The following is a 120,448-nucleotide window of genomic DNA, read 5'->3' as shown; positions in this document are numbered from 1 at the left end:
TATTACTCCTGAAGGAACTTCTTGTGCCAGATATTGTTCAGAATATAAGAAATGCAGTGCCTAAAAGTAGAAAGCAATAGGATATCAGTACGATACATAGATGGAATAAAATAAGTAAGTTAAAATGAGGCACGAATAGAAGAGTTCAAAGTAATGCTGGCTATTATATTGAGGTAATAAGTGATATCTACCTGCCGTAAAATGACTGCAATCCTTGAACTGTGTCTGAAATATTATTAATGCATCAAAATGGCTTGATTTAATTTATTAGGAATACAATTTTAAAGTTCCAACACTCAGAAAACTTGGTGTCACAGACGGTCTGTCCTTATACTGTCTGTTATGGCTCCTGGTGGTCATGTACCTTCTTTTTGTGCTGGCCCCTTGTAGCCTGTCTGTGGGGAGAGAGTTTGTGTAGACTTATGATTACAGCTGGCTGAAGAACCCCAGACGCGACCCATCTCCAATCGCGGATGACTGGCCTGGAGCTCCAGGCCGTCACTGCAGCCCTGGTTCACTTCCCACCTACTGCACCACCTGGTTGGACTGCCGCCTAATTACCAATCAGACTGCAGCAATCAACACACCTGAGGTTTAAATCTTCAACCAAACTCACAGTCAAGGTGACCTACTGTGAGCAGCTCTGCTTGGTACCTCTTGTCTTTGTGGTTCATGCAGATATGCAACTTCTGTTGTGTAACTATGTTAAACATTTTGGTTGTTTGATTTAGCAACACGCACCAGCCCTGATTTATTTGTTTGTTTATTTTCTTTTGTTAATTTTGTCACTAAGCAATAAATTGCTTTACCAAACCCAGACCACTTGGATTTGTTGTCATCCTAACTCCCCCTAGACAGTTGTGATGTGTCATAGGGTCATGGGCTGCTGGAGTCTATCCCAGCTGACTTAGGGTGAAGGCAGGGGACACCCTGGACAGGTCACCAGTCTATCACAGGGCTACACAGAGAGACAAACAAACTCACATTCACACCTACGGACAATTTAGAATGGACTGTGGGAGGATGTCATGGTCAATGCTCCAGCCCCTGTTCTTTGCCTCCTTCTCCCTCTTTCCTTGTTTCTCTGTTCTTGTCCCTCTTCATACATCTATTTTAACCTGTTTGTCCTTTTGGCTCTCTCTGTCTGTCATGTCTCTCTCTCTCTGCTCCCTGCATCTCCTGGCTGCAGTCTGATTGCTGTGATGCACATCAGCTGCAGTAATTAGTTCACTCCACTCACCTGTTCTCTAGCTCACCTCCAGCTATTTAAGCTCTGTTCTTTCACTCACTCCCTGCCAGCCCATAGACTGTTGGATCACTGCTTCTCTCCAGACTTAGCTCTCCTCATGGACTTAGTTTCTCCCTTCTGGATTTCTGTCAGTTCTTGTATCATCTCCAGACCATAATACCCACCCATGGAAGCAGCTCTCCCCATGGATTCCCACCAGCACTGTCTCTGTCTCCAGTGTCTTCTTCTCCTGTCTTGTCTCGTCAGTTCTTGGATCCCTCATGCCTGCTTCCCTGCCCCTTTAGCTTGGCTTCCCTGGTTTTGTAAATACTCTGTTTTGTTGCCTGGTTCAGTTTATCCCTATTTGGTTTTTGTAGTTTAACTGTGGGTTTTGTAGTGTGATTTATTTTAGTAATAGATTAGGTTTAGTTTTCGCTTTTCTGTATTGGTTTAGTTCCTGTTTTGTTTAAATAAAAACCTGTTTCCTCTTTACCACCTGTCTGCCATTATCTGTGACCCCGCCCATAACAGAGGAAGCCAGAGAACCCGAGGATACCCACGCATGCACAGGGGGAACATGCAAACTGCATGCAGAAAGATCCCAGGCCAGGACGTGACCCAGGGATCTTCTAGTTGTTAACCACTGAGTCACTGTGCAGCCCCTGAAGAAAGCAACACTCGGGAATTAAATCTGAGCCACTTAAAGATAGGAAGGAATTATTTTGATGGAAAAAAAACTGTAACACTGTTTAAAAAATATTAATGTAACTTTGATATACAGAGATGACATTTTAGGGATTCAATCAATGACCGAAGAGTTGCCTTAATTTTCTAGTGACTTAAAAATTAATACTTGAATTGTACTGGTATTCATCTCATGTGATAAACTGATACAGACACAGATGACATGTTTCTCAAAATAGCCACCTGTAGTTTTCACCCATGAAACTGCACTTAATATGTGATGAAATAATTACATACACAATATTCTATTTCATACTGACCTTTTCCTGTTGGAATATGATCATGTAGCTTGTCTGTCTATGTGTTGACTGAAGTATGTTGTACATTTAATATCGTTTAGCCCAGAATTGTAAAATCAATAAACTAACTAGATATGCACATGTATAACATAATGTTTCACATGTGCTTTAGAAACAAGCGGTAGGAAAGAACAGTGTGCTAATATGTATGAACAATAAATGCAAATACTATTTTGCTTTAGAGATATGTAAATATTTGTCCTTTGCTTTAAAGAATGAGCTGTCTGCTATTGTACTGATGTCTTGTACTTACATTGATTCAATCTCTTCAGTCTGTCTCTAATGTGCAATGAAGTGGTCTTAAAATGTGATTCTCTTGCTTCTTTGTGTATTGCACCTATAATTAATTACTTAATGGCAGACTTGATTGTTACTGCATCAACATAAAACTTGAGACCTTTCAGTTAGTCCTATTGTATCTTCAATTAATTGACGCTGCATTAATGTATCTCATATCTTGATTGAGAACGCTTTCTGGACCTCAGACTCCTTTACTGTTCCTGTTGAGATGGGGAAAAAAATGCATCCATTATTTTGATGTACAGTGTTTAAATACACTCAAAGAAAGAAGACATGCCAATTTTATATATACACTATTTAAAGATTTCCCTCAGTCCACATGATCAAATTTTGATAATTCGTCCTTTAATGTAACACAATGCTTTTTACTTTCACCCTCTGATCTTATATTTTCTTAAGATGAGTCAAGGTAAACATCTGTTACTTGCATTGTACACCTTTTGTGCTTGTTTTAGTGATTTTCTGAGAAGTGCAAATACTGGAAATGTGCTTCTGTGAGTAAAGAGTGATTATGGTTAACCGCAGGCAGCAGAAGCTCACAGAGCAAACAATGATCTCTCCTCCTAAGTTTCAACAGTTTTAAGCAACCCAACGATAGAGGAAAAGTCAAAAAACTGATTAATGTAATTCCTTGTCAGGGAAACATGAATGCTTGAACTAAATTCAATGGTGACATTTGCAATAGTTTTTAAATGTTACTCATAGTGATGCCGTCATCTGATGGTTGATCATTAGGATTCATCAGTTTTAAACAGTGACTATCAAATTTCGCTGCAATCTGTGTGCTAGATGTTGAGATACCTTAGTAAAAAAATTGACCATCGGTGTCAGCAGAAAAAAATGTTATGTTGCCACATAATAAAGTCTTATTATGTACAATACTGTTCTGAGTGCTCACTGCTTGTATGCAACATTGTGCAAGTGTCTCCATGACAAAACACGTCCTTTAATCCATGCAACACAACAACTAGCACATTTACTGTACTCATGTTACATTAAAACTATTTAACATCAGACAATAGCATTTCTATTCTGATCAGTTTTTGGCCTCAGCAAACACAATCCCTCAGAGATTTATCAGCCTTCAGGCTCTAGCTAAATTCAATCTCAGGTCACAATGTCTTTCTGATGCTGATGGGCAGAGAGATAGATAGATAGATAGATAGATAGATAGATAGATAGATAGATAGATAGATAGATAGATAGATAGATAGATAGATAGATAGATAGATAGATAGATAGATAGATAGACTGTACAACAAACACTTAGTTTAAGAAAATCACTGCATTTCTAGAGTATATCTCTTGAAAGATGTTGCACTGGTTATGTCAGGTTCCTTTAGCTAATTTCATGTTGTGAACTGGTTCCGCATAAATATGACTGAATTGAGCTGAATTGAGTTTTTGAGCCAGTTCCTGAATCCATACTTTCATTCACTCACATCCACTCATTCACTCTCCTAAAGCTTGAACCTCATTCTCGTTTCCAGGCTTCATTTAGAAAATGTGTTAACTTTGTTGGGTGCGACAAACTAGTGCGTGAGCGTGCGTGTGCGTGCACGCGCGAGGCGGTCCCACCACTAACAGTAATTATGTCTCTAAAAGCTCCTCCTCCGTCCTTCTTAATCCTTTATATCCGCTAATACCGCGGCACACATTTACCCACAAGTACCATCTGCCGGTTACCGACGTATGTGACCGAGCTGAGCGGCGGAGCTGCTGTTTGGGACGTTTTTTGTTTGTTTGTTTGTTTGTTTTTTTATCGACACCTGCTGCATTCTGACAGACAGAAACAGCCCAGGTAAGAAGCTTCAGTCCTCTTCATGTGTGAACACCTGAGCAGCACTTTAAGAGCAGCGAGAGGAAATAAAAAGTCTGTTTCACTTGGTCAGTCCACTGGCTTCATGTCATAATCCTGTCTGATGGATGTTCTTTTCTTCATTGTTGATTTGTGCTCATGCGTTGCTGATTAAGCTTATGGGATTTTACAAAGAGGGTTTAGTGGGACACATTCACCTGCTCAATCAATATTCTATAGGCTACTGTTAAACCTCTTTGTCTAACATACAGCCTGTTGGTTTTTACTACTTGTTCCTGTGGAGCTGCTCTGCCCTCCAGATGTTGTTGTGAAACCTTTGACCCCATCAGTTACTTATACTGGGATAAAATAAAATCAACTAGTAGCACAGTAGTTGAAATATCCATTGATAATTCCTGGGAATACTCAGTTACTTGATCTGCTGTAAATACCAGACACTGTGGTTGATCAGCGTCTCTGAACAGAGGTGTGTTTCATCTACTATGGGCAATAACTGGAATGTAGGGAAACCGGATCATGTGAGTCAGAGATGGCCTCCTTGTTTCTGTGACCGACTTGTCACTGTGTCCTGTTGTTTTTTCGTGCAGCTGATCGGCATGGCCTCGTCTGATGATGCAGAGGGATCCCTGACGCCCGTGGACTTCATCCAGCTGCAGCAGTACATGGAATGTAAGTTCTCACTTTGAGTAATTACTGGGTGTAAACTGCACATCAACACTGCATTTGACTCAGAAAGTGGCCAAATGAAGGTGCATTTTTTAAAATTTACTTTTATATTTATTTGTATTTGAGTGTGCTTTTCTTACACTGCAATAGTTACTGGTTACTTTATGGAGAGTACAAAACATCAAATCTGCTCTAAAAATATGGCACAACGGAGCAGATAAAACCATCCAATGACACTTTATGCAGTGAGATTTAGGTCCAGCTTGAGCAGCTACAACAGTTAAATGACACATTTAAAAACTCTGTAAAACCCAAATATAGAAAAAAAACTGAGCAAAAATAATAGATTTATATATATTTATATATAAATAATAAAACTAATGATAATAAAACAAATATATTCTATATATTATCTGTAAAACCCAAATATAGAAAAAAATGAGTAAAAATAATATATTTATTTAGATGTAAATAATAACAAATAATAATTAAAAAATAAAACATGTATTTTTGCAACCATGGGTTTTACAGGGTTGATGCATTAGTAATAATAGTATTAAAATGTACTGTAACATATAGAAATGTAACAAGGGACTAAATATCTGTACTATAATTTGAGTTCTATTGTAAATGCAATACATATTTATGTAACTGAGTCTGTTTACACTGTCGTATGCAGGTTTTTCTTTTGGAGAAAATCACATTATAGTTTTAGAAGAGTAAATATTTGTTATCATAGTGATTTATGAAGGTAGAGAAACCAAGATAAGAAGAACAGAACTACAGTCAAAGTCCAGTAAAAGCAGGATCAGTTCACACACCCAGATCATTCAGATGACTCTTTAATGACTTGAGTTGATTACTTTTCAGTTTATATGTCCAGTGCTGAAGCACCTGTATGCTAAAAAGAGGAGTGTGCAGACTTTTCCTGTACTTGCCAGATCCCTTACTTACTTTGTGCTTCCAGGTACTTTAAAACTTGAAGTGTATAATATTAAATAAAAGTGAAGACAGCTGTAAACACTAAGTATTGGGGGAAAAACACTTTCCAGTGCTCTCTGGAGGAACTTCTCTGCATTTGTCTAAAAGGTGCGCCGCTGTGCTGGATCCAGAGCTAATGGAGAATTATATAGATGTACAGGAAACAAAAAAGGCTAAAAATATTCAACCGTCCACTCAAAGGCTTTGAAAGAAATGAAATGGCTCTGTAGGCTTTTAGTGCCGGGGAGGGAGAGTGTTTGGATAATGGATGAATAGATAATTACTCCGTTCTGGAAAAGGTTGCTGTGTATTACCTCCGACTGCAGGGCTCAGACCCACATTTAATGCACAGTGTTCATCCAGTGAGTCCACAGTTAGCAGTGATCTCACTTTTAATTGCTGTTTTAGCACAAAGGGGCCACGTAACTGATGCAGCTAATGTGTGACAAACAGCAGGACTTACCGAGCTTTGCTGTTCTCCATTTTACTGCTGTGTTTTTAGCTTCTTTTGATCAGTCATTTCCCTAATTGCATTAAATGTCATTATTTTTTGTGTTGTTTTGTGTCCATGGATTCACTTACTTGTGGAGCTCTCCGATGTTCCCCCTGCAGACAGCAGTTTGAGGGTGAAAGACGTGATTAAGGAGTTTCATGCAGGAGGTCGGCTGGCTCAGCACAGCGTTGGAGAGGTACCTCTGCTATTTCCTAAAACAGTTATGCATTTGCCAACACTTAATTTTTATATGTTTGTAATTTGTCAATTCTTCTAATAAATGTTGCATGAAATTTCCTGAAAATAGCTACGTATTTGGTATTAACCCTTGTGTTGTCCTGTGGGTCAAATTGACTCGTGTTAAAGTTTGAAAATGTGGATAAAAATATTTTCACAGTGAAAATGTCCACATTTTCAACATTTTGGGGAAATTTTGGAACATTTTTTGGTGGAAAAAAAAGAAATGTAAAAAAAAATATTTTCTTTAAGAATATTCAGAAAAAAATCAACCAAAATCCAGTGAAATTCGCTGGATTTTGGTTGATGTTTTTCTGAATGTTCTTAAAGAAGATATTCCAAATTTTACTGATATATACGTAATCACTTTAGATATTTTTAGGATTTCTTTGGAAGATTGTTACTCATTTTTTGAAAATGTTTACAAGAATTTTCTCACCAAATTTGGGGGATTTGTATATATAAATAAAACTTTTTAGGGTACCTTTTAAAGACTTATTGGAATTTGCTTCCTGAAGGTTTTGCAAATTTTCTGAAATTTGGGGAATTTTTTTTGCTGGATTTTTGGATTTTTTTCAGACAAGGAAACAATATTTTTTGGTGCCTGTAAATGAAGACAACAGGAGGGTTAAGTTGCTGTTTATTTGTACAGTACTTATTATTATTGTTCTGTTTTTGATATAATTCTATATTAAACATTATTATTGGTAATTATTATTTGTAATCATTTATAATCAATATAGTAATTTTATTAATTTAGAATTCATTTTAATTTGGAAATGTCAATCAAATTTGTGTCTGCTTGATTAATGTGTATGAATTACATTTCCTGTTATTAGCAGCAAATTACAATGCTCTTTCTAGGACATTGTCTAGAGACTACAGTTCCATTAAAACAGAATGCTTCTATGAATATAAATATAAATATAACATTTGCATGTGTTTGTTTTGACCCTCTCCTCAGTGCGTCGACGCCGTGGGCTTCTGCCTCTTTCTCAAGACTTACTTAGAAGTGGACGACTTCCCTGCAGATTTCTGCCAACGCCTTTTTCGCTATTTTCAACACGTAGAGCAAGATGGTCCCACAAAGAGCTCGCTGCCCAAAGGAGGTAATGTGTTTTGAACGTGTGATTTTTTTAGACTACACTGCTCAGCTCTGAGTGTGGTTGGAAAAGCCCCACAGAACTTCCTGAAAATAATCAAAGGCAGAATGATGCTATACAGACAGTTTGTTCTATGCCCACCTGCTTGTCTGTTTTCATTTTTTATCTTGTAGCGGTGCGTCACAGGAATGAGGCTGTAGCTTTGGAGATTAGTGCACCTGTTCCAGTAACAAAACTATAATAGATTATTTGCTTTTACACTGCAGTTCTACATTTTAATCTGGAACTTAATACACGTTGTTTTGGGCCTCAGTTATGCAATAAACGCTTCCAGCTTGTTCAAAAGAGTTTCTTTATTTACAGGCGGGGTCTTTCTTCGTGATGTGTCCTGTTACTTCTCAGTGCTGGAGGACGGACAGCCACGGGAGAAGCTCGAATGTTGGTTTGAACAGCCTTTTTTTTTTTACCTTCATTTATTACTGATTAATGATTTACAATGATGATTCAGAAGATCTAAGCAAGTGACAGAACTATTTTTGGCTCATTCTTTGACTTTGTTTCTTCTAGTTACATTCAAACTGTATGACAAAGACTGCAACGGACTCCTGGACAGTTCTGTAAGTTACTCAAAGTCTCTGACACTGACAAGTGTGTCTAAATTCATAGAACATGAATGGTGGTTTTGCATTCACTCAAGCCAGCCGTACTTTAGTTTAAAATAATGGAAAACCTCAAAGTCAGATTGTTACAGGTCTTGAAAATGAAGTTTTACTTTCCACATTGAAATGATGAAGGGTCAGTATATAATTGTTGGACTTTTGAAGTCCATGAGATAAATCTTGCATATATTTTTATGTTCATTATGAACATGTCTTTATAAACTCCATAATCATTTATTATCGAAACAATCACTTATTAATAAAAAAAAAAATGACTGGATATCACTAAAATGTCAACTAAATAACCGTCTGAATTTAATAACAACCACCTTCTAATTAGCCAAACAATAATAAAATGAGCTCATTCAAAAAGTGTTTTGATTGTGTTCTGTTTATTAAGTTGAGATAATCATGACAAATATTTCTTTTTTGGCAATATATCAAATGTTATATGGAAAATAACAAATTGTATCTGTGTCGGAGAAATCACTTTCAATTAAGTTCCCCACTACAAAAACACCTCTCAAGGAAGTGTGTTAATTCCAGATCACATGACCTGCTCCATATGATGTCATTTCCTCCTGAAGAAAAGACTCCAAGGCTTTTATTGAATATAAAGTAGTGTGTGAGTCAAGTGTGGATTTATGTTAACAGGTTTACTACAATATCTTTATAAATAACTTTCAATTTCAATGTTACTGAATTGTATATGTAATATTTAGGAGAATCTTTCTGTAAAAATGCCATGTGGTGTTTGGTTATAGGCGGCCATGTTGATTTTAGGACCTGAAAACAGCAAAAATGTCAACTATGATACCTGTCAACTCTGTTAGAAAAAGTCCCACAATTATAGATTGACCCTGAAAAATAAACAAGAAGCACAGAAGACACTTCTGACAGTGAATGTGTTGCTCACTAGTTATGTCTTTGCACACCAATAAATGTAAAACATAGCAAATGCAAAACAAAAGTCCTTATTTATGCAAAGAAAAACCATCCTTATATTTAAACCTTAACTTCACTCTCAGTTTTATTCTGTAGATAGTTGCCGAAGCTGTCCTCACATTCCTTACTTTTATTGTCACATCATACAATATTTTTAAATTGTGTGTTCTATTTCTGTTTTAAATGTGTTGTGTGTTGCACCTTTTGACCTACCTGGTTGTACTTTTGCACACTAATCAAGATGGTCACATACTAGTCCCACCGGTTGTCTCTCCTTCAGGAGGTGGATCGTATCATCACCCAGATGATGCGGGCTGCTGATTATCTTGGCTGGGACGTGACTGAACTCAGACCGGTATGAGCCTCCTTTTTCTAAATTTTTTTCTTATTTAAACCTGTATGATTCTGATATTCTAAGAGCCTAAATATAACAACTCAGAGCTCTAAAGGGATGTAAAAGGAAATGTGCTGCAGAGGACTGACCTGATGAGTCATTTGATGATGCAACAGGTGCTAAAAGACATGATGACGGCGATCGACGTGGACGACAGCGGCACCGTCACTCTGGAGGAGTGGCTGAAGGGAGGCATGAACAATGTGCCTTTACTTGTTCTGCTTGGACTCAAGGTGAAAAACATTCGGCTATTCAAGATTTGAAAGTTTCACACCAACCTCTCTCCTCTCGTTCATGCAGCCTTGAGTGAGTCACATCCATTCAACTCAAGGACTAAGTTTTTATGTGCTGCTTTCAAGTGCTTTGCCGTTTCTTTACCCTCAGATGACAGAGAAAGATGGGCAGCACATCTGGAGGATGAAGCATTTTAACAAGCCGACCTACTGCAGCGTGTGTCAGGGCATGTTGCTGGGCCTCGGCAAGCAGGGACTCTGGTGCACCTGTAAGAGCTCACAGCCGTCACCAGGGGGCAGCCGAACACTGCTCAAATACACTGGGGCCTTTTCCACATTACAGTCTGCTGTTTGTCAGTGTCGCTGCCATTTATTCTAAGATTATATAAAGAGAATACTACATCGTTTCTGTCATGTTTATCTCCTCCCAGGTTGCAAGTACATCGTCCACAGCCAGTGTGCCAACAAGAACCCCGAACCCTGCGCTCGAACCTTTGTCAAATCCAAAAAGGAAATAGTTGTAAGGAACACACTCTACATTCTCATCACTTCTCTTTTTAACTGACCAAAACCCAAAAGGCAGTAAACACATGAACAACAAGCGAACATTACAGTGCATTAGTCTGTGAGTGCAACCCATCAGTGTTTTTTCTTTTTTTAAAGTGTGGATTACAGCCAGCACAATCTGCTCCGTACATCTGTTAAACGTCCTAATTTTGCCCAAAGCGTAGACAATGATCTGCTCGCAGGCTTTTTCTGGTGCAGTGTAATGACCACCACACACTGATTCACAAAATCTGCCTCCTGAATTTCCTCCTCTGGTGGGGGGAGGCGCTTTGGGGATGTTTGATCTGGTGATGCTCGTGTGCCAAGTCAGTGTTTATCCGAAAAGTCATAAATCTGCTCTGGAGGAGGGTGTGGTCTGTGCTGATTCTCTCAACATCATTTTTTCCTGCAGTCAGTCGAGGATGGGTCACTGTGTTTCACCACAGAGGCAGTGAACAAAGCACTCTCAGACTGCTCTATGAGTACAAGAATATGTGAAAACAATAATGTCAAACAGACCATGCTGTAAAGTTTGTGGTATTGCATGAGCAACGTGGGAGGACACCTCTCTTGTGTTTTTCCATCTCCTCTGTGCCTCAGATAGCTGCTCATGACTGGATCAGAGCTGACTGTAACTCCACCAAGTGTCAGGTCTGCCACAAGAAGATCAAAACTTTAGTGGGGAGGCGTTGTGTGTGGTGCCAGGAGATGGTGAGGTGATGTTCTTTAGCTGAATGAGTAAGAGTGGATTCCTCCTTTTCGATCTTTACCAAGTCTTCTTTCTTCTTCTTCTGAAGCGTCATGATGAGTGTCTTTTCTCTGGATTATCGACGTGTGATTGTGGCCCACTGAGAGATCACATACTGCCTCCATGGGCCATCTATGCCGTCTCAAAGGTAGAAGGACTGTAAATGACACCAACAGATGGAGATGTTCAGGATTATGTTCTGTTTATTGGTTATTTGTCTTTGTGTCGTGCAGGAGGAGGACACCAGCCTGTTGAACGTCACTCCTGATGGCCACATCCTGCAGGTTATCAAATCTTCCTACATACATTTCTCCTTTCCAACTGTACACCCATGTGTTTTTATCTGTGCGGGCGCATTCGAGTTGTCTTTCTGGATATCATTGCTTTTGGGAGATCCTCTGATTTTAGTGATTCATCGTGTTTTTTTGAGAGATTTTCAGTGCCTTACGTTTGTCTTTGTTTGGTTCAGCTCAGTGTGTTGGATGAAGTAATGAGCAAAGACATCTGTCACGGTTATGTAAGATAACAGTACATGATGCTGTGTAGAGTAACTGCACTGTAAAAAAAAAGAAGTAAAACCCAAAAGCAAAAAAAAAAAAAAGAAAGGAAAATGAAAGTAAAATATTCTGATTCAAACGAAGAGCCAAAACAATAAATTTACAGACATTTTTATTATATGTTTTGCGGAGAAACACTGTTGAGTTTAAGAATGTCCCTCCAGTCAAGAGTGAACACATGCTCAAGATTGTTAATTAATCTTTTTTTGGGAAGACGGAAGTATTGATTCCAAAACACTTTAGTTTAATTTACTGAGGCACCATATTTACAATACCAACCAATTATTCACAAATAATTCCGCAGAGCCCTTCATGAGGAACTAAAAACCTGAAAATGGCCTTTCTCTTTGTTACAAAAACAAGAGTTTCAGTTCTCATCTAACATGTTCTACTCTTCCGTCGACTCCACTGCTGTCAGTAAATATCTAAAGTAAATATCTGTGGGGACAAAGTGCAAAATTATAAGCAGCTATGAGGTCATGATGAGCTGCAGCAGCAGGAGTGTGATGGAAATGTGAAACGCCCCAAGCACATCTTTCATCCACTTCGAGAGCAGCTTCTGCTTCTCAACTTCAACTTTGTACTCTTTATAGAAAAAAGATCTATACTTAATGCTAGATGTAGTTAAATAAAGATTATATACTTTGTATCAAGAATGACATAATTTTAATTACATATACATCTAAAACTAATAAGGTTTATCTTAAAATCACAAAAACACAAAATTGATAGTGTGGGCATAAAGAGCAACATGTCTAATTACACAGCATTGTTGTTATTTTATGTAAATTTGTATGGAATTAAGAAAGTAGAAAATTACAGTATAGATAATATAGTAAATATCCTGTTAAAGGAGAATCAATGCAATTTGGCATCTTAATAGTTTGGCATAGTAGTTTAAATACCTGCTGGTTGGGTTGTTAATGTACAAATACGGACTTACCAAAAAAGAATAAGAAAACTACTGTAAAATTTTTGTTATTTTCCATAAATTATTTTTTTAACCTACATTGTGACCTAGCTGAATTAAATCATTGACTTATTCTTTACTTATGTCAGAAGTTCCCAAACTGTTTAGCCTTTTACCCCCAAATTAACAGCCACAAACACACTCCAAACACATCTATGCACAAACTGTAGTACTGAGTAATCATACGGTATGTTGGAGCAGCAGATGGACAGTTTTTTTTTTTTTTTTTTTTAAGCACTGTGCTATCTCTAATTGATTTAAAATTCCGTTTGATTTCTAAAAACCATCTCATGTCCCCTCTCTGTGTCTTTGGACTCCTTGGAAATCACTGAATTATGCTTCTGCTAATCTGTGTTTCAGTATTTATCAAAACTGTAACAGTTCCTTGTGGTTGCTGCTGAGGGAAAGTTACTTAGTCTCTGTTTGAATATTGAAGAAAAGATTTTCAGAGCAAAACAGGACACAAACCTTAGTCTTTGGTATCACGGTGTATAGTGGTCATGTTTAAATCAAGGTTGTTTCTGCAGCAGCAGAAGTTTGAATTAAGTCATTCTATGTACATACAATGCAGCATGTGTCTGTAATTAAGTTACATAATGATTGTTACATAATTTACCAGATCTTGCTTTGTCTGTCGGGTTCTTTCCAGATTGTTCCAATTCCAGACACCCACCCTCTGCTGGTGTTTGTAAACCCAAAAAGTGGAGGAAAGCAAGGTGAACGGTGAGCAGCACAGAGTAAATGTTGGCACAAATTATCAGTATGCTGCTAACATCATAGACTTCTTTGCAATATGTGATGAATATACAAGGTTGTATATTTATTTATTACCATAGTATTTTTTGTTTGAAAAGGGTTTGCTTTCTTGGGGACATTTTTTTTCCTCTTAAGTTGCATAGATAAGATGATATATTGATAATTCATTTTACTTATGTGCTGGGCTATCACCATTTCATGGGCCAGTTTATTTCAGTCATATTTTATTCATAAATATGCTATGAATTTCTCTGTGTAACAGTAATATGCTTCTTTCTCTTTTGCAATAAAAAAGCAGTAATTTTTGTCTTCTCCTGTGTGTTTCTATGCAGAGTGCTCAGGAAGTTTCAGTACCTGCTGAACCCACGTCAAGTGTACAACCTGTCCAATGGAGGTCCTGCTCCAGGGTATCGAACACTTTAACACTTACAGTTTAAATCTACACATCATTTGAGATTATGTACGTTAACATCTACTCTCTTTTTTAGGCTGCATTTTTTCCGGAACCTGCACGAGTACAGGATCTTAGTGTGCGGAGGAGACGGCACGGTCGGGTGGCTCCTGGATGCGATAGGTAGTGCACGTCTTTTTGAGTTTCAGAGAGACGATTAAGATCTGAAGAGTAAATCTTACATCACAATACCTGTGATTTCAGACAAAGAGAATCTGCAGGTGCATCCTCCTGTAGCTGTCCTGCCTCTGGGCACCGGGAACGACCTGGCTCGCTGTCTACGCTGGGGAGGAGGTAAAACCGTCAAAACTTTAACTCTAAAAGCATCTATCAGTCGCTGATGTTGGCTCCATATGTTATTAAGTTATGCTGCTTCTGTTGTAATCTCACTAAAGGATATGAGGGGACAGACCTGAGAGAAATCCTGAAGGAGATTGAAGGCAGCGAGTTGGTTCCGTTAGACCGATGGAGCATCCAGGTGATACCAGACGACCCTCAGGAGGCAGGAGACCCGGTTCCCTATGAGATCATTAACAACTACTTCTCTATTGGAGTGGTGAGTCACAAACCCAGCAGGGAGGAATAATAACATCACATGATTATTGATTTCACACAGAAATATGAATGCATTGCCTAAAATATCTGTCTCTGTGAGCAGGATGCCTCGATTGCTCATCGTTTCCACTCCATGAGAGAGAAACACCCCCAGAGGTTCAACAGCAGGTGAGGATTCACGTTAAACGTAAGAGCAAAGAACTTCATGTAAATTGCGTTTGTTTAACAATTGAAAGTGAAATTCTTGTTGCTTTCTGTTGCTTTAAAGAATGAAGAACAAGCTTTGGTATTTTGAGTTTGCCACCTCGGAGACCATCTCTTCCTCTTGTAAGAGGCTGAAGGATTGTTTCAAGATTGAGGTCAGGGTTTCTGCTACTGGCATCGAGCTGTTTCACCAAAACTGACAAATTGTAACTAATGCTTCAATTTCTTTTGTGACACCAGTGCTGTGGGAGACAGCTGGACATGAGCAACATGTCTCTAGAAGGAATAGCTGTCCTCAACATACCCAGCATGCACGGAGGCTCCAACCTCTGGGGTGAATCCAAGAAGCCTGACGGTGCAGCAGAAGTGGAGCACAGTGAAGTCATCACTGACCCCGAACTTCTTAAAACAGTCTCACAAGGTAGTTGGACCATCCTCTCTTTCGTGTGTGCAGCTGTCATCAATCTGGTTTCTTGTAGTAGTGATTTAATCTTTTAGGACCTCTTTGAACTTGATCTGTTTGTGTTTCGTGACTCCAGATATTAGCGATAAGCGTTTGGAGGTTGTGGGGCTGGAAGGAGTCATAGAGATGGGACAGATCTACACTGGACTGAAGAGCGCCGGACACAGACTGGCACAGACCTCCCAAATTACCATCAGGTTTTAATCTTTTATGTACAGTAATAACATGAATACCTAACAGTGCAATGCAGAATCACCACAAATCAATATCAATCAATCAAAGTTTATTTGTATAGCCCTTTACAACAGCCCAAAGGGTGACCAAAGTGCTTCACAGTAAAAGACAAGACAATAACTTAAAAACAATACCGTAACTTAAAACAGGACAAACAATCACGCTCGCACTCACACCTACGGGCAAATTTAGAATAATCAATTAACTTCAGCATATTTTTAGACTGTGGGAGGAAACCGGAGTACCCAGAGAGAACCCACACATGCACAGGGAGAACATGCAAACTCCATGCAGAAAGATCCCGGGAAAGCCGGGACATGAACCAGGGATCTTCTAGCTGTAAGGCGAGAAGTGCTAACCACCCTGCCACTGTGCAGCCCTCAAAATATACAATAAAACAATAAAATAAACAGCAATAAAACAGCACTAAAATATAACATCTTAGTCTGAAGAATAACCACAGCTGGTACACAGCAGTTAGGACCCAAGCAATTATTATAATCTGTGGTTATTGCTTTTATTGTGAGTCCAGATACTGTTGTTGTTTTATTGCTCCACGCATGTGGGTATGTGATTTACATTATATGTGACACAGTTTAGTTAAACGTTCCTCCTTTCTGTGTGCAGGACAAGCAAAGCTCTGCCCATGCAGATTGATGGGGAGCCCTGGATGCAGCCTCCTTGTACTGTAAGTGTTACTGACCTACTGTAAGATTCAGACATTATCTGTTGGATTGATAGAGGACAGTGGTAACAGTAATGCAGTGTGCAATGTATTATGCTCATTCATGTATGTATTTTCACAATGAATAAAGCCACATTATTGCCACAGCACAGTAATCGAGCATCCTGAAGATGCAAACTTACACGAGAGGCTTGAAAACGCTTTATCCCAACATCAATCAGGTTCTAGTTGTGGTTCAAAGTTGGCTGAACTTGGAAAGAGAACCAGTTTGTTTTTTCTGTGCGGTATCACATCACTGTATGCATCTGTTACAGCACCAGTTTTGTTATTAAAGCTCCTTCTAGTTTCTTCTGAACATCTATCAAGGACCACAGTGCAACAACACAGTTTGTCTCTCCGATAGACCACCGCTGAAAAGCATATCTTCTCATATTTCATCTAATTTTATCTGGCTCTCGATATCCTAATATCACCTGTTGGTATTCATAAATGCCGGCAAAAATGGCAGTCAGTGTTTGTAAACGCCGCTCTATGCACCAGCATTTATAAATGCCAACTGATGGCATTAAAACACTGAACAGCAATAAAAATTTAACAAATATTGACATCATCAACTTCACACATGCATACCTAAGCTCTGGTTTTTCTTCTTCTTTAGATTAGCTCTGATCTTGCTGTTATTTTTTCATCACAGTCAGATAAAGTTTTAGTTGGTGTTGTTGGTCACAATAATCCCACCTCCCAGCCCCTGATATAAGCTCTTCTTGGTTCCAGACCAGCAGAAAACCACTTTGCACTGCAGGAGCTTGTGGGCTGTTTTAGGGCCGCTATAACTTTTGTGCATGTTCCAACCACAAGAACTTCCCCTGTAGAACATTTTACAGGGCCATTTTTGTGGGAGAAAACAGAGATTACCTTGAGATTATTGTCACACAGCAGTCTTCTCTTGCCCATCATTACTATCTTCAATGTAAAATTTGCCATATAGGCACACATGGCATCTCTTTTGCACTATTTCCTACATGCTCTTAGAACTGGATTTACATCTGCTAAATGATATTTGTTGTTTTTTGCCACACTCAGAATGATGTCATGATCGGAGCTGTTTGATCTGATGTCGTAATGAAAACATAAAACCAGAAAACAACAGATTACGGGGCTGTTCCTGCACAGTTTCTTAAGTGGAAAGCTGCCTAAAGCACTGGCGTCACTCAGGAACCTGTTTTAATCGCCAGGAGCTGGTTATTTGGCTGTCGAAAGGCGAAGAACTGGTTTGAGATTAGACACCGGCTCCAAACCCGCCCTTAAACTGCCACTGTGGCAAAGGAGTGTTTGTGGTCTGGTCCGAGTGTCCACTTTTACTGACTGGCAGACCTTGACACGTGTTCCTAAGTAAGAGAGTGATGTTCTGTTGTGAAATTAGGCCTTACAGCTCTCTCATTGTCACTTGTATGCAAAAAACTTCTTTGACAATTCACACAATTTGCGGTTCAGTATCTTTGTTATTGACACATTAAATTTTGTGATTAATGGCAAACTACCAAATGAACCTTTCTCCTTCAGTTATCCACAATGCACTGTAGTTTAATGTTAAAAACACTGGCATAAAAAACACAAAAGCATAAAAACATGAATTACCAAATAAAAACCTGTTGCCAAGAACAAGTTTACAAGCAGACCAGCACCTGTTTCTGTTATTTAATCTACCCATAATGATATAAATGTCATTCATTCAGAATCGTCTATAAATTTGATGTAGTACAATCCAAAATGCAAACTTTCCAAATAAGAGTATAAATGAATAAATAAATGAATTGAATAAAAACTAAGCTGTCTAACATTTACATTGCAGGAAGGACTTTTTGGCTGTATTAGTTTTAGGAATTTTACCTCAAGCAGGTAAACTGTAATTACATTTATCTTTTATTCATTGTAGATCCACATAACTCACAAGAACCAAGCCAACATGCTGATGGCTGCGCCGGCCAAACCATCCGGCTTCTTCCACCTCAAGTAGAGAAAATCTTCCTCTATATGATCCAATCTGCTGCAGGTCGCTGGTGTTTGCACAAAAAAAAGCTGCAGGATGAGTATTTTAAAGGAGAACGTCCACTGCTGAGTGTGTAACTATGTTTTTATTATTACGTTTTATCGTGTCTGTCCTTTGCACTTAATCCCTGCTGTAATTGTAAACTCTCGCTTGCACAGATCCAGACAAAACTGACGGACCAATTCAAAAGTGCAACTTTCATCAGTCAGATCGCTGCTATTGTGTGCCAATTCAGATATAACACATTTCTGTAAATAACAAAGCAGAGTATGTTGTGTATCTACAGTATATGGATAAGGAACATCCTATTCACTTCAAGTATTTTACGCTGTGATGTTTTTTATTGTGTTGAATCGTATTTACAGTAGTGTGTTGTTGAGTTTCTTCTGTATCTACAGCAGCTCACCTCCATCCACAACACTCTCCTGCCTGTGTGTCTTCGTGTCTTTCACCATCAGTGTTCATCCAGCTGAATGAAAAGTAGATATTTACTGTTTGTTAGAGTTCTTCCTAAACACATAAATGCCTGATTGAATGACTGCATGGGGTTTTATAGCATCCTGAAAATGCTGGTGAGTTTAATACAGCTCTCCCAGATTTACCAAGCTTAATAAGTTAAGATGTACTGGATGCGAGTAATATTCCCTTCTGTGTTCTCGTCCTGCAGTCAACATTGTAACAGGATTCTCCCATTGAAAAAGCTTAAAACTACTACAAAATGCATACAGAGAAAGCGCAGTAAATATTTCTATAATGGAGTCATGCTAAAATGTGGTGAAATTATCCAAAGTGTTCTATTTTGTGACTGGAGAAAAAAACAAGTTCAGGCTGACATGTTGTTTCTATAACGCTTTCAGGCATCTGTCTTTTGTTCGATTTTTTGGTGTGTGCACGTGAATGCTTAAATGTTCATTGTTCAAATCTTAATGTCTTAATGTCAAGTTGTGTGTCAGTCATTTGGATGTGTTTCTTGACAATAATGTGTTTTCATTTTAAATGCAGCATCACACTGACAAACTATATTAAACCCGCTGCCTCATTATGCCTCATTATCACTTCAACACATCTTTTTGTCTCTCTGTAATTAATGCCCGAGTCTTTATATTTCATTATAGATAAGTATGTTTTTGTGGACACATTGCACTGTGAGAGACAACCATATTTAGTGTTAAAGTCATCGAAAGGACAAATGGCAGCACATCCCAAAGTTTACATAATAGCTAACTTTTTATTTATTGACTTCTTTAACAAGCATAATTGTCACATAACATATTTTCATTTGTATCCACAAGATATACAGTCACCTAAAAACAGAATGTAAGATTAAAATGAATACAGTAGGAAGAGCAACAGGGTTGTAACCACCTACTAAGTAAATAAAGACACATTTGCTTGTACAAACATCTCTGCTTATCTGTCTTAAACAGCACTTAACAGCCATTATATCAGTTCACTGACTTGTGTATTTTATTTACCCAAGAACATGTATGTAAGAAGCATTAGTTTGCGTACTGCCCACTTAATAAAACTCTGAATCTTAGTTAATGTAGTTCTAAATCATGTCTGCAAACAGTGAAGCACTGACTGACATAAGGGACAAAGAAGGAGGAAACAGCAAAGAGGGAAATGGTGGGAATGAAAGATTAACCCTCTGAATCCCAGACAGTTTCTAGGTGGGTTAAATCATCAGGGGTCATCTCCAATTTGCTTGAAACATTTGTTATTTGTCACAAACTATGGAAATGTAAAATGATAACTGTGAAATTTAGCTTGATATGTCAAATACTTGGTGAGATATTTGAAAAACAAATTGCCCATCAACCCACGTTCTTTTGCACATTGAAATTTGAGGTTATTTGGATGATAATATAACAATTATTAAAGATAAAATCCTAAAATGTTCCCTGTTATTTGTCATCATTTTATTGTTTCAGAATCGGCAATATTGGATGAGTACTGATTATGTGCTGAATATGGGTGACTTGAAATATGAAGAAAATGAAGGCATCATGAAGTTCCATCTTTGACCACACATTAACAAAATAAAGATATTATACTACATCATTTCATGCCTTGACATACATTTAATGCATTGGGGGTTTTTTTTCTTTTTTTTTTGTTGTAGGATCTGGATCTGGACGGTTTACTTTGGGCAATTTTTTAAAACTAAATATGTTTGATTGTGTTGCATTACCACAATCTGAAGCTCAGATTTGGTCACTTTTCCTGATGGCACGCATGATTCTTTCTGTTTTTACACTTTCTAGTCTTGATAGATGGTGAAATTTTGGTGTTTTTTTTTTTTTTTAAAGACAACATGGCTTTCCAACTCACCAGTGGACTCAAAAATTCAGTTTAAACAAATCTATTTTTGCCAATAAGTCATTTAAAATGTCAACAAACTGAAAATCCAGATGTCACATAGAAATAAACATATTTTAGATGTGAAATCTACTTGTTTTGAACATAAAAGTGAATGAATGCTGCTGGTAAATGTAAGTGATTCATAAATAAGTATGCTCATTTAAGTTTTATGACAAGTTACGGAAATCTTATTCTAACAAATGTATTTATCTAATACCTGGTGTATTAATTATCAGATTTGCCAGTGCTAATGTATGGTACTAAGGTTACTGAGGGTAAAATCTGATTTATCACACTAGAACAGGTATTTATGTAGCAGTATAAGCTAACATTTAGTAGAAATACTCAAATAAAATGTAAGTAAATACATTAAATAAAATCTTGAGTGACTGTACTTGTTTTTTGTCATCATTGTTCATCAATGAAGCTCCACTACAGGCTTAGCTGATCATGATTTCTGAAGATATCTAACAGAAAATTCTGCACATGCACGTGTGTTAGTTATAACAAAAACTGTCAAAATAAGAAAAACATCGGTTAGCAGATTTCATATGCAGACCAAAATTTTAAAGCAATTTTATGAGCAGTGCTTCGTAAAAGTATTCATGAGGGTCACATTGAGCTAAACGTTAGTGGAGTCAGTACAGTATCAGTTCATTATTCAACCAGGCAATATGCTGAACTGACAAGTGCAGTGTTGCAATAGTGCGACTGCTCTTTACATATGTATGCGTTCTGAGGTGACGAGGAGGGAAATAGATCCAAAAATTATATTCATACTCATCACAGCATTGAGCTCAGGCCCCTTCGATTATCTCCAATAAGTTGAGGCTGGCTGAGCAGTCGCATTAGCTGCAGGTTGTCCCCTCTTCAAATTAAAAGTCCCAGCTGCTTCTCACCCTGAATGATCCCTCTCGCTTTCTTCACACAAGCTGGATCACACCTAAACGTCCCCCTGAGAGGGTTCAAGTGTTGGTGTGTGTTGGTTTTTCTGGTTGTTGTGGAAAAGTTGTGACATAAGTGGTATTAGGTGATGCTTAAGCTTCTGCTGACAAATGGATGTCTGCAGCTGCGGCTTTCAAAGTCATCCAAAGTGCAGATTGTCTGCTGATGACAAGAGAAAGCTGGATGGCTTGTGAATCCCCATCTTTCGCATTCAAAGAGTAAATTGTTGTAATTGTCATATTCTGTGGGTTGTAGTAAGGATATACTTTAATTCTATATTTCACTTTATTTACCCATTATACTCTATGACACAAAAAAGTGTAGAGAGAAATAATGGGTATATATATATATGGGAAAAACACAAAAATATTGAGGTTCACAGTTCATTCTTCATCTCAGACAAATCCATTAAAGTCCATTTATTGACTATTGTGGGACTTTCTACCATATTACATGATGCAGTTGGATGAGAAGTTTAAATTTCAGTTTTTAGTTTGATATATGATTCAATATATTAGATCATTTCCAATGACTGAAAGATTTACAACAGGCACATTTAGGATCAGACATCTTTAGATTTTCATTTGCACCATTTCCAAGTCATGTGAATGCATGTGAGACACAGTGCTCTATAAAACAGTTTCGATCAGGTGCGTGGGTTGTTTTTTTTTTTTTTTTACATTAAATCAAAATAAGGAAATAAGTGTTGGTTTAGTTCTCATTCAGCATTGTTATAATGTTTATCTTCAGCAGTAGGAATAAAACCCTTTGACAAAAGAGTTATAATCACGCCACAAAATACTGGCGTTGATGAATCAGTCATTTGTTAGATTGTATGTTGTCAATACTTTGTTCAGTTTTGAAAACTGTCCAGCTCTGGTTTCTGCTTCTATTATGTAATAATGGTTCTATTTCAACTGTGACAAATTTGAAATGTGACAACTTGTATGTCTGTGTGTCAAACTGATCTTCTCCTGTAACTCTTCAGGTGTCTCATCTGTCTGTTGTCCTCCTCATCTCCTCTTCTCTAATCATAATAGAGATGCAGTCTGCATATCCCAGAAATTTAACCAACTCTCTTGGTTACTGACATGTCAATTTGATCATACACACACTATTTATCAGTTTATTTTATACATCATCTGAATACACAAAACAACATCAGATTACAAAAAGGCAAAGCACTAATACACTATTCCATCCCATATCCACATAGGCTACTTGTTGTTTTGATAGATATATTTTTTTACTAATTATGATGATTTGAATGACAGATGAATAGATTTTTTTCTCAATGTAATATTTCTTTTCAGAGATCTGTGGCTATTCATAAACCATTCGGGATTTGAAGACCCAGGTTTAATGACACCCAAGGGGCCGTGTCTCATCACTAAGTGTTTCCAAGGTCAAGAATGAAGTACGTTTCAAGAAGTCATTAAAACAGATTCAGTGGCAAATTGGCAAACTCCATCTGCTGATGGAGGCGTAGTGATATGACTGAGAGCCCCTTAACATCCCACTCTAAACAGTACTTCAGAGCACCGCTTAGCAGCATCCAAATAAAAGCCTGCTTGAAACATAAAACATCAACTTTTCTGATTTAGATGAGTTGAAAACATTGTTTTGATGAAATAATGATGTTGGTCATGACACCAACCTAACATTGTGTGTCATTTATTTAAACTGCAATTTCTACATTAATTGATTGAAAACAAAATTCAAGCTGTGGTAAATTAATTACATTGGTTTGATAACTTGATTGTTCGTCACCTTCAGTTAAGGATTTCAAGGCATTTAAAAAAATAAAGACTTGTGTTCCTGCTTCTAATTATTAAACAACTGTTAACTTAAAATACCATTAATTGTAGAATAAAGACTAATTCCCCTTTATCAATACAGTTTGTCAGTAAATTCTATTTTGTTTTATATAGCTGTTGTCATAACTGAAAAACAGCTGATGGAAACTGTTGTGTTCATTTGTTTTCAAGCCTTAACATTTGTCAATTGACTATTTTCAGATTTTTTTTGAACTTTTGTTAAGTTTAAATGTGTTTTTTCAAAGTGTGCATGTAAGTAAAAGTATAAAATCACAAATACAGATAAATTAAACTCAGAAAATATTTATAGTGTATTTTCTTTGTGTCTCAATTTGTATCTCACTTCACATTACGTGGTTCTGAAAGATGCTTTTATGGGTCAGAATAAGGTACTGTGTGTGTGCGTCACATACATGAAGTTCATATGAGGTGGTTGTTAAATATGCTCTTACTTTCCTCAGGAGTCTAGCTGATGGATGGCAGAGGGGTTGACAGTTTCTCCCTATTTACTGAGAACAAAAGCCTGTTTAATGAAAGGCCCTCCAGGTGTGTCCCGGTGATAACACTCCTCCCTGTCACAATATCTTCATTTCCAGTCAGAAAACGTCCGCACCTCCAAATTTCGGTTATTTTTAGCATTTTTTTTATCCAGTAATAGCCCCACGTGAGCCGCTGCCGTTATATTTAGCACGCACGCTCCCTCGGCTCTTGCGTCAATGGAATTCCGTGCGTGCGTCACACGGAAGAACGTCTGCGTCGAGCGCGCCGCTGATTGGCCCGCGACCCGGAACGTTCCACCGCCCCGCTCACCAAATATGGTCACGACCCGCCTTTTTGTCGACGCAGCCAAAATAAAACAAGAGAGTATGGAGCCGACGGTGTGTGTGTGTGAGACGGTGTGTTTAAATGAGTGTGTGTGCTGACAGGAGCTGGCAGAGGTGACATTCATCTATTTCTCCGGTTTGGAATAAATGAAAACCTTCCAGTTCGGGATATTTACATGAACCAGGTGAGTTAAAGTGCAGTGTTTGTTATGCTGTGGAGAGGTGCTTCATTTTATGTTTCTTTTCAACTAGTTCTAATCTCATAGGATGAGACTAGCAGAGCTGCTGACACAGTAAATGAATCGTGTATTATTTTTTTTAAAATTTAATTCTTCAATGTAAAACTATTTTTAAAGGTGGCATATGTGCTTTAGCCTACTTCTCAGGGAAGCAGTCAGAGCTACAGACTCAGCTGCAAGTTTGTTAGATGCACCTGGCTAAGAATACTTCAGTCTGATTCAGCAGTGAAGCAAAAAACAAGAACGTTCTTTATTAGCTCTATAATGTTCAGTGTCCGTTTGATTTAACTAATCTCCATGAAACAGTTTCAGCAAAAAACAAACATAGTGGTGCCTACAGACTCAGAAACCGACCTCACAACTGGACATACATCCATAATCCTGCTATTCTTGTTATATGATGAATGATTTTATTATAGTAGTACATTATGTCATTAGCGAGGACAGTGTGTTGCTGGTTGTGCGACTCCTGCTGCAACTGTACTCTGCTTTCCTGCAAATCTCACAAGTTCATGCAAGTTTAATCATCTGCTTGAGCTTACGTCAGGGTGTTTTCTTATTATTGACTTACATGATTTAACATGTTGCACTGCATGTTTTATGTCTGTCACTACCGTCATACGAGAAGATGTATAGCGTAGGGTATATTTATAGGACAAAAGAAAGAGCGTTGCTGCAGCTGCGTGGTTTTTGGAGAGCAGCTGTAAGTTCACAATTAAGTTTGAACAGTTTTTGAACAATGATCAGATGATCTCGTGAGGTGTGCTTCGCTTCTCTTTTGACAAACCTATAATATAAAGAAGTTAACACACTTGTGGATACACGCCCATTCAGCCAGCCATGCACGCACACACACACACACACACACACACACACACACACACACACACACACACACACACACACACGCACACAGACAGGCTTTGCCACCTTTCCCATTTCAGCTGGCATTCGGCCCACTGTGAAATACAATCTGCAACACTCCCTGATACAGTGCCTGTGAAAGAGGGTTGCCCTCCACTGAAGGAGGTTTTCAGAGCATTAACAGCAAGTAACACAATATCTGACAATATGTGACTGCTGCTCTGGACCACCCTCTGCATTTTCTAAAGAGGACTGATAGGCCCTGAAGCTGGAGAAATGTCATGCTGGGGAAATGAGACATTCAAGACGTTAATGTTTGCTACTGTTTGAATGGTTACGGAGGAGGGATTAGAACACGCCAGACTAAATGATATAAGCAGTATCTAATCTACTAATTAATCTTGCTTTTATTTCAAAAAGTAAATCCTTGGTTGCACTGATTTGAAAATGCATTTCTGCAGAATTTTATGGATTATTGAAAACAATGTTTATCCTGCTCACATTTCTTGTCAGTAATTGTAAACGGTGGTCTCTTCTGTCTTAGCGATGCCCTGTGTACAAGCCCAGTATGCATCCCTGCCCCATGAAAACTACTTCAGCTCTGAGTTCTTGAATCCTGACCTCAGTGCCAAACTGGTAATGGACATCAGTGGCCAAAAGGACCAGCTGTCTGCGTCTTCGCTGCCCAGCATCAATACCCTGGTGGGAAATGGTTACATGGGGGAGTTTGATGCTTATTCCTGCAAGATTACCACCTCTCCTCCCGCCTCTACGGTTTCATTCAGCCACACCGCGGTAGCTGACAGCTCCAGCCCTCAGATGCAGAACCAGGCCTTCAAGCTGGATGATCTCCAGGTGTATGGCTGTTACCCAGGATCCTTTGCACTCAACTGCCTCGATGAAACACTGTCATCATGTGGCTCTGACTACTATGGCAGCCCGGTGTACGCCACTGCTTCCCCTCCAACACCGAGCTTTCAGGCAGATTCTGCACCTGTCTGGGACTCCCCTTTCAGCCCCTACCCGTCCGCTCCCCCGTCCTCCATAGCCGACAAGGCCATGGCTCATCAGCTTTCCTTTTTCACCTTCAGCCCCACACCAGAGCAGCATTCACCCCTGAGACACCATCAGGATGCTCAGCCGGGACAGGATGACCCATTCTTCCTGTCTCCTCAGCAACACGTGTCTCCGCTTCACTGCCAACCAATGTCTCTGGAACATGGAGCTCTGGAAAGCTCCAGGATAGTGGAGGGGGCCATGATGTCTCCTAAAACACCAACACCAGGATCCAGTGAGGGTCGCTGTGCAGTTTGTGGTGACAATGCATCATGTCAGCACTATGGAGTCCGGACCTGCGAGGGGTGCAAAGGTTTCTTCAAGGTAAAAAGAAAATGCATTTAGCAGGTTTATATTTGCAGGTTTATCCCCCTATACACAAAAATAAACCTGCAATTATTGAGGTTAATTATTATTCTACGGAAAATATTGATCAGCATGTTAAAATTGCTGCACAGTTTGGCTGAATATGAGAAACTATGTCCACCAGACCACTGACAACTTGTTGAACTGTGAAAGTTCTCACAACGTACATATCAAGCAAGTTTTTGTGGTGTTTATTTAAACATTGTGTTCATTTTATGTGAAAAAACACTATTTCCCAAAATATCATTGGATTTTTAAAATTTTTTAAATGTGAATATTGGTATCTACCTAAAAAGTAATATACTAATAAAATACTACTGAGTTACTTTGATTAAATAAGACTGTCACAGTTGTTTAGCAGTAATTTATCAGTTGTTCATGGATAACATAAATATTAGTGTTTATATTAGAGAGATACAATAGAAATACAGGTGCAAGACCTGCACAGACTTTTACTCATTCCAATAATGACACTGATTGTATTTTCATTTGCATATGCATTTCTATCATGTACAATGTTATATAATAATAATATAATATAATATAATATAATATAATATAATATAATATAATATAATATAATATAATATAATATAATATAATATAATATAATATTAGAATTCTGTAGTAATGTGTTTTTCTCCATTTGACAGCGAACTGTCCAGAAAAATGCAAAGTACGTGTGCCTCGCCAATAAAGACTGTCCAGTGGACAAGAGGAGGAGAAACCGCTGCCAGTTCTGCCGTTTCCAGAAATGTCTCGCCGTGGGAATGGTCAAAGAAGGTAATGCAATGTCACTCTCTCTTAAAGCTCTCAGCGACTAATGTATGACCACGAGAAACTGGGGTTTGTAATGACAGTCTTCTGAAACTAAAGCTAGGAATCACAGACATATGTAACTGGAGCTTTGCAGTGCCAGCTGCAGAAAAAGGGAAACTGAAACTGATACAGCAGTTGTTTTTTAAATTGTGAAATGCAGCGACGGCCATGTGAGAGTCACAAACGTGCCTTCCTCTGCTCGCCCCTCTTCTTGTAGTTGTTCGCACCGACAGCCTCAAAGGCCGCAGAGGTCGCCTGCCCTCCAAACCCAAGACTGCAGTGGAGGCTTTGTCCACGACCCCCAACGTCAACATCATAGCGTCTCTCGTCAGGGCTCACGTAGACTCAAACCCAACCATTGGGAAGCTTGACTACTCCAAGGTAGCTAAAAAGGTTTCCTTCATTTTAATGACGCTGGTTACATGATGTAAAATTAAAGCAATGACATGAGAATTGATCCTTTCCCTTCTTTTCCCCCTCAGTACCAGGAGACTACAGACAACATGAAAGAAAAGGAGGATGCCGGTGATATCCAGCAGTTCTATGACCTGCTGACCGGTGCTCTGGATGTGATAAGAAACTGGGCTCAGACCATCCCAGGATTCACAGACTTCTGCTCAGAAGACCAGGAGCTGCTCCTTGAATCTGCTTTCGTTGAACTCTTCATCCTTCGCCTGGCATACAGGTTGGTTTTTACATTTAGGGCTGAATAAATGTATTGTTGATAAACATTTCACTACGGTAATGTGTGCATTTCAGTGCTCTGACTTCAATAATGGTGTAAAACTGTACAGGTCAAATCCAGAGAAGAACAAGCTGATCTTCTGTAACGGCGTGGTTCTCCACCGGCTGCAGTGCGCTCGCAGTTTTGGTGACTGGATTGACTCCATCATGGATTTCTCTCAGAACCTCCACCGCATGAACTTAGACATCTCGTTGTTTGCCTGCCTCGCAGCGCTCGTCATCATCACTGGTAAGAGCCTTGGCTTGCTTTTAATTTAGTGACTGCCATTGGCATTTGAATGTAACGTTTACATTGAGGACTATGTTGCTCATGGAGACATCTTTGCACCTAGATCGCCATGGCCTCAAAGAACCCAAACGAGTGGAAGACTTTCAAAGTCACCTCATCACTTGTTTAAGGGAACATGTTAGCGGAAACGGATCGGAATGGAGCCGGACACAACCCAACTATCTTTCCCGTCTTCTGGGAAAGCTCCCCGAACTGAGGACTCTGTGCACTCAGGGCCTGCAGCGCATCTTCTACCTGAAGCTGGAGGACCTGGTTCCTCCTCCACCGATAGTGGAGAAAATCTTTATGGATACACTGCCGTTCTGAAAAACCAACGTGTTGTTTGTAAAAATGAGAGACACGAAGGAGGCGGAAAGCACATAATGAGGTTTTTATCAATGAACTCTACATCTGAACCTCCTTGTAGCACACTGATTGGTGTGCTAACGTGTCATTCAAGAGACCATTACTTTTTTTAATCAAGTTTTCAAGTTCAATATGGTGCCTGTGTGAGTACTATAAAATAATTACTTCAGAGCTAAACTGACACCAATATTTCAGGACACTGTTTGTATATTTTTTGTGTGCATTTGTAAAATGACTTTATTGCTGTGCTTGAAATGTGAATATTGTCCTGCTTTGCAGCTTGTAAGATATGGATATTTGGGTAGATGCAATGCCGTGTTAAACTCAGAAACACACTAATTTCTTCAAAAGCACGTTTTCATTTTGTGCTTTATGACCCCACTCTGAAGCTGAGATAGTCTATAGGCAGAATCACACGTCCAGTTTGTTAAAAAGAGCTGTGCAGTCCTACTTTTAAGTGGGGGAAATATTTACTGATATCTTTCTATCACAAAATATAGTCGTAGTCCTAATCGTGCTCCTGTGGAAGGTCTTGGACCAAAGTTTACCAAAGTTTTTATTTTGATACTAACAGTTAAGCACCTCATTGCCTTAAGCTAAGAAGAATTATCTCCCTATAAAAGCTGATGCTGGCAGAACTCCTGTTAAACTGCATGTAACAACATGCTACCGGGCTTTTAAGAATGAAAATAGATTTGCTGAATGAAAATACAAGGTGCCTTTTATAAAGCCTCAGTCTATGCGCCACAGTAAGTGACACTAAGTGAATTTTCATTCCAAACATCACATACAGCATCACGACAGTTTATACTTGACTGAGTACAGGGGGTCCTCGACTTAAGTCTATTTTCGCCGCAAGTTGGAACTCCAGTGAAAATGTAAACAAAGCCATTACGTGCATTAGGATATATCAGTTCACATATTTGTTCAACTACAGTAACGACAAACAGTTATTAGCTCACACTGAAACACAACTCGGTAGGAAAATACCTGCGAAAATGTAAACTGTAAGTCTGACTTACGCTTGGCAGCCATAATGAAGTTAGTGAATGCAGTATAATCCAATGTGGTGGCAAATGTAAACAAAACCATCTTATAGCGCCACGTCACTACTGTACATACAGTATTCCTCCGCTCCGTTCACCATGTGACCACATAATCATCTGCTCGGCTCGCCATCTAGCTCCACTGAACCAGTTCCAACATAATCACGAAACGCCGTACGTTAAACCGAGGACCAGCCCGTAATCAGTTCCAAATAACGGCAAAATGACATAAGTCGAGGACATTGTAAACCGAGGATCTCCTGTAATATGATTTCAGGTTTGTCGCACCTTTTGATACAAAGTGCCTGTGATGTTTTCAAGGCAGTGAAAGTTACTGTGCAGCCATCTAGTTCAAAATTACATTAAGTTGAAGCACATTTCAGAGTGTCCTTGTATAAACAATTAGACACAGCCTACCCTCTCTATGATTTCTGTAAATGTACACCACAAAACACTTGAGAATTCAAATGCAAACGGCAGCATCTTGTTTGTCATCAGCTGCTCTTGTCTTTGGCTGCAGATGTGTTTTGAACCTCAACTTCTTCCTGTCTTCCACATCTTTCTGAATTGTGTAGTTTTTTTTTATATATATATATTCATTGGATTTATTTTTTATTTGAATTTCAGAACGTGCTACAGGAAATTTCTTAAGGAATCACAGTGAAACGTGGTGACGAGATGAGCAGCTAAGAGCACTTCAAACGGTGCTCAAACAGTACGATGAAAAGTTCTTTCTCCTACTGTGTCCGTTTTGTGTGGAATACGTGTGTGTGCACATTCAAAAATACTGCCGGGCCTTTTGTAAAACGGTGCAGAAATGTTTAAAGGCAGAGAATACTTGATATTAAACCTTTTGGAAAATACACCACGAGTGACTTTATTTTAATGTTGGAAAAGTTGTGATTGTATGTTCCGTGGCTTTTGTCAGGGTGAAGTTGAATATGTTTTTGGTTTATGTCTGGTTTCAGTTGTGAAAGATGAAAATTCATGTAGCATTTTCTCTTTATTTGGTGGATATTTCAAATGTTTATAGTTGCTTTGCAATTATTCAGGTTGAAACTCACATGAAAAGATGTGCAGTTCAATATGAAATCATCAAAATATTTAAAAGGTCAGGTTCTACAGTTTGTATTTTATATTTGGAAGCATTAGCTTATGAAAATAGTTCAATAATAATAATAGTAATAATGATAATATTCTGTATTTTTATTACTGTCAACCAACTACAACATATCCTAATACTCTTTGCTTTCATGAGTAATTCTGAAAATACATGTATTTTGTGAAAAAGCTAAGTAATATCTGAAAACAGATGGAAACTGCAGTTTTTAGTAAATGTTATTCAAACAAGCAGTAATTATTGCATTAAATTGTTGCTGTATTTCCAACAGTAGCACAGTGTAAGTGGGACTCAGTCAAACAGCAAAAACTTTACATAACTTTACTGATTTGTCATCATTTGGTGATCGTGGTGATTTCTTAACAGTTAAAGGTGCAATCTGTGATTCAAGGAAAAGTTTGTTGATATTTAGTTAGCATATTTACATATATAGCATGTGTCAGGTATTTAGATTTGCAGAATCTAAATCTGAATCTGTCACTGTATCCCCTTTTGTTTTCTCACATTTCCTCTTTTTGGCAGTGTTAAGTGACAATTTAGTTTGGATTGTCTGTTGACTTTACATATACAGCATGTGCACAAAGCAGTGGTGAGGAAAAATGCTTTTGGCCATCTGCTCTGAAAGTTTTTACAATTTCAACACATCATACTTGTGAAAATAATTTTTTGCATGCATTGATTTTTTTTCTGTCTTTTATAAATGCAGTAAATATAGTGGTGGCGCAATGGTTAAGTTTCTGGCCTACCGATCAGAAGGTCAGTGGTTCAAACCCAGATGTGGCCACTGTTGGGCCCTTGAGCAAGGCCCTTAACCCTTCCTGCTACAGGGGTGCTGTACTATGGCTGACCCTGCGCTCTGACGCCAATTGAGGGATATGTGGAAAGCAACATTCCACAGTGCTGTAATGTATTTGTGACAAATAAAGGCAAATTATTATTATTAGAAAAATTTTATAAAACAAATATTTTTTTCTAATGTATCGAGTATCACCAGATCTGTCATTTAAATCAAATCAAATCACATCAAATTTACTTATGCAGCACATTTTTAAAACTATCTAACATGACCAAAGTGTTGGACAAATTATAAGACAGGCAGCAACAGAAATATGTGCAAAAAGCAAGACTTGCATTTTCTAAAATCAAAAAATAATGAAATACTATAATATTAAGACCATTAAAAGCAATCAAAAGCCATTGAAAAGTTGTAGAAGTTTGAATTTTTCTTTTAGATGTCAGTGGAGGAGGCCATTCCAAAGCCTTGAAGATGTTACTGCAAAAACACGATGTCCCTTTACCCCCCAGCTCTGATTGCGAAACAATAAAAAGCAGTTGTTCTGAAGATCTAAGAGGCTTTAAGTCTCTAAACTGCTGTCCAGTCAGTGGATGCAGTACAGGAAACAGAAGCTTTATTTAAGGCCTCACTGTGCTGTTGCCAGTTACATATTAATGACGTGATGAAAAGTGACCAAACAGAGACCTTTTCACTGAGTCTGTGTTATTTTGTCACACATAGCGTTAATGCTGGCAACATCCTTGACCAGAGCAAGACGACACCGGGCAGCTCTCAGCCACAGCAGACTGTAGCAACGAGTGCATTCAGCCACTCGACACCTGATCTGTACACCACGTACCGGTCATCCGGATTTTGGTGCTGGCAGACAGAGTGGAAAAAAGGGACAAGGGGAGAAAAGAGGAGGAGGCAATATGAAAGCTAGCTTGATTTGATGTGTTCATTATGTTACCAAATGGATAGCATGCTCCCCAAGTTAGAACGGAATGGAATATCAGACGAGTCCAGTTTCATAATTTAGATGAATGTGGCGGCTCAGAGAGTTCATTGGGTTATATCTAAAAGCTTCTTTTTATCCGGTGGCGTTGCTATCTTGCGTGTTAATCCCTTTTGACTTTCGGCATCACTTTTTATTGTTTATGGTCCCATATCCATGACAAGTCAGGCATGTTGCCCCCTTCATGTTGCCCAAACCCGAACTCAAAATACATCCTCCTGTCAATATATCTCATGTTGGAACTTGTGGTGTTTCTTGACACCATCTTTTTCCAAAAGTGGAACGCTTACCATCTGGATCTGCCATTGGCTCCTTAACTTTTGACCTGACACACAACACTCTGCATTCAGGAACAAACTGTAGCCTTACACCCGTCACACATGTGAGAGGTTCTGACAAGTAATTTGTGGCTCTGTGTCACAGTGATTTGTTGTAGAAATATGCTGAATTCTATGTTTTACACTTTGCTTCTGAACCTTCTGCTGCTATAGAGGAACAGTTTGACAACATGTGAAACAGTGAAATGTTTCTGATTCATCACAGCGTGTAGCTGTGCTGGATTTTATTGTATGAAGTGTTCTCATAACAAAAATCCGCTGGTATATTAACTGAAGTGCTTAAAGTGGCAGTTACGAAGGTTTTTTAATTTGAATACTTGTCTGTAAAATCCGTATCTATTGCAAAATGAGGTAACATATTGGTGAGTGAGCCAGTGACCTTCCTCTTCTTACAGCTGGGGCACATATGGGCAAAATCTGAGAACCTTATCTGTTAAATGGAGGGGAAGAAATTTGCTGGTGGGAGGAGGCTTCACATTAAACCAAACATGGAGCTGTCACAGCCATCAGGGTTTATTGTGTTATTGACGACGAGGTAAGACGTCACATTTTATGTGGCTTCCACCTCCCCTTCTGATACCTATGTGTTATGATTTTCAAAATCCCCCTCATTATGAGAAACAGCAACAATCACCTCAGCAGCAACCTACCACATTTAAAAGGTCCTAGCCTAGCAAGGCTACCTCTTCCCCCTATAAATGATCCATTTTAATAACAGTGCTTGCTTTCCTGCATGCAGATTTTCCATCAAGACAATTCCTCTCATCACTGTCCATCACAATGATACTGAGGTGCAGTCAGACCATTCTATGCTGCAGAATGGACTGACTAATGGCGAGACCAATGATGAAGTTACAGTGCCACAGAGAAAAAAAATGATACCAGCAAATGATACCTGCTGACTGCTCTACTGTAAATTAAGCATATTTATGATATTCAATGATGTATTCATCAGTTTAACTTTGCACAATTGCTTGACATCAAGACTAATCATGGTATGTTTATATATATATGGTTGAAGGAGCTGTTTTTGCTGCTGCTCCAACTGAATAGAGTTTACATAGTGTACAGACTATGCCTTCTCAGGACAGTATATGCTGGTGTGGTAATGTGCAGACCCACCGTTTAGGTCTCTGGGAAGTGAGGTTGGGGGGGGGGTCATAATGTCAGTGGTCATAATGTTGTGGCTGATCGATGTATGTCCTGACAGAGCTGCATTACATGCAAGAGGTGGAAACAGTAACCTGCCAACAAGTGTCAGAGTTTATACATGCAATATTTAACACACTAAACTCAAATCCAGTCATTTATATGCCACCATTGTGTCCAGGTTTTGTCCAGTCTGCTGGTATCGCTGTCTCCAGAGGTGCACATTTGTGGTCAGTTTGGTCCATATCCACAAAAGTCACCATCATTCAGCAAAGAGGTTTTGCAGCACTTTGCTTCACTTTACATTCATCTTTGGATCGACTGTGTCTTTAGATTCAAATATCTGCTGTTCAGAGTGATGAAAGAATTGTGTATTGTCGTCACCATAAGCCAAAGGAAGCTTACATGACTTTCAGTCTCAGTTGGAAGCACAATGTCAACTGTATATAAATTACAACGTTAGCTCTGTTAAGCTTGCTCATGTATATGCCACTTATTCAAAGTTTATCTTGACTGCAAGTGCTGTATTCACAGTTTCCGCTAAAAAACTGCATGTTCAATAATATTTAGATCTTACATTATTGCATAAGCAGTTGTGTTTGTAGAGAATGTGTCTAATCAGAGCATTTACATGTTATCCAAATGACCCAAAATAGTTATAAGGCTTTTATCTTATTTGAGCCAAAAGATGTATTTAATTACAATTTGTAAAACCCCATCATGCTCTTGTCTTTCTATGATGATGAAATTCAGATTTAATATTAAAGAAATAGCTTCAAGGCTGTCCTTGATTCACATTCACCATCCCTGCTAATAACCTGCAACAACATACTGAGTATAAGTCACATTTTGGAGCTGTATTTTATCAGGCTGTTGCTGCTGTACACTGTTGTCCTGTGGATGTTATTAGTTTTTAAAGGAAACTTCCAGCTTTTTTTAAAATGGTGAAATGGTTTTTTTTCTTTGCTATTTTGTGTCCTGTATTCAGTTGTATTTGTGTCATTGTGTGAAGTAAGGCTGTCATTGTAAGGATCTCCTGCACATAGTAGATGTGTCAATTGCCCAGCAGGATTGTACCTGCTTGGGTGGTTGTATTTTTCTTCTGTATTCTGTAGCAGTTTAAAAAAAAAAAAAAAAAGAAAAAAAAAAAGGGATGGTTATTGTGATTTGGACTAGTTGCTTCTCTACTTGCTTGCTGATGTCTGTGAAGTTGAATGGGGGAGTTCATTCCAGAGGAAAACTGGAGAAACTACTACTGTCTAGATTGAATATTAAGATGTACTACTTGTTAGATCTGTTCTGCATCACTCTCTGTTATCTTCTATGTTTTGCATGACATGCAGATCATTGGATGATTTATGTTGTATGAATGTTGTCATTAAACTGGTTCTCAAAGAAACAATGTCATGTTAAATTTATTTTGCAACAATAAATTCAAAGTTTAGACATGTTGTTGTGGGGTTTTCTCAGCTATTTACTGTGTTAGAGCACACCCTGTGTACTTTTTCAGTCAATTTTGTTTTTATTCAGCAACAGTGAATAACTGTGGTTTAGAAATAATGTGGCCTCATCCCATGACCAGTTCTGAATGTGTTGATCATAAAGGAATGTATTAATGATAAACAGGAGGGAATGTTAGAAGGTTTTTTATATTATCATTAGTGATAATATAAAAAATCTTCTAACAGTAGGTTTAGTGAAAACTCTGAGTTTGTTAACCCTGAAATGAGGGAAACTCAGGGTTTTCTGTTTCACAGATCGATCGATCAATCTATCGATCTATCTATCTATCGATCTATCTATCTATCTAACTATCTATGTTTTTAGAAAGAAGTGCAACACCTGCAGCTGCAAAAGAGGGAGACGGTGTGGGAGAACATTGCTGCCCGAGTCAATGCGTAAGTTTAAATCACAATAATATTACAGGAAAACTGTTTAATAGCAGTCTATTCTGTTATTTCATTTAGGTGCAATCCTGCAGGGGAGAAGCGCATGTGGCAGCAGCTGAAGATGAAATATAAGAACATTGTTCAAACAGGTAAGAAGTCAGCATAATCTCATGGAGCTACCTCATTTTGATCATGTTTTACATTGTAAAGTAGCTTAATTATTAAGTGGCTGTTTGACTGTGCAGTGGTTCTATCCCACACATAGCCTAAATGTCTGTATCCATATCATGTTCTGTCAAACAATTAAGCCTATTTAAACTAACACAGACTTCCTCTCAGCCAACAGAAAGAAAGCAGATGCCTATAAAAAGGGAGGTGGCCCAGCAGCACCACCTGTAACAGAGGCAGAGGAGCTGGTCCTAAGCCAGAATTTGGGAAGGCCAGTGGCTGAGGGAATCCCTGGAGGGAGCTCATTCTCTGAGACCACATCCCAAGACACAAGTGCTTTTATAAAAGTGTGTGTAGGTGTAGATGTGTGTGTAGGTGTGTGTGTGTAGGGGTGTGTGTGTGTGTGTGTAGGGGTGTGTGTGTGTGTAGGGATGTGTGTGTGTGTTTCTGAGTGCAGCTGATTGCTGCAGATGATATTGTTCCAGTGGGAGGAAAGCTAATAGGTTTGTTTGTGAGGATGCTGCACCTGTCGTTTATTGATGGACTGAGCTGTAAATAACTACATGAAGCTGTTTAGTGCTCTGAGGAGGCTTCTGTGTTTCTTTGCACGTCCTTCTTTCTTTCTTGCCTATATCTGTTTTGCACACACACCTACATACAGGTGCACGTATCTGTCAGGCCTGCCCCAAGCAGGCAGTAGATTGGGCTCCCCATTTCCCCCTCCATCTCTGTGTTCTACAGGTGTGCTGGCATGAGGGCTGCGGTGGCAGGTGTGAATGTAATCAGCGGCAGCAGAGTGGGAACAGGTGGAGCAGGGCCAATCAGAAGCCTTTGCCTCTACAATAAAGCCTGACTCAACTCATCATTCCGTGTGGGACCGTAAAAGATCGACAGTTAGTCGTCACTCAGAATATTCTGTCTCCTAAAGTCGATAATCCCTTGGTAATTCTTCTGTTGCTTTTTCTAGTTTGGGTTCCGCCAGTTCGTGCCACCTGTTCCTGCAGCACTCGGATCAAGAAACCAGGCCGCTAACCACTCCAACCACTCCTGTCCGAAACCCACTTGGTCAGTGTCCGCCACTTCCAGCCACCATACCGCCACAGCCCCCGGTACACCTGCCAGCCGTGTTCTACTCCCTTTGCCGGCCGAGCACCAGTCCTCCCCTCGTTTTCCCCGTCCACTCATGCTCTTCCTGGGCACGAGCATTCCAGACTGGTGAATCTGAATTATCTAGTGTTAGTTCTTGCGTGTTTGTGTATATTATAACTGCTGCTCGCTTCATAGCCTTTTGGATTCCTATTGAGTTTTGAATTTCTATTGCGTCCGCTGTTAGTACCAGCGTAGATTTCTGTTCGCCAGTTATAGCCTGGCTCATGTTACTCGTGAATCTGGTCCTTCTGATTTTCGCGTTTTGTTCTGTTTAGCTTTCCTATTTAGGTGTTACCTAACGTGGGTTAGCTCTTTTGTTTTAGTTATACTCCGCCAGCCCACTAGGGGAACCCTCGCTGTGGTTGTTCTGTTCACGCTCTTTTTGGCGTCACTTCCGGTTTGGTCCACCGGACATGTTTGTAGTTTTTGGCGCTTCCTGAATTTGTGAATAAACCTTGTTTTGAAGACTCATTGGGTCTCCTTCCTCATTTCCTGCACCTGAGCCTCACCGAACCTGTAACAGTATCCCTCTTATTTATTTTCCAGAACGTTTCACAACGGTGCAGAATCCCTCAAAAGGCCTCTGATTACGACAAAAATACCTGCTCTGAGAGGAGTTTTAGACTCGTATGTATATTTGTGCCACAGTATTAGGATGTGTGTGGGTGTGTTGTCGACTGTGGAAAACCCTCTGTGAATGTATTTATAGCAGGCCATTGTTGAGCCCATAGAAACCTCTGTAATTGGATCTGCTCTCTCTCACTGAGAGTGTCCGGTGATAAATGAGTTGGCAGACGTCATTGCTCATGCCATCCCTGTGATAACTGTGCACCTCACATCACTGTCTTAAGCTCTAAGTCCCGGCAGGATTAAATTTATAAGTGAATATTGAGCCGGCTGAATTATCGTTCTGAAGCATATGAAAAGAAGAGATGCTGGAAACCTGTGTGCTCTGTGTGGTTGTTGTGTCCTTGAGTATTAACTCTGTTTGGGTGGAGACTCATAAAAATGAAGACTGATGTAGTACTTCAGAAGTAATACACTTAAATTAATGGTTATATTGTGTTTATTTTAACACAGGACAGGTAAAGTTTTGTTGTAAACAGAGTTCAAGTGTCTCTCTTACGATGCATGTAGTCTTGAGTTTATTTTTTGAAGGAAAATGGAAACTGCTTGCAAACATCAACAGAAGCAGCGTCTTTTGCTTCTTCTGCTTATTAGCCATCAAGCTTTAGTGAGAGCACGTTTGATGCATTAATATTATGGTAACTTACTGCAATGATAAAAAAAATCACATTTGCAAATGTGTTAAAGACAAAAAAGATGTTTCAAGCCACACAAGGAGGAAAAAAAGACTTGAGAATAGAAACACATTACCAAAGCATACTTTATAGGCTTTTAAATACACAATGTGTAAGATGTGAACATATAGGAGAGCAAAGTTGATCGTAAAAAAAAAAAAAAAATGTGTGCGCGTCTCGCTATGTTTGAAACTTCTCTCTGCTCAGCCGGAGAATATGAGAATGTTACAATTATAAAACAAGATTGACAGGATGGATAGTGTTGCACTGGCAGATGATGGTTCCTGGCTGCCTGCCTGGAAGTTATTCACAGCGCACACACACACACACACACCTACACACACCTTAGAGAACCCCAACTCAGGGATCAAGTGGTGGCCGGGGAGGGGGCTGGTGGACAGGGCGTGGTGTGTGTGTGTGTGTGTGCGTGCATATGTGTGTTTGTGTACGTGTTTATGTGTGTGTGCATGTCAAGGTCAGAGCAAACACATGGTGCAAATCAGCAAACACACCGTCACAGGCGGCGCTACAATGTACAGCAAACATATAAAAAAATGCATCAATCAACAAATTGCTCTCTGACTGCTGACACTGGACTTGGATGAAGCCTCTAACTGATATCGTGTTTCAAGATCATTGATAACCTTTATTGAGAAGTTTTGGACACTTGAGCCACATTAAGAGCTTCAGATGTGATAAAGCATCACACATGTCCTTGGAAACATGAGGAGCTGTTAAAAATAGGAATTAACATACAGACTTTCACACGGCGCAGCGACGGACTTTGAAGGTTCTTACAGTGTATTCATCACGCTAAGAGTAGACTTATTTTGAAACTTATGTTGGTGTTAAATTTCCTTGTCAAAGCCTTGTCACTTTCTGATGTGAGCTGTTTTGAGAATATTTTCTTACATTGATTGATAGCTTACAAAGTGAACCAAACAAAAACGAGTAAAGCTATTACATATACACCCATGAATAGCAGTCTGATAACACGGTATTTAACAGAAATGTTGAAAGACACCCTCCTTCAAGGTGTTTTTTACCGTCTGAACAAGTTCATTTAGTTACTCCGTCAAGGAACGCGTCAGAGTTGTGTGACAATCGGCATACATTTGTCTGTGAATCTGTCTGTCCGTGCACAACATTGCTCAAAAACGGAATAACGGATTTGGATGAAATTTTTCGGGAAGGTCAGAAATGACACAGGGACCAGGTGATTAGATTTTGGCAGTGATGCAGTTTATAATCTGGATCCACGGATTTGTTAAAGATTTCTGTATCATTGTGAGATAGCGGCACGGTGTCACTGTAACTATGACAACAAGTGAACGCTACGTCAGCTACCTGCTGATGAGCACATGGTTGCGATCCTACTACAAATCCACCGCTGCAGATTTATCGAGACTTATCGGTTGGAAATCATACAACGACTGAGCAGCCTTAGTGGAGTACTGCGCTCTCTGAGTGCTTTTCTTGTTAGTTTTGTAATGCAAGAAAATATATCACCTGCAAAAAAAGCAGGCTGAGCATTTCCACCTTAATGCTGCAGCGTATCGACAACAGTCTCCAAAACAAAGATACAGAACTTCCTGGGTTTCATATATAACAAACCCAATGAACCAGTCCTGTGCTTTACATATTCTTCTTCTTCACAATATGTTTCTGGTTTGAACATGTGTGGCGGAATTACTCCAGTTTAACAGCTTGACATTGTGCAGGAATTTTGTTGAACAGTGTTTAAGCAGAGTTGTAGGTGAGCTGGGGTGCTCAAGCTGCACTGAGTGAGAAGAGATGGGTGAAGAAAGAGGCAGGGGCTTCATATATAAACGGTGAGGAGTCACATGTAATGCCACAGCTACACTGAATGCGTTAATTTGAACTATTGAAAAGTTTTGACCCATTTCTATGTAAAATTTAAAAAACAAGGCTGGTCTGTTGAAGTATTTGCCGAATCGATGTCCGTGGCACATAAACTGCTCTCACATGCCTGGTGGAGCCACTTTCACTGATTTTAATGGAAGTATAGAGAAGCAAGGTAAGAAGTATTCATTTAAAAAAAAATACTAAATATGTACCTTTGATACACAGATCTTAGTTTTTAGAGGTTTAATCAATGATCGTGAGGGACTTTAAAGATGCTTATTTGTTACTTTAGCTTATAAGGGACAACTAACTCTGTCCAAAGCGTAAAAATATTTCATTTATTTAATACAAACACAAACAGAAAGACAATAAGTTTTTTTTAAAAAATGTGGCAGTAAGTAGCTTCTAGGAGTATTAAAAATCAGTTTCTTGAAAGGGTTAACTATTTCTTTAATCTGACAATCAGGCCATATGAATTGCCTGTCAAATAATGAGCTATAACAGAATTTAACATTAAAACCTTGCAGTTCTTACTTAACTCCGTGTTGCCAGGTCAGCAAGCAAACAAGGCAACAGAAGATGATGATAATAAGACACCCAGAGAAGCATGTTGACAGCTGTGTTTTAGGTTAAAAATAAGGCAACAAGCCAAATGGATCATCCTGTAGGAGAAGTTATGACAAAGACGTGACTCTGTCAGTATTGCAGGAGCGACGGCTGCCCTGCCCTCACTCACCGCATTACATAAGCAGTCTGAGGCAAAGTTAGCTGGCACCCCTCTAGGATCACAAGGTGCTGCTATAAACTCGCCTGTCAGGGGTTCAAGCTGAAGGCAAAATGTGCTGCTCCTCCTGAGTGAATGGACGGTATGGAAAGTAGTCTGGTGGTCTATTTATAACCCGATATCAGCCGCATTCAACGCATGACTGGACTCCAAATGCCACACGTACACACACACACACACACACACACACACACACACACACACACACACACACACACACACACACACACACACACACACACACACACACACACACACACACACACACACACTCATTGCTGGTGGAACATCAACATGACTAAACATTTTAGAGACAGCTCTCTTTACAGCTCAACATATCAGCCCCTCCTGGTTAAACAATCTGACACCTCTGACCAAACGCTGGTGATCCGTCACATTTTACCAGCTGGACCTAAATTATCTGAAGGTGACTAATCAGTAACAGTGTTTGCATGGCGACACCACCGCCACTGTGGTCCAGACAGAAATCAGATGGATTCCCATGAAACTTTGTAGAGACGTTCATGGTATCCAGAGGCTGAACTGTAATTGTAGCGCCACCACCAGAGGCCTCTACTGTGAAGGAAGTTCAACATATCCAGGCTTCATTAAAACTAAGAACAGTTATGATAAGTGGGCCCATGAAACTGGTTCTCAACTCAATATGTCAACCAGACTTTCTAAACGTGAATGTGAGAACAAACTATAATCCTAAACCGGTTTGAGGAGTTTTAGTAAAACAACTGTGCGGTTTTGCTGCTGTACCTGAAACCATGAATGCAAGGTGGCAAAAACTGTAAACTGTGTGAATCTGAATAAACAGGCTTATTGGTATAAGGGACAATCTGAGTAACTTTTAAAATTATGCATAAGTTACTTTGGTGCAGGTTTCTTTTCCAACCATTAGACAGCACACGCTTTTATATATATATATATATATATATATATATATATATATATATATATATATATATATATATATATATATATATATATATATATATATATATATATATAATAGGATAATATACTCACAAAAAAGACAAATACGTAATAATAGGTACTAAAAATTAAATTATTTTCATTGTGATGTGGAGGAAGACTTCAGTAATCTCACATTCAGTGTGAAACTCTTACAGAGTGAAAGCTGTTTGGTAGTTTTGGGAGTCTGTCTAAAGAACAAATACAACAACATAAGTAGACTTACTACAAATCTTATAAAGTCTTAAAGAAACCTAAAGAACAATGAAGTTGCATTGTAATTGCAGCTTTAAAATGTTTTGTCCTCCTAAAAGACCCTCTTAGAACCATGCCGAGCTCTGCAGGACTGGAGATTGGGCAATTAAATGGCAAAAATCACCTGAAGAAGGTCAGGAGTTCATCATAAGTCACTACAGGGATGTGGCTCAGTAACAAATGAACCACTGTTGTCCTCAAAATCCCAAGTTAGACCTGAAGTCACCTCGCTTGTAGGGCAGGCCTCAGATCAACATTTTTATTTGTTTTGTGATGTAAAATCAAACACATCAGCCTAGGATGTACAGTCCTGTAAAGAAATAAATGCATACCATAGAATTCTCTGGCTGTTTCAACATATTCAACAAATACTCATAATCCTCTTTGAACTAACGACACGACATCTATTCAAACAAATGTCACCCAAATATGCTGATGCTCCAGACAAGTCAGGCCAAGAATAGAATGTTTGATGCATAAAGAAATCTCCAAGAACTGCAGAATGTCATCACAGGATCAGCAGATAATACTCACAAGTTGCAATGTGTCAACAATCAGAGAGAGATTTGACTTACATGGGAGGCGTGCCAAAAAATAGACCTTTGCTGTCCAAAAATAACATTAGAAGAAAAACTACATCTTACCAGTGAACATATAGACAAAGATTGGGCCTTCTGGGCCTAATGTAACTGAACAGACAAATCACAGAAAGAGTTGTTTGGCCACAGTAACAGTAGACATGTTTGGCGCTGACCAAAGACAGATTTTGAGGGTAACAACCTCATACCAACTGTGAAGCACTGCGGTGGAAATGTTATGGTTTGGTGTTGTTTTGCTGCCTCAGGGGAGCTGGGCAGCAGCCAATCACTGATTCAACTATGAGTTCTGTATCATATCAAAAGGTGCCTGAGGACAATGTGAGCCCATCTGTCCAGAAGATGAACTGCAAGTGGACCTTTCAACAAGATAGTGATCCTAAACACACTATAGCAAATCCACCCAGAAATGACTCAAAAAGAAGAAATGGAAAGTTATTGGACACAGACAAAGCCCAGATTTGAACCAAAGTGGACTTGAAATGGACAGTTTATGCAAGAAAACCTCAAACATGTTGCAACTGTAGGAAGTTTGCAATGGAGAGTGATCAAAAATTCAGAAAACTGATGTCAGAATCTGGTAGATAATTACACAAAAAACTGTTTCTGCAAAAGAGATGATGCTTCTGAAGATAAGAAGAGTATAAGCTCTATTGATAGCCCTAATTTTGTCCAATAAATGGTTGAAAACCTAATTTTCATTGTGATAGGGATCAAATGTTTGCTAATCTAAAATAAAAAACACACAATAGTTTCCGTGGAATGACCTTTATACTGACATTAATACCAGCTGAACATTAGCATGCACATCGTCCCTGTAGGAATATTAGCATGGTGACATTGCAACAGTGCAAATAAATTGCCATGCTTATGTAAAATGGATTACTTTTAGTGACGAAATAATGAAGTACGCTGCAGTTCCATTTGGCTTCATAGAGCAGTTTAACATCCTTCAGCTCAATGCTTTGGTTTTCTGACCTTTATATTTACTGTTTTGGTGTAGTCAGTTTTCTGATACAGCAGGTAGCTGTTTTCAATGGAAAAAGATCTGATAAACACGCTGTAGGTCTGTTAACTGATGAACACATCATTGATCTGGAGTTTTTATGATTGTAACTTACAATGTTGATTTATTATATGATGACAAAAATTGCAACTTTTACAATGATGAAGTCTGGAAACAACAGCTAATAATGTTAAAAACTTTGGGCTCAATACACCTGGAAGAGTTTAGATTCTACAAATGAAACTTTAGACATGCATTTAGTACACATTTCAGTATTTGTGACAAAATTAGTTTACAAGTGAGATCCACAAATCCACAAATTAGAAATAAACTATTTATCTAAACTGTATAACTCAGGATTACCCACGTATTTTGTAACCTGGATAAATAAAATTTTGCAGAAAATGTAACAACAGTTAAATGTTAAAATAAAATATGCAAAATGCACATTTTTAAAACAGCCTTTTTTGATTTGGATTTGGTCAAACGACTCATGACTTCATTACATTTCCATGTTTGTCTCATTTTTGTGTCAATGGAGAAGTCTTTTGTTGTTCCACAGCAGGTTGCATCTTTTATTTTGAAGGCAGACTTGTTGGACACATTTTTCCAGGTGTAGACGGGGTTGACACAGGTGAAGTCGTGTGTTCAGGTGCAGGTATGTCATGGCAGTAAAAAAATGCGGATCTTGCAGCAGGGCCATTAGTTAATGAGTCTGCACTTCCTTCTGGGAATGACCGATCACTTTAAGTGTAAGTAAACTCTATTTTTAATATTGATTCACAAGGGCCACATGATTTATTGTTGAACCTAAAAGAAGCAGAAAACAAAATAAATTTTAGTCGGACTTTAAGAAACTGAGAACACAAGCTCACACAACAGTAAAAACAAGTTATACAACTATTACAAACGTTGGCGCTTATTTTGTTTTTTAACTGCTTCTATTCCGACTGCACTGTTTAAAATATGTTCATAAACAAATAAAGAAGGCTAGAATAACAAGTACAAGACAAAAATAACAGAAATGGAATCAAGTGGAAACAACTAATCTGTTAACCAAGAAAACAATCAAGAGATTAAACCACAACATAAATTATCATTAGTAGCAGCCCTAATTGCAAACTTTTTTACTTGACTCATAAAGGGTGTTGCTGTTTGTGTCAATAGCAAGATTAATATCAAATGTTTTCTCATTGTTAAAACCATTTAAACACAACACTGGAGTGTAAAACACTCCTTTGACTGTCAGCAGTGGTCAAAAACAGACCCTGCAAGACATTTTGTTGTCTGTCACCTCACCTCTGTTTGCCCCCTTTTTTAAAAAAGAACATCTCTAATTCTTACAGTTTACCTCTATGACAGTGATGTTGCCGTGCAGGTTGTATCAAATCAATAACCTAAAATTCAGATACACGTTTCTCTTTTTCAGACTTATCAGCTGAGACAAATGATGTGCTAATTCTCTGTTACAGTAAAAATGGAGCCTGAGTCTGTTCTTTTTTGAGTCGATGCTAAAAACTACTCTGCAGACTCTCATGTATTAGTCTCACCGACAGCTGGTGTGGTTCCCTTTTATACTAAAGGGGTTTTACTTCCCTGTTTTTAAGAGCTACTTCCTTTTGTTCATCAGTTCCTTGTTCACTGGATTATATGTTGTTGAATTAGTCGAGCATAATTTTCATAAAACCACGAGGGAAGAGCCAGGCCTGTCGTGACTGGTTTGTGCGACCTCATGTGAAGAATGCATTTCAGAGTTGCAGACGTGTTGTAGGCTGTCTTCTGTAAATGGGCTTTAAATTTGCATATAAATATTGAGAAGGTGACATCGTTTGATTCCTTGACAATAACAGGAAGCATTTTTGCGATGGAGGCTTGACAGGCGAAATCTCTGGAATTTGGCTTCATGAAGAAGAACGAGTCCTAGACGGTTGGAGCAGAAAGTGTAGATGAGCTTATGGGAGGTAAGTGAGTAAGTATTAATATGCGACTGAAGTATGAATTATATTAACTTTATTAACTTCCAGATAGTCAGAAAAAATAAATCAAAACCAGCACATTAGGGCTGTATAGATGGGTTCAGTGTGTTGGTTGTAATGTGACAGTCAGTCAACATGAGATAACTAACCTTAGCCAAAAAAAAAGGAACAAAAATGCTACCTATTGCTTACAGAACTACAAAATGCTACTTCATTAGATTCCATACGATAAATATAAGCAAACATGAGGGAAGAAACAGCAATCTGCATGCTTTTTTTTCTTGCAAACAGCAAAATAATTATTCATGAAGTTTATAGTCATAGTCTTCACTGTTTAAGAAACTCTTGTGCGATTTTGGCAGTGTCTTTTGGATCATTATTGTGCTAGAATATTCCTCTCCTGGTAAGCTTCTGCAGACTGGGATTCATCTTGTCAGTCAGTATTTTTGTGTATCTACAGGTACGCTTGGTATCATCCATAAATGTCACCTCCTGAACACATTTTACACATTTTGCGGCCTCATATCCTCACACTCCCACCTCTGTGCTTCACTGTCAGGACCATGCATTCACTGTGGGAGCCGGAATAAAATCATTATTGTCTCATCTGACCAAAGATTCATCAGGCTAATTTTCATTCATTTTCAGTTTCATTCACACTTTTTTGTTTACAACATGATTCCGTATGTACTCTTTTATAGTTTTGATGTCTTCAGTATTTATCTACAATGTACTAAATAATTCAATAAAAACCATTCAATGAGATGTTGTGTCCAAACTTTTGACTGGTAGTGAATGTCGACCTATTGTGACTATGAGCATGTGAGCACACAACTGCAAAAATAGCAAACCTGCTATCATTGCTTTACACTCATTTGGTTTCTAATGTGGCACCCATGTGTACATAATGCAAGTACAATATGTAAATGCGTGCTGTGCACCTCAGTGTAATCTCCTCTGTAATGTTTACTATCAGATCCCTGAGCTGGTGAGATGGAGGACGCATACAATGAACTGTACCAGCAGTTTCTTTGCCTGAGGTCACTTTGCCTGAGACAAGCTTCCCTGTTACATCAACTCACAGCAGCACTGCAGAAACAGCAAGGTCTGCTAATAACCTAAGTCTGATCCTCGCAGTGTGTCAGTCACTATGCTTAAACATCTGTCTGTCTGCAGGTGCCTGTGTTCCTAATGGAGAGCTGAGTGATATGATGTCGATTCCTGTCCAGTGTACCCGTGAAGTCCCTGTATATCCCCTCGAAAAGCCTCAACTACTAACAGCTGCAACACAAAACCCTGCAGCACAGGGTGGCATTGATCGCCTTTCGAGAAATGTGGCGACTTTCTCTGATCTCCTTGCTGAAGATATGTCCAAGCTCTGTGTGGATATGACCTCTGTGAAGGCAGAGCAAACAGCTACGTTCTTATTAACCCTGGACTCCTCGAGGTGCCACGAACCCTCTTCCAGTGAGCCAGAAAATCCGGGGAGGAATCATCCTGGTGGACACAGGGCTCTGGGCACAGCAATGGTTAAGCATCTTTAACAATCCCAGCTGTGTCCATATGTACTCTTCTGTGTTTTTATTATGTCCTTCACTAACTTCTTCTTCTTCTCCTGTGTGTTTGCGTCAGGCGCCTCTGACAAACAGTCCCTCCCTGGCCGCTGACTCCATGAGCCAGCCTGGCGGTCCACTGATGTCGGACGTGGCGCTGCAGTCTCATGTTTGCGAGTTCTGCCAAGCGGTTTTCCCAGGAGACACAACCACAAGAGGAGAGTTCCTGAGACATCTCTACACCCACGTCACCTAGACCGAGTTGATTCTTACTCTCCTCTATACACATGGCTTATGTGCTCATATGACATGCTGCGATAGTGCATGCATAACTCAGGAAGCAAAATTAACCTCTTCTTCAGATGGTTGGCTGTTAGACTGTGAATAAACATAGTTTCTTGTCTCTTAAGTGCAAAATGAAGGGTAAAAACTGATCTTGAAGCTTTTGCTACTGTGCTGAGTACTGACATATTTCCTTTTTAAAGCCTCTGTATCAGTGTCTAGTCATTGTTTTGTTTGTTCAGGGTTTGAGATGTTCGTTATAACAGATGTAGGTAACTATATTTTGTTCGTGGAGATCAGATGTTCTACTACTTCTATATGTAGATTTAGAGGTTATTCCACTATTTTTTTTAGGGAGTATTACAAATAACGTTAATCTGTGTTAATAATGGGCCAAATTACACCAGAACTATCTGCATTCAAGGCCACATACCACTAGAGCATTTTTTGTGGAGCTAAGTGTTGGAGCTGCTTTATTTCATCCAGATGACTTACAGAAAGTAAGTCTATGAAAGCATGAATTATTATTCAGAAATTATAACAGATGGCACCTGTCTATCATGTTCACTGACTCTGATCCTCTTCAGATGTTTTGAAGTTCTTGTCTGGGAAATAAACTTCTAAAAACCCATATTTGTCTATCATTACATTTTTAGATTTTTTTTTCTCCATGAAAATAATTCAATCCTGCTTTAAAATTTGCTTAGATGTGAAGTTGCTTCCTTCACAAAGTGCCGATCTGTGCCCGCAGTTCTAATGCTTACTGCAGCTTGAGCACACCAGCTCACCCACAACTCTGCTCAAATACTGTAAAGCTACACAATGAGTGCTTGCAATATCGGAACTATTCATTCGTGCACGTTCTAACCAGGATCCGACGCTGAAGAGGAATATGATATAGAAATCCTCTCTTTGCAAACTGACATGATTGGTGTCTCAGGTTTTGGTTTTTGGGACTGTCACTGGTACACTGCAGTTTTAAGGTGGAGTCGCTCAGCCATGATACAGATGGCTTGTTTCACTCATCACTTTTCTAGCATATATAAAACATCATATGAGCATGTTAACATAATTTAAAAACTAGATTTTCTCTGCAGGAGGTCATAATACATTTAAAAAACGTAAACTTGTGGAAATATTTTCTACCTAAAAAGCGGCTGTAGAATAAATAAACGTGGTTTATTCTACCTTCCAGTTTAAAATTTTATTGTTGTTAGTGTATGGCAAGGACAAAAATCCTCCTCTGTGTTTAGTTGGTGCAATAAAGTTTTTTTTGTGTTTTTTTTTTTGCTACCTGACCTGTTGATGATGCTCAGTTTTGAGACACAGTATTGTGTTTATGACCTTAAATGACTTTAAGTTAATCATAAATAAAACTGTTAAAGTTAGTGTGGCTAACTTTCCACATGGTGTCGTTTTGTCTCTAATCTGCAGAAAAGCCATAGTTGGTTACGAGTTATGAAATGGTTGACATGGGCTCAGTCATTACTGACCATTAAATATTACTTTATATAACTTTGCTTGTGTTGGTTTTAGGTGCAGATTTCAAACCTGTTATTTTAAGTATACCTGTGTTTATAATACTCAGATCCTGGCTGTATTGATTTTGGTTGGTCACTGTGGACAAAGTTACAGACTTCTTTAATTACTTAATTAAACAATTCAAGCTCAGGCAAGCAACAAACATTAATAAAATCTAATTCCAATAATTATTCAAACCTTTGACTTTTAGGTGTTTTGAAATTTGCACAGAGATTTACTCTTAGCTAAATGAAATGTCCTGATAAATATTGTAATAATGTACTGTATAATAGCATTTCCTTGCAGTGGAAAATTTTAAATGCTCATGTAGATGGTCCTACAAATATTAAAAAGATTATTTCACATTATTAGTTTTCTGAATGTTTCCTCTCATGCATACCACTGATCAGCTGTCTGCTGCTCAGCTCTGTGTTAGTGAGGAAAGAGTCAGAGATAAGAATAGACTGGAAGACTTAAGGCCCTAATTAGTGGTGCTGACAGCAGATTGATGATGGCGGCACCCTTTATCTGCTGCCACATTGACTGTCGCTCTTATAATCACAGTAAAGAACACCAACGTGGATATAATTGCCCTTGTGTAATCAAAAACTAAGGAGTTTTTTTTTTTTTTTTTACATTAACATAATAATAAACATCTGACCAGGTTTCTCTGGAAGCTGTCAGCATGCTAACATGCTCACAGTGGTAATGTAAGCAGTATTTGCCATGTTCAATTAGAATATTAGCATGTTAACATTTGCTATTTAGCAGTGAACACAAAGTACAGCTGAGGCTGATGGTAATAAATCCGTTGAATTGGATATATAGATGATCATGCTTCAGTGCAGCAGCAGCAGGGTGTTCATCCATTTTTGTCCATCTCATTGTCATGAATTTAAAAGCTTTCGAACGCCTTGAGGAAACTTCTTGAAATTTGGCATAAATGAATGAAATAAAGAATGTTGCTCATAGGTTGCTATAGGAAGAAAAAGTGCTCGGGCTTCGTGGTAATTCTTTAAACCAATCACATCTGTCTTGGGGGGAGATAAGCGAAGGGTGTGGCAATGATGTGCCCTGACAATAATGCCAGGGGAACTTTTTTGAAGGAACATTTGTACACAGTGAGGTGAGCTGTCATTAAAATGGCTAATTCACTGGAAAAAAAAAAAAAGCAAAAACAAAAACAAGAACAAGTGGAGCTCCCTTCCCGGCTAGAATTTGTTAACTAAAAAGATTCTGAGCAAGTTCTACAAAGTTCTACTAATGTTCTCAGCGAGAAGTTTTACTTTAGTTCCAGGAATGTTCTTCTTTAGGACCATGTTTTTAGCATTGAAAACGTTGACATCATTCAACACTGGGTACACATGACATAGAAGAACTTCCTCAACAGCAACATTCCCAAAACATCCTCAGAATATTACAGGCAAAACATTCTACCTTTGTTAATATCATAATGTTTTATTTTAAAAAAAAAGCTATCTTCTGAGGCCATAACAACATCTTAAAACCATTTTCTGAATGCTGGTTTCTAACTCTTGCTACTATCTAACAGAATCCTCTGAATGCTAAAAAAAAATCTGTTTAACCTCATAGGAACATTACTTGAAATGTTTTTAAAACATTCTTTGAGCATTAGATTAAAATGTTTACTTAAAAAATCTTATCTCAACGTGTATGTAATGTTAGTCAGTGTCGTGGGAACATTCTCTGCTTGCTGGTTGTTTCTCAATCCAAATTCTTGCAATTTTCAGTGTTGTGGGTCTCAAGCCTGGTGATTGTTGTCGTTGCTTCCTGTATTGAAGGGGGTGTTCATAATGATAGCACATCAATAGCAGAAAGGAAGGAAAAGACACGTGAAATGCACAATTGATATCAGGCCTGTACTCTCAGTCTTCATCTGGTGAGTTAAACTAAGAAAGAAAAGGTCAACATTATTGTGACCTTACTTCCATCCCACAAAACAGTTAAAAAAAGCAGATTTTTGGTCACAACTCAAGAATTTTTACATTCAGACAAACACTTCATTGGGTAAAGGATGCTGAGATAGCATTTTGAATCTAAAGGGTCAAAGGTCAAGTCTGGTCAGAAGTTGGTGGAGGCACACAAACACGAGGAGATAATTCTAGTCTGATCTGATGACGCTCAACGAGAAGTCAGGACTGACATTTGTTTTTACAAATCATCCTCTGGGAACAAAAACGTACTAAATGTCACTTGCACAGCGATGCTTAACAGTGTTGGTGCGTTCTAACAGTGTTTTAACACACTGTATGCTAACCTTTGTGATCCTGTGTTACTTGTACAGTCATAAAACAAAGTCATTTATGTCTTTCGGACTCTTTGAAGCGTTATCAGGTCTGATTTCTGCTTTCATGTTTTCTGGTGTCTGAAAATCGACAGTGTGGATGAGCGCTGATGACATCACTGGCACAAGTGAGTCATGCCAGCATTCGAGGCTCGATGCACAGCGTCAGTGCAACAAACAAGATGACAGCAGAGGTGTTGCTGGCTGTGTGACGCAGCTCCTGCAGCCTCTTCCACACATCGGAGCTGCCAAGAAAAGTAAAAAGAAAAAAACAAAAAACGGATTCTTTGTGGAAAACAATGCAACATGCCGTAGCTTTAATCAGTAAAATAACATTTATTGAGATGTAACAAAATAAATAATCTGTTTTGCAACATAATAAACTGAGGAGGTTACAAATGCTCAAGAGACAGGCAGGTGTAACTGATGCACAGCAAGCTACCTCACTGACATACTCTGTGGTTAGAATAAAAAAAAAATCTAAACATTTTTATCAACACGAGCCATCTGAATACACATCTTTCTAAGGGCCAAACAAGTCGACCAAACTTATGGGAGCTGCTGTATCGAAAGTCAAGCACCATGGGATCTGCAAAGTTGTGTATGTGTTTTTGTTCCTTTTTACTAAAGAGAGATTAGTCGAGTTACTATACATCTTAAAGGACAAAAGAACCGTTTCTAAAAAGTGACACAAGGTTCAATTTGTTAATCCGAGACTACAGAAATATCTTCCCAAAGACACACCGTTATAATGTAAGTTTGTTAGTACACCTATAAAATCCCATCACAAATCTACATTAATTGCCAGATTTTTGAAAATAGTCTGGTAAATGATTTTTAAAACGTTTCTTGCAACTTTAAATCTTGCAGTGTAGTTTTGAATGCAGGTTCCTCAAAGGCCGGACAGTGGTAACTTTAGTGCACGACTTTAAACATTAGAGAAGAAGTCAGCAAACATCCTCCCTGCTGAAGGGCCCTTGAGCAAGACACTGTAGCTGCCCCTGAACCACCGTCTATTCAGTGCCAGTCAGTTTAGAAAAAGGTGTTCTGAGTACATTTTCACATGATCAAAGATAATGAAGTGGCTCTAACAGAAGCCTGAAATATTATCTTGTATAAACACCGCATCAGCCATTTGTGCAACAGAAAGACGTGAGCGAGTTGATGAAGACCGACGGCTTTACATCTCAGAGAGCTCAGCCTGGTTCAGATCTAACAGATTATATGATGCAGCAAAGGACAAAAAAAGGCCTCTGACCCTGATGTTGGTGTTTGTGCGCATGCTCGCGGAAATCTAGATCAATACATGCCAAAAATGCTCTTTAAAAAAAAAAACAAAAAAAAACTACTACACAAACATCACTCATGTCTGACTTGGTCCAAATTTCCTACACTGACTTCTGTCTAAACCAGAACATCCATGTGTTTCCTGAGGATAAGGAGCATCACAGGACCTAACCACACTGTCATTACACTGTAACTGTTGATGAAAATCTCTCTACTACAAACACATTTCCTCTACGTAACTACAGTGTGTTGCTCTGTGTGGAGGAACTTGAACAAGTCAGTTTCCAAAGTTGCAGTGCCCCCTGCTGTGTCGAGTTCGTTTAATCTGAAGCAGGTGGCACTTCCACCACACGGCAACGCTCACAACAGAAATCAGTCATTTTTTCTCTGGTGGATAAAATCTGCTAGACATGTCCTCCATGTGATCAAACAATCATACAAAACAGTGTCTCCCTTATGTATTTACTGAATATAAAAATGAAAAGAGAACATTTTGATCTTCGTTCACAACTTGAGGGTTTAGAAGCCGCTGCAGATTCATGGTATCAGTCGCTGGTAAATTCTCACATTTAATGTATTGATTTAGTAGTCAGAAAGAGTCTTTTCTCCATCAGACATCTGACTGGAGTTCTCTGGCAGGACCGAGCACAAGTTCCCTGATAACCCAGTGAGGGTTTCATTTCCCCCGATGGTTGGAGTCATCTTTGGTGACGCCAGGGCTACTGCTCCTGATCGCTGTTATCGAGCTCTGCCTCTCCACTTTACTGTCATGATCTGTGGAGAGACGCAAATTTGAAGATAAGACCTGATGCACAAAGGAATTTAGGAGTCATTTAAAGAACAGATATTAGTAAGAGAACCAGTGAGAAGTATACAAAGAGCAGTTAGCACTAAAAGCAATTGCAGACTAAAGCAGCTGTTACTCAGGCATGACTGGATCAATTTAGCAACACTATAAAATCCAGTTTCATTTAATGCTGCTGCTTAATGACAAATTAACAGTAAATATCTTTGCAATGATGTAGCAGAGAGCTATTATACTGAGATGAATCTCAGTTAGGAGGCACAGTAATCAAGATGCAACTAGTGTTTTAGAATCTTTGAAGAACAGTTTGGGGAATTCAGCAAGAAACTCTCCCACATGGAGTGAAATCATCATGATTTATATGACCAGCCCAAGCTGTTGAATAACAAGCTGTCTCCAGTATTGCGGAGTTTAATGATTTTTTGGCTTCTAATAAGGCAGTGATGAAATCAGCAAATCAAGTGAGCAAGGCAGAAAAGAAATCAAGCAAAAGTTGATGTTTACTGTGTATTTGCATTGGAACAATTACACTCGTGCATCATTAGAGCCGTGAATAAACACAACTTGTAAAGGACTTTGTCTACTCTTCCCACCTCTGCATGTAACATTTCACAGCAGTGTCTTAATGTTTGAGTGTTTCTTTTGTGTTCACGAGTCAATACTTTATTCATTTATTGGCTATTAATATGTTTATTTGCTCCTGTGTTCATGTGTTTTAACAACATGTAGCAAATCTGAACAATCCTATTTGTGAAAACACAGATATTAATAGCACATCTTCAGTTAAATATCTGTAAGAAAACAAGTGGTTAGATTCATCAGCTTGAGGATTTCATGTCTGTGTTAACATGCTGCATGTGAACCAACGTCCTGACGAGATAAAACGTCAACGGAAGACAAGTTATGTCAGAAAAACAGTGACGTTGAGAGGAAGTGAGAGTAAAGTCTGATTAATGAGTGAGACGCCGGGAGGAAACTTGGATGAGTGAGAGATTGAGATAGAGAGAGGAAAGAAAGGCATGACAAAGTGAGGGAGAGAGTGACGCCAGAGATGAAACATATGTCTTTCTTTTCTTTTTTTTTTGTTATTTCCGCAGTCCTTTTAGTAGAGGGAGAAAGATGTATAAAAAAGACTGTGCCATTTCCCTGCCCACAGGTTTTATTTTTGTACACTGTCGCTTGGTGAGTCAATGCAACGCCCCTCCAATTACCTCCCACTCCTTCGCCCCCACGCCCCATCCATCCCGCCCTTCAGCCCACGCACCTAACACAGTCTGACGTCAGTCGCTGCCGAGAGGAGGGGGGTCCGACTCTGCCGCCCACAGAGTACTTCCTACCCCCCCCCTCCTCTCCCTCCACTCCCTCCCCGCCCCCTCATGTCTTTGCTGGCTTCCTTCTCCTCGCTTCATCTCTTTCGACTGGCTATCACAGCCCAGAACGACTAACTTGCCCAGATCACTTGCTTTTTTTTTCTTCTTTATCTTTCTTTCGTTTTTTTTGCAAGAAGCTGTGATGCATCAGAAATAGAAAAAAAAAACCCAGCAGTAACGGTATTAAAGAAGTGCTATAACAGTGTAACACCCCATCTCCTCCTCTCACTCTTTTCCTCTCTACATATCACTCTCCACCTCCTTCTGTTTCCCCTTCTAACTTGTACCCTCTCTAATTTACAGTCTGGTGAAGTTCAGCTGTGCATGGTGGGAGGCGTCACCTCAGAGAGATTGTGACTCACTAGGGTTCAAACTGTAGAGCTATAAAATATTCATTGTTAGGAGAGGTCAGGGAGTCTCTCTGTCTGTCATTTTCCATTCAACCCCAACATCATCTCCCTTTCCATGATTCTTCTGTCTACTTCCAACTCCAAGCAACAGTTGGACATTTTGGGAAATATGCTTATTTGCTTATTTTGCAGTGACTTCATTACAAATGTCAGTTCCACTCTCATGTCTTAATATAAACTCATTCCAGCAGCTCCTTTGCTTGGCTTAGCTCAGCATAAAAACTGGATGCAGGTGGAAACAGCTAGTCTGTTTCTGTTCAAAGGTAACACAATCAAACTACCAGCACCTCTAAAGTTCACTAATTAACATGTTATATGTCATTTGTTTAATTTCTACAAAGACTTAAGTGTAAAAATGAATCTAGAAATGTTTGGGCAGAAAAGTAAAATAGACAAACTTGTGTTTTTCTAAGGAATAAACAAAGAGATGTTCATTGCTAAATGTATCAATGCCAGTAGATAAACGTTGCAAGTAAGTAGTAGTCACTTCACTAACAATCTACTGCTTGTAACTTCATATTTCCACAAATATATGATCTAATCCTCTGCATGAAAGTGAATATTTCCCATATTATTCCTTTAACCTGCACAGAAATTGGCAAACATCCCAAAATACACTTTTATTTTATCCATTATAAAGCACATAATACTGGTAAATCATTATTTGAGAAGTCACCTGTGGAGTGAGTTCCATCTGACCCTAGGCAGAGCTTTCCGGCCCGGTCATGTGACACCATCCGAGCCAATCGCAGCCCTTCGTCCATTAGCGTTTGCTGTATGAGATGGCGACTCCAGCTGGCTGGGTTGGAGGTGTCGCTGTGGGGACGGGGGGACGGAGACTGGTTGCACTGTGAGCCCATGTCTAACACGACAGACAGATCTGGGTTTAAATGACGTCTTCAAACACTTTGTTTTCACAGTTACAGGCAGGGAACAGTCTGGGGTAGATCTAATGTAGACGCTTTCAGAGCTCAGAGCAAAAAAACTCTTTATTTTATGACTTTATTATGACAACAATCTGAAAGTTTTTACCATGTGATACACCATCCTGGCTTTCTGCAGACAAGCTGTCATCATCTGCCCTCTGAGTCAAGCCCTCAGATCCCTCCACTCCGAGAAGCGATGACACACTCTCAGGCACGATTACCTAAAGCAATGCATACAAGCCCACTGTCAGTTCAGGGCTGATGAACTGCTTTAAATAACTGACTGATGACCTGAACTTTGGCCAGGTGAGATTTATTAAGTGGTGGCAGCAGCACTCACCTCATGTCTCGCTCTCTTCAGGGACAGTATGCTGTTCTCATCTGCATTTGTCCTGCAGGAAGAAAACAATGAAGGCAACTGAGTGTAAAAAATCATACTTGATCTTTGACACTGTATTTGAACAACTTGCAAAAAAAAAAAACAAAAACAAAAACCAGAAGAAAAAAATTTAAAAATCATGGTGTAGGTTCTCACTCCAGGCAAAGACAAAGACCTGGAGGTGTTAATTAATTCATCAAATCAAGAACAATGTTATAAAACTGAGACGAAGTCACACTCAGCACAGCTTTTATTCAACTTGATCTGGGTCATATTTTGAGTTATTTAAGTAATTTGTCAATAAACCAAATGTTCATGAGAATATTTAAATTTAAATATGAAATATGAGGGTGTCAGATGCACATTTATGATTGTGATCATGAGCAAAAGGTGAACTTTTCTCTCCACATTCATTTCTTTGGTGTATTTTTTAATTATCTCAATAATCATGATGAGCATTTCCTTAAAACAGAGCCTGAAACTAAGACACCACTGAACATAGACATATGAAATACTAATGAAATCTAATATATTAAGATAATTAACATCTGATATTATAATTACAAAAACAATGGATGGCTATTTTCTGTTACTGACTCATTCTGAGGCATTACGTTAAAATATTTTCTCATGTTTGCCTTAATGAGAAAACATGAAAATGTTTTGTGCAGGTTAATGAATACATCAGGTATTTGTGTTTTGCCGTGTGGCTCCAAAGTTAGCTCATTAAACTAAAACTGCAGAGGTTGGAGTTTAATTCCCTCTGTGATCTGAACCGGGTTGATTCTGAAAGTGAATCCACTGGTGGGCAGATGACTCACAGAAACCACCTGGTATATGTGGAATACGCTGAACACAAGCTATAAAATGACTTCATTCTTATTTATTTCACATGTGGCTTCATGTGACACATTGAATCTGCATAACAGTTTAAACAGTTGTGGTCCTGATACAGAGGCAGGTGTGACGTGTGTTGGCCATGGGTTGTCACTCACCTTGCATGCTTCAGTGTGGAGGTGTAGGCACATTTTCTCGCCACCTGCCGAGCCAAAGAAAAGAGCTCCACCCGTCTCAGCAGAAGGGCATTGTCGCGCATGCAGAACTGGGCTGCAGCTTCATTGATGATCAACTGAGGATGACAAACACTAAATGAAGGAGGGATGGAAACAGTGAAAATGACAAAGAAATTGCTCATCTTTCTTTGAAAATGTTTTTTTCTGCTAACTTATGATTAAAGCCTGCCGTCTGGTTCACAATCTGAACTTTTACCAACGGGTCATTGTGGATATGAATCATCTCTGCTCTTGCCTTTGATGCTTTTACCTCATGGTGTGTAAGCTGCTTGCCTTCTCTCCTCTTGGAGTCAAAGCGTCCATAAATGAGACTGTATTTCCGGATCTCCTCTTCCTTGTTCACATCCTGGGACCCCATTCTGAAGATGTGCCCCACAGTCTTTGCCATCTTCTTGTTCATCCTCAGCAGAGTTTTCACCTCTGCGGGGTCTGACCTGGGTAGGGTCCTGAGGAGCCTATCCACGCTCTCCACCACCGCCCTCGCCGTCTCTCCGTCCAGCTGCCCTCCCGGCCAGGCTGATAGAGTCGTCGGGGCAAAAGATGCAGAGGGGCTCGGAGACGTGGAGGGACCAGGAGGGCATGTTGACAGCAGCGGCGGGCTGGGTGGCTCCTCCTCTATTCCAGATGCAGATGTCAGATTGCAGTTCCCATCAGGCTCTGGGCCGAGCCAGTGTGGGTCCATGGGCGACAGCTTTTCCCTGTAGTGTGTGTCTGGTGGCTGTGGAGAGGCCTGAGAGCAGGGGCTTCTTGGACTCCCACTGTGCATTGGGGTAAGACACGCCCGATCCTCTCTTTCACAAGGGGACCCCGGCTGCCCATTACTCACAGACTTCCTGGGCCCACCTGCTGATCCACTTGGGCTCGTCCCATCAACTTTGAACAGCGGGATGCCCCCCAGAGGGACGTTAGCGACAGGCTGGCTGAAAAGGGCAGGGTTCGCCGCCCAGTCTCGGAGGGCCTTTTGCAGCCTACGCACATGCAGTGGCTTGGTGGCCATGCCAACTAGTGCCATGATCTCCAGAAACTCCTCCTCCGCTGCCTCGCAGAGCTGCTGCACGTCGTCGCCACCCTGCTGGATAAAGGTTTCATAATAGGCCAGCAGGTTGGCCCTCTGCAGCACCCGGTACAGCTGCAACTCCCCAAGAGTGCGTGGCAGAGACATGGCACACAGCACTGGAAAGTTTAGGCAGGAGAAAGGAAACACATGAACCTGCAGGTGGAGAAATCCTGTACAGTTACTTACTTAGATGAAGGCTTCGCCATCTGGACCACACCTAGTATACCTGTTTCCTAATACATGATGACAAAAATAATAAGAACTACACAGTCTATGATACAAACTGAGTCTACAGGGAAGTTTATGCATGCTTTGGAGCATAACAGGTTTCTCCATTTGCAATATAAATCAGTATATTTCTCATGCAAGCCTTTATATGACTAAATGGATGAGTGTACATACACTCCTCTTACCTTGTTCAGGTCAGGCAGACGGATGTGTAGAGAGGAAACCGGCGTAATTACGCAAAGGTGTCTCTCCAACCACCGATGTCACGGGTCGGTACTCCCGGAGTGAAACTGACAGAGAAATAAAAAAACTAATTTCACACGAGCACTCAGACAAAACCGCGTTTAGTGCAGACTTAAATGCAGTACAATCACTAAGGTTACAGGCTCCAGTTCAAATAAGAAAGCCATCGACTGGAGGCAACTATTCCTGAGCCAGATGTTAGAGGAGAACACCCTGTTCAGAGACAAATCGCAGTTATTGTCCTGTTGGTTTCTTACAGTCTTACCTACTGCCGACAGCTTCCCCGGCGCAGATTGGCGTAGTAAATCCCCTTTGCGTATCGTACCTCGTCTGAAATCACTGGCAGAAATCCTCCTCCGGCGCACCGTATTGGTTGCTGGCTGCCTTTTTGCTGTCTGTGTGGGCTGGAGAATGACGGGGGCGGACTGCAGCACGCCATCTGACCGAAAAAGAGCCTTCCTCTCCCGGTAGAGAGGCGGCTTTCAAATTGGAGATGTGGGTGGTGGTGGTGGGGGCTCGAAATTAACCCTCTGCGTCTTCAAGATTAGTCCTTTATGCACAAGCTTTGGGGGGTTCCCAGAGTTTTACCATGTCAGAGACCCCCCAAACAAACAGTCAGCACACCAACGCTATGTAGACTGATGCAGAGAACAATGAACTGGTGTGACAGATGTGTTTTTCTGTTTTTTTCCCCCTTAATTCACGTAGGAGGTGGGTGGTCGTAAATTATTCTGAGAGTAGGCTACAGGTGAAACTCCTGCACTTTATAAATGCTGGTATAATATTTATTTGCGCATTTAAAGGGCCAAATCGCACAATTAGGATTAAAACATCAACATCACCAACAATAAGTCCATGTTGGTGGTACACTAGGCTCAGTTATCTACTCACACACATTTAGGATCAACAACAAAACAGACTACAGCATGCACTTTTATATTTTATCAAGACAGGAAGCATGAAGAGGCATTAGCAGCTCAATAATTTGTTGTGTGCTCTCTCACTACAAGATCACACGGATGTAATAATACACAAAAAAATGTGAAGTTTAAGAAAATGGCCCTGAGTAGGTCATCGTGTTATCTGGCCTTTTGTGAGGCTGTCTGGGTCTAATGAGCATCATATACAGTAGACAACAGAAGTGAGAACACCCATGTGGAACATCACTTAAAGGTTGAATGACTCCAAATTGTAACACCTCTCAGTTATTGCATTGCTTTAAAGTTGTCAAGTAGAGAATTTTCTCTAATGAGCAATCAAAAACAAAAATTTTAGAAACACTATATTGAAAATACAGGCTCCAAAGTAGTGAATACACCTGTGATCGCGGACACTGAAGTTAGAAAATGAGACTATGGCTAAAACAGCCTAACTGAATGAACATGCTTATAAAATGCCCTGTAAACACCAGAACTCTCTCAGTTTTGATCCTATGGGTTGTCTCTCCTGGGTCCACACGGAAAAGAACTGCCAGGCAAAACTTGCGTTGTGTGACTTTACGGAGATGGAAAAAGACACAGGAAAATCACCCAGCTAAAAACATGTCAAAATACAGTTGCAGCAGGAATCAGGAGGTCTTGAACTAGTAGCCATAGCACCACTATTCAGAGCCAAAGTGGCCAGCCTCCTACTCTCATAATTTAGCTCTGAAAAAAAGATGGGAAAGTGCTCCAGACTTGGCACAGCATCTATCAATGGAAATCAGAATTTTTGTAGCAGGTCAGACAGTGTGAAGGACATGATATGATGTCAATCTCTATGCATGCTGGCCATTAAAAGATGACTGCTTGCGATTTGGTATAAATCTCTAAGATGAAACTTTGCAAAAGAACATGAAGGGAAGTCTGATGAATATTGGGAACACGTTCTTTGTTTTTTGTTTGTTTTGCATTAGATGGAGTCCAGCATGTTTGGCATGAACCTGGTCAAAACTACCACACTGACTACATGGTCCTGACAGTGAAGCACAAAGGTAGGAGTGTGATGATATGGGGCTGAATGAGTGCAAAAGATGTTGGTGAGATGACATTTATAGTGGATATTCCAAAATACTGCCTGACAAGATTTCCAGTTGGTGAAAGCTTGACAGAAGAGGACTATTGCAGCATGATAACTATCCAAAGTGAAGTAAAACTATGACCTGGTCAAGTTTGTCGCGTTACTTGAATCTAATAAAATACCTTTGGAGTATTTTAAAAAGAAAGGCAGAGCAACGCAACTCATTCAGCAAAGAACAACTGAAAAAAAAGTGTTTCTGAAGAATGGCAGAACATCTTTTCAGAACTTTTTGCAACACCGGTATCCTCCTTTTTAAATATAATAAATGTGATAACAAACTGTTTATCTTTAGTTTAACTGTAAGGTGATACAATTTTAAATCATTTGACACTGAAGCGATATTGCACAAGGATGTAGTCACTTCTGCTGTACACTGTAGGAGCCATTGTTTCTTAATTTCTGAAATGTATAAAAGAACGGCTCAGATAAAAAAAAAAAAAAACGCTAGCTTTATTACTAAGAGTATAAACAGTGGCATTAGATGGCAGTAGTGTCCCTTAGTTGTGTGCTGACTGTCAGGAAGCAGCGAAGGAGCCGGAGGAGGAAGAAGAACCTGAAGAAAGTAGGGAAAGGAGCAGAAGAAGAAGAAGTGGCTTAAAAAAAAACAACACGGGCACTTTAGCTGTCAGTTAACAAACAAGGTTACACAAATATCTGAGAGGTATATATGACATCTAGTTTGTTTACATGCAAAACGCTGAAATATCTGCCTACTTACTGAACTCGTCCGGCGTCCAAAACACGTCTTAGCCTGCTCGTCAGATCCCACAGGAAGAGGAGACAACCGTTAATATTAGCTAGTCCAGCTCGAGACTGTTATTAGCTAACAGTTAGCTGCTGGGTTAGCCGTTTGCTAGCCGAAGGCGTTAATAGTTACCTGCTGTGTCGTCGTTTAACCTTGTCTGAGACCTTAGTTAGTCGAAATATTGTCAGGTTAGCCAGCCTGTGGCAAGCTAATTTTAGCCCCTGTAGCGCCTGTCTGTCATCCTGCTTGGCTGCTTCCTCATGCTAACAGCCAGTCTGCCTGCTAACGTTAGCCGCCGTTTAAACAACTGCTGTTTTTTAATACAGTTAACATGAGCTTTGACAGGCAGCCAGATCACTGTGAGAGCTGTTTTCCGGTTTTTGTCTGCTGTTAAAGGTTAAACGTTTGTTCATTTCAGCTCGGGGTTAGATGCACCGTGTTCCTCTTGAGCTAACAGAGTTAGCAAACAACAAAGCAGTGTGATTGAATATAATCTGTGTTGCACATTTACACAGGTTAAAGCTAGCTTGAATGTCTCTCTAATTAACCTCTGCACCGACTGGACAATGAAGTCATGTAGCTGCATTACATGTAAGTTAACCATTAATGAATGACATTACTCATTCGCGTGTGGTTTATTCTTTTATTTGAGTGAAGTTTCTGTAAAACATTGCTGTTATCCAGTTAGGCTGAACTCTTCTGTCAAAACATAAAGTTACAAATGATCTCTTGTTAATCGCAGTAGTAGTTAGTAGATGTAAAATCAAAGTTTTTTGTTTGTTTGCCCTCAATCATTGTAAGTTAATTGTTCACAAGGCTGCAACTAACTGCTTATGTCATTATTAACATATCAGTTATGTTTTTGAATGCTAGTCCAGTGCTTAAATTTCCTGAAGCTCCAGGCAACATCTCCTGATGTCTTCTTTTGTCTGATCAACCATTCAACACCCGCAGATATTTTGTTTACAATGTTGTACAACAGAGAAAAACTATATTTCCTTACATGTGAGAGGTTTTAGAATGGCCAATGGTGCTAGACAAATAGTTACGTATTATAAAAATTGTCAGTCATTTCTGATTGGTTAAGTAATCAAGTAGTTGTTCATTAGCTCTACTGTTCTTTAGAGATGTGTGTTGTGGATAAATCTTTTATAGTCTGCTGTACACCTACCTCTTTAGCATGACTGTAATGATACCCATTTACACTGAGATATACTGTTGGGAAATACAGTTTGACAGGTAAAATGTCTAGATTAAATGCCTGTTTTTGGCTCTTCCAGGGAAAAGCATGCCTCATAGACACTGTTCGATTTCAAGCAGGCCTAATACCAGACCTAATGACCTAATGCAAGCAGAAATATTATGGGAATGACTACCTCAGTGTAAACAATATAGCAAAATCCCTACTGCTCCGACTTTTCCTTCAAGTTTGTGTCCATTTTAGGTTTTGGAAGGTGTGAAACTGTACTGTGATATAAACGACTTCTGATTCATACCTAAATCTGTTGCTTTTCAGATGACACAATGCACCATTTAAGCTGTGTAAAAGCCTTTTGACACATACAAGTGGCTGCTGATATGGTGGACCTAAGTCTGACCCTTAGGAAACCCCCAGTCTCACTTTTCAATGAGATTCTGGGGAACATGTTGTCACAGATTATGGATTTAGGAAGTCCTCTCCCATGAGATTCCAACTTTACAGCAATTAAATTAAACAGCTGTGAGGAACATGGAGAGAGAAGCAGCAGAGAAGGAGAAGGATGTTGCAGACACTGATGAGGAGATGACTGACGGTATTTCTGCCTCAGTGAACAATTCTGGTCAGTGGGAGACCAGAGAGACTGATGATGACTGCGAGCAGGAGGACAAAACAGCCTATCTTAAATCTCAGGAAACCCCAAACCTAGCCACTCCGCAAGACTCTGGAATTGGTGAAGCAGAGTATTGTGGATCCATGGAGGCCAAAGAGGACACCGAGGAGGTTTCAGATGGGTTTGACAATGACAAGACGGCAGATAACGAGAACTCACAGGTTATAAATCAAGAAGAGGATGAAGCTGCGAAGGAGCAGCAGATGAATGGGGAGTCTGGTTGGAGGAACATGGCCAGTGGGCGGCGGTTCAAACTGAAAAGCGGTGGATCTGTTTTGGAGCAGAGCAGTCAGAGCGCTTTTTCTTCCATTCAAAAAGGCAATGTTATGTCAAGTGGTGGTCGGCACAAGCAGACTCGCAGACGTAACCATCATCACCATCAGCAGAACCGTGGCCGCAGGCGGACAGGCAACCAGCTTGTCTTAGCTTTCAAGGAGATGCTGTCAGAGTCTCTGAGCTTCTGGTGCATCTCATGCATCCATATGATGATTGAGATTATTGTGACATTAACTCACAATTGTGGAGTTGGAGTTGAGACTGGAGTTGTTAAACTGTACAACTTTGGGCAGCAGCTCCTTGCAAAGATCACTGATATACCTGGAATGAAAGCAGATGCTTGTCGAATTCTAAAATGGACTAAATGCACAGGAGTGGACCTGCTGGATAGAATATTTAGATCAGTGAAGTGGATGAAGACAGCTGCCTTATCTTGTTTCAGACTTTTGTGTACTTTGGCTGTTCTGGGTTCCCAATGGGCAAAGGGTGTGTTGGTTCGTGTTGGTGGAGAGAGGGGAAAACGCTATTGGACAGCTTTTCAGGACTCAAGGTTTTGGAAGAGGATGGTGTCCTTGCTGGAAAGAGCCCGAAGCCTGTTCAGGAGGGATGGTCACGCCCCACCATCCACACCTGAGTCTCCCGGCAGAACAGGGAAAGGTCAGCCAGGCCAGGAGCTGGAGAGACTGCTGGCGTTGGCTGAGGTACCAGAGGATGAGCTTGACCCCTTTACAGTACTTGGTGTAGAAGTGCACGCCACTGAAACCGAGCTGAAGAAGGCCTACAGACAGCTGGCTGTCCAGGTATGTAGGGTGCATGCACAAACATCAGAAGTGCTATGTGCTTAATTTTTTTCTGTTAGATGCCTGCAGTAATGACTAATAAATTATCAGAGTTTTTCTTTGCTCATGCAACCTTTTTCTGACGGTTCTCTTTCAGGTCCATCCAGACAAGAATAAACACCCACGAGCTGGAGAGGCGTTCAAAGTACTAAGGGCTGCCTGGGATATTGTCAGTAACCCAGAGACACGACGAGAGTATGAGTTGTGAGTACCCAGAAAATGCGGTAATCACGTTGAGTTATCGCCTGTTATCTTGTATCACCAACCAGTCTGTTCCGTTCCCACGCAGGAAGCGCATGGCAGCAACTGAGCTCTCGAAGTCCATGAATGAGTTTCTCACCAAACTGCAGGATGACCTGAAGGAAGCCATGAACACCATGATGTGTACCAAGTGCGAAGGAAAGCACAAGTATGTCACTGCACACCCGACACTATCATCGTCACGTAGCGTTATCAGTCCTCAGTCTCTAGTTGAACATGAAGTATTTTACATTCTGTAGCTGAGTTATGTCTTGTGTAGTTGACTTTCACTGCAGTTGTATTTCCTTCGTGACCTTTGTGTGTGTGTGCAGGCGATTCGAGATGGATCGTGAACCTGCCGAGGCCCGGTTCTGTGCTGAATGCAACCGTTGCCATAGTGCTGAGGAGGGGGACCTGTGGGCCGAGTCCAGCATGTTGGGCCTTCGCATCACTTACTTTGCATGTATGGACGGGAAGGTGTATGATATTACAGGTGAACATCAGCTTTTATTTAAACGTTCTCTGTCCCGCTCATCGCTAACAAACCAGTAATTCATCCTGTAGTTTGCATGAGCTCATTCATTATCAGTAAATGTTCCTCTTGATGCTCCCACAGGTTCAAGAAAAGCTTCAGTGTGTTTTCGTTGTACTTTATTCCTGTCAGTCATGTGAACTGCTGTGATACTGTCATGTTTCAGAGTGGGCAGGTTGCCAAAGAATAGGCATTTCTCCTGACACCCACCGTGTACCATATCACATCTCCTTTGGTTCAAAGAACAACAGCAACGCCACACGGCACAGGTAGGTCCCTGTAGCTGAAGATCTGGATACAATATGGACAGAAATGGGCTCTCGGGGACACCAGAAGTGCTCCTGTTACTGTTTTTCTCCCTCGTATTTGGGTTGTTGTTGTGGCTTCATTTACTATTTCATCGTGCTCTTCCACATTTAGACCTTACTTTAGCCTTAGATGTTATTCTCAGTGTTTTTATCCATCTGGTATTTCTGCCATAGTAGCAAACTGGTGACAGACTTCATAGTTTTTCTTTTAGATATTTGGTGCTCTCCAAATTAAAACTTTTATATCATATTGCAGTATTTAAAACTGTACATTAGCACATATCCTTATGAGAAAAATACATCAAAGTTTGTAAACATGTAAATATATAAACTTGTTTTTTATTATGCCTTCCATCATTTGCCATCTGCATTACATAAATATGTTTTTACTAGTATCTTGTTCTGTCTGGTATTGGAGGAGCTCCCCCTTGTGTTGTGTCTTTTAGGGATAATGATTTTATCCAAAACAAACACAGACCGTTTCTACTCTTTGTCAAGATATACTTTACATAATTTTATATAATTGTTAAAAAAAAAACCAAACAAACAGTTAAATGCCTAATTAGCCCCAGTTTGTTGCATTCATATTCCCTTGCTACAGGACCATCTGTGAAAGCAGAATTTTACTTGACATACCAGGACAAATAATCTCTGAACTTTACAACTTTCTTTTCAGGACGCCCTCAGAGCAGGCCACAGGTCCAACCAACCCCGCTGATTTGCAGGATTTCTTCAATCGAATCTTCAAGGGAGGACCGCCTAACGACATGGCTGCCAACGGAAGCTTCTTCCCCTCAGGTCCGCCTCATCACCCGCCTGGTGCTGGAGCACCTCCGTTCTCCCCTCCCACGGGTCAGACGGGTTTCTACATGCCGGGCGGTCAGCGGCCGGAGTCCAGTGAGACGTGGGCTGAAAGTGGCAAACCCCCAAGAAGGAGGAAGAAGGTTCGCAAACCCTTCCAGAGGTGAAGTCTGTTGACTTGTTAGTATATCAAAATAGCAACACAGGGACAATGAATAATGGCCATGTTTGTCTCTCGCCTGCCTGTTGGCATGCCAAGATCTGACCTGGAGAATATTCATGGGGCTAAAAAGCCACGTTCAGATCAGCCAGAGCAGAGAAAGACCGGATCATGAAGAAGGGCCTGTGGACTGAATACAAGTATTAAAGGAGAGCTGAAGAGGTGCAGCGATGGTGCTTTACCTCTCATTTCACCTTATTTTTTTTGTTGGTCTTAAAGACAACTGTAGCCTTGGCATTGAAATCCTTATCAGGATGCTGTAATGACACATTTTTCTTTTCACAATTTCCTGCCAAATCCTTCATAGCATGATTTAGTCACTTCATTCTAACACTTTAGTTCTCTCACTTTTGTTGTTAATGCTTTATATAAGGTTAGATCAAGACATTGGCTCCAGGCAGAGTGACGGTTGAGGGTTACAGTCAGTGGGAATGTGATTTACGGTTTGTTGCAATCGAGAAATGAAGATAATGATCTGGGCAGCTTCACGCTGTCAGTGTTACTGTTAGTAGTGGCATGTGAATCTACTTTTGCATCTACGCCTCGCCCACCATTTTTCAAGAATGAATCCAAATCAGCCAAATCCAACACATCTGAACTAACTTAACTAAATCATGGCATATTCTTCACTGAAATGAAGAGTGGTTTTTACATTTCAGTGGAATAAATTCTCTACATAGCCACAAATGTTAAAGATTTAATTTAGTATTATGTTGGGAAAGTAGTCCAAAAGTGGCCATTTTTTCCCCTATTCAAATCACAAGGCATGGTGTGCTTCTTTGGTTACATGCACACACACAAGAGAAAACAAGTTATTTGCATTGTGAAATCAGGAGAGATACTTGCTTTGAATAATTAAAATGTATTATGGGGCCATAAAAGGGCAATATGTAGAGTCTACATGACCACTAAGAAGGAAAACAGCTTGTCAAGGTTGTAATTTGGTCATGAAATGTGGTAGTCACTTATATTTGTGTGGCCAGTATCAGAGAATCACACCGTGCATTAAGAGCGCTCATTAAAAATTGGGTTTCTCAGTAAGGGGAACATAAATTAAGGACACTCTATTCAGAAATCATCTCAGACAGGCCAATCCAAATAAGTGATCATAAACCTTTGTTTTTCAGAATCCAGAGAGGAAACTAAAAATGTTTATTACATTTCAGTGAACTTCAAAAAATATTACCAGAACAAAACATACATTTGATAGCTGCTTGAATCTTAAATGTATGTTGTTTTTAATTTAACTATGGACACAAACCTGACCAGTATGTAAAGACACAGTGCCGTCTAATTTGTATTGTTTTTTGATCATCACTTATTTTGATTTTAAGGATGCAGTTTACACCAGAAGTGTGTACGACCCCGTGCAATATCACTTAAATATTAAAGTACTCTAAATTGTATCACCTTACTGTAACTCAACTATTTCTAAGTTGAACAGTAGAGCATTTAGTCCTTTGTCAAATATAAAACTAAGTAGTTTAGATTTACTATATTACAAATACTGGCCCCTCAGTTCCTCTCAATACTGAGATTCATATCTTTTATTTTTCCAATACTTTGTATGACCACCTTTATTTTCAATGTCAGACTCAAACCCCCTCGGCATGGAGGACACCAGTGTTGCACAGTTTCTGGAGAGATGTTCTGACATTCTTCAGTGATATTTTTCTTTGCTGGAGAGGTTGTGTTTGTCTACCTTTTGACTTACAGCACCCCCAAAATCAGGCCACATTCTTGGCCAAGTTGTAGTTTTCACTTTGTCATTCTTTAGTAACTCTTTTGTGCTTTCGGCAGAGCGCTTTGGAACGCTATCATGCTGAAATAATTAATAATCTTGTCAACTAGTAATTTAATATACATACAGACATTCACGGAGCCATCTATAAATGTCATCCTCCCAACACTTTTTCCACTCGTGCAGCCTCATATCATCACACTCCCACCTCTGTGCTTCAGTGCCAGGACTATGCATTCACTGTGGGAGTCCTGACCACATGTGCTAGACCACACCTGAGACGAACACATTTATCTTGGTCTGATCTGACCAAAGAATGTGCTCCCAAAATTCATCTGGTTTCTTGCAGTTTTGTGCCGAAAAACAAGCGAAGGTGTTTCTCTTGGACGCCATCCAGAGGTTGGCGTTCTGCAATGTCCTTCGTACTGAGCTGTCACAGAAACTGCTTTCATATATAACCTCTGTGCCAAATCTTAAACACCTGCCCGTCTGTTCTTCAGAACTAGGTTGAGCGAGCAGTGCACTGTCTGTGGCATCATTGTAGGAAACTGACCACTACGGCTGTTACTTGTGGTATCATGGCTTCTTCAATACCTCCTGATTACTGCTGCTACTGACTTTTAGTTGGTCCCCAATCTTCTGTATCAGTCCATGTTGCAGACACAGCCCATAGGTCCAATACTGAGAAAGTTCTGGAGTACACAGGGCATTTTTTAACCTGTATTTTCAATATAGTCTTTCTAAAGTATTTGTTTTAATTGTTCCTAAGAAGAAATGCTCTACTTGCCAATTTAGAAAAAATACAGTTACTGTAAGGTGATAGAGTTTGCGGTCATTTCAGTGATATTGCACAGGGGTGAACTCACCTCTGTTCTATACTGTAACCCTTGGTTGAATAGGAAAATAGTAAAACAAATATATAATATATATATGTTGCTGCTGCAACATAGTCAATGTGCATGATTGTTCAGGCAGCTACTGAAAACGGTTCCAGTCATCTGAATTTTCACAGCATTTTCATCAAGGATCCCCCTTGTTCAGTGCCATTTTTGCATGTTAAAAGCCATGGCTGTGACCTGTGACTGCCACTCAGCTCAGGACAAGTCAATTAAAAAAAAAAAAATCAGATTTGATTCCAGCCATCCTGGTTATTACATCCAAAAATGATCTTTCTCCTGTCCTTTTGTTTCAGTATGTGTTGTCATCTCTGTGGCTCCTGACAGGTTGCAATTAAATAAGTTTATGATCCGACCATATTGCAGTCATATACTATAAACTAGTGTTTTCTTCTGGTTAATCTGGACATGGTTCAGATTTCAAGGCCACTGGTTCACAGAAAATGAAATCAAAATCTAAATGACTGATTTTCTTTTGATCTACCCAGCATTACTGTATGTAACAATATGAAGGGGTCAGAAAAATGAAAACTGGTTGTATTTTGCAGTTTAGTTTGTTGACATGGTTTGCGCATAGAAATTCTGCTTTAATTTTCACCATAGCTTAATCAAAAAACAAAGCTGTTACTGTTTACATCTGACATGAAGATTGTGAAAGTGTAGTGATATGGCAATTATGAGTGATGAGGCATTTGAGAGGCTTTTTTAAAAATATTGACAGTTAAACATGATGAGTACCATGTTCATTGTTTTTTTTGGTTGTTAATTTGTCCACCCACCACTGTAATAACATCAGAGGGATTTTGAACAGTCATCGGTGATTTAACCTAACCAGACTCCTCCAGCTGCAGCTGAGTAGGAGGTGTAGCTCGCTAAGCTAACAGCTCACTTACAAATGAAGATATTTTGTTGGTAGAATCTGAATGTTTAATGAGTGACAAATTTTTGAAAAACATTATTTGATTGCACAACCATTGCACTCTGGAGAAAGGATGGGAACTATACTATGGCACTACAATGCACAGTGTGGATTTTGTCTAGAAGCTTGAAAGGAGCCCTTATTAGAAATACTGTTTAAGGTTATTTAGGAAGGACAATAAGTTTGCCATGTTTCTCTTCATGTGTCAAATAGTTTCTGTCATGTATTTGACCAGTTTCCCAGACATGAACTGAATTAGTGATCAAAAATGACCTCAAAATCCCTCAAATTAAACCAGTTATAAATGTAAAACTAGTCCTGAATTTAGCTTATTGTGGTAAAAATAATTTTTAAATTTGAAAATTATTATAGCCAAATCAGAGTTAGATGACCAAAATTAATCTTTTTCAATTGGGCAGGATTATATTTAAAATGTTAGTATGATAATCAAAGACAAATGAACAAAATAACTTCAATTGACATATTTTCAGATCAAAATACATTGTTACAAAGACCTACTTCAGTCCCTGTCTAGGAAATTGGACACACAGCTGTGACCATTGTCAAACATAATGGGTTATTTTCCACACATTGTCCTTGACTTGAGAATGTGCAGTGCTGCATGTTAAAGGTAGCAGTTCAAAGTCCAAGAAGTCAATGAAAGAGCCAACACAGATTTTTTTTTTTTTGTTTCAAGTTTTTAACAGAATATGCAGAAGTATTGCAAAAAATATCTGACAATCATCAGGGTTTTTTGTAGGGAATTAGGAGGCGAGTTCCCTGGCTGGCAAACAGTTATAAAATATCACTGTTGGGTTTCTTTCCCCTGCTTTCTCTGGTTTTCAAAATAAAGATGATTTCCTATATGTACAATGTTTGTTCTGTTTTCTACCCATTATACATAAAATGACTTCTCTATTACAATGCATATCAAAGTTAAACCATTTTAAACATGTACAGTGTAAACAGACACACTGGAGTAAGGTTACACAGGTCCACACTGCAAACATCTCAATAAGCCCTCAGAGCAGCAAGGAGCCGGCAGAGGTCCCATCCTTCAAACTGGCTTAATATTTCATTTCACTGTAAACCCACAGTGAAAAGGACTCTCTGTGTCACTGTTTTACCTCATATGGCTTTTCCACTCTCTGACCTTTAACTAACTAACTATGGCCATGAAAAGAGGGCAGGGCATGTGTATCCCTCTGCTCCTTACAAGGAGTTGTTTCAGAGAGGTGCAGATTCCTGCACACTCCTCTGAATCTCATTCACTCACTTCACCTATTAAAGCCTTTTATAAGGTGGAAAAATAGTAAATGACAATTTAGACTCCTTCAAGACAATCTTGTGGATCAGTCAGACGCACTCTTGTGATGCCACATTACCTCTCCTCTAGCAGTGAAGTGTTCCTCAGCTGTCCAGCAGTGAGCACTCTAGCTCCTATAGACTAGGATAAACTCTGTATGCAAAATGGAGCAAAACTGTTGAAAATCTCAGCGACACATAATAAATGGTTAGCAGGTCTGAGCTAAATCCCATTTACAAATAATGTTTAGTTTGTTTCACCTGCTAGGAGGAGGCCAGCAGACTGGAATGTCATATTTAAATTGCAGATACCTCATCTGCACTGTCCTCTGTGGGAGGTTCCTGAATCTGATCAGTGCTTTGGAGGACAGCGGAGAGATAGAAGATGGAGAGACAAACTGGCATTTGATACCCAGCCAGGATTTAAACCAGAGATCCACTATTCAGGGCTTAGTTTCCCCTGTGGTATGTGCATACATTTACAGAATTTTATTAACTGATGACATTATTAGGAACCTGAACTGCACATTTATGTGGCACTACTGTTATATTGACAAGGAACTAAAGAGAAACACTATCTTCCTAAAAATCATAACTGTTTGATTAATTAAAATCCCCATTTTATGTTTTCTTTGCCTTTCAAAAAAGGAAAAAGTTGTACCTTCTACGTTAGTTTGCTTTTGGAATAAATAGTGTCATCCTAGATCTTGATAACTTTTCGAGATTCATGGCAGTTTTTCTTGTCTGTTACAAAATAAGTCAGATTAATTCAGGTTTTCTTTAGCCCTCAGCCCCTATAACATCTCCAGCTTTGGCTACAGACCAAACAGTATTTGCAAACATTATTTGGCCCAGACCTGATATCCACTTTGTACACTTGCATATATACCTGGTTAAAAATAAGACAAAAGCAGTTATGATTAAAATATTTCATCCTCTATTCCCAATTCTTCTTTCTCGACTAATATAGAAAACATGAAAACGATGGTAGATGCAACAATAAATGCTTCAGCTTGTGCTGACTAAATCTACTCTTCCTTCACCTACAGCTTGCCTTTCAGAGCCCCGATGATGCTGCACAGCTGAGAACAGTCTCGATAAGCCACCAGGCCGCCGTGATTCGCCCAGCGGTCTGCTCCTTTGCACTCAGTGTGTGGCTGGTGATAGGTCAGTTCCGCCTTGTGGTCCTGTGGCCCAACGTTGGACTGCAGAGTCTTACTCAAGTCCACGATTCCCCCTCCAAGGGCTCGGAGCAGGGCGTGAGGAGCGCAGGAGTCCCACTTAAAGGTGCTTCCCTCTGAGAGGACGTAAGCGTCGGCCAGGCCCTGAATGACACACAGGATCTTGTAGCCGGCTCCAGAGGCGTAGACCAGCTTATCAGGGCCGCACAGCGAGGTCAGGGCTTCCTTCACCACCTGCTTCTCACTGGAGCTCAGCACCACCGACAGCCCTCGTCCAGTTCCATCCTTTGGTCTGGACACTGAGCAGACATTGATGCTGCCGCAGGACACGCCCCAGAAATGCTTTCCCCTCCACCTGAGAACGCAAAAAAATGTGGTAGGATTAAAATATTTTGCTGCAGAGGAAAGTAAAAGACACCTTAGCTTCACTAAAACACTGATATGAAGTTGTGTGAAAGACTAATCCTCGAGCTGCCACTGTTCTTATCTTCTAATTTCCAAGCTTGAAAACCATCTGTCAGCTACCAGCAAAATCTGAGTAAATTTAAGGTGAAATGTAAAAGTAAGACCTTGTTTAAATAACTGTTCTCAAGGTTTGGGAGTTTCATCCACGAGTCCCACCATCATATAAACACAGTTTGATTGATCTGACATGTAGGGTATCTGGTCAGACTCATCATTCAGCAAATGTCCTCCTTGAATCTCAATGCAAAAAGCTTTGAGGGCTCACAGTCTAAGTTCTGGCCACGTAAGGAAAAGACAAAGAGATCCAGAAGCAAAAAAGAAAAAAGGAAGGTACATACAGCACACATTCATTAGAGAGACTGTTGACATTTCTGACAACAAATCTGAAGAGAAAGCCGTCAGATTAACATAAAGCCAGCAGTAGCTCGAGGTAAAACAGAGTACGTAATGTGAAATCAATGCTGTTTGCTTGTTAATCAAGAGGCTTAACTGCGGATAATCTGCCAGAGAAACTAACTCGGTAAGAGCCTTGCTAAAGGTAAGAAATATGGGGAAATGATTTTCTTTTTTCAGTTATTTTCTGGCCTTTTTTTCCTTTATTATGTATAGGACAGTGGGAAGAGAGACAGGAAACATGGGCAGAAGAGTGAGGGAAAGACATGACAATGGCCATGACCGCTGCATCAGGGATTATGGCCCCCGTTAATGGGTCACCCACTCAGCCAGCTGAGCCATCTGGGTGCCTCTATAAGACTGTTCTAAAACCAAAAGTGCCCTGAGGTGCATACAAGTGCAGTAAATGACGGCTAAATGTGTAAGACAATGGAAGAAGAAACGTTTCTGTGGACATTAGTGATCACACTTTGCCTGGTTGGTTTCTGGCTGATGAACTCACCCTCCTCCTGCTGGATCTTTGTGGTTAAACGGCTGGTTGATGACGCCCATGACAGGCTCACCGGTGCTCCGGAGGTAAACCCCGATCAGCACCAACGCACAGTGCAGACCTGAAGGAGACAAGTGGCCCTCCTCCAGAACCTCCTCTCTGCCCTCTATGTACTGGCTGGTGGCATCTTAATGGAAACAAAACAGGACAATAGATACGAACTGAGCTGTGATGTTAACGTTCAGTGTGTCTGGATGAGATTCTACTTTAACAGTGAGACGTTCACCTATGGGGTCGATCCAGATGCCGAGCTCAGAGGGGCTGAGGGGAACCGTGAGACCGTCGGTGCTGGTGTCAACGGTGGCCGGGTCTTGGTGGATGGCTCGAGCCAGCAGAGATGCTGCCGTGTGGTCGCCGTCGAGCACCGTGGACAGTAATGCTGCCGTTTCCTCCTCCGTACGGCAAACTGTGACCGTCACACTTTCTCCTGGTGACACAGAGAGACTTTGATAATTGTACAACAAACTACTTTAAATATTTATACAGCGCAAGGTGCGGCGAGGAGCAAACATTTGGACAGTGACACATTAATGCGCTGGCTTTATGTTCCAATAGATTTGAATGCAGATTATTAAGCCAAGTGTATTTTTAACTCTGATAGTATTTAGTCTACTAAAGGTGGACTGATTATTAGCGGCAACCAGATTCCATGGAGGAAATTCTGTGACATGAAGAGATGACAGGCAAAGTAAACGGTGGTGAAACGAAATGGGCAGATAATGAGTTCAGCTAATTCGACTTTGAAGCAACACGACTGAGGCGACCGCTAATGGGAGCAAAGGATGGTTGATTGACATGAGTTCCACAAACGTTTATATTTAAAGGGTACAACGTCCACAAATCTGTTTCCTTCTGCTTCAATAGCGTCATTTTGCAGCAAGATTTATCAGATTTTTGAAAAAGTTATGCCTGTGTGTAAACTAAAAGAAATGAATTGTGGGTAAATTGTCACCGTTGACTGTTTGGGGTGGGAAATACACAACAGGGTTATAAAAGCTGCCAGAGCCTGGAATACCAACTAGTGAGCAACAGGTGACAAGCACATTGTCACATATTTCATCTTGGATAGTCGTATTTCTTTTAGTAATCAAAGTTTTTCTTGAATTTTCAATTCAGAAACAACCACAACAACACATACAACAGCTATTTACCAGGTAATGCTAAGATTTTGCAACAACAAAAATACACTAGTAACAAATACAAAGCAAATAAACCACATCAGCAACAGTATAAATAAGGGGGGTGGGGGGTGGCATTTACATGGAGTAATGATTGATGATAATAATATTTATGGGCCACTAGTCAGTTCATACTGGATAAAATGTAGGAAGTGAGACCAAACCTGGCAGAACTGACCCCCACCATCATTTAATCTTGCAATAAGCTCTTCAAAAACATGCTGTATCTTAACACTGGAAGAGCCAAGCACGGCCCAGTTTTACAGACTGGCTGAAGTTAATGACAGATAGTCATATTTCTTAAACAAATTAAACCTTCTGTATTCCCACAGCCCACAACTATCACCACATTCTTTGCATTTTGAGCAGCCAGCTGAACATACACAGAGACGAATGCATTGTTGACAACGGTGGCTTCTATCTCAGAATAAATGTGGAAAAAATTTTCCAACTTATTACCACCACTGCAGTCGCTTTGAGCAACGCCTTACTCCAGTAAAGCTGCTCAGTGACGACCACACAGGCGCTGATAAAAATGTCGTTTCTTTTAAGCCCTTCAGGCGTGCGCTCCTTTCCGTTAATCTGACGACATCTGAACCTGTCAGCTTCATGTCTCAATGATCATCCCGCTCACTTTTCTGCAGCGATGGCAGTCAGTGACATTTCCATTTACTTCCAACACAAGTCTCAACTGCGTGTCGTCACACAAACAAGCATACGAGCAAAGGGACTTCAAGTTGTGTGAAATGATCTGGGGAAGACTTTCTCCACATTTCAGCACTAATATTACATCAAAAAAAATCACAGAGCATAAAAGACATTCTGCTGCCAAAACTCACAAAACGCCTCTCTCAATCACTTTGCTCCTCAACTTCACATCTATGACAAACTGGATTATCCATAAACATAAAACTTTACTGTGATAAAAACAGACAATAACAGCTCAGACTCATGACACTCACCAGCAATTAACATAATCCGGATTTTTGCAAATATACAATTATACATCTGGTGTTGTTAGGAGTTGGATTTCAGTTTTGTTGCTGCCAGTTTCTCCTCTGAGTGTCTCCAGTGAGAAAGCACTGCGCACATTTATGGAAGAATTCTAATTATCGCTGACATAAAGAGTGGGTGGACCAGGATCTAACAGCAGGTCAGATGAACTGTCACACAGTCACTTTCTACTCTACAGTTAAATCATTTGTTACATAACGGCTGTCCTCAGGTTGAATTTTGAGCTACATCACAGCTGAAGGTATATTTTAATTGACAACTAGTAGTTTGATTATCAGCACACACGGTTAGATGTAGCCTTTTGTAGTCTATTAGTGCATTATGATGTATTTCACATCACTTTGTGTGCTGCCCAATCTAGTGTGAATGACAGATATTGACAGTGAATGCGCCCCAGAGCAAAAGTTTACGGTTTACTGTAAAGTTTAGCGTGTTACATGTATTATTAAGTAATTACCGAGCCCGTTTTCAAACTTGTTAGACTCCTCTCCATGAATGAAGCCGGCCATCTCAGGGAACTGCACATGAAAACAAAAACATATGACAATTAAACTTGAACACACAATCCAACTCCAGTTCATTCACAACGACCTACTCCTACCTGAGCGCCAACATCGTGCCTGATCACCTCCTGAATCACCACATCGGCCAGCGTCTTGAAGTCCTGCACAAACTTCTTGTTCTTGTCGTCTCCGGTCTTCTCCTGGACGAGGAGCTGGAAGAGGGGAGCCTCCTGCCTGCAGACTCGGGCCACGTTAGCAGCTTTCTCGGCCACCCGGAGCAGCAGCCTCAGCAGATCAGCCATGCCTGAAGAAAAAAAAAAGAAAGCACAGAGGTTGGAGATGGAAACTGTGTGCATGAGAGAGAGAGAGAGAGAAAAGGAGATGAGGGAGGTCACACATGCTGAGCTAATTATAGGCTCCAAATGAAAACAGGGCATTTCTGAAAAAAGAAGTGTGAGAGGGAGGGATGAGGCTTCAGCTCTTTGCATGAGAGCTTCATCTGACACAGTGTGCTCCATTTCAGTTCAGCTAATTTTAAATTAACACCGAGAAAGGGTGCAAAACTGTGTCTGATGCTACAATCACAAAGTAGTGGGAGAAAAAACAAACAAACAAAAAAAGCACAATAAGGTGTGTTCAGTGTGCCTCCTACACACTTTTGAGAGCTATTAGTAATGTTAGACATTACAGCCTCTATGTGGTCGCTTAGGATGGAAACACGGGCCTTAAAGAAACCTAAATAGTGTCTATTTATTTATTGATTGTTGTTTTTCCATATTTTGACCTGTAACTTCACACTTACACTCTGCTACACTGCTGCTGTGGGTTGTTGAGCTTTAGCTAAGCATTTCTGAGGTCACATAATATAGCAAAGGAATGTAAACGTGCGATAAGGAAAAGCAGAGTGAAAATGAGTGAAACCTTACCCAACCAGGTTTACTCTCTGCCTTTATTTTCCTGTCGTCGGTGCCTCTCGGTGGCTGTTTTTCTCCGTCAGAGCTGCCGACACCAAAACGCAACCGAGCGAGACAGCGGCGAGAAACAACGAGGACGTCTACTAAAAAAAATGTTGGTATTAGAGCTCTTAATTAACGCTGGGACCTGCCTGCTCTGGTTTCTTTACGTCAGTTTCCTACCGAAGGAAGGGCGGCCGCTCCTCTCACATCTAGGCCGACGGAGACAAGGTCCGGACCGCCGCGCAACCGCACACGGAACGGCGCGGAGGATCGTCAAGGTGCGGACGAGAGGCGCGTTCAGGTACAACAGCTCCGGTCGGAAATTCAAGTCTCAAGAACTTTGTCGTCATACACACAGCAGAAACACAGTGAATACCCTGAGTGATGAAATTCTTATTTTTGCGAACTCCCGTCACCCAACTGAAACAAATAAAATGAGATAAGATAAAAATGAAATAAGAAATAATAATAATAATGATAGTAGAATTAAAAATTTAATAAGATAGATAATAGTTACAAATAAATTCTGTGTGCGAATCTTGGCAATATTGCAATATGTCATATGTAAACAGTCAAGGGAAATTGTAATGGTGATGCCCATGAATTGTGAGAGAACATGTATAAGTTTTTTGTTTGTTTTTTTAACTGAAAAAGTACAGAATACAATGTAAAAATAGGGCACTTTGAACACATTTCACCATTTACTCATTAATAACCATTAATAACAGAATGCTCACTAAATATTCAATCATTTTGTTATCATTTTCTCATTCAAATAACAGTTATATCAGACAGTGGAGAGCATACAATGTTTTTTAACCCTAACCAACTTTGTAGATCTGTCCAGAAATGAAAAAACAGGTTCACACATAAAAAAAATAAACGTTTCAAACTCTCAGCGTTTTTCATGCAAAAGACAGCAAATTGAATTTAGACATCAAAAACTCATTAGTTGGATATATTTATTTAATTTTAAGTTGCATCTCTTTCACTTTTGGAGGGACATAGCATAAGTGTTAATAGATTGTAAATGGCAACTAAGTTCATAAAGGAAAGTTTTAAACTTATTTTATCTAATCTAAATATCCTAAAATCGAGGGGAAATGTTTATTATCAATAAATACAGATCAGAGGGGGAAATGGTCAATAGACAGCTCTTCACAGTCCTTTGGAAGGCTGCAACTAATGATTAATTCACAACTGGACTGTAAAATGGTTTGGTCGATAAACTAAACTGGGATGACTTCTTCATATGTCATGTCTTGTCCATAGATTCCTTTTTGCTATCATAGAAGAGCAAAGAAACTAGAAAGCATTCAGATTTAGGAAGCTGGACTCAGAGAATGTATTTTTTTTTCTTATTTAACCAGTTAATTGACTATCAAAGTAGTTTCAGATTAATTTAACAGTTGTAAAGAGAGCTAGACAGATAGATCCTGTTGGCGCATTCACACAATCACAACAGTTTATGTCAAGGGTGTCAAACTCATTTTAGTTCAGGGGCCACATTCAACCCAAAATGATCTCAAGTGACCAGTAAAATCACAGCATAATAACCTATAAATAACCACAACTTAAATTTTTTCCATTGTTTTAGTTTTTAAAAAAGTACATTCTGAAAATGTCCACATTTAATGAATTCTCTTTTTTACAAAGCATTATGAACAACCTGAAATTTCTTGAGAAAAATGAATTCAGTTTCAGCAGTATTATACCTCATTTTATCATTTACACATAATAACAACAACTTACAGATCACAAAGTGTCTACAAAGGCACAAAACATTTAGTCTCAGGTATCCGGAACTGAATGATGTAGTTTTTTACTTTATGATCAAAACGACAAATGTCAGACAAAAAAAAAAAGACACAAAACAACAAAAACAGGACAAAATATTACAAAAATGAGACACAAAATGACAAAACAACAATGAGAAATCTAGTATTTTACTTTATGATCAAAACAACTTGTCATAGGATTTATTTTAGATTTACAAGTTTACAAATTTACAATTTGCAGTTAATGTCTTCTCTGTAATTTTCACACTTTACAAAGTCGGACCGGATCGGACCCTCTGGGGGCCCACTTTTGGCCTGCCGTCACCCCTGGTTTATGTCTTTTAAAGTACTGTAAGAAATATGCTAAGATAACATGACATTGTGCAGTAGTATGTAAACATGTATGCAGGTTTAGTATTTAAATCGAAAGTGCTGGATATTAAAAGACGGTGCATATAGTAGAATTAATGGAGTAATAAATTCATTGTTGCAGCTCTTGTCTGTCGAGGGAAGCAGTCCTGTCAAAGACATCACTGTGGATGAGGCTGGTAACACGTTTCAACCTTTGAATGCCCAGTTGTGCTTTCAGACCACAGCACCTGGCGTGGATCATCCTCTGCACAGAGAGAAACACACAAGACTGAGGGTCAGCAGTGTTTGCTGAAAGGATGAGACTCCAGTTGTTCCATGACAAAGAGCAAAATGTTAACAAAAGTGTATTCATTAACTCAAGCAATAATGTGCACAGAGTGTGTTAGTCAGTGACATTAGAGGAGTAGCAGTGGGTGGAGGGTCATCGTGTCGTGAGGTGCAGCAGCTGAACCAAACAAAGCACAACATGGCATCAGCCACAGGGAGGACCAGGAGAGAGAAACCATACTGAGACCTTTTATAGCCCAAAACTCAGACTCCAGCACCTCAGTGACCTGAAAACAGACTGAACATCAAATACTCATCATTTTCAACATGTGCAGTTTTTTTTTAAAGCATATCTAACTAGTAAAATCACAGAAAAAAGATTATAATTTACATGTTGACAATTAAAAAGAGGCTAAAACTGTAAAAAGAAAAAAAATGTCCACATTAAATATATACATTTTTGCCAAGTTGTTACAATTTTTTTTTTTTGGTGTCTAGCTGTAAAATTACAATGTTTTTGCTATATTTAAAACAGCAAAAATAATATCATTATTTTACAGACATTTGCTGTTATTTGACAGAATAAATATGCATAATAAGGACTGAAAAATAGTAAACTGTTTTTTGTGAAGTTACAGATACTTTCTAGTAAAATCACAGATAAAAGTATTATTTACATGTTAAGTGTAAAAAAAAAAAAACCTGATGATTTGAGATATTTTACAAAAACCACAATTTACAAGACAAACAGGTTGAACACAGAAATAAAGCTCATGTGATTAATACTATGATTTATTTTACAATGTGTTGTAAAACTTTATAGTTTCAAAAAGAGGTATCACACCTGCACAAATTCTAATTACAACAATAACAATATCATAATAATTACAACAACACAAATAATCCGCTGATAACAGTGGAATGAGCAGAAGTGTTATTTAAATTTAAGAAAAATGACAAAAGTTATATCTATAACAAGAAGAAGAGGAGAAGAGTGTGTCTTTTGGATCCTCATCATCATCCTTCTCCTCCTCTCACATGCTCTCAACACAGCATTTGTGGTCTGGATGTGTCTCCTAATAGGAAGCGATGGGAGGGATGGTCAGGCCTGATCTGTAGCTTCACTTTTAAAGAGCTTTGAAGAGTTAAAACACATCTGACATGTAGTGCATTATAGCAGGAATGTGGTTATAATCTAACATCCACCAGAGCAGGATGTACTTTAAATGTCAAATTCACAGTACATCTCTGCACTCTCCATGGGATGTTTATTCAAAGAAGTCATTCTTTAGATATGATTAGTGCAACTTTATTATATTATTTCTGTAGTGGAAATGTGCGGCAGCCGTTTCCTGCCAGTGATTCACCACCCTTTTAGCTTCTGGAAGAAGAGACAGACTTACTCCACATTATTCACATTATGAACACAGAGACTTTAGGAGGATGGAAACAAACTGATTCTTTAAAAGCATTTTAAACAACAATAAGAAAGTATAAAATTTTCTAATAAGCAATGTGTGTCATCTTAAAACTATTTAAGGTCGTAAAGTGATGTCGTCCTCAGTTGTGAAATATTTGACAGTTTTTTTTTTCTCTTGTTTAATATATAATATTTCTTGTTGAAATGGGTCATATCAGAAAGTAACATGAAGAGAAGGATTATAATGTGTTGAGGAGATGACAGAAGGTGGTGTAGTTACAGTTTATTTATTCAGGGAAATATTAAGTTGTAAAACATGAGCTCCATGAAATGTGTTTTGTGACCGTTTTATGGCCAAAATTGAACTTAATTGCTTCTATTGGTGTGTGCATGTGTAACTTTAAAATAAAGCAACAGAATATAAAAAAATGCTGTTTTATTTCACATGCTTAAATATTATTGGCACCTTTTGGAGCCCATATAAATGGTAGACATGAAAATTCATCAGATGGAAACATTGTACTGCATTTTTTTTCCATCACTTGTAGCTCATCTATAACAATAGTTGTTGTGGAGAGGAAACTGTACACTGAATTGTCTAGACATTGGCAGCTAATCAAGGCTCTACCTTAGTGCATACGGAACCTCACAATTGTTATTCTAATACACACGCACACACACACACACACACACACACACACACACACACACACACACACACACACACACACACACACAGAGAGAGAGAGAAATCACACACTTATAAGAGCAGATGGTGTTTAGTCAAAGCTCTGACCACTGATCCATTAGTTGTGCATTACGTAGTAAAGGGCAGATGAGCAGCTTTCATGCGGTTGATCAATAAATCTTTGAGTTCACAGTAATGAGGGCGAGGCGGACAACACAACACACTGCTACATGAGCCTCCAGTTTCTCTAAGGATCCTTACTAGGCAGAGGAACTTCTACAGATGGAGGTAAGAAAGACTAAATACTCCGGATAAAGGCACATTTTTGTGTTATTTGCAATTTAAGTGATAATAATACAGAACGATAAGTTACTAATGCATGCATACATGGGAATAACGAACAAAAAAACATACAGAAAAAGTAGTTCTATAGCAACATTCTTGTGTGGGGGTACAGTATATGACTCAAAAATTGTTCCTAGCAGGCCTCAAAGGAACCGATGTCAGACCTGGAGGTTGGGATGGTCACTATTATTCGAGTTTTCCACAAATACTCCGGTCTCAAGGGCAAGCTGAAAAAAGCAGAGCTTAAAGATCTTATCAACAATGAGATGAATCATTTCATAATGGTAAGTTACCGATCTAAAAATAGGTATGTTTATGGCAGCACTCAAAGAATAATTCTTGTAATAACTCATGAAAACAGCTTATAGATAATTAACTCCCAGCTAATTTGTCATTTCTGTGTCTACTTTAAAGGACCGGTGTGACGTAGTTGAGATGTTCAGAAAAAACAGCATGAAATTTGACAAAATAATTCACAGTCAGCTGATGATGAATTGTAGCTTTACGCTTGTCAAACACAGCAAAATGACTGAATTTAGTTTCAGCTATAGATGCCTTTATTTGCTTTTTGCTTACAATGATTTTGAATATCTCCACACAGACTCAAATACATCAAAAGTACAAAAGAGCCACATAACAGCACTACTCCATCTCCACATTCCTGGTGTGTAATGAGCCTTTCAGCCTCATGGAGTCACTAGTGTTGCTACCGACTTGTAGTCTTGGTACAAGTATTGTCAGTTTTTTTCCTGCACATGACTGACCGTCACTCAATTTTCCTACTGAACAGAAAATCCAAGAGAATGAAACTCTGGACGAGCTCTTTGCTGATCTGGACCAGAATGGAGATCTGGAGATCGACTTCAAGGAGTTTATCGCCCTCATCGCCATGGTCACCTCGGCGTGCCACGATCTCTTCATCCCAGTCCAGCATAATGAATAGACTGATTACACATTAAAAATATGGGAAACACAGACACAGTGTCTGCATTTTTTTAAGTGGGCCTGAGTCATTAGTGTCTGTCAATGAGGTGATGAGATTTTGATCGACTGGAAACATTTGTTTTAGAAAAAAGATTAATGATTACAATGCTTAAAGAGCCACAGAATTAATACAAGAAGGATAAATGGGGTCGCTGATGTGATGCACCTGAAACCAAACCCAGCTAAAAACACTCAGCTGAACCAGCAGGTCCAGTCTGACCAGTGCCATCTTTTGGAAGGACAAATAACATCAGCAACATTTTACAACAACGTGGAATATTTTCCATCTTGAGCTTGCATCTCCCCAGAGATTCACCCTCTCAGATTGCTTTCTAGAAAACACAAAATCTTCCTCCAGGCATCTTCCTGGGCAGCAGCATGCGGTGCATCGTAACCTCCAAACAAAGTTACCACTGCAGGACAAACAAAAAATAGCATACTTTATACCATAACATACAGTTTCTTAATTAAAACGCTATATCAAGTAAAGATTAGTATTTGGGTAAACTAAAAATGCAGTTCTGGGATGAAGCTCACTTTTCTCTGGCTTGACCCTCCACATGGTTACGCGTGCATTCGGGGCATAAGGCGGCTCTATCAGGTGGCCAGCACCGGGGTATGACAGACGGGTAAACAGGTGGGATTTACCTGCAGCCCTCAGCTCCTCCTCCATCTGATGACCAATAAATCAGCATTGTAAGTCTACAAAATGGGGCTAATACCTAAAAAAACGGGTTAATTTATAACTAAGGGGAATGTATTACTGGACAAAGTTCCAATGCTACAGTACGACAAAACACTGAGTATTTAATCAGTATTTCCCCAAAAATTTGTTTAAAAAAACGTTAAATGAAACAGTCTACCAGGTCTGCGTTCTCTATGCTTGCAGAACTCAAGTCGTCTTCACCAATTATGCACAGCAATGGACAGTTGATTTTCTCCATCTGCAAAAACACAAGAGATTCATCTGGAGGAGAGTTCGAAAAAATGAGAAAAGACATATTAGTGGGATAAGCTGTATACATGTGGGCAGTGTGGCACCGTTTTATGGCTTTTTATCACATCATTCATTACCTTGCATTGACAAATTTTCCCTGTTCTTGTTTTTTAATCAATTACAAACAATAAGTTTTAAGTTCTGTTAGTTCTTATTCCACAACCTTTTCTGATGTTTGAGGTTTTTGTTGTGGTATCATTTCAGTTTCGTTTCATCATCAGGATTTTGGTATAACCACACCACAACATATGTGTGTGCCTTTGTGTTTGTGTGTTGGTGGTTGGGAGGAAGAATCTCCCTTCTCACCTTAATTTTGTACTCAGGGGCAATATTAGCAGGATGGGAGACATTTCGGAAGCCGATATAGCCTTGCTCATCATAGTTCCAATACTTCTCTTCACTTTAAAAGCAAAATAGCAGAGAAATCATTGCTTTCTGGCTTTTAAATGATCAAGTCCAGGTTATAAGAGAACATCCTTTATAAAATATCAAAATAAACAACAGAGTTAAATGAAGGATTAAATGTTTATCTGTAAGATGTCAGTACTTGCTAATCACAAGTGACACAGAACCCGATTAGTTCGAATGAATGTAAGAAATAACCTCACAATAAGAATATCCCACAAGCAACATCTTAAATTACCAGTCATTTACCCTTTGTCACCTGGCAGTAAGTGTGTCCGTCCCATTGGGCCGTTGATACAAATCAAACAGGACGGCTGCAGAGAAAAACAAGTCAATCATTTTGTAAATAATTAATGTTTTACTGTAAGGTCATCTAAAATCATAATTTGTTTTTAGATCAGTTTCTCTGTAATCAATCTCAGTTTTGATATTCTAAAATACCAATATTTACTGTATATATAAATCAAAAATTTCACAGATGCAATTTTAAATATCCATATTATATGATACAAAAAGCTTCAAATAAATCAGAGATGATCGAACAGAAGGCCTCTGATAATTTTAAATGGAATAATGATGTTTTTTGGTTTTTTTTAATATCTTTATGATCAGATGGTGGATTTAAAACCAGAAGATCGACACTGAGCTTTGTTACCTACATTAATGCCAGGCAGAGTGGCAAGGTTAAGAGTCAGGTAGACTCCAAAGGAAAGACCAATGATCCCAACTCTCTCTGCAACGATCTGAGGATGATCTTGAAGTAGACGGAATGCTGACTGTCCAAACAGAATAAATGGGACATTTTAAGGGAAATTTTAAATAATTAAAACAAGTGCGAAGTGTTCTGAAGAAACACATGTACATTTTGCAGAAAGAAGAATAACACAGGACAAAGTAAAGCGGTTAACTTATCCTACCTTAAAATACTTATCGCCAACATTTAATTCCCTGAGAGGTCCAGGTAAGTCTTTGTGCTCGAAGTAGGCAAGAGAAAGACTGGCGTAGCCCCTGGATGCTACCAAGGCAGAGCGGTACTCATTCAGGCCTCCTCCCATTCCCCACATATCCAGCATAGCTGGAAACGGCCCTGGACCTGCAGGAGAATCAGCACAATCGGCGATGTGCACTACGATTATCCACCACAATTCCAGGACACCTTAAAATCACTACACAAATACATCAAACACTCACCAGGAGGCAAGAATAAAGTCCCTACAACTCCATTTTGACGAATGTCTATTCTCCTCACTCCTGGAGCCATGTACCAGCGTTCAGTAATAACAGATGCCAGCTCAGTGATCGGCCCCCCGCTGGGCGAGACGTGGCCCTCCAGTAGGGAGATGTGCACCGTGTACGGAGTCTCCACATTTTTCTTCCTCAGCCTGTAGAAGGCACATTTCAATCAGGAAACTGTCATTGGCCTATTTAGACAGAGAGATTTAGACAGTGAACACTGCGGTTGTAGCAGCAAGGTTTCAGTGCTGAACAGTGAGAAATGTAGAAGAATTAGAGACACGTGTGGTTTATAACAACCACCTGATTGTTTGAGTTCAGCTGTGCACGTACATTATAAGAAGGTGAACAGAAAACAAGGCTTGGAGACTAGCACTGGGGTTTACAGTATGTACACATGTTGGGCTTTTTTCATGAGTGTCAGGAAACAGAGGTTGATAGGTCATTCCACCTGAATTCCATGTATTATTGCTACCAACTTTCCAAAGACAATATTTCTATGTGACTAACGCTTTGCTAATAAAGTTACAATGAATTAAAACAGATCTTGATAAAGATATAAAAAGAAGTAAGAACACATATGCCTGACAAATTGCTTATGGTATCACTTTTCATAAAATTATTTGAATCACTATGAATTGGAGAACCCTGATTTTTCTTTTAGTACAGTAACAACATTATATAAATCTTCCACTTAGGTCTGCTTTTGGAGTGGTGTCACATATTATATCTCTGACTGGCACCATACTGTACATTTTGGATTTTCCTATTGATGCCAATCACAGGAAAATAAATCTGCCTCTTAGGGTAAACAATAAAGGTTTTCTAGTTGGAATATTGGAACAGAAAAAACATGGATATTTTTTGACCAAATTTACACCGTCATATAACTGGTTTTGTATTATACCATGAAAGCAGGGTTGTATCTTTGAAGACTACGCATACAAATCAGTGAGTCTACAAAATTTCAGGACTCTGGTGTCATTATGTATGGCACTTCAAACATTGATCCTGTCAGGGCTCCCTCCTCGGTCCCAGCTTCAGCCTCCACCTGACCTCCCTCATCCTCCCTCATCCTCCCTCCTATTCCTCTCTCCACCTTCCTGCTGCAGCTCAGCAGAGCTGCTCTGTCCAGCTGCTGTTCATCACCAATCACTCATCAACGGAACTCCGTGCAGCTGCGGTGCAGCACACCTGATGATCATCTCCACCATAAAAGCTGGCCTCACACTCCACACCCTGCCAGATAGTAAACTCTGCTCACGCAGTCAGTCGTCTCGCCTTGACCCTTCGCTAAGATTTTTCCATTGAAAAGCTTTACCTTGATTAACCCTGTTTAGCTCCGCTGACCCAGCTGCCCGGTTCCACCTGCTCTGCCCCCCCATCTCCTGCACTCTGGATCCAGCCCTGACCAGACCTCCCTCCTCCCTCCCTCACCTTGGACCTGCTGCCTGCTCCTGGATCCCCTACTCATCATGGAGGGTCTCTGCCTGCCATGTGCCCCCCTCGGCTCTGGAAAACACCCCGCCTGTTGCCCCCCCCCCCGGAACGAGGCTCTCCTGCCCGCTCTCCGCCACCAACCTACCCCCACCACGGAGAACGCCAACCGGGCCGCCGGTTCCTGGTACTGTCACCCCTCCAACCTCCCCTTTAGTTCAGTTATTCCAGACATCAGTTTTTCTCACCCCGTTCAGCACTCCCCTTTGTTTTGTTAAATAAAATCCACCTTTGTTCTTGCCTCAGTCCCTCGTCTGTGTGCTCTCTGCTCGGGTTCACCCCCCACGCCGTGACAGATCCACAGATTGGTGTGAAGAAAACAGTAAAAATGGAAATAACTCCACGCCTCTTTAAGAATTTTTAACTCAAAAACTAATGGTACCTATGATTCCAGATTTTACACATGGTGACTCAATCAATGATCACCACAAAAAAATTAAAAAATCATTCAAATTGAAGATGGCCAGGCATTGGACATTTGGTGAATTGAGGAGGAATGACTCTTTTACAGGCTTAATTGTCTAAAGCTGTCAGATGTTTTTGTCACCTGCCTTAAACCTTCTCTACTTCCAGGAGGTGGATGCAGCCCCCAGAAGAGTCCCATCGGCTCACAGCCAGAATAAGAACCCCCGACTGAACGATCACTGGTCACTAATGAGGGGACCAAGAGACAGCGAGAAGAATTAAAATGAAACACTGCCTTCAAAAGAGCCTGGTTAACGTAACATGATTGCTACAAGATTTCTCCTTAGTAAATGCATTAAATGTCAACTTGTGATGGGAGTTTTTTAATCAATAATACAATTAAATTAACATTAAATTGGGTAAAAATTGACGTCTTACCTCCCAGTAAAATTTGACATTTTCCAACTTTTAATGACACCAGTTGTTCTTACTTATCTCTATAAATTACATCACATACTACAGCTTACAGAAATATTAAAATTACAGAGACAGTGAATATGCAGTGCTACAGAACTTCTGACTCACAACTGAAACTGCCGTTTGCGTCTGTGTTGTAATGGGCAAATGCTTCCCACAGGTCACCATCTTCACTGTGCATTCGTGAGCACAATGTGATGGGACTGTTTGGGGGCAGGAAACACCCTTTAATGCTGATCTGTTCATCTATAAGGGCCCGGACAGGAGCGGCGGTCAGTACAGGGGCTGGTCTGACACTGCTTATCCACCGAACGGCACCTACAGCTAAAGAAAAAAAGATATATGAACAGTGCAAAAGAGACTTTAAGGATAATTACACTGGAAAGTGTATTATGTCAAGTATCAAATAAAAATCCGTCAGAACTGAAAAAACAAAGAGCACACCGAGACATGGTGCAGAAAATATTTGTGGAGATATGTGTGGCCGTCTACAAAGAGAAATGATATGTAATGCAATGATATCTTTGTAGTCATGAGTAACTCCAGGAATTCATTCATTGACAAGCATAGTAGTTTAAATATTAATCCAAAATCTACGTCTCTCTGTGTTTTACACGGCCTCTACAACTATTTCACACTTGATGTTACAACAGTGGTTATGGAGAAAAGTAAATATTTGATTTGCAGCTAAAACAGATTTCCTTTCTCGGGTCAACACCATAAAGAACAAACAAAAGTCTCACCCATGGCATGCTGCAAATTTGCCATCCTCCCGTGTACTTTGAGGCATGTTTTCGTCTTCATTTCCATGAGCTGCCATAGTGTTTTCACACTCAGACCTGCTCTCAACATTATAGCGTTTCTGTCTATCCTGTAAATACAAATTGGCAAAGATCAAACACTAATGTGCATAAAACACGCTGTTTGTTCAGTGAATGGAGGTGCAAAGTTGAGCATCAAACCTGAAAACTGATCCAAAGGTGAACCGCCTTATGCTGCCAAGATTATTCTGGCTAAGACCTGTTTGTGTGTTAGAAATTAACTTCACAACCTTTGCCCCACATAACCTCCCGGCACAGCACTGGTGTTAAAAAATGTGTGTGTATCAGTTTTAAAGAGCATTTTACAAAACTGGTTGAATCTGTTTTTTCCAGCTAAGCTGTCAATGCACATTAAAATTAATTTTCTGAGAACTGGATTTTGGGAACTGGAAACTGATTTTTGTGATTGGGTGAAAAGAGTAAGTATGTAATTTCAGTAATGGGAAAACTGATTATTTAGTTAAACTACAAGTACATATGTAAGCTAAAAGTAAAAGAACTTAATAAAGGTATTAATTCTGCTATATAAATACAGTACAGGTAGAAGTCCTGCAATCAGAGGAAAGTAAATGTACAGAAGTATTACAGTATTGGTAATAAAGTTAAAGCTCTTCCTTTCCATAGCGTTATGCTAGAACAACAGTTTACTGCTTTTTAAAGGTTTGGGATTGAGAAGCACATTAATAATCATGTAAAAATCTAAATTTTCACTGTGAAAAGCACAAGAGGCTGATGTATTGGAAAGTGTGTAAACAGTGTAAGACACTCCACTTAGAACAATGTCTGCTTTCTTTTAAATAATATATACATTGTAATTTGTACACAATAAGCATGTTAAAGTGAACAAATTAAGAGGATAATTAAATCATAACGGACATCAACTTTTATTACCGCTACTATAAAACTAAACCACTCTGGGTCGGAAGAGAAGAAGCCTTTGGAGAGATTTTACCTCATGAGTCATTTTTATTAGCACAAACCTGCTACTATGGCATAAGATTAACTTCATTTTCAAATATTTTTGATGTTGCTCTTACCTTATCCAACACATAAATATTAGCTAACATATACAGACATAATTTCAGATTTCTCTCCAATCTGGCGCGCAGTAACAAAAGTTTGTACACTACCAGTCAAAAGCTTGGACACACTTTCTTATTAAATGGGTTTTATTTATTCAAATTATTTTCTACATTGTAGATTGATACTGAAGACATCAAAAACTAATAAAACACGTGGAATAATGTTATAAACAATAAAGTGTTAAATAAACTAGAATATGTTTTAAATTTAGATTCTTCAAAGTAGCCCCTTTTTGGTTTGAAATTCTCTTAATCAGCTTCATGAAGTCGTCTCCTGGAAGGGTTTGAGTCAGTTTGTGGAATTGCTTGCCTTCTTAATGTGCTTGAGATCATCGGCTGTGTTGTGCAGAGGCAGCGTTACAGTGGATACCTCTATTTGACTACCGTTGATTAAAACAAATAAAAAACACTAAATGAGAAGGTGTGTCCTAACTGGCACTGTACATGTACATCCTTATAAAAACACAGAGGCTTATTATTAAGTGTCAAATGATGACATCAAAATACCTCCAAATCATTTTTTTCTTTCATTTCCCCAGACCAGTAATATGATTTCAATGTTATTTAAAAATTAACAAAACCACTAACAACTCCAGAAAAGACTTGAAATAAAACTGACTATACATAGTGGCCAGGAGGGACGTTATGGTGAAATTATGTAAGGAAAGTTAAGTAAAATTGCAACAATTATTGTACAAAAAACACCAGGCAGCAGAACAGACTGGCTGAGAAAAGTTTATAACTACAAGATTGTCAACAAGTGGGACTTACCGTATTACTGAAAGTCTAAGTATTTGCACAAAACGTGGATTTTTACGGTGTTTTATACGTGAACAGCTGCACAAACATTTAATACAGCATCCGAGACGAACAAAATCGACACAAACATGAGCTTTGCACTCTGACTGTATGCAGTAAATCCAACCGAGAGTCGCAGTTTCAGTAGTTACAGTTACCCTATCACCCTCCCTGCAGCAAAGATCAACGTCCGCTCCAAACTGGAAGTGGGAGGAGAAAAGTAATAAATAGGATAAGGGGGAAGACAGAGTGTTTGATCCGTTTTATACTGGATGACGACGAGGCCACAGTGTTTGACGCTGTTTTTCACAGCCGGATTGCATAACTAATGCATTGTTTGCGGCATACTTTCAGGATGACAGCCACTTTGGTTCTGATTAGTGGCATTCCCTGATTATTGCTGCAACTGTGTTTCAACAGATTTTTAGTTAGTCACTGATCTCCCTGTACCTGTTTCCTTTTTTTGTTGTTTTTTGTGAAGTCTCATAATCAAATAGTCTGTTCCTCTAGCTTTGTTTTTCTATGTGATGCCAAAAAACTGGGAACGTTATGGTGATTACAGGTCATTTTTAAACTGTGTTCATGCAATCAGACTATATGAAAATCATATTTGTAGTCGATTTAATAAAGTTTATTATTACAAACGTTTGCAACCAACTGGAAAATAAAATAGGAAGATTTTCAAAATAAAAGTTACTCACGCAAAGAAATTCCCTTTACATTCACAGTTAGGAAAAACAGCCAGTGTGTAATGGGTAGCATATATTTTTAATAAATATAAAAACTTTTTTGGACTTGATTCCCTCGCAAAGAAGTACATTAACAGGACGAGCAGTGCGGGTGTATTTTACATTGAAAATCTCCGGGAGTTTTCCCTCCGGGTCAGCGCTGTGTTTTCCGTGTTGTTAACAAGTTTAGCCACTTCACCGCTAAATACATCCACAATACAAGGCCCAGCTGACAAAAACGGAGCTTTAAACGCTATAAACATCAAAAAGGACTGTTGTTAATGCCGCAGCCTGAAGTATTTTTCATCTACCGGTCAGGTCTGTGTCATGTGTGTCTCAGTTTTGTGGAAACAGTTCACTTTAAAATGATGCTAACATTGTCGATGGTTACATCCTGTGTTGTTTCAACTTACTGCGAAACTATAAAGATACGCCGGTGTTGATAGCACTTCTATTTTGGCCTTTTTATTTGTAGTTAAGCTGAATGTTACAGTGAGATTTGAGTAGTTTAGTCGATAACCAAACGGCGTTAGACGGTGTGACTTTCGCTTCTGCTAATCTTAAGGGTGTGTTGTTGGACAGCTAAGCTACCTGTGTGCTGCTCTGGGTTTAACTGTAGCCACATGTACTCAAGGTACCATCACTTCTCCACACTTTCATCCCATGCACTGCTCATGGACTGGCTCAGCATTTATTTCTAGCAGGAGGCAGTGGTTGTTATTTTATTCAGAGTCGAGGTAAGCCATGTCTTCATACAGAGGTTTAGGCTTGCAGTAAATGTCCCATGTTGTGCCCATTTCAGCCAATAATGTCTTTCAGTCTCCAGCTCAAAAGAGCACAAAATGCTATTCATACCATGACGGCATGACACCTGGTTTTAACCCAGCTCTGTGTCCACTGAGATGGTGCAGCCCACGCTCCCTTCAGGAAGAAGACTCTCTCTGCTTCTGTGATTGACAGCTGACACAGACGTGAATGAGTTTGTGAGACTAGGACTTTCTATCGCGTCTAACTTTCTCCCTAGAGACAATTTGACGCTTAAATGCTGCAGAATTCACAACTGATATTTTTAAGTTGTGTATTGCGAGTTAGTCAACGTTACGGTTTTAAAATCAGAAGTTGAATTGTACAAAACAGCAGCTTGGAAATGGCTATGAAGTGACTGCCAGCCAACATGTAGTCTTAATGGGTAGCGTTCAGTCACTATTTTATGCTTGTACCATTGTCTGACAACAGAAACAGAGAGTGTGTAAATTAAAAGAGCTTTATTGGGAGTTCAGCTGTCACCACAGACAGTAGGAGAGAAATTAACAGATATAAACACTGGCTGAGTGTAGGTTTCACTAAAGCACAACAAGTGATGTGACAACACAGTAACCCACCCAGTCTTTGTTTATTGTGATTACAATTATAGAGGGATATAGAGCTGCATCTGAGGGAATAGATTTTATCTCCAAACCTTTATAATCCCGTTGAATGAAGTCATGCAGTTACAACAGGCAAACTGTAAGCATAATTTAGTTGGTGATGCAGAAAAGGCATTAATATGTTCATGTGCTTTGTCCTGATTAACTGCCAAGACAGTTTTACACTGCTGGTACTGCACCTAAGAACACAGATTAAAAAATGTATTAGTCTATTAGTATTTATCACAGAAAATATCCAATCAGTCACAATAATTTCACTTTGATTTGGCCAAAAACTTCTCCACAAAGATTTCCACAGATTCTTAATTACAGGACAGTGTCAGACCCAGGACAATTACAGGACAGTGTCAGACAGTGTCAGACCCAATTTTCTGACTATCATGTTTAGATGTAGATCTAATGAACAGCTTCCACCACAGAAATAAGCGACTGTTGTAGAACAGTTACATTAATGTACATTAGTAATTTTTAACAATTTTTCTAGCAGTATTTCTCTCTTGCATCATTTACAGTAAATTCACTTTTTAGTGAGACAAATGTTTAGGTTCTGTACAGCTCTCTATTATGATAACCTGTTACTGTTTACTGAAGTAGGTGGCAAACCGTTGGTCCATTTTGTGCAGAAGAAAAGTCAAATGACGCATCAAATGCCCCATTTTACATAAGCCCATACAGCACCTGATAAAAAAGTCTGGGTTAAGCAAGAAAGCTGATAACCACCATGATACCCAGTATCTCTGACTGGTGTTTTAGGCTTTGTGGAGCCAGCTTATGCAAAATTTTTCTTCAAAGTTTACATTTACCCTTTTGAAAAGAAAAAAAGGACATGGTTGTATTGATTGCATTCTTGTTCCGTCAATAATGATTAGTATTTGCTGACTATGTAGGGAAAGGACAGTTTGTCTTGCTTTAACCAATTTCACATTAAAAAGCGCCGACATAAATATCTTAAAAATTTTAAATGTCATTCCTTAAGTAAAACGAAATAAAAGTGATTGCATCTTACTACATTTTTCAACAGTACAGCTCATTGTAATTACTGGTTAACTTTCCTGGGTTACTTCATGGAACATCCATAATTGTAATAATTGTATTGCATGTTCTAAGAGCTACGATCCTACAATTATCGCTCTGTTTCCGTCTATTAAACATTTAGCTAGGAATCAAAATCCAAGATTTGAAGTAATCAATGCTTTTTATTAAACGTAACTTTTTGCATTTCAGACTTTGAGATCACACACAGGTCAGTCTAGATGGACCTGCTGGTCACAGCTGGGCCCAGTTCTTAACATCCTTTGGGCCTGTACGAGTAACATCAGTCAGCGATGGCCAGTCACTTTCGTAGCTACATCTGGGACCCGGTCCTCATCGTGTGTCAGATTGTGTTGATGCAGTGTATCTACTACAGCTTCTTGGGCCTGTGGTTGGCCGGAGTGGACAGCCTTGTGCAAAGTGGTCGCTCACTGGACCAGATCTTCAGCTATGAAGTGAGTTCTAACATATTCTATCTGTGTAACCAATTCTGTGTCATGTTATTGTGCACTAAAGTGGTATTTACATTTTTGCTCTGTGTTGACAGCTTCTCGGTTTTGCAACCGTGCAAGGCAGACTCTCGATGATGGCATTCATCTTGAACTCTCTTACATGGTGAGAAATGTTTTGCTTCTTTTCTCTGAACATACATTAACATCCGATAGATAGATATATAGATAGATAGATAGATAGATAGATAGATAGATAGATAGATAGATACTTTATTCATCCCCTTGGGGAAATTCCAGAAAGAAAGCTGTAGGCCCTCTTAATATCTTGTAGTTGATAAAATATTCACTGTTTTACCGCTAAACATTTATATAAGTTGGCTACACATTTTTGAAAAGGCCATTTATTCACACAGGATAAAAATATTTTATCGATTTTATGTGTAGCATCATGAACATACAGACCCTATAACATGACATGACTGACATGACTTTTCTGTGTCATTTATGCTGCAGTGCTCTTGGTCTGTGGTTCTTCATCCGCAGAGGGAAGCAGTGCCTGGACTTTACTGTCACTGTGCACTTTTTCCATATGATCGGCTGCTGGATCTATAACGCTCATCTTCCAGCCGCCTTGTCCTGGTGGCTCGTCAATGTAGCCTGCATGGCGTTGATGGCTGTAATTGGCGAGTACTTGTGCATGCGGACTGAGCTCAGGGCAATTCCAGTCAATACTGGACCCAAATCTAACCTGTGAACTTTCTTTGACACCACGGTGAAAGTTTGTGGAAGGTTTACCCTTGAGGAACTTGCTGAGGAAGCTTTTCCACAGGAAAAACAAAGGAACATTACCTTTTGTCAGCATACATGTTGAACTGTCATGCATCTTCTTACCAAGTGATTCACTAGATGGATTCTATTTATTCATAGCTGCCCATTAAATGTTGGACAGTATTAACTCTGTAGCATATTAAGATGCTTGTTTTAATGCGTTTGAACGCAAATGTCAGTTTACAGTCTTCTCTAAACCCAATGACTATGGATGTGATATTTGTCTTACTAATTAAATTGTTATGATCAAATTCAGTACATTCACGTAAGCATCGCATTCCCTCGCTTTAAGATATTTTAAAGCACTTTTCCTCTGTCTTTTCATTGCATTGCTGTGTTGGCAAACACTTGAACAGAAAACACTGCAGTCTGGGGACATCAGTGTGCAAAGTTACATTTCACAGCTTTGGTCCTTTCCTTTTGCTCCTAAAACTAAATATTTGGGTAAAAAGTCAATAGTTTTCTGCTTCGCAGCACATTGTTGAAGTTAAATTTGTACTTTTGGTCTCGTTACATGCCTTTGTTGTCAAGCTTGTACAGCATATTGCACAGCTAGCGTTGTTTGGTTCTGTCTCTTTTTGTCCTGATGTATTGTGCAGTTTGGCCACTAAGGGGACAGTCTGTCAGCCGCCAGCTGTGTTCTGACAGCAGGCTGTGTCTTTTACTGAAAATTGCTGCTTGAAATGATACGACGTGAAAAGTCCTCAGATGTGCAGCACTGAAGGTTTCTGGAACACTGTCAGCTTCTTTAATTAGTGATGGATTCTAAATCTCTTGTGTAAATAAACTGCTTGTTATCTTGAAATTGTTAGAGCTCCTGTAACGCGCATCCTTTCATTGTGCATGGAAGATCAAAACCTCTGCAGCTTTGATTGTGTGGATTATGCAGTGTCATGTTTTAAGTCAGGTTTCTCTGTGGTGTAAGTGCATAATTATGCTGCAGGGGATGATATTTGTAGAAATAGATGAACATTTAGGGAGACGCCTCCCTGAGTCACGCCCTCTCTTTGTTAGAATTAGATAAGATCATCTCTGATTTGTCACATTTAAACACAGGATCCAAGAAGGCATTGGAACAATTTATTTGTTACAGGTAATATTTGTAGTTGGATTGATGAATGAATGGATAAATGTTTTTTTTCTATGCACATGGAGGTAACAAATACACAAAAACAGAGTTAACACAGTTACAGATTTAGTCTAAATGCCAGAGCTGACAGTAGTTGAACCGTACTGGAATTTCAATGTTATTAATCCAAAACAACCATGAGACAATAATCACTGGTGAGATGTGAACTCTGTCAAACAACAGAAACAGGTTCAATAGTCTATTTTTTTAACTCACAAAGATTTTGAAGGAAAGGGGCTTTGTAGGCTAAAAGAGATGGAGTTTTACAACCTCCTGGGTGTGTCCTTTGACAGGTTGACAGGCATAATACAGAGTTAGGAGTGGTGAGTTCAGGTAAGGAGAGATTCTCCAACTTGTGATTTTAACAAGAGCGTCATCAGTCCATTCATTTATTCTCAGAACCTTAAAGACAGATTTTCCCCAAATTCATATGTTTAACCTGATAGCTGCTCTTTCTAAGCCATTGTCATTATTTATACTAATGGCTGCTCTGAAAGATTTCACATGCGATGCCACCTTTGTGTTCTGTAACAATACATATTATTATGTATTTAAATACAAAGAAGTGGAGAGATGGACCTATTATTGTCAATAAATTCTCTGATTTGTTTCTGGTGCAGAAACGCCACCAACAAAGTGTATGTATTTTGTCATTCCTCCTTTCAAAAGATTTGCATTTAGAATGTTGCCACCAGAGCATATGAAGTCTGATATTTTATCCGTATGCAGTTTAGTAAAACACGACTGGCTCATGTTGATCAGAAAAAAGGTAAATCTTGGACAAGAAACTGTAGGTGAAAAAATAATTGGCCATTATGCTTCAGATGTCAAAGATAGGTCCTCTAATGAGAGACGCATCGCAAGCTTGTCTTCACTTCTCCAAAGGTTTTCCACCCCAGGCCATGATCACTCATTTTCTCCCGACCACTGGCTCTGCAGGAAGAGTCCAGGTGGAAAGAAGCAGATGGGAGAGCGCTAACGAGTTCAAAAATGCTAGTTGTAGTCCTCATTACCAACACTTTACCTCAGGGTAGACTAAAAACAGAAACTTTAGTAAATGAATTGTACAACACTGGACTTTCTGCATCGATTAAACCCCCCCGACTATTTGCAGATCTGTGCAATCCCTTATTCTGCAGAAGGTGATGCACACACACACTGTAAGTTTCAAACGTGGTACTTTATTATTACAAACACATCTCCATATATTGCTTTATACAGTCTTGTAAATAGTGTACTTTTTATGAGTAAACTGAAAAACCACATGGACACTGGACTTGTTTTTACATTCAGGAGTTCTTCCCATGTTTAAACTGTCATTAGGGTACATTGTTATGGCGTAATGATCGCAATCATTTTCATGCTTTCTTCGGCTGCATACGAATGGATAAGAGTCCCCGTTTGAGAAGTGACTGTACGTATTGCTCATGCTTTGAGGACATCACAACTGTCTTTGTATCGTCACCGCCACACACACAACGGATGAAATAAGTAGAAACAACTACAACAAACATGCTAATGGGGTTAAGGGAGGAGGTCATGTGTGTGGATCATACATCTGCATAATGGAGGATGCGGTACACTGACGAGCTAGCCTAGCTTCATGCACAGACCAAGACCACTGTACACTTTGTCCAAAGTAAAAACTAACAGACTGCCGATTTTCTTGAAGCACTGCCACATAAATTCTCATGCATTTGTGATAAAATAGATGACAGAAAATATTCAGGACCACAGGAATTATCCATGTTTTTGATGATTTCTGTTACAACCATTAGCATGAAGTAAATATGCAAATGGTGACACAGTTTCGGGAAAAAAAAACACCAGATCAACACATGATAATGAAAACAAATAGATGCTATTGCTCCTTTAGTATAATGCGCTGTGAACCGAAGGGAGTGTTATTGTAGTGAGAGGGAAAACATTGGACTTTTGTCATGGTTTCATAAAAGATCTTTCCAATTAGTGATAAATCACATGGTTTAGTTGTTAAATTAGTCAAATCTTACACAAACTGCAGCACTCGTACTGATTTCACTGTGCTTTTCTTTCTTTTTGTTGCCTTTGAAGTTTGTAGGTTTTGGGTAAAATACAGCTTAAGTTTCTCCACTTTGTATGCATGTAGCACCGTTTGAAATCTGAAATTTGATCAGTGTAATAATAATAATAATGCAATCCAATGGTAGATCTTTGAAATACAAATCATGCAAAAGTTTTAGATAATTTACAAAAATTAGCCATTGTTTTGGTATTGCATTTAATCCATATATCGTTAGCGATTAAAAATTCTTGTCTGAACTGAAATCTGCTTTAAATTTGCCAATTTATTAGGTGCAAATAGCAACAGAATACTGAGGTGTTTTGGAGAGGTGTTGATCTGTTTTGTTGCATTTTATTGACAGGTTATTTCTAATATTTTGTCCGCCCTGTTTATATCAATGAAGGTACACTAAATTATAGAGATTCCTCTCTTTATAATGGAATACAGTTCAATAGTTTAAACTAAATGTTGCATACAACATGTAATAATTGTCCAATAGCACCAAGTGTGGGCTAGTTTTTTTTTTATTATATTGTGCTGCATTATGACATGATGTGTTTTTAGTGTTCCCCGTGTCCAAATACTTGGAATTAAAATTTTGGTAACATGAATATTTTCACAGCACTGAACATTCACACTTTAGGTTTTCTTTTTCCACGAACAGGTCAGAAACCTAAAGAGAGCTATGAGTGAAATGAAACATGGGTTGAGTGAGACGCAGGCGTCAGATGTCGGTTTTTGGTGTCTTTATAGCAGCCGTGCAACATCAGCCACAGAGAGCTGAAGTGTCGTAAGGGAAAAGGGATCGAAAGTTGTGTACAAGTTGCTTGATTGTCACTTAACTACAACATTTAATAGCATTTAGAACAAAATTAAAGGGGCATTTCGCATAATAGTACATTTAAATATTGTTTAGTTGTGGTTCAATCAGTTCAGTCAGATAAATGTCTGATTTGGTAGTTTTTCACAATCAAATCTTAACAACAGTTTCGGATAGTTAATTGTTTTTCGGTGAAGTGCCCCTTTAATGTTTTCTTGTATTATGATGGACAATTACATAATGATGGCTTGGCTGTATTTATACAAACTCACTGGAAATTAAGATAAGTGTCTCGGTGCTAATGTACACTGTAGCTCTTGATTAAAGAAGCAGTTTGACATTTTGACCCTTGTGACAGCCTGATGCGCTCATGTCTGTACACTACATATGAAGTTACAGTCAGCAACCTAACAAAAAGACTAGAAATGGGGGAAACAGCTGGACTGACTCTGAGTGAGGGTATCAAAATCGACTTGCCAGTACATCTAAACTTCACAAATCAACATTGTATATCTGTACAAAAGTGTAAAAATGACACTGTGTGATTTTTCTTGGAGCCACATTCCAGGCTAAGCTGACTGGCTGCTGAGTGTAGCTTCATATTTCCTGATCAGACGTGAAAACCTGCCGGCCAGAATGTCAAATTATTCCTTTAACCATCATGATAAAATCAGATAATGCATGGAACGGGGTGGACACAATAACGGAAACACCCTACTGTGTATGATGAAACCACAAGTACCATTAAAATCTCCTCTAAGGTAGTATACATTGAAGGCTGTGCTGGATCGTGTCCGACTGTGCAGATATATGTGATAGTGTGTCCACCCCTTGTATAGTGAACCAGAGCCTTAGGTGTCTGTCGTGGACTGATCACACTTTGATCACACTGTAACTGAAATCCCATAAGTACATTTGCTTTAATCTGCCTGAAATGACAAATCGGAAATGTAATTTTCTCTCCACTGCTCCACCAGTTTCTCGACATGAGGGAAGAAAAAGCTGGAGAGTGTTTGAGAGGATTTCAAACATTATTCATCACAGGAAATATTGATTATCTTGCCTCAGACATCTGTGGCTCTGTGTCAAGATATTCCCTCAAAACACTTGTCCCTCTTAAATCCTTGGCTTTAAGTTTGAACTCGGGAGGGGAAGGCCTCCTCACCCCTCCTGTCCCCTCACCCCTTACTCTTCATCTATACAGTGGACCAGCTGGGCCCAGTCATGGCCACCATCAGCGGCAGGGTGAGAGCAGCGAGAGGCGAACTTATGCTGGGAGAGGAGCTGGGGCTGCACAGATCAAACAGACTTCCCTGGAAGCGTATCTTCCTGGAGTCCTGCCTCAGAGTCTCCCAGATGGAGCTGACTTCCTCCTGACAGTCAGACAGCGCTGTGAGGGCACATGTGTGGAAAGCTTCCCAGTGGCTGTGGCAAACACAGGATCATCAGATCAACGCCTCGTCTGACATTTCACTCGCAATTCATCCCCACAACAGCATGCAGACATGCGATGGCTGTCGTAGATGAACTCACTTGCCAATAATCTATCACTCAGATGATGGCTTCAAGGAAGTCAAACTGAGCTTTAATTACCATGGCAACTGCATTAGAGAGTGAAACAATATCACAGATGATATTACAAGTGGGCAATTTTCAGCAGAAGGCCTAAGTGTAAATCTTTGTCTTCAATATAGCGTGCCGGGGTTGTAAGGGTGCGTGCAGTAACAATGACAAAAAACGTCCCCAGAATTTCATTACTGCTGCAGCGAAAGTCATAAATTATTTAGTACAATGGCTCAGTGTCTCAGCACCATTCATTTCTCTGTTCTCCCTCTGAGATTGTGGCATCTGCTCTTTTCTCTACAGTATTTTCTTATGAGATGCATATCTCATATCTTTATTGCTGCACTCAATCACACATTATTCCATAACCTACCAGCAGAATTGAAATACAGTTTTGTGCACAATCCCATAGATCACTTTTTTTGTGTGTGTGTGAATATTTTTATTCAAGCCATCAAGGCAGCTGGTTCAAATAAAAAGACTAGCTCTACTGGGAGTCTGTGTGCACAAATGGATGCTCTCTTCTACTGCGAAAGTTATTATCACCTGCACACCGCCGCCACTCCCCTCTCGCTGGTCACGTTCTCCTGGTAGTTGTCCATGCTCTCTCCCAGCTCCAGGACACAATCGGAAAAGTCCTTGTAAATGTTCTCACACCTCACATCTGCAGAGACTCCTGACGCCATGAGGGACAGGAATACTGCAAAACAGAGACAGGAGGAGAGGTTTCTTCACTATGTGAACTACAAATAGACAAGACTGAAATAGAAATCAGCATCTAATGGAAATCTGGCATATGTCCACAGGAAGAGTGCAAGCAGAGTAATCAAATGTCACTGATGCTTTAGCAAAAAAAAAGCAGGTTGATTCAATCTGCTGGTAGGATTTCAGACCATCTCCACACTCCTGATAGAAGCTTTAAACCCTCATAATGCAACTTTTGAGCAATAAAATCAATAAAAATAAGATTAATAGGCTTTACCTATTATTCAATTTCTTTATAAGCTAAAAATTATTTTTAAAAATGAACTTAAAGATTTTGTTGTCCTGCCATCTGAACTTCACTTTGGACAGATGTCAGTAGGCGGCAGGCTGGGAAGCAGATGTCACCACAGAGAACAGTCTTGACCACTGCCGCCCATACATTTCTTCCACATGGAGTGCAAAGCTCTGGTCAATATTAAAATGATAAAATATGCCAATAATAAACTGCAAAATTCTATGGAGGGATGAGGCCAATATGCACCACTAGATATGAGTGGACTTTTAGAATAAATGAACAAATTCCTGTTTTCCCTCCTTTTTCCCAGTGTTTCATTTCCAAAAAGCTTGCACACTAAGTATAGACGCCCAGAATCTGTCGTCGCTGGCTGTACTACAAGCACTTGGCCGTGGTACAGGTCTCATAACCATCATGCAACACTCATGGAGATAAATAAAGATAACAGTCACAGCATCGACATTATGATGCAAGAAGATAAAGAAACAAAAAAAATTTGAAAAAGAAGAAGAAGATGCAAGACAGCTTTTCTATGTCAAACCATCCCAAGTGGCTCGCAGCAGAAACAACGAGAGCGGCTCCAGATAGATCTCTTACCCAAAGCAAAGGCAAGAATCCCTCCGATCTTCGTCGACATGAAAAATCCCATATCATCCCATTTCAAGCCAGGCGGAGGGCGCGGGATGCTGCCGATCGAGGCGCTCGGAGACGGGAAGAGAAGAAGCGGCAGGAGCTGAGTCACCCGGAGCTGATTAGCTGCCCATTATTAATGTGGATCAGTGATTGAGCCGCCGATAAACACTTGGTAGGTGTGTGCACAGTATTTCCCTGCTCCGGCCGACTGCTGACGTTACCTGCCCCCCGGCGGGCGCTGAGCTCATCTTCCCCTCCTCAGCGCCGGACAGCGGAACCACCGCGCAACGCTCCTGCAACCTTCACGGAGCGTCCAGGACCATCAGTCACACACTTTACAGACTTTATAGGCTCACATCTTGTCTGAGAGCATCATTTCTAGTTTAGTTCATGTAAATATATGAGTTATGCAATTTTTTTCGTTAATTTAACTTGTCTCTAGATAATTAAACCTTGAGTTTTACTAGTGTAACTGCACTGTAAAATATAAAGACATGTAGTCTAATCAGCTCATCTTTTCTTGTTTATGCAAATATATGAGTTTTGCTCATTTCTAGTTCATTGAACTTGTGCTTGCTTCAGATAAAAACAAACTCTACTGGGAATCTGAATTCCCTCTCCTACTGCGAATTATTGCATTTTTCTATAAGTTACTGAATTTAATAGACTTTTCAGTACCCGATATTTCACTGAAACTAAATTTTAATACAAGTTTTATTAGCATGAAAACACTGTAAATATCATACGGGTCAATAAGAAAAAAAAGTATATCTACTAGCAAATAAGTCACTCTCTGTACCTGTTTCTCAAACTGAATGACACATTCTCATTATTATATTATTGTTTGGCAAACCTCATTTCATAACCAATATTAAATAATTCTGAAATGCTTGTGGTAAGTTTATGCTGTTTTCCTTCTGGCTCCAGTCTGTTTTCTACATTTAGCCTGACCTGCTGTGCACTGCATGACTGTCTAGGTTACCGTTGCTTAGCCTTGATTATTTATTTATTAGTTAACATTTCCTCAAATGACACCATCCATTGATGTCATTTTAATTGCAAACAGTAGATTGCATCAACATTACTGCAGAAGGCACAAGCTGCTGGAAAATGCAGATGACAGCAGTATAACAAGAGAGCTACTAAGACAACATTCATTTAGTTCACCATTTTATTGTTTTAAAAAGGTGTTTTATCACAAATACTGGCATATAACCTGAAAGACCAGATCATTAACACCCAGTAGAGTGTCTGCAATTCTTCACCAAGTTCTTGCAACAGTAAGGTGAAAAAAAAAACCCTGGTAAATGAACCTGCAGAAATGTTGAGAGAACACTGTTTAATGTTTGTTGCACTTGCAGCTGCCATTGCACCACTCTGGAACTAACTTTTCCTTGAAACGAAAGCTTTACAAACCTCAGGCCACATGCGGAGGGTATCGGTGGGAGATTTTTCAATTAAATAGCATCTATTGTTTTCCTAAAATTAAGGCTTTGCAGGACAACACAAATGCAGTTTACAGATAAGGCACAGTGGTGTTTAGATGACAGAAATGATAGGGATTCATCTCATTCTCAAAACAACATAGTTTGAAGTCATAAATCCCATTTTATCCAATAATGCAGATAACTAACCTCTAAATAAAAACATCAATAAAATCAAACACAATTACGACCTCACAGCATTCATATGGATAAATTCAGCTCTCTTCTAGAGGGCAGTTTGTACCGCATCCCTTTCAGTTTTATTTGGTATATTTCTATCACCTTTCATACACAATGATAAAAAAAAGGTCCCTAAAATGAACAGTTCAGTCCCGTTAGTGTTGAAATTTGTTGCACTCTAACAAAAGCAGTGGAGTGTCCAGGACGCTCTGTGGTCGTGATAATGCAGGAACATCAGACTGAGAGGCAGAGATCCTGGCAAACATCTTGAATTCACTGCTCGGGCTGAAAACTGAATTCCAGAAATGTTGATCCTTTCAAAATGGGAACTGTATAAGTGTAGTGAGGAGCTCTGAGAGTCTGACAGACAGCATGATGACGGATGGAAACAGACAAATTTACTGATCTGCTCCAGCTGCCCTCTTGGTTCGTTTCCTTGGAGATGTTTTAGGAGAAGCCTTGTCTGTAAGACAAGATGCAAAGATCAGATACTGTAGGCTGTTGGAGTTATAACAGCAATATAACTAAAAGGTCACATTATCAAACCAGTAAAAAGAAAGTGATATTGAGTCAAGTAAAATGATTCAGAGCTGTATTACTCATGAGGATAAAAATGAACATACTCATGACATTGAGAGTCTCCTGAGGAATCCAGCTGATGTCCACATCACTAATCCCACCGGTGCCCTTCTCTATTTTCACAGGAAGCCTCTTTTTCTGCAAAACACAGGTTAGAAGTCAACAAGACATCTCATTTTTAATCTGTGTCATCCATTACCCTGCTACAATCTGAATACATTTGTTTGGGCAGAGGGGGAGTGCATCATTTGACTTCACACATACACATTTATTTATATTCGCATTGCTATCACAAAAGAGGATTTTTGATTTCATCCTCCATGGTCATGTGTACACCAAATATGTTCACATGAAAACAGAGAAGATGAAAAGACAAACACCGTACCGTCCTCGACTCCAGGGCCTGGTATAAGCCAAAGAGCATGAGGGACACCAGTCCAACCAGGAACACGTACATGAACACTCTGCAAACACAAACACGATTATTTCATACACAAAGCCCAAAGAGCCCATTAAAAACAGCAAATTGCTCATTATTATCTTCAGTTAAATTTGCAGCATTAAAACTAATCTGATAAATTTGCCCCTCGATTTGAGATTTTAGGCAGGAACACACTTTCTTTCACTTGCCTGGTTTGCTGCTGACAGTTTGTGTGTCTTGCACCAGCAGCACGATCCTGACAGCTAATCTCTTTGTGCCAATTTCACACCTCTTTTTACAGGTTTTTACATGTGCTGCGATAGTCTGGGAGAGCTGCTATTGTGAAGCCTCAGAGAACTGGATAGGCTTAAGGGACGTGACGAATAAATGAAAGGTTTGCAAAATAATCAGATTTATACATTATCTCCATTGAACTGAGACGCAGAAATTGGTTTAATACGTCCACCTACTGCCTCCTCTGGTTTAGGCATTTTGATGACACGCTGTTGCTTGCAGTCTTCCTTGCATTTTTGCAGTGAAATAATATTGAGAACTGCTTTAATTGCATTTTAATTTTTTGGAGGTATGCAGATGGGATAGAAAACAGACTCAGAGGAGGGAATCCTTACGTTTCTCCATCCAGTCCTTCTTCTTTCTCAGTGATGGTGACAGTCTGGTTGTAGATGGCAGTCTGGAACACGCTGCCCTGTAAATTGCAAACATCATAAGCAAATATTCTAAGTGAACAAGCAGCTTAAAATTTCAGTAAGTTCGAGGAGCTACCAACTTAAAATGACTCAACACTTGTTTATAGTGTGAAAATCGCAGTGAAAGCTCAGCGGGGAGAAATAATGACAGTAAGGTGCCACCAGTAATCCCAATTATACAAAAATGAGAAAAACGACAGAGCTGTTGACAAGCTGCTTTGCTGACGATGCCTTTGTCAGGTTTTAATATTCATGAATCATGAAAATTTTAGATGGGCTGTGAAAAATCTATCTGACAGTTACTGCCTAATATCATCAAGCAATGTTTTACCTCCAAAACTAGAATTACTGTTCCGTTGTAAGCTTACATCCACGTATGCTCAGACTCAGAGTATATGTAGTAAAGAGACTTAATGAAAAGTATGAGATCTATCTATCTATCTGGAAAATAAAGCTGATTCTGATACAAAAGGAAGGTGCATCTATGACATTAGATGATGCTTCAACTATAGATGTTGCAGCAAAGATAAATTCTAAAACATTGATGCTTCACACATGTCATGAACACTGACAGCACAGAAGCTCTACAGAATCACCTCCGTTTCAAGGTCGGCAACCAAATTTAGTGTCACAGATTCAGTATCAGATCAAATGTGAAATATGGTCATAAGTTAAGGTGCAGAATTACAGGCAGAATGGAGTTTTTGCAGAACAATACGAAACACAGTGACACTAACTTTTGACCTTTTTTTTTTACATTTAAATGTCATCAGTTCAATTTATTCTTTAAGACGTGTCTGAAATTTAGTCATAATTAGAGCGTTGATTCTTGGTCAAAAACGTATTTGGTGAGGTGACAGCAATCTTTGACCATCAAATTATAATCAGTTCATCTTCGAGTTCAAGTGACAGAAATTATCTTGAGGTGTTCCTGAGATTTTGCATTTATGAGAATGTGACAGATGACAAAAAAGAAAAAATGCCTCCAGTCACGGCATAAAAAAAAAATAAATCTACCTACACAGACATCAAGCATCAACTCCAACAACCAAACAAAAGATAAATCTGTAATTTCAACATGTTTTACCTCAGAGTCAAGATAGTTGAGGAGGATAACGAGACCAAATGGACGACCGGCCATGGGCTGAGCTGGGATGAAAGAGTACTCAAAGGAGGCCTGAGCCTGAGGCTGAACCACGGTGTTCAGGGGCAGAGCTGTGAACTATCAACACAAACATGAATAAATAACTGTTTTCTTTGACCCTGACACAGAAAATAGGCCCCAGTAGTATTTATAGTGTGAAGTGAAAGGAGAGAAAGCAACAAACAAGACCGGAGTTCACTAAATGTACGACAAACACAATCTGAGATTTCATGAAAATTAAATGAAAGAAGCACAATTGTAACAAATGCGATTTTAATTGTGCGTCTTTGATTTTATTGCACGTGTGAAGCTATCTTCAACCTCTGTATCATCTAGAAGAATATTTAAGGTATTGTCTCATGAAGTCACAGCCTCAACATATTTACACTTCATTTTTCACTGAGACATTAAAGATTAGAGGAACTTTTTCAAATCTCACAGTGTAAGTAAAACACCAAATGACTGCATCATTGACAAACTGGATAAAACACTGACTTCAGATCACACTTACATTCTGAATGTAGAACTGGAAGTCTTGGGGGTAACGGAAGGAGGCCTCCAATGACTGAACAGTGAAATCCTGACTTCCCTTGTTGGTGAAACCCACCAGGAACCTCACAATTTCATTTGCAGGAAACTCTAGATGTATCATGAACACAAAAAAACAAGACATGTAATTAAAAAACACACAAATAAGTATTAGATACACGAACAAAACTACAAAACTGCATCATGTGTAACTCCATAAAAACAGAAGCAGCTCAGAAAGTTGAATTCACTTTGTGATTGTGTTTTCTAAACATTAATCTCTTAGTTCAACAAATTGTAGAAGCTGAAGGCTGAATTTTAAAAAAAAAGCTACACAAACCTTCTCCCGTCGTGAAGATGATGGTCGTGTCGGCATCAGAGTGAGACGTTAACAGTTTATCAGCAGCTTCATCCGAGTCCTCTTCATCTCCTTCCTGAGGATCAACACAGCGTGACATTTTAACATGACCACCAGCGTGAGCAATCAGAGTTTTACTGCGCTGCTACGCGATTACAGACGTACCGAAGCTTGTATGTTATCCTCTTCAACGAGCACATCTTCATCGTCGTCATCCTCCTCATCTACTGCAGCATCTGGGTCCTCAACGATGTCCTCAGCAGAGTCCGAGTCTGCAGAGACGTGGCCTGAAAAGTCAGAAGACACAGCAGTGAATATGGGAGCTGGAAATACATACATTTCAGATGCTGCATTATAAGATTATACCATCTAGGATTTTAGTTATTATGACGCTGCTTGGTGTTAAAGTGGTCAGTGTAGTTTCTCAGCCAACAATGTTTGCACTTTTATCATTATTTGGTGATTATAAGCATTAACAGGTTTAGCTAAATGTTTTTATAGTGGGTAAATCTCTGAAATACATCAATTTATGTCTGTATTAAGATGTTTACATTGTTATTTTGTGGGGAAGAGCTCGGTATAAATGTGAAAATGACTGAAAACTGGATTTAACATGATCAAATAACACATATTTTGTAATACTCTGATCTACTATTCAGACCTTTACTGAAAAAACATCTAACTTAAATTGCTGATAGAGTCAGATCATCACTCAACGCTCAGAAAGCTCAACATATTGAGCAACCATGGCCAAAAGCAAAGGCAAATCAATGAGCAAATTAAATTTCTTCGTAAAAATGACGTTTTGAGTACATTAATCTGGTTTCTGGATTTGACGTTTTAATTTAAAAACGCTGAATAATTTTTCACACATTGTACTTAATGTTGATTCATTGAAATTGTTGTCAGGTTATCCCTCTGCCTGCAGACAAACTGGAAAATTTGTTAACAATTTATGAATAAATGAATGGCAGTCATTAAACAACCAAAAAAACTTCAATTTTAATGTATGTCAGCAGGAAAAAACAGCCGAAGAGAAACTAGAAAACACAAACATAAGTTCCCATCTTATCTATGGTGACGTGTCCCAGTAAAAGAGGGCCGTTAGCTTCGTGTTTCACCTCCAAACACCTTAAAACTTTAATTTAAACCACCTCCAACACTCTGAAAGGGAAATTAAACTGCACACTGCTCGTATGGGATTATTGCACTTTACAGGAATCAGCAGCTGTTTTCATATCCATTCATTTTCCCAGCAAACGCGACGAGCTACAACTTATTCCTCTTATTGCAGATGTAAAAATGAATAATTAATCTATATTTTCGTGTTAGTAGCAAAAGCAGCGGTGAGGAAAGTTGTGTGTGTTCAGCTGAGAGACTGTGCCACGTCAATGTGTTACTCTAATAACTTTTCACTGTTACCGAAGTACAGCGATCGGTTAAAACATCCGGTTAAAAGTGGAATAAAAACACTCACCAATGGATATGAGTCCGCAGGGGAAGGCCAGCAGGAACAGCAGCAGCAATTTGGATCCGAAATTGAACATTTTTGCAGACTTGAAGGCTGAAGTTAGTAACACATCAGCGTTTTAGGAGAAAGAGAAGGCAGCAGCCGAGCAGGAGGCGGGATAAGAGGAGGTCAGACCCGCCTGTCGGAGCCGAGGAGGGAGGGCCGAGCCCGGGGAGGACAGGGCCGAGAACAGGGGAGGGCTGGGGAGGTCGGTGTCCCCATGGATGTCCCCATGGATGTCCCACCAGAGGCAGAAGGGATAGGAAGAGTGCATTTTCAAATAACACAGAAGAAGAAGAAGAAGAAGGAGGAGGAGGAGGAGGAGGAGGAGGAGGAGGAGGAGGCAGAGGAGAGGAGAGGAGGAGGAAGAAGAAGGACAAGAAGCAGAAGAATAACAAGCAGAAGAAGAAGAAACAGAAGCAAGAATAGAAGAGGAAGAAGGAGAAAAAGACAGAAGAAGCAGGCAAAGGAGAGGAGGAAGAAGAAGAAGAAACAGGACTAGAAGAAGCATAAGAACAGGAAGAAGAAGAAGAAAAGGGACAAGAAGGAGAAGAAGAACAAGCAGAAGAAGAATAAGAAGCAGGAAAAAGGAAGCAGAAGAGGAGGAAGAAGAAGAAGACGCAGAAGTAAACGAAGAAGAATATGGAGCAGAAGAAGACAAAGCAGGAAAAGAAGCAGAAGAAGAAGCATTAATAGAAAGGGAAGAAGAAGAGGAAGAAGACACAGAAGTAGATGAAGAAGAATGAGGAGAAGAAGACACAGAAGAAAAAGAACGACACATGTTGTGCAATGAAATTTCCAAAGTGAATCAAGTATAATTTTTCTTCAGTATGTTATCAGATAGGGTACAGTGGCTTGGTGGTTAACACGTTGCATCCCAGCCTGGGCCTGGGATCTTTCTGCATGGAGTTTTCATGTTCTCCCTGTGCATGTGTGGATTTTCTCTGGCTTCCACAGTCCAGAAACATGCTGAGGTTAATTGCTGATTCTAAATTGCCCGTAGGTGTGAATGTGAGAGTGCTTGTTTGTCTTTGTATGTGGCCCTGTGATAGACTGGTGACCTGTCCAGGGTGTCCCCTGCCTTCACCCTCAGTCAGCTGGGATAGGCTCCAGCCCCCCGTGACCCTAATGAGGATCAAGTGGTGTATAGATACTGGATGGATGTTATCAGATAGTTTGCTGGAACTAACCTGAGAAGAGCTAGCATAGCTGTGTTTTAGCCCACACCAAAAAAACAGCTAGTTTCAAAGCTTACTTCTTCTCTTACCATGTCTAGAATAATTTAAATAAATGTTAAATATATGAATACATTTAATAGAAGGAATAAGCAGCGCTTTGTGGCAGCCATGGTGACAGTAGTTTTAGAAGCCTTGTTTGAATTTACTTTTAAGACAGAAAGGCCAGACAAAAGTTTTTCAGTTGTGTCAGCGGTTGATGAGGTTTCGCATGTTTTTGGCCAGTGCACAAAACAACAACACATCATGCGTGTGATTTGTCTTCTGTAGTTGTGAAATATGTCCCGTTGAGATGTGACCTGTTTTTACCCACATGTTGCTGTTTGTTTCTCTGCATATTCCTTTGATCTCTCACAGTGCTGTTAAACTCATCCAATAATTAGAAAAGGGTGATCTTGGAGTCATGGCCCTGCAAACCGCATTGGGCTTCATCCTACGATGCATCCTCTCTGCTTCTGGATTAACTGAACATAAAGAAGAAAGTGTGACTCATCTAGTAGTTCCACTGAAAACCCTGATGTTTCTGAGTGGCTGTAAAGGGCAGTACCTTTTCTTTGAAAGTTTTTTCTCATCCTGTATGAAATATATTAACTGATTCAAATGATATTACCTACATGTGAAATAAAGACAAGTCTTACAGAAAAGAGACTTGTTCACAGTTAAAACAAAAAGCTACCGTAAGTTATATCCAGCAGACTGGACATAAAAGCAAAGACATAACTATCAGCTAGGAGTGCTTACTATTGCGGGTAATATTTTTATGTTACTGCTGTTATTAACATTCTGAAAATCAACCAGTTTCTGAGCTTTTTTTTTTTTTTTTTTTGCTTTTTTGCTTTTGCCACATTTTTATTCACTGTGGGCTCATTGTTTACAATAATATAAACAATAAAAAAAATAATTAGAAACAACAAAGAGAAACAATAACAGAAACAGCACAACTATGACTAGAAGTGCAGAGAACTCAAAAATGTCTTCTGCTCAGTATGTTACAGTAATAATAGCATAAATCATAAAAAGATTTTATCATTTATTTTACATAAATTGAAAAAAAGGAATCAACAAATACTTTTTTCCAAGTGTCCACAGGTGTTAATAAAACTGAAAAAAAATGGTGACTCAACATATTATAGACATTTTAGTACTTGCATTTTAAATTTGTTTCCATTCTTGTCTGCCATCTACACTGTCTAAACACTGTCACCAGTTCAGCCACAAAATCACAGATTTTTTTTTGTCACAACACTTTGTTGTGTAGGATGAATATCTAATGGCTTAAAGACTGTACCAAAGAGTGCAGAATTTTTTTTTTTTTTTTTTTTACACAATCTGGTCAGAGAAAAAATATTTTTGTTAAATATTTGACTGAGACATGCAGAATAAAGGAATTTAGATTAAATATCAATATTTTAAGCTCAAGTTTAGATATTTTTCCTGATGGAACCATATATCTCAAATCATGCATTTGTGGACTTGCTAACAGTTGAAAATCTGATGATTCTTTGTGTTTATGCTGTTTTTTGCTCTGATAAATGATGTGATTTTGGATTCAAAAAACAACAGTCCTCATTAACCTGTCAGCAGTCTTTGGGGTTCACAGGGTTAAACTGGACGTCTAAATAAATTACTCCTGTGTGTCCATGTGCAGTCTTCTTTGACGTTCCTCAAACCATAGACACATCCTGATTTCTTACTTGTGCAGATGCATCACTTTCAATAATTCCTTGAGTCTCTTGATGTATAGATGGACATGGCTTGACCTGTAGCCCACACAGCTTCCACAGAATCAGTCATCCAGTGCTGGTAAGTGGGATGTGTTAGAACAGATCTGAGAAGCATAGCATAAGGTCTGAATCCTCACTTCACTGAGTTCACAGTTATCTCAGATGTGAACAACGGTGCCACGTGAAAAAACGAAAATAGCTAGAATATCTGACATAAGGTGATCAAAACAGATTAATGAAACCGAAATGGCACCATATGTTTTTATTTATTAATTTATCCTTAATGGTTTATTTAAATTTTAAAGTGAATGTTTAAAAACAGGTGACCCTTATTGTCAAAATAGAAGTGTGTAGGTAACAAATCACAAACAACCAAACCAAACAAAGAAACCCTAGTTGCTATATACACACAGAAGAGGATGAAAATAACTGAACTGGTGGTCTTTGTGGTCGTCTACCTTTGTGACATTTCACACCCACCTCCCTTCTAGGAAGAAACTAAATGAGTGGAACAGTTTCTCCTCTTAACCTGCATTATTGTTCATCCATTGACACAGATGGGCTCCATCGACAGCCTGCCAGCTTCCGCAAATCTGTGGACACGAGGATTTAGAATTTATCGTTTGGTAGTGCAAGAGCATCCAAATGAGTGGAGGCCGAATCTGACAGATAGAATACCAAAGCTGTCGAACACATGTAAAAATACTGTTGCTACATATTTTAACAATGGCTTATCACACTCCTCTTTTGCTGATTACAACTCAGTGTGTTTTGACATCAAGGTAATTTCCCTGGTTGTGTCTATAAATATCACATTAATTTCTGCCAAGTATGCACTTCCAGCCCTGTTCATTAAGTGGCAGATGAAGTGCAGAATGTAGAAAACACATCGGATTTTTTCTTAAATGTCGAGAAAATTCAGTGAGTGCAGAAATCAGTAAAGGCAGATTCTATTAGGAGATGTGGAGGAGCCTAACATATGCCTGCTGCACCAACAGACCATCAGAAGCCTGTTTCATTTTAGAATAAGAGAGCTGAAAGCCCACGTTAAACTGTGGTCTGTGTAGACATTTTACCCCAAATATGACCAAAACCAGGATAGGATGTAAAACCAGGTCATGCGAATATAATCCCAGTTGACTTCTTGCTCCTGTAAGAACTCAAGTGTCTCAGAAAAGCTCATATAAAGTGTGTTATTCCAGGTTTAGCAGGATCACCAACACACTGGCTAACTTCAATTTTCTGAGGTCATCGGGAAAAAGTAAAATAAATCAACACCATCTGGCTCTGGAGGTAAAGGCGTTAGACTGATAATGGAATTTTTCTTCACACTTACTGGTTAGTCTCACTTTGAGTCACAGCCACTGGTGTATTTTTGTCCTCGCCGCTTGTGATTGACTTTACAGGTGTATAAAGAGATTTGTGAGCTGCAGCACGTGTTACTGCATTTGGCTGCTGTGTTAATGCATCGCTTCAATCGGACATATGTCATGTTTCTAAGTTTCCATGGTGATACTGACATGATAGTACAATAACCTGAGTGAACTGATCATCACCACCCACTCATTCCTGACACAAGGTTTATTTTCTCTTAAGCTCGTGTGAATTCCTGAATCAAGGCGATAACTTGAATGTTGCTTCATCATCCTTTATGTGATTAAATTACATTGCCAATACAAAGAACAATCATTTTCCTTTAATAGAATAGAAAAAAAAACAGCTGTCATGTCTATTAATATTTAATTTAGTGTATTTTCTAATACATTGTTTTATATTTAATATACCACATTTATGGTTTACTTCAAATCAACGTAATTTGTTTTCCATTTTTACACTTGTTAAACACCTTCTCCAGCTGCAGCACAACATCAGCTTTCTGCAACTTAAAGTTCTCATACACATGTGAGATCACACACATATTACATGTCATAGAAATAACAGGTTTTTGACAAAACAAGAAAAATCAAGTTAAAAAAACAATAAAAACCGAATCTCAAATGTCATTAAATGGCTTTTCAGGTGAATTACACTGAAAATGACTCGATATCTTAATTGAATTAAATCTGTTTTCTGAAGAATTTACTCAATATTGAAAGAACAGTTTCACAGGCGTGGTGTCTGTTCCCTTGATGTTTTTGTAGTCTAAAAAAAGTTTGTGGCTTTCTGCAAAAGCACACATCCTGTAACAACTTTCTGAAAAAAAAGACAGATGATAATCCCGAGTAGCATCTTATGGTGCAAGCACAAACATGCAACAGGCTCTGTAGTCTGTTTATCAGAGATACAGTGTAGTAAGATTATTTTTACCGTATAGTAAGAAGGATTCTTGGTTAAAGCTTCATCGTGATGGCACACCCCTACAATGGGACACAATCAGAAGGTAAGTCTTGAATGAGGATACAGAAAATAAATGTTAGCAGTAAAATGGTGTAGCCTCAGAGAAAGACTTGCTTTTTAAATGTCATTTTAAAGATGTTCAGTATTCATGTTTAGATATCAAAACATCCCAGCAACACTGATGTTTTTAAGTGTGTATGAGTTACAGAGTTGCAGTAATATTGCAACAATGTTGTAGATTCATATAAAATAATACTGGGGAATCAGATTTACTTTTTCGACTGTAAAAAAAAGGGCTTAAAATATGGATTATTGCAGTTGCTAAAAGGAAACACTGAGTGGATAGTTACTACATACAATGCCAGCAATATGATATATTCAAATGGGTGGAGGTATTACAGATATACACACATGGGTCGGATATGTAGAAGAATTTGTGTGTTTGTGATAAGTGATTCTAAGAAGAAAGGCACATTTATAAATACGAATTAAAAAAACTTAAAGTTAAATGGGGATACTGTGTCATTTTGATTAGAAATCAGGCAAAATTTGAGTTTTTCTGTCTTTTATTGTTTGATTTGCCACAACAGGATGCTCTACACATTTAGTAAAGAATAATAAACTAGCAGCTGCCAGTAATGTAATGTAGAGCAAATTTCAGATTAGTATTTTTTCTATTAACATTGGGTTAAATGATCCAAATCAAAAATATTCTGAAATACTTTATTGATCATTGAGGTGAAATTGCTCCCATTCAAAGTCTTAGAAATACAAGCAGTGCAAAAATATATAAACATAAGTAGAAAAATATGTCTCAAAAATATTAACATAAGTAGAAAAAGTATAAAAATGAAGTGTAAAATGTGCATTTTTTCAAGACAAAAAATAGTGTAAGTACATGTAATTTTTCTCAAGAAATAAAAAGAATCCAGAGTGTGACCATTTACTTATATGTGTGTTTGAAAGGGGTTTTATCTGTTGACTCTGCAGTTCACCTCGACTCCTCCTCGACATGTCTCTGTTTACTGTCTGTCAACCCAATTTTTGTTTTTTTTCTGAATGACAGCTTAGTATTTTGGTATCTACTGTACTTTATTGATTATTCCCACCTACGCCCAAAACATCGTTCATTAATGTAGCAGGAATTTGACGGGGGGAAAGCTGCCCATGCTGCCCACCACAAAGCAACATGCAAAGTTTGCAAATAGTTAGTGAATGTTGTTGCACATTTGGCAAATTTTTCTCTCAGAAGCTGGTGAACAGAAAAAGTTTAAAGCTTAACAGAAATTGAATATTGGACTTCAGTCAATTGGGCCATCAACTGAATGATTATATTTCTCTATGCCTGGTGGATGGTGAAATAGACACTGAGCTTTTTAAAAAATTTATCAGTTTTACATGGAGATGAATGTTTCCACTAGAATTAAAAAAGTGCTGCTTTAAATAAATGATTATTATTGTGAAACTGTGAAATGGATTCAAAGCACTGATCTATGTGAGCTCGCTGAACTCACTGAAAGGGAAGTAAGAGTTTTGCATAAAGGTGGGGTCTCATTTATTTACTGCCTATTTTGTGGTCCAATTAGAAGCAGTTAGGATTATCTGATCTCTGTGATATATTGTTAAATATTTATATTTAGCTGTTCTGTAATCACCGTCATTTAGAGCAGTCATACGTCACATTTACTGTCTACTGTCAATCCCCAGACCACTTCATAATTACCCAGCACCGTGAGTACTATAATGGGCTGCTACCATGGTAACGTGATCAGAACAGGGTCAGAAAGTCTGATGAAACCGCAACTCAGTGAGGGGAGTCAGCGTAAATCACTCAGAGGCACCTTTAAATTATATTAAGTGGGTTAATTACGTTGATGCAGCTTTGCTCAAAGGCAGCAAGCAACACTGTGTACAGACTGTGTTTCATGCTGTAATGAGGTAACACGCTCCATCAATATGAACAACTACATTTAGTTTATATTATTCACTCTCATATTAAAAACAAATATTCTATGCATAATATATAGTACATCTAATATTCATAAACGTATGCATACATGAAAAGAGTGCACATGCATCAGATATTACTCAAACATAATGTGACCTTTTGTAGTGTAAATTTGTCCAAGCTGTTGGATTTGCAAAATATCTGCCACATTTCTTAAACCTCACGGACTTCAGTAGAATCATTAAATGTCTGATGGGTCAATAGTTTTAGAAACCACTGGGTGTCTCCACAAATTTATTCAGAGATTTAAAATACATCCTGTCATGCAAAATTCAACAAAATTTTAATAAAATGCTGTACACTTAAGTTAGACTACTTTTTATATGAAGTTGTGGCCCTGCAAAATAAATAGTGCATTGACTGAATGTTTTAAATCTGAAGTGATAAGGCTTCAGTGAGAACCTATAGTCGTACACAGTAAATGAAGCAAAGCTTTGCAAAAGGAAATGTATCCAACATGCTTTGCTGAGTTTGTATTCTTGCAACAAAAAGCTGCTGTCTGGTGCACTCGCACAGGTCACACATCCATGTCTGCAAGAGTCAGAAAAACCACATCTTCTGCTGCCGATGGCTGAGCAGAGCAGTGTGAAAATCAATGATGCTCTTGTTTTCACAGTTTAGTTTATTGCCTTGTTTTTTTAGCAGGGGTTGAACAGTTTGGTGACTAGAGGCTCACGCCTGTTGGGCAAAATTTATCTTTTTTAAAAATCTCATTTTGACTTCATAAAATCACAAACTTATTTACCTTCATGTTAATCTATTCTGCACAAAATTGTGCTAAAGTACAAAACACCCTTCAGTCAAGTTAAAACCACCATTCCTGTACAGCACATGCAAGAATAAAAGGTACATTTGTTGTATTGTTCAAGAGTTTGTTTGTTTAATATTTTATGCTTTATAAAGGTCTTTTGTGTTCATGAACTCACACACGCACATGTACTCTAAATAAAACACCATTATCTTTAGCTCCTTAAACAAACTTGCTTCTTCCACAATTGGAATACAGATGGATAGATTAATGACATCTCTAAATTGAGTGTAGGTGTAAAGGGTAAACAGTCTAGACAGTCTATCAAAGGTAGTGTACATGACGATGGATGACTCAGTTCATGTTGGTCCCTTGTTATTTTTTTTTCATTTATTATTACATGAATATGGCATGAAAACATTTCAGTTGAATTTTTTTAATGTGCATAATTGCTTTCAAATCATCTGTACAATGTTGAAAGTGAACTGAGCCACTTTTGCTCAGAAGCATTTAATAGTTTTTAATGATGCATAATAAACATTTTTGTATTTGTCTCTTTCTCCAGGTTGGACCTTTGATTCTTTACCACCTTATGTCCAGTGGACCTTCTTTGTTATCGCTGGAGTGCTGATCCTGTCACTATCTTGGAATATTCTTTGCTGTGTATCAAAATGTTGGTCAGGTAACAACATTATTTGCTCACAAAAATCCACAGAAAGCAAATTTATTATAAGACATTGACTATCTTTTATGCTGTAGGAAAACAAAGATGTCGACCCTTGAGAAGACGGAGGTATGTCGTAAATATATTTACTGTTCAAGAGAAAAGACAAACTTCCTAAGTGATCTTCATTTTTAGAACTCAAAGCCAATTTCCCTTTCTGTCTGTCAAATTTAAGTCGGAGCTCAAGACAGATGGAAGATAATCCTATTTATGGCAACATAAACTACATGCAAACCAGTAAGTGCACTGTGATTTTGTGTGTGTGTGTGTGCGTGTGTGTGTGTGTGTGTGTGTGTGTGTGTGTGTGTGTGTGTGTGTGTGTGTGTGTGTGTGTGTGAGAGCTTTTGTATACTCGCATCAGTTTACAGTGTGATGTTGTCCACAGGCGTTGCTGTTTTTGCAGAAGTTGAACCTGCTCAATCTTCATCTTTAAGAGCTCAACAGAGAGTCAGCTCAGACTTGCAGGTAGAGTTTTTCGATCTCTGTAGAAGGATCAAAGTCTTTTCTGTGCCTCCACATCATTTTTGTATCTACTTTCCATTCACACACATCACTGAACCTTGCAGCAACATTTTATCGTAAAAAATAAAGCTGCAGCAGTAAGGGCCTTTAGGATTATAGTTTAACTAGAGCTACTAACCAATCTCTAGTGTTGTGTGACTTTGTTTTCTGTTTCTGTTTCTAGTCCAAAAATCAGGAC

General features: G+C 39.2%; 11 protein-coding genes across 19 annotated transcripts; 6 read left to right on the top strand and 5 right to left on the bottom strand.

The window, feature by feature from the left end:
- The first annotated feature begins 4,213 nt into the window (after positions 1 to 4,213).
- Positions 4,214 to 20,222, top strand: dgkab (diacylglycerol kinase, alpha b). Its single transcript, XM_023287130.3, has 24 exons — positions 4,214 to 4,372; positions 4,978 to 5,059; positions 6,650 to 6,726; positions 7,732 to 7,876; positions 8,234 to 8,308; positions 8,438 to 8,487; positions 9,755 to 9,829; positions 9,985 to 10,101; positions 10,253 to 10,370; positions 10,533 to 10,621; positions 11,248 to 11,358; positions 11,445 to 11,543; positions 11,629 to 11,679; positions 13,572 to 13,645; positions 14,011 to 14,085; positions 14,167 to 14,252; positions 14,334 to 14,423; positions 14,525 to 14,685; positions 14,788 to 14,852; positions 14,953 to 15,043; positions 15,129 to 15,309; positions 15,428 to 15,548; positions 16,213 to 16,273; positions 18,207 to 20,222. The coding sequence occupies exons 2-24, from the start codon at positions 4,987 to 4,989 to the stop codon at positions 18,285 to 18,287; spliced, it is 2,166 nt and encodes a 721-aa protein (XP_023142898.2). The 5' UTR covers positions 4,214 to 4,372; positions 4,978 to 4,986; the 3' UTR covers positions 18,288 to 20,222.
- A 4,091-nt stretch (positions 20,223 to 24,313) lies between these two features.
- LOC111579757 (probable nuclear hormone receptor HR38) lies at positions 24,314 to 30,901 on the top strand. The gene is made up of 7 exons (XM_023287167.3): positions 24,314 to 24,455; positions 25,918 to 26,753; positions 27,449 to 27,578; positions 27,832 to 27,995; positions 28,097 to 28,299; positions 28,409 to 28,587; positions 28,691 to 30,901. Exons 2-7 carry the CDS (start codon positions 25,920 to 25,922, stop codon positions 28,951 to 28,953), a joined length of 1,773 nt encoding a protein of 590 aa, XP_023142935.2. The 5' UTR covers positions 24,314 to 24,455; positions 25,918 to 25,919; the 3' UTR covers positions 28,954 to 30,901.
- Positions 30,902 to 45,056: 14,155 nt separating this feature from the next.
- On the top strand, positions 45,057 to 48,872 carry zgc:113184 (uncharacterized protein LOC553745 homolog). Of its 3 annotated transcripts, none has more exons than XM_023287175.3 (5): positions 45,057 to 45,182; positions 46,281 to 46,391; positions 47,383 to 47,511; positions 47,583 to 47,935; positions 48,039 to 48,872. In XM_023287175.3, the coding sequence occupies exons 3-5, from the start codon at positions 47,400 to 47,402 to the stop codon at positions 48,213 to 48,215; spliced, it is 642 nt and encodes a 213-aa protein (XP_023142943.1). In that variant the 5' UTR covers positions 45,057 to 45,182; positions 46,281 to 46,391; positions 47,383 to 47,399; the 3' UTR covers positions 48,216 to 48,872. The 3 variants fall into 3 exon arrangements, with proteins under 3 accessions (XP_023142943.1, XP_035811696.1, XP_054866421.1); XM_035955803.2 differs by having other exon boundaries at positions 46,281 to 46,399; XM_055010446.1 differs by lacking the exon at positions 45,057 to 45,182 and having other exon boundaries at positions 45,858 to 46,391.
- Positions 48,873 to 52,379: 3,507 nt separating this feature from the next.
- On the bottom strand, positions 52,380 to 62,396 carry nab2 (NGFI-A binding protein 2 (EGR1 binding protein 2)). 2 transcript variants are annotated; one of them, XM_023287170.3, is made up of 8 exons: positions 60,111 to 62,396; positions 59,788 to 59,892; positions 58,568 to 59,490; positions 58,240 to 58,373; positions 57,206 to 57,257; positions 56,972 to 57,086; positions 56,616 to 56,801; positions 52,380 to 54,128 (listed from the first exon to the last, which is right to left on the bottom strand). In XM_023287170.3, exons 3-8 carry the CDS (start codon positions 59,477 to 59,479, stop codon positions 54,031 to 54,033), a joined length of 1,497 nt encoding a protein of 498 aa, XP_023142938.2. In that variant the 5' UTR covers positions 59,480 to 59,490; positions 59,788 to 59,892; positions 60,111 to 62,396; the 3' UTR covers positions 52,380 to 54,030. The 2 variants fall into 2 exon arrangements, with proteins under 2 accessions (XP_023142938.2, XP_023142937.2); XM_023287169.3 differs by having other exon boundaries at positions 58,568 to 59,527; positions 60,111 to 62,395.
- Positions 62,397 to 62,416: 20 nt separating this feature from the next.
- On the top strand, positions 62,417 to 72,157 carry dnajc14 (DnaJ (Hsp40) homolog, subfamily C, member 14). Of its 2 annotated transcripts, none has more exons than XM_023287127.3 (7): positions 62,417 to 62,564; positions 64,165 to 65,595; positions 65,732 to 65,838; positions 65,924 to 66,043; positions 66,207 to 66,367; positions 66,573 to 66,675; positions 67,391 to 72,157. In XM_023287127.3, exons 2-7 carry the CDS (start codon positions 64,378 to 64,380, stop codon positions 67,680 to 67,682), a joined length of 2,001 nt encoding a protein of 666 aa, XP_023142895.2. In that variant the 5' UTR covers positions 62,417 to 62,564; positions 64,165 to 64,377; the 3' UTR covers positions 67,683 to 72,157. The 2 variants fall into 2 exon arrangements, with proteins under 2 accessions (XP_023142895.2, XP_054866405.1); XM_055010430.1 differs by having other exon boundaries at positions 62,444 to 63,239.
- Positions 71,964 to 79,120, bottom strand: inpp1 (inositol polyphosphate-1-phosphatase). 2 transcript variants are annotated; one of them, XM_023287128.3, is made up of 7 exons: positions 79,017 to 79,120; positions 78,807 to 78,937; positions 77,979 to 78,184; positions 77,835 to 77,895; positions 75,412 to 75,612; positions 75,138 to 75,312; positions 71,964 to 74,132 (listed from the first exon to the last, which is right to left on the bottom strand). In XM_023287128.3, the coding sequence occupies exons 3-7, from the start codon at positions 78,180 to 78,182 to the stop codon at positions 73,640 to 73,642; spliced, it is 1,134 nt and encodes a 377-aa protein (XP_023142896.1). In that variant the 5' UTR covers positions 78,183 to 78,184; positions 78,807 to 78,937; positions 79,017 to 79,120; the 3' UTR covers positions 71,964 to 73,639. The 2 variants fall into 2 exon arrangements, with proteins under 2 accessions (XP_023142896.1, XP_023142897.1); XM_023287129.3 differs by having other exon boundaries at positions 78,807 to 78,934; positions 79,017 to 79,115.
- LOC111579748 (protein S100-B-like) lies at positions 78,805 to 84,681 on the top strand. Of its 3 annotated transcripts, none has more exons than XM_035955810.2 (4): positions 78,805 to 79,137; positions 83,555 to 83,649; positions 83,844 to 83,990; positions 84,497 to 84,681. In XM_035955810.2, the coding sequence occupies exons 2-4, from the start codon at positions 83,644 to 83,646 to the stop codon at positions 84,647 to 84,649; spliced, it is 306 nt and encodes a 101-aa protein (XP_035811703.1). In that variant the 5' UTR covers positions 78,805 to 79,137; positions 83,555 to 83,643; the 3' UTR covers positions 84,650 to 84,681. The 3 variants fall into 3 exon arrangements, with proteins under 3 accessions (XP_035811703.1, XP_023142917.1, XP_054866406.1); XM_023287149.3 differs by having other exon boundaries at positions 78,807 to 79,137; positions 83,847 to 83,990; XM_055010431.1 differs by lacking the exon at positions 78,805 to 79,137 and having other exon boundaries at positions 83,489 to 83,649; positions 83,847 to 83,990.
- LOC111579747 (peroxisomal succinyl-coenzyme A thioesterase-like) lies at positions 84,241 to 92,594 on the bottom strand. Of its 2 annotated transcripts, none has more exons than XM_023287148.3 (12): positions 92,379 to 92,594; positions 90,448 to 90,575; positions 89,813 to 90,028; positions 89,374 to 89,473; positions 87,284 to 87,474; positions 87,010 to 87,185; positions 86,752 to 86,868; positions 86,342 to 86,406; positions 85,994 to 86,087; positions 85,554 to 85,634; positions 85,228 to 85,363; positions 84,241 to 85,103 (listed from the first exon to the last, which is right to left on the bottom strand). In XM_023287148.3, exons 2-12 carry the CDS (start codon positions 90,554 to 90,556, stop codon positions 85,003 to 85,005), a joined length of 1,386 nt encoding a protein of 461 aa, XP_023142916.2. In that variant the 5' UTR covers positions 90,557 to 90,575; positions 92,379 to 92,594; the 3' UTR covers positions 84,241 to 85,002. The 2 variants fall into 2 exon arrangements, with proteins under 2 accessions (XP_023142916.2, XP_035811700.2); XM_035955807.2 differs by lacking the exon at positions 92,379 to 92,594 and adding an exon at positions 90,667 to 91,067.
- A 700-nt stretch (positions 92,595 to 93,294) lies between these two features.
- Positions 93,295 to 97,683, top strand: sys1 (SYS1 golgi trafficking protein). The gene is made up of 4 exons (XM_023287163.3): positions 93,295 to 93,451; positions 95,785 to 96,047; positions 96,140 to 96,207; positions 96,558 to 97,683. The coding sequence occupies exons 2-4, from the start codon at positions 95,886 to 95,888 to the stop codon at positions 96,796 to 96,798; spliced, it is 471 nt and encodes a 156-aa protein (XP_023142931.1). The 5' UTR covers positions 93,295 to 93,451; positions 95,785 to 95,885; the 3' UTR covers positions 96,799 to 97,683.
- A 1,479-nt stretch (positions 97,684 to 99,162) lies between these two features.
- On the bottom strand, positions 99,163 to 104,343 carry LOC111579756 (neuritin-like). Its single transcript, XM_023287166.3, has 3 exons — positions 104,026 to 104,343; positions 102,975 to 103,128; positions 99,163 to 102,290 (listed from the first exon to the last, which is right to left on the bottom strand). Exons 1-3 carry the CDS (start codon positions 104,075 to 104,077, stop codon positions 102,062 to 102,064), a joined length of 435 nt encoding a protein of 144 aa, XP_023142934.1. The 5' UTR covers positions 104,078 to 104,343; the 3' UTR covers positions 99,163 to 102,061.
- Positions 104,344 to 105,218: 875 nt separating this feature from the next.
- Positions 105,219 to 111,100, bottom strand: LOC111579749 (translocon-associated protein subunit alpha-like). Its single transcript, XM_023287151.3, has 9 exons — positions 110,940 to 111,100; positions 109,628 to 109,749; positions 109,445 to 109,538; positions 109,088 to 109,215; positions 108,520 to 108,654; positions 107,355 to 107,431; positions 106,690 to 106,768; positions 106,349 to 106,442; positions 105,219 to 106,188 (listed from the first exon to the last, which is right to left on the bottom strand). Exons 1-9 carry the CDS (start codon positions 111,007 to 111,009, stop codon positions 106,124 to 106,126), a joined length of 864 nt encoding a protein of 287 aa, XP_023142919.1. The 5' UTR covers positions 111,010 to 111,100; the 3' UTR covers positions 105,219 to 106,123.
- Positions 111,101 to 120,448: the final 9,348 nt, after the last annotated feature.

This window comes from Amphiprion ocellaris, chromosome 5 (assembly GCF_022539595.1).
Source record: "Amphiprion ocellaris isolate individual 3 ecotype Okinawa chromosome 5, ASM2253959v1, whole genome shotgun sequence".
Taxonomy (NCBI): Eukaryota; Metazoa; Chordata; class Actinopteri; family Pomacentridae; genus Amphiprion; species Amphiprion ocellaris.
The sequence above is the reverse complement of the archived record's forward strand: the minus strand, read 5'-3'. Positions and strand labels throughout refer to the sequence as shown.

Excerpts from the sequence above, each read along its gene's own strand:
- dgkab (XM_023287130.3), top strand. The coding sequence starts at position 4,987 with ATGGCCTCGTCTGATGATGCAGAGGGATCCCTGACGCCCGTGGACTTC. Across the intron at positions 10,371-10,532 it reads GCAGGGACTCTGGTGCACCT|GTTGCAAGTACATCGTCCAC; the intron begins GTAAGAGCTCAC and ends ATCTCCTCCCAG. Across the intron at positions 15,044-15,128 it reads AGGATTGTTTCAAGATTGAG|TGCTGTGGGAGACAGCTGGA; the intron begins GTCAGGGTTTCT and ends TTGTGACACCAG.
- LOC111579757 (XM_023287167.3), top strand. The coding sequence starts at position 25,920 with ATGCCCTGTGTACAAGCCCAGTATGCATCCCTGCCCCATGAAAACTAC. Across the intron at positions 26,754-27,448 it reads GGTGCAAAGGTTTCTTCAAG|CGAACTGTCCAGAAAAATGC; the intron begins GTAAAAAGAAAA and ends TCCATTTGACAG. Across the intron at positions 27,996-28,096 it reads GGAAGCTTGACTACTCCAAG|TACCAGGAGACTACAGACAA; the intron begins GTAGCTAAAAAG and ends TTTCCCCCTCAG.
- zgc:113184 (XM_023287175.3), top strand. The coding sequence starts at position 47,400 with ATGGAGGACGCATACAATGAACTGTACCAGCAGTTTCTTTGCCTGAGG. Across the intron at positions 47,512-47,582 it reads AGCACTGCAGAAACAGCAAG|GTGCCTGTGTTCCTAATGGA; the intron begins GTCTGCTAATAA and ends GTCTGTCTGCAG. Across the intron at positions 47,936-48,038 it reads GGGCTCTGGGCACAGCAATG|GCGCCTCTGACAAACAGTCC; the intron begins GTTAAGCATCTT and ends TGTTTGCGTCAG.
- nab2 (XM_023287170.3), bottom strand. The coding sequence starts at position 59,479 with ATGTCTCTGCCACGCACTCTTGGGGAGTTGCAGCTGTACCGGGTGCTG. Across the intron at positions 57,258-58,239 it reads TCCACACTGAAGCATGCAAG|GACAAATGCAGATGAGAACA; the intron begins GTGAGTGACAAC and ends TTCTTCCTGCAG. Across the intron at positions 57,087-57,205 it reads TGAAGAGAGCGAGACATGAG|GTAATCGTGCCTGAGAGTGT; the intron begins GTGAGTGCTGCT and ends GCATTGCTTTAG.
- dnajc14 (XM_023287127.3), top strand. The coding sequence starts at position 64,378 with ATGGAGAGAGAAGCAGCAGAGAAGGAGAAGGATGTTGCAGACACTGAT. Across the intron at positions 65,596-65,731 it reads ACAGACAGCTGGCTGTCCAG|GTCCATCCAGACAAGAATAA; the intron begins GTATGTAGGGTG and ends GTTCTCTTTCAG. Across the intron at positions 66,044-66,206 it reads AAGTGCGAAGGAAAGCACAA|GCGATTCGAGATGGATCGTG; the intron begins GTATGTCACTGC and ends GTGTGTGTGCAG.
- inpp1 (XM_023287128.3), bottom strand. The coding sequence starts at position 78,182 with ATGGCTGATCTGCTGAGGCTGCTGCTCCGGGTGGCCGAGAAAGCTGCT. Across the intron at positions 75,313-75,411 it reads CATCTGGATCGACCCCATAG|ATGCCACCAGCCAGTACATA; the intron begins GTGAACGTCTCA and ends GTTTCCATTAAG. Across the intron at positions 74,133-75,137 it reads AAAGATCCAGCAGGAGGAGG|GTGGAGGGGAAAGCATTTCT; the intron begins GTGAGTTCATCA and ends TTGCGTTCTCAG.
- LOC111579748 (XM_035955810.2), top strand. Across the intron at positions 83,991-84,496 it reads AGATGAATCATTTCATAATG|AAAATCCAAGAGAATGAAAC; the intron begins GTAAGTTACCGA and ends CCTACTGAACAG.
- LOC111579747 (XM_023287148.3), bottom strand. The coding sequence starts at position 90,556 with ATGTTGAGAGCAGGTCTGAGTGTGAAAACACTATGGCAGCTCATGGAA. Across the intron at positions 86,407-86,751 it reads CCACTCTGCCTGGCATTAAT|CCGTCCTGTTTGATTTGTAT; the intron begins GTAGGTAACAAA and ends TTTTCTCTGCAG. Across the intron at positions 85,104-85,227 it reads GAGGGTCAAGCCAGAGAAAA|TGGTAACTTTGTTTGGAGGT; the intron begins GTGAGCTTCATC and ends TTTGTCCTGCAG.
- sys1 (XM_023287163.3), top strand. The coding sequence starts at position 95,886 with ATGGCCAGTCACTTTCGTAGCTACATCTGGGACCCGGTCCTCATCGTG. Across the intron at positions 96,048-96,139 it reads ACCAGATCTTCAGCTATGAA|CTTCTCGGTTTTGCAACCGT; the intron begins GTGAGTTCTAAC and ends CTGTGTTGACAG. Across the intron at positions 96,208-96,557 it reads ATCTTGAACTCTCTTACATG|TGCTCTTGGTCTGTGGTTCT; the intron begins GTGAGAAATGTT and ends TTTATGCTGCAG.
- LOC111579756 (XM_023287166.3), bottom strand. The coding sequence starts at position 104,077 with ATGGGATTTTTCATGTCGACGAAGATCGGAGGGATTCTTGCCTTTGCT. Across the intron at positions 103,129-104,025 it reads GATTCTTGCCTTTGCTTTGG|TATTCCTGTCCCTCATGGCG; the intron begins GTAAGAGATCTA and ends TCTGTTTTGCAG. Across the intron at positions 102,291-102,974 it reads GGAGTGGCGGCGGTGTGCAG|CCACTGGGAAGCTTTCCACA; the intron begins GTGATAATAACT and ends TGTTTGCCACAG.
- LOC111579749 (XM_023287151.3), bottom strand. The coding sequence starts at position 111,009 with ATGTTCAATTTCGGATCCAAATTGCTGCTGCTGTTCCTGCTGGCCTTC. Across the intron at positions 109,750-110,939 it reads CTGCGGACTCATATCCATTG|GCCACGTCTCTGCAGACTCG; the intron begins GTGAGTGTTTTT and ends CTGACTTTTCAG. Across the intron at positions 109,539-109,627 it reads AGGATAACATACAAGCTTCG|GAAGGAGATGAAGAGGACTC; the intron begins GTACGTCTGTAA and ends GTTGATCCTCAG.